This window comes from Syzygium oleosum, unplaced genomic scaffold (assembly GCF_021117445.2).
Source record: "Syzygium oleosum isolate NSW1041296 unplaced genomic scaffold, Sole_v2.1 Sole_v2.51, whole genome shotgun sequence".
Lineage (NCBI taxonomy): Eukaryota > Viridiplantae > Streptophyta > Magnoliopsida > Myrtales > Myrtaceae > Syzygium > Syzygium oleosum.
In genome coordinates, this window is record NW_026607535.1 from 148,069 (window position 1) to 256,903 (window position 108,835).

Here is a 108,835-nt window from a genome sequence, read left to right on the forward strand (position 1 = left end):
ATTCATGTATTCATGTATTGAAGCGAAGCCCCACACTTGCTATGTTCAAAACCTCGACGCTGAAGAAGCTTGGAGCGGACCTTGAGACCAAGTGTCGAGCATTTCGAGAATCTTCGGTTGCATAGCATTTGCCCACATTCCAGATCGGAAGAGGAGCAAGCTTGATGACAAAAGTGAAACCACGGCAAAGTGAATGTTGGCAATTTGAATTTGATCTCGGATCGGAAAGATGCATTATTTTCTTGGGATAGAGATTGTTCAATTCGCTGGTGGAATTTTCATTTCATAAGAAAATATGTGCAAGACATTTTAAATAGGTTCCAAATGAAGAATTGTAATCCTTCTAGCACACCAACTGAGGCGGGTTTGAAGTTAGTGAAAGATTCTGAAGGAAAGAGAGTTGACAGCACTATGTATAAGCAAATTGTGGGAAGTTTAATGTATTTGACCGCAACAAGGCCAGATATAATGTATTCTGTAAGTCTTATAAGCAGATACATGAAGAATCCTACTAAGATGCATCTCTTTGCTGCCAAGAGAATTTTTCGATACTTGCAAGGTACGACTGGTTTTGGACTACTCTACAAGAAGGGAGAAAACTCAAGCTTGATGGGCTTCACTGATAGTGATTATGCTGGAGATCAAGATGATAAAAAGAGCACTTCCGGATATGTATTTATGTTGGGTTCCGGATATGTATTTATGTTGGGTTCGGGAGTTATTTCATGGTCATCAAAGAAGCAGCCGATTGTCACTTTATCAACCATTGAAGCTGAATTTATTGCCGCAACTTCATGTGCTTGTCAAGCTATTTGGTTGAGGAAAATTCTTGAAGAACTTCATTTCAAGAGTCAAGGACCTACTGCAATTTATTGTGACAATAGTTTAGCAATAAAGCTCTCCAAAAATCCTGTTTTACATGGAAGAAGCAAACATATAGATGTGAAGTTTCACTTTTTAAGGGATCTCACAAAGGAATGAGTCATTGATCTCATCTACTGTAGAAGTGAAGATCAAGTTGTTGATATTTTTACTAAATCCCTCAAATTGGCTTCATTTCAAAAGCTGAGAAACCTGCTTGGTGTTGACAAGTTGTATTAAACTGAATGTTGGCAAACTTTCAATTTAAGGGAGGAATTGTTGAGTCACGTGATCTTATTTGATCATATTTATCTATCCTATTATAGTCAGTTATTTGTTGTCCGAGTTTTTAGGAGTGTTTTATAGTGGTGCTGAACATGGGTTTGTGTTTGACCAAGTTAGTAGGTGGTTTCTACACGTTGCTATTTTAGGAGTTAGTGGATCCACTTTCTTTCTTACCCATCATGTATTAGCTCTTTAAAAGAGCATCCGTTGTAAGCATTCTATTTTTTTAAGAAGTAAGAAATCTGTTACAGTATTAAAGAGAAAGAAAGCTGACAATATGCAATGAAGTAAGTCTATTTCTTACTTCTTAAAAATACAGAATGCTTACAACGGATGCTCTTTTAAAGAGCTAATACATGATGGTTAAGAAAAAAAGTGCATCCACTAACTCCTAAAAACAGCAGCGTGCAGAAACCACCTACTGACTTGGTAAAACATAAACCCATGTTTAGCACCACTATAAAACAGATTCCTAAAAACTAGGACAACAAACAACTGACTATAATAAGATAGATAAACATGGTCAAATAAGATCACGTGACTAAACACTCTTGCGTAATCCAACAGAAACCCGTGTTACTGTTCAATCCTTATATGCAACACAGATTCTCTTACGGATAGCAACGTCTCATTAGCGTTGCAATATCACGAAACGCCTGTACATTCAGGCCAATGCACTTCTTCGCTTATCAAAAACAAATAAGGGAGTTCTTATTTCACTGAATTTATATCTAGGCACAGGACCACATTGACCATATCGGCTGATCTCCATGTTTCAATAGAAAAAATAGCAAAGACCACTATCATGTAAAAGAATAAATGCCAGCCCAAGCATTTAAAACACAAAAACCAGCAAAGTAGATATTGCCAGCAAAAGGGGAAAAAATCTGATTCGTTATTATGTTGAAGGCACCATGAACTGCCCGGTTCCAGACAGAGGTACGAAACTATAGAACAGATCCTGTTCAAGTAAAATTGTCCATAAGATAATACAGGCTTGTATTGAATAATCGGAAATCGCAATGGAGCATCATAACTCTTGTAAATGAAGTAAGCATGCCGCAAATTCAGATCACTAGGTAGCACCACTCATCATTCACTTGTGGGCTGCAACCAACGCCATGTGCTCGATCAAGTCTAGGACTCGGTTGCTGTAAGAAGGTCAAATTGCCATAAAAGTTTACATATGCTAGTTGGACATTATAAAACATTAATCGTTCACTTGTATTGCCTCACCACTTCTTAATACTAAGAACAAAAACAGAGATGGAGAGATATATACCTGTACCCCCATTCATTGTCGTACCACGAAACCAGCTTCATGAAAGAGTTGTTTAGACCTATACCTGCCTTCGCATCGAATATACTTGATCTGCAGGAAAAGCATCAAGCAGCTATAAAACTCACGAAAACGTGGACAAAATCAATCACTTTTGCCGCTATCTTTTGAAAAATAGACACTGTAAACTTGTCTCAACACACAAGATTCGCCTTTTAGTCTTTATAAACCACCATCTTTTTTTTATAACAAAACTAACATTCAAGATGACCTTCGCTCAAGTTTAAAAGTTCCGTGCCACTGTGAGACTAGATCTTTCTTAAGTTGGCAAGTTCCAACAAGGCGAGCAACAAAAATAGAGCTAGCCACTCAATTGATTACAAGGAGCACACATTCCTTGATGTAAAACTGTAAAAAAGAAATCAGAATATCCAATCCCCCTCAAGAACATGCGCATGCAATGCAAGGCCCTAACACCCACTGACAGAGAGGGATGGAGGGAAGTGGGCGGGAGAGGAAGGAAAGCAAAATGGAAATACCTGGAATCACCGACAAAATCATTTGAGACAACATCCTCATCTGTATATCCAAGGATGCCCTTGAGTGGACCCTCCGATGCATACCTTCATTTGAATAATCCAAGACGATGTTTATAGTACTACTCAAAGCGACTTTCCTCAACTAAAACCATCAACTAGTAGAAAAGGGGGAAAAATCATCAACATACTTAATAGCTGCCTTCACATCTTCATAAGAAGCACTCTTCTCAAGTCGACAAGTTAAGTCAACAACAGAAACATTAGGAGTTGGGACACGGAAAGCCATCCCAGTGAGTTTTCCGTTGAGTTCAGGAAGAACCTTTCCAACAGCCTATCCGAAAAGGAAAGAACAATATCATCACTATTGACCCCACAATGATCCAAATCTCACGAAATCTAGAATCTGTTTATATCTTCATCAAGAAATTCCAGTTATCATATACCTTTGCAGCACCAGTGGAACTGGGAATGATGTTTTGAGCAGCTCCACGGCCCCCACGCCAATCTTTCATCGAAGGACCATCCACTGTCTTTTGGGTTGCTGAAAAATAGAAATCATCATTATTAGCAAGAACTCTACCTTCAAACCTTGTTGGATGGTGTCCAACATCAGAGAGGCAGGAGGGAAGAATGGGAGTACCTGTAGTTGCATGTACAGTCGTCATCAAACCTTCAATTATACCAAATTCCTCATGAACAACCTGCCGAAAAGGTTAATACAGCAATCAATATTAGTATGAACCAATTCTCAGAGACTGACTCAGAGTAAGAGCCAAGATGTGAGCCGCATCCACTGCAGAGAAGATAACAGGTTAGAAAGAGACGGAGAGAGAATATTCCAGAGACAGCTGCCCATTATTCAAGTTTCACCAGGTTGACATGAAAGGCAGGAATAACTTATGGAAGCATGAAAACCAACCTTGGCCAGAGGAGCAAGACAATTGGTTGTGCAGCTTGCATTAGAAACTATATCCATGCTTGACTTGTACGTCTTTTCATTTACTCCAACCACAAACATAGGTGCATTGGCTGAAGGAGCTGATATAACCACTTTCTTGGCGCCAGCCTGCAGTAATAATCAGCAGGCTCAAGTCAAGGTGTTTATACCCATCACCCTATAACATAGACGCACACATACACGAGTGCGCGCGCACAGAGCAAATTAAATGATTATAGTGACCTTCAAATGTGTGGAAGCCTTGTCCAATGTAGTGAAAACTCCAGAGGATTCAACAACATACTCAGCCCCATGAAAACCCCAAGGAATCTCTTCGGGATTTCTGAGAGGAAAGAAATGTCAAAATTTACCCCTTCCAGCTGTAAGTTTAGATGTTGATATTTGCAAAAGAGAACTTTCTACAAACAAATTCTTCGGATGAGTAAGAAAACACCTTTTGCTTTCAACTTTAATTTGCTTTCCATTAATCTCCAAGGTGGACTCATCTATAACATTGATTGTTCCATTGTAAACTCCATGAGTAGAGTCATACTTGAACATGTAAGCCTGGATAGATTGATAAAAGAAATATCAGTATCTTCTCAAGGAAAAGACTACCATAAAGTATTATGGATATCCCTCCAACGATTACAAATTCCACAGCTTGCAAATTCTTTCAGCTTGCTAATCATGCACAAATACCACAAGCGTCAGCTATACATTCTATTTTTGGATGATTTTCAAAAGGCAAAGCAAACTGAGGTAATGCTGACTAGTAGACATTAACATGACAGCAAAGCCGACACAGGAAAAGATAAAGTTTTATTTGCCTCCATTTGAAGGCTGATTTAAACATTCACCTAAGCATGGTGGATGAGTCAGCAGTAGCTTAAGTTAAGTTATGAAACATTCATTGAATAAAAACAATAATCTGGCTTGCTTAAACAAATGGTTAAGTCAATCATTTTCCCAATTCTAAGCTCAGCAGAAACAAGACTAGCAGCAAATCAAAAACTTCTAGAATACTGCAGTTGATGATCCAAGTCCATTGCCAAATAACAAGCACAAAAAAGATTAAAACATCCATATACCACATAAGTAACGCAACACTAATGCTATCACGAACAGAACCGCTCAATCACGCGGAGGAGGGGAACCACATGACATTTCCTTGAAGGAATCAGTAATTTGCATTATAAATAAGGTAAATGCACATACCATGTATTTAGCATCGATAAAAGGATCATTGACAGCTACTACGTCAATATCATCCCTGGAGGTTGCTATCCGAAGCACCAATCTTCCGATCCGACCAAACCCTGCACGAATGTGATGCCACGCTCAAAAAACACTTCCACCAGAGCACTTTCATTTAAATTGTACTCCTCGGGCAACGACTACAAATTCTTCTATTTGAGCTGATGTATGCAGAACAGCTGCAAACAGCCCCTATCTTGCAATCCCTATGGTATCAGTTTCAATACAATTCCAGAACGCCCTCTATATAATTACTAGCAGACAATTTCGCATGGAATGAGATTACAGGCAAAGCACAGTAACCACTTAGCATGACTCCTATCAGCCCCGGAACATACCATTGATTCCAATCTTTGTCTTGTTGCTGCGATCCGATCCTGCACGACAATGATCACCCCTCAGAGTCCGATCCAATCAAAACCATTTTGGAGAAACTAGTCGAGATATATGCTATAAGGATTCTTACTTGGAACAATAGGCCGCACATCAACAGCTGTAGCTTTAACAGGCTGAATGCTCCTGGCAGAGCATTTCCTATAAATTTTTGTTTTTTTTTTCCGGGGCAAAAAATGAGCCAGCGACATTTATTAGAGGAAAAAAGACCGGGAGCGGGAAATTAAACAGGAGGAGAAGAAAAATTAGACTCAACTGGAAGGAAATGGATCCGGTGGGGACAGGAGTGCCGGTGAAGCTGGAGTGAAGGCGTGAAAGGTTGACATTGCTGGGCGAGACCTGCAAACAAGGGGTTGAAGTTGGTGAGCTGAATGGGACAAGCCATCTCCCAACATTTAGGAGAAGAAGAAGAAGAAGAAGGCGAAGCCGGGAGGGGGAACGCGAAGACAGCGTCTGCCATAAATCCAACAGTAAATGCAGAGGAAAGATAGCATCATCAAAAAGCAAAAAAATTGAAAAGAAGAAGAAGAAGTGGAAACGAGAGGGATAGGAATCGCAAAATTCACAATGGGGGTGAATGTGTTCCGAGCAGCTGGGTTGCTGCTGCCAACAGGCAAAAGGAGTAGGGAGGAAGCTAAAGATTCAGCTCAAATAAACAAAACTGAGCTCGAACAACATCAAAGGTGACAAAACCTCGGAAGACCGGTTTCTCGAAAATCAAACGAAGACAGGCTAGAAAGCATCAATAAAACTGAGCTCGAATCAAAGCATACGATGATGATGATGATCCGTCTCGCGTGCTTGTGCGTGCGTGTCAGAGAGAGAGGGATAGAGAGAGAGAGAGGGAGGGAGAGACCTTGAAGGGATCGGAAGGGAGGGGAGAGAGGTGGGAGACGGCAGGAGGAGCAGCGGCGGCAGGGGATGAGCGGAGGAGAGAAGACAGAGCCATTTTCGCGACTCTTCCCTCCGAGGTTGGCTGCGAAAAACCCTAAAGATTGACCAACAACAGAAATGGAAACGGAAGCCTGAACTACTCAAACCGGAAGAGATGCGAAAATGGAAATGGGAGGAAATGACTTTCGAGGGTAGGCACCGGCCACGCGGGGACTCGCCCCCCCACCCCCCCTCTCTATTTAAATTACGAACAGGGGGCAACAGCGAGCGGAGTTCCCTATGCAACTACAGACTCCTCTGTCTCCCTATGCACTCCAGGCTCCCCTGTCTCCGTCGCACACCGTATGGGACTCTCCCAAATAATTCATAAAAAGAATTAGGAATGGGGAAAATACTACTACAGGGGACACGTGATGTATTTGATCGAGAGAGAGAGAGAGAGAGAGAGAGAGAGGTGGGCGTGCGTGCGTGGGTCACGACGACGTCGGTGAGAGTGTCGCGATGCGAAAGAGGCAGGGAGGGTTGGTGGGTGGATTCACAGCTCCTCGAAAGCCACGTCGGACCAGCTCAGGGGGGCCCTTTTCGGTCAAATCAAATATTTCGGGGCTCTTTTCCTCTTCCTTGGTCTTTTTTTGGTTTTTCAATTGATGAACACCGGCCCTACTACCCCCACCTCTTTTTATCATTCTCTTGTCTTTCATTCACGCTACGCGTGCTCCACCACCCCTCCCCGTCTTCTTCTATTTTCTCTTATTCGAATCCTCTATGGCGTCCGACCTTTGAACTTCCCAAAAAACAGGGGGTGGAAATAGTTGAATAATCGTAAAGAATAAACAAAACAATTCTCGAGATGCCAACTGGGTCCTTCTTCCTCTCTAAAAACGAATGAGGGGCAAAAAGTTGGAAATTCAGAGGGGGAGGGCGGGGAGGACAAAGTGGAACGGACGGGGAATTCCAAGAAGGCCAACGCACATGGACGTCCCCATCGAATCGAAACGACTCTGACCGGCCGATGATACCCTCCCGCTTGCACCGCACGTGCCCCCCACCCACCTCTGCTGCTCCTTCGTATCATCATCGGTCATCATCGCCCCCGCCCCCGCCCCCGCCCCCGCCATGTCCCCTTTCACCCTTCTCTTCTCGGACTCCCGACCACGATCGCTGTCGCGGCTTCACTTGTCCTTGTCCCTGCCCCCATTAATGATACGGTCTTGCCCGCACGTATTTACACTTCCCCTTTTTCACTGTCGCGAATATCTAAATTTTGACTCGTAATTTCTTCATAACTTTTTCTAATTTGAAGGGAAATTATTAAATAAGGACCCAAAGTGGGTGCCCTTTTTTAAAAGAGGACCTCAAGTGAATAAAGTATCAATTAAGAATCCAAAATGCCAAACTAGTATCAAATAAGGACCTGAGCTCGCCGGCCGGCCAAATGTTCTCTGGTCGGCGACCGGCCGACATTTCCGACATCGAATAGGGGCAATTTTGTCCAATTTTTTTTTTTCTTTCTTCTTCCCCGATCGCGGTCGCCGAGCCAGCCGAGCTCGAGCTCGCCGGCCATCTGGGCGAGCTCCAGCTCGCCGGCCATGGCGAGCTCCGCCCAGATCTAGGCGAGCTCGAGGAGGCCGGCCTTGCTCCGATCGCATAGTCGAGGGCCTTGGCGGGGCCGTCGCCGGAGGCGATGGTGTCGCGCGCGAGCTTGAGGAGGAAGGGCTCGAGATTCGGGTTGTCGAGGGCCGTATCGGGCGGGGCGGGGCTGGCGGCGGAGCCCGAGGACTCCGACGGGGGCTTCCGTGGGGAGAACTTGGAGCGGGAAGGGGAGGGGGAGGGTGCCATGGCCGGCGAGCTCGAGCTCGGCGAGGCCGCGGGAGCTCGAGCTCGCCAGGCCATACGGGGCGAGCTCGGCGGCGAGCTCGCCGAGATGCGGGCGAGCTCCGCCCTCGCCAGGCCCGCCATGGCAAGGGCAGGCAGAGCTCGAGCTCGCCCGGCTCGCCCGAGCTCGATGGCGGCGAGCCCGCTCGCCGGTCGCGCCCGGATGGCCGGTGAGCTCGAGCTCGCCCAGATCTGGGCAGAGCTCGCCGGCCGAGCTCGCCCAGATCTGGGCAGAGCTCGCCGGCCGAGCTCGCCCAGATGGCCGGCGAGCTCGAGCCCTCTCCCTCCGCCTGCGAGGGTCGCCCTCGCCCGCCCAGCCTAGTCGAGGGAGACCCTCGCCGGCGTCGGGCGAGGGCAGCCTCCACCTGAGGCCGGCGACCTCCACCGGCCCCGGCTATGGCCGGCGGAGGGAAGAGACAAAAAATAGAAAAAGAAAAAAAAAACAGAGATGAAATGTACTGTTCCGATTGCCGGAACAGTAACTGTGCTCGCCGGCCGGCGAGATTTGACCGGCCGGCGAACCCAGGCCCTTACTTGAGACAAATTGAGTACTTCGGACCCCTATTTGAGACTGATTGGGCACTTCAGGTCCTTATTTGACACCATATTCACTTTGGGTCCTTTTTTGAGAAAAGGACCCCACTTGGGGTCCTTAATTGGAATTTTCCCTAATTTGAATAATATGTCGATTTTTGACGGAAAAAATAAAAATCATTCTGTACTTCATCAAAGTCTTAAACGAATCGGCGCAATTGCGATTTCGACATATACTTCCATTGCAGGGTGACAATTTCAAACTTGAATAGGCATGGCATAGTGTAAATTAGATTGGTGTCGTAATGGTTTTGACTCACTGGCACATTAATACATTGGTCATAGTTAGATTCAACTTGCGTATCCCAAAGTAACCTATCTTGTTAAATTAAATCGTTTGGATCGATGTGATTGATGGCCTTACTTATGTTGACACCGACATTCATATTAGTATTTCATTTCGTGATTAACATTATATTATTAAATTAATTAGAATGAACCCAACTCTTTTTTAAAGATCAAACAAAGAAAAAAGGAATCGAAAATGTTGCTGTTCCTTTTCTCGAAATGTTAAGTTTTGTGTGAATATCATATTACGCACCTTAATTCGTGGACAAAGATACCGATAACTAAATTTATCCTCGAAAGAGTTATAGGGGTTCTCCTTCTTATTGTTCAATTTCGATCGACCTAATTTCACCGATTTACTCAAACGGTCATGGGGATCGTGACGTGCTGGCTTGTTGAATGGTCCTTTACGAGTTAAGTGGACACCACATAATTGAGGTATGAAGACACGCAATGTTTCTCGATGGGTTGCAAAAAAAATCAGTGCTGTCTATGTTTACATCGCAAATGTCTTAATCAAGTGATGATTGCGATCACGGGCAGGGGGCATGAGAATTGACGTGATGGACGCGAGACATGACGAGGATGGTGAGGCATGGTGAGGCTTTGATTAGGTACCACGATGACAACCAAAGACACGTCCCTCAATAACGAGATGATGAATCCCAAAGTCCTACTTCCGTTTTTCTATTTGCCAACGCATTGAAAATAGTTGTTTTTTGGCTTAAATATTTCGAAGTTGCCTGGATTATAGTCCTATAACATTATCTAACCGCTGGAGCAAATAATTTACTTGGATCATCATGCCCTATCCAATCACAGTATATACAGTAACTTTGTCAACCGCACGGCTCTTGCATCCCAACTCGGTTCACAAGCAACTCCTTTTTTGGTTCGGCCACTTCCATGTTGCTTGGCAAGTTCTCCACTTCCGGAAAAAGCACATGAATCGACATCTCGCTTTGAGCTGGCATAGATCGCCCCAACTCCACCTTCGGCTCCTTCAAAGATTGTGGCTTCACTCTCGACTCAGCTATGAATTTCTTAACTCTCGACTTTTCATCCGCGAGTCATATCATGGAGATGCTCTGAGTCTCCGTCAACCCAAAGATCATTGGTACCATCGATGGGCATTTCGGGTTGGTGATCATAATTGACTTGTCTCTCGTGTCGATCATGGCATTCGTGGTATCAAATAATTCTAAACCCAGAATAAGATCATATTCATCAAGTACCTCGATAGAGAATTTGTCCTTCCAATCACCGACGTGTAATTCCACTTTTTGAGCAATGCCAACTGCCAGTTCATAATTCGGGTTGACCACCTTGAACTGATGTCCAATTGGCTCTACTCGAAGTCCTAAACTCTTCGTTGCTTCGCTCGACAAAAACATGTGTTGACGCACCCATGTCAACCACTTGACTTCCACGGATGGCAAACTTATTGGAGGCTTCTTAGGCGGAACTTGAATCTTTGTGGAGTTTTAAATCTTTACGGTTCCGAGCCGCACTTCTTTCTTCTCTTGCTGTGCTTCTTCCTCTTCGTATATGGCAAGCAATGCCTTGAGTTTATTCCTCTTTGGAAAATCTTGGGACCAATGGGACGATTGCAAAAGAAGCAAGGGGTTGGTGGTGACTTCTTCTCCCTTTCTTTGTGGGAGTCACTTGGGGTCGGTTCCACTTTTGGTTGGGTTGTTTGGAAGGTCCTTTTCCCATAATCTTTTTCAGGTAACTTTGCCTTCCTCGTCTTCATTGTAGTGGACCGTTCTCCCCCCATTTCCTCTGGACTTGGTAGATTTGGGTTTGGTGAAGTCGGCAAGAGACCCTACTATAGTGAGTGCCTTCGAAATACTTCGGATTTCCCATCGTTTGAGCTCGAGTGGGGGTCGAGGCTTCAAACCATCCATGAACGACCTAAGAGCTTCCTTCTCCCCTAAGTTGGGAATTTGGAGTTTGAGTTTGGTGAACTCCTTCGCGTACTCCCAAACTGTGCTCTTTTGTTAAAGGTGATGAAGTTTGCTGCGATTCTCTTGTTGGTGGAACTCGGGGAAGAAGTTATCCCAAAACTTTTTGACAAAATCATCCCATGTGTTGATGGGATCGGCAACACGCTTGGTCTCATTACACTTATCTCGCCACCAAAGCGTGGCATTATCGGTTAGGACCATAGAGACATTTCTTACCTTGGCCACCTTGTCTTGAATGCCAACGGCACCAAAGTATTGTTTTATGCTCCAAATGAAGTTGTCTGCTCTTTTAGCGGACCAGTTGCCCTTTAATTCCTTAGGCTTCGGCACACCCGTATTGTGTGCCACTTGAATGGGTACGTTACCTTTCTTGCACAAGATTAGTTTGGTCTTGAGCTCATGGATCTCTGGCTTCAAAGGGGAAAATGGTCTAAGAAGTCTTAAACCTATTGTACGGCGGTGAATTCAGTCCTAAACTTTTAATTTTGCCAATTCAGTCATAAACATTTTAATAACTTGCTAATTTAATCCTAAACCTTTTGACGATTTGCTAATTTAGTTATAAACTTTTTAACAATTTAGTTTTAACAACTTGCCAATTTAGTTTTAACGAATTGCCAATGTAGTCTTTTCAGCTGATTTTGACTCGACATCGCTGACTGTGTTTATGTCGACCGTCCTACGTGACGTGACCGGTGCTGACATGTATAATTTTGTTTATCTTATTATGTTCTCTAGGATCATTTTTTAGTACGTCAAGCCTTGAAAATCTCTATTGGGATATGGCTCTATTGTGGAATGCTCTGTTGGACATAGTCCTAGTTTAAGGGCAAACGAGGATAAAAATTTTGTATCTCAATTTTCTTGTCTCTCTTTTGCTCTCCATTTTATTGTAATTGTATTCCGAATCCTAACAACCTCGGGACCCTGAGACTAGCACGATATTTTAAACCTTATTTTCTCCGGGCCGTGGTTGATGGTTTCGTTTATCAGATCACCCTTTCGCCATCTAATACCAGGTATCGAACGAGCCATGGACGAGACATACTTTTGCCAAAATGCATGCGGGGGGATTCGAAGATCTCAACAGAAGAAAGCGTTTTGATCCGTCCCTTAAATCCACGATGGCACTGAATGATCTGATGATCTCAACCGACAGCTCACTCGATCCAGCGACGGAAATCAGTCGGATTAGAAAAGCAAAAATTTTCAACGTGACCGTCCCAACCGAAAAGGAGGGTAAGGGAGAGAAATAAGGAAGGAACCCCGCCAAGAATGGACGACCCCTCCTTCTTCCTTCTTCCTTCTTCCCCCCACCGCCTCTCCCTCCGCCATCCTCCATTCCCTTCGCGATCAGGCTCTGGCTCTCCGCTTCATCTCTCTCCCTCGGTCTCTCTCTCTCTCTCTCTCTCTGGTACGATCCTTCGTCCTCCGCAATCTATCTCTCGCATTTCGCGTTTTCTGTTCGTGTCTGCGTAATCGCATGCGAGATTCTTAGTTGCCCACGGTTGCTGCATTTTCGTTTCGTCTTTTCATCGAACACCTAGTGATCAGTACCTGCATTGCCCTTCCGTTCTTTGGTTTTTTTTCAAATTTCTGAATAGGCTTCTTGCTCCGCGTCGCATCTCTCCGTTATCTGGTTATCGGCGTTACGCCGCACCCGTTTTGCCTGTCAGTTGACGCGCTCACGGGAGTTGATTCTACGACACCTAACTTCATCCGTTCTGTTTGTTCCTAGATGTCCTGAGGAACAGCTGACTACATCCTCGCGATGGGCATCAGCTTCAGGTACTGGGATGATTGTGTCGATCATCTCGACATGGAAGCGCTGTGGATGATTCCCGACGTCAGCACCGAATGGACCAATGCCGGAGAGACCAGAGGTCAGAAAGTTCACCTCTCCAGGGATCCTGATGGCCAGAAATATTTGACTCAGAATGAGATGAGGGTAAAACCCAATTTGATTACCTTTGTCTTTAGGTTGCTCATTAATGGCGACGTCGTGTGATTAGGAAACGAGAAGCTGCACGTCGTGAGCCTCAGTTCGAGCTTCACAAACTTGTTTTGTCTTAATGAATGATCACGTTCAAGATTTCTGAAAGGAAATGCCAAAATTATTCGAAGAAGCGGAATTCTGATAACCTCTCTAGCTTTGAATCAGTGTGGTAGGTGGATAGTTATTCACCCCAAACCAAGCAAACAGAACGTGGGAGTACCTGTTATGTTTAATAATATAGATCTTACTGGATGTAAATGCCTCGTCACTCACCCTGTTTCCCAGTTTTCCTCACACCCTTGTTGATGTTCTTTCAGGCTGTGGCGGAGATTACTGTCCGTAGATATTTCTCTTCAAAGATTGATCCGGTATGCCTTATTTGATGTGGTTCCGCAACTTCTGCAAGATAGAGTTTTTCTCATTGCTTTCTTCTATCAAAAGTATGTTTCAGTAGTTTTTCTTTTAAAAGTTTATTGAGATGTTGTGGAATTTTGCAGGATATGATCTGTGCCATTGCGGAGCTTGAAAGTGACAGACAGATCCTTGTTTCAAGATTTAACAAGAAAACGAAGGATACTACGCTGGGGATAATGCAGATTTTACCGAAAACTGCAGAGTGGTTGAATAGGTACAGATAATTTCCATGTACAATTTTCTTTATCTCATTTCCCTTCAATGCTAAGATATTTGCAAACCTTTTATCGCACTTTGCTGAGAATCTACATCTCCCACGCCAATTTCCAATCTGGCATGTCTGTTATTTTCTCCTTTCCTTTTTCATATGGCGAAAATTGCATGTTTGTAGTTCGCTTGTCTTCGTAAACGTAAAGCACAATTTCTTTTCAGTGAGCAGGGCTATCTTGCATATCAAGTGATAGGAAATGAAGAAGTTCTCTATCGACCTTTTGTAAATGTTTACTTTGCTGCTGCCTACCTAAAATGGTTGTCAAACTTCGAGGAAAAGTATGTTTCTTCTTCCTTCTCTATGTATTTATCATGGTTTCTCCTCTCACCGTAGACTTGATAGCCATTTCATTTGGCATGAACATAATTTTGGTTTCTGACCTCTTGCCAACACATTGACAATAAAATTTCAACTTCCAGCGAAAGAAGCGAGGAGTTTGTAGTCAGGGCCTACAGAGGGGGTACAAAGAAAGCGACGCATAAATCTACTTTACCATATTGGAAACGGTATCTTTCCGTCAAAGAAACATTTACATCCAGGTAATATGTCCTTCCTTTCATCTTTTTTCACTTTAAAACTGTGTGCGTTGTATCATCTTCAATGTGTTGTCGGTTCAATTTGCAGAGTCGCTTGAGATGTCTCAACCATTTTGCTATTAGGGACTTTGAAAATGCATGGTGATGTGGAGCTTCCGTAGTTGTCTTCTTGTGTGATTTCAGATCAAAGATGACATCCATATGCCCCCGTCTTTAGGATTATTTTGGTCTTAGAGTGAATAATGCTTGTTCTTTTGTCGTTTTGAAGTGTCTCGCATTGTAATGTTGCGTCTCACCGAGCTTACTAGATAATTGTGAAAGTTTTGTTTTGACCATAGGAAAAACTTGCAGTGAGGGTTCTGATTGTTGAATGAAAGATCTCATTGGACTATGAGTTGCTTGGAGTAAGATGCTAATTATGGAATTCACAAATTACCTATTCCACCCATCCTAAAAACAGAAATTACCTGTACTAAGAAAAACAAGACAAGAATTTAGTATCGGATTGGCTGCACTGCTGTCATATGAGGAAGCTCCATCTCTGTTAATGCATTTATTAGATTTATTTAGCCCCTTCAGTTAACTGCTTATAATCTTGTCAGCATAATTCTTGAGGCATGAATTTGAACTATGTTCAGCCAGCCATAAATGTTGTGCTAAAGTTCCTGTAATTCTTGATCCACAGAAAAGCTTTTGATTGCGGAGCTCTGATGAGTGATCCTTCTTTCCTTGTAGTCCCTGCAGCACCCGATACAGGTTGTTGTGGTGTTTTATCACTCATAATTGACAGAATAGTATTGCATCCTTACACTTCTCATGTTAGCTTAAATATCCGAAGAAACTTTACTGCAAGTTGGTGGTTATAAATATCGGAAGTTCATTTACATCGAATTATATCTTTCCTGTCTCTTCAAGTTAAGCCACCGATTTTCAGCTGAAACTATTCATTGCATGGGTTTTGTTTTTAAACACTCCAAGTTCCATCTTAATATTTCTCTTTGTAACATTTATCAGGGCATTCGCTGGCCAGAAATTTAAAAAAAAAAAAATCGAGGGCTTGAAATGATATATATGACAACAGAACACGAATAATGAAGTTTTTACATTTCCAATGTTCCCCTTTTTTGGAGCTGTGTTCTGCCACTTCAGAATCATGAAAGTCTGAATCTTTTCTTCTCATTTTAGTTTCTTTTTGTTTTTTGAATAGAAGTGTCATTTCTTTTCCGATATTGTGAAGCTCCAGAAATTAATTCTGTGTCCTTGTTATAAATTGGACCCAGACATCTAAGTGAAATTGATGTTATCATAGAGAATGGATGATTTGTCGGTGATAAGTAACTGGCATACTTTTTGCTAATCAGCTATCCTAACTTTACAGAAATTAATGAACTGTTGAAGGCGCTACTAAAGTCTTCACATTCTTAAATGTGTACTGAAGGAAATGTTTGTGAAGTGCTTAGGGGAGACAAGTATTGTATCATTTCTCCATTCCTTATACTTTTTCATTTAAAAATGGAAAAGCAGGCGCCACATATACATATTGGGACTCTAGGGCTTCTCCTGAAGATATGGAAGATATGTGGAATCACCCTGATGTTGTTAAAGAATGGACTAAGTCTGGAGAAAAACGCGGAAAAGTGCGCTTTTCACATGATGCAGCTAAGAAACCGTATCTTTCCCGTGGGGAAGTGAGGGTATGGATAGAACTTAGCAATATGGTTGTTCATTTTTGCAGTACGTTCATCTTGGCGGACATGCTAACTGCTAGGATGGACTTCTATGATTGAGAAACATGTCACTACCTCAATAAGTTGTGCCAATTTCTTTCAGGCAGTTGCCGAAGTCATCCTCCTGAGACACTTTGCTTCAAGAAAAGTTAAACCTGTAAGTATCTATATAAATTTAATCATAATAAGTTCTTCTTATCAGTCTGTGCCCGCATGCCTTTTGTTGATTCCACTTGCCTTGTCAGTGTTCTTTACTATCATTGGCGAGATTCATATGTCGAGGAAAGTGTGGATACATCAAATGCATGGATGGGAGGAAATTTGCAAAAGATTTAACTTGAGAATCTGCCTTATTCGCGAGATGCTGTGTTTGTGATTTTGCATTGTGAAGCATGGCATCAAATATCTGATTTTTTACCGGTCCTTAATACAGATTATGAGGCAGAAAGCTTTCTTGTTTGATAGACTATAGCAGTGTATTGAACGTCGCGAAATCAAAGGAAGTTTCTTAATTTCATTTTTTGGGGCAATGAAAGGTTTTACTAAGCTATTAATTTACAGCAAAGTTCTTTTCTTAGCTTCTGTTCGTATAACATGTTAAGCATCTGTCTGCGAGACTATGAAATTCCAATGAAAGGTTTTCCTCTGGTAAAACACGAGCCCCATAAATTCGAAAACTTGCTTTTCAACTTTATGCTTTTCGGAGGAACCAAAAATCAACTCTTTGAATCGTGTGGCTAGCATTCCTGAATCTACTCGATGGTTAGCATGCTATAAATGAAGACATAGCATGTTTTATGGCTTAATTGAATTGTTGGGCACCGCAAAAATGTGTTTTGCTCCTTGACGCCTATATAACGGACATAAACTAGTATGGAGGGATGGGGAAAGCAGATGCACAACTTTGACCCCAAAAAAAAAAAAAACATGCACAGCTTAATTATAAGAGTGAGAGAGGAAAATAGAAAAGAGTGATAGAAAGGGTTTCCCATGTTTTAGGCACTATGTATCATGTAAAAATAAGAAAAAATTCCCTGCTTTGTTTTAGTAAATTTTGCCAGCTTGAATCTTGCTCTCAACTCTCGTATGATGTGGTGAATATGTTATCTTCTGGGGTTGAGTTGGATGTTGTTTCTTACTTGGGTTTTCTAGCTACATGTTGAATATCAAGAGTGTTCAACTAGTTTAGTACCTTTTTCCAGGATATATTACTTCTGAATTTCAATTTTCCCTGCAGACAGTCCTATGTGCTCTTGCGGAGGTTGCCAGCATGCGTTTTGTGGATGGTGTTGGAGAACGTACTGGACTAATGGGAGTGGACTTCCCGACAGCTTTATGGCTTCACAAGTATGTCATATTGCTCTGTAAAATGAGCGTACGATTAACTGGTGTCTATGCTTAGCTGGACCTTCGCTTCATCCCATTTATTTAAAGTTGACTTGAATAACCTCAGTCGAAATCAACGTTATAGGGTTCGCCCAATAATCATACCATAGAGACTAACTGAAAGCAGTCTCCAAAGTTATTTCACCTCATATAGCCATCGCCTAATTCTTATGGAAAATACACTAATTTCAGCTTCACATTAACTCAGACGGGCAAAACCATAGTTAGAAATAGTAATCACTGATTTCTTGATATATATGAAGACATAAGAAAGCGGTCTTTTGGATTACAATTTGTATTGTCATTACTTGGGTATGCCAGGGTAGCGCCTAAACTGTCACTGCTATTATATGCACAGTGAGTTGGGGAACAAGGCTTACAAAGTTGAGTCTGCCGATGATCTACACAGGCCTTTTGTATCGATGTACTTTGGCGCAGCCTATTTGGCTTGGTTATCAGAATACGAAGGCAGGTGGGTAGTATTATGGAAAATATAATTGGAAGAATTGGATACTTCATTTCTCTGTAGAAGTACGTGTTTCACCAACTCGTGCTTCTTTTGATGACAATGAACCAGGGAAAGAACCCCTCAGTTCGTTGTTCAAGCATATCTTGGTGGCCCGGAGAATGTGAATCTTCAGGAGACGGGCCCACTGTGGCATAAATTTGAGGAAGCTCTGAGTAACTACGGAGACGTGAAGAGGTGAGTATCGTGTACTCCATGTGTTCAGACTGTAATGTGTTCTGTTGTCTGATTGACCATTTGAGGTGTCATTTCCAGGGACAATGGGAGCTGCTCCATCTTGTAATTCCAGAGCAAAGAGTAGAATACCACAAAATTGGGTTGTAAATCCCCCCGGCCCTGTGGGACCTTCTTTGTTCTGAAGCGGTTGAACTGTTTCGCGGGCTTCTCTCCAGTAATGAAATTTGATGTTTTGTCGTAAAAAAAAAAAAATCAGACGTGTTTACCTTTATTTGGCCGTCCTAAAATTCATCAATCGGTTGAGGTGGCTCGATGACGAGCTCTATTCTGTTCTCTCCAGAAATTTATAGATGCCCTCATCTTACTTGCTGACCTCCATCGGTCTCTTCTTGACTAGTCTGTAACAAGAAACTGAGATTGTTTCCAACCTAAGGACGAAGTGACTTTGTATCCGAGTTCGGCCAAGATACCTAGTTTTTAACAGAAATAGTGCCCCGAGAAGTAGCCAAACATCTTTCTATTTCCAATGCGTGATTTCCATTGTAACATGTGTACTCAATACTCTTTAGAAATCCAATATTTTCTCATTGAACATGCGCAACGAAGTATGATTCTCCTGATATGGCTCCTTTAACAACTACCTGCCGATCACAAATGCTACAAAAAGTCCACGATAACTCGAAATCTTTCTACTGCTATTGAAAGAGAAACATCTGAAAAGGCATATGCATGCAAAGAAGGGATGAAAGAGGAAGATCCGGATAACACCCATGATAGAAGTGGCAAAGGCTAAACACACCGGGTAAAGAGGATTGCTCTTCCAGCTTTGCTATCAACATCCTTCTGGGTGCAAGATATAGGCAATGGGAAATGAAATAAGGTAGAAAAACAAGCGGATGCTTCTTAAATGCCTTCAATCCCCGAAGATACAAGCAACTGTACAAAACTCGCGTAGCTAGTTCATTGTTATTCAGAGAATTTGCATCCGACAAACGCAGCATAAAATTTGCCCAACAAAATTTGCTTATTATATTCTGAGTCCATTGACAGCAGGAGCTCTGATGTGGTTTTAACATCCTGGTTATAAACCAGCATACGAAGAAGCACTACCAAAATTACGAGATGGCATGGGGATGGGGGAAAAACTTTGAGCTCAAGCGTCATCTAGTGCAAGAACTCCGGGAAGTGTTTTTCCCTCAAGAAGCTCCAGGCTGGCACCACCTCCAGTTGAGATGTGGCTCATCTTGTCGGCCAGCCCAGCCTTCTCCACAGCCGCAACGGAATCACCACCTCCGATGATTGTAGTAACCCCCTTCCCGCTGAGATCCGCTAGCTTCTTTGCTATTGCCTGCAAAGCAGCCAAAATGTACAAAAGAAGCTTATCGGCTAAATAAATGGTAAAAGATCCTCGGAGGTATCTTTGGCTCTTACGGAATATTAATGTGGTGCTTATTGCAAGTTCCATTAGTAATTCAACAGAAAGTATTAATGTGGAGTCAGAACAAGATGACATTGGCATACCTCTGTTCCCGCAGCAAACTTTTCGAACTCAAACACACCCATCGGTCCATTCCAGATGATGGTTTTGGTCGTCTCCAAAGCTTCACTGAATGTCTTGATGGAATCAGGACCAATATCCAAACCCATCCAACCATCCGGAATACAAGATGCTGGGACAATCTGAAATTAAACTTCAGGTCAACATGTCACTGAGAGAGAGAGAGAGAGAGAGAGAGAGATACTAACTTTTTTTCTAGCAAAAAAATGTTAGACTACGTGTAGTTGTTCTGGAGCAACTTTGATGTTTTGACAAACCTTCGAGAAAAATTAATGCTAGGAATGACACAAACCTTGCTATTAGCATCAGCAGCAAACTTGTCAGCAATAACCACGTCAGTAGGAAGGAGCAAAGACACGCCCTTGGACTTGGCCTTCTCAAGAAGTGAAGTTGCAAGGTCAAGCTTGTCTTCCTCCACGAGGGATGAACCAACAGAATAACCTTGGGCCTTGTAGAAAGTGAAAATCATTCCTCCACCAAGCAAGAGCACGTCAACCTTTCCCAGAAGCGACTCCATCACTCCAATTTTAGTTGAAACCTTTGATCCGCCAACAATAGCGGCAAAAGGCTTCTTTGGATTTGCCACGGCCCCGACAAGATAATCCAGTTCCTAGAATCACAAATTATCAACACTCAAGATCTCAGGAATGTTAATTTACATGGTTGAAATAGCACAATAAAGTTTTGCAAATTAAATAAGAAAACACGATGCGCTAGAAAGTTTCGTACCAACAAAGCAGCAGAAAAGATGAAATGCATACCTTCTGCATAAGGAACCCAGCAACGGCGGGCTTCAGATACTTGGCGACACCTTCTGTGGAAGCATGGGCTCTGTGAGCAGTGCCGAATGCATCGTTAACATAAACATCTGCGAGAGAAGCGAGCTTCTTTGCAAACTCTGGATCATTTTTCTCCTCCTCCTTATGAAACCTAACATTCTCAAGGAGGATAACTCCTCCTTCCGGCGTCGCAGCAACCAGTTGTACAACTTCCTCCCCGACACAGCCGTTCGCCATCTTAACCTATATATATATAGGACAATGGCAACAAGAAGGATGATCAAGGAATGAAAGCAAAAAAGTCGAGCGACATAGACGACCGCAGTTTTGAAGAACCAAACCTCCACTCCAAGGAGCTCAGATAGCCTCGGCACAAGGGGCTTCAAGCTATACTTGGGCATAACACCCTTGGGACGTCCCTGAAAAGCACCAAGAATACGGAACCATCAATATATCTTGCCGTGGACACAAAAAAATCCTAAACGATTTTGAGAAGCAGCAGAGCATTCAATTGCTATCGGCACACTACTTGCAAAAAAGATTACATAAACGACCACCCAACAAATAAGATCACCAGTCACCACTTCCGGCGACTAAGCATAGGAGAGAGAAAGGTACAGGTTCACCCACACTAAGGAAATTCTACCAATACCCAGTGGATGAAGAGAAGAAAGAATCAAGTGAACTAACAGCTAGGGTCAATTTAAATTGGAAGTGAGGAGTCGATTTTGATTCTGCAAAGGGGAATTTCGATTTCATCCCTAATTAAGAAGAACAGCGGCCAAACTGAAGGATAAAAAATGCAATACTAGAACGGCGAAACAACATAGCCTTATGAAATGACCACCCCCCCCAAAAAAAAAAACAGATTGATCTAGCATTGAAAAATTAAAGGATGCAATATATAAAGCAAGAAACCAACAAGTTCGAGAGTCACGCAACAGAGCAATCAAATCAAGCAAGCACTGCAGCTGGTGACCCGAGCTCGACCATTCGGCCGGAGAGCAAGCAATAAATCACGGAGGACGTGATAGAGAAGATAAGATCCAGAACGAATCCAGCCTGAATCACAGATCTATCCATATCGAAGCAGCTCAGACAGGAAGACGGCATCAACAACTCAAAAAACGCAGCTTGATCCGGGCGACTAATGCGACAACCTCAAAAGAAACGACTTTCGACGGGCGAAAAAGAAAAAAAAGGAACAATCTTTGGAGGAGAGTAGCTAGAGAAGGGGGGATACCAAGTGAGAGGCGAGGATGACGATAGCGCCGTGACCCATCAAGAACTTGATGGTGGGAACAGCGGCGCGAACCCGGGTGTCGTCGGTGATGTGGAAGGAGTCGTCGAGGGGGACGTTGAGATCGACCCTGACGAACACCCTCTTGCCTTTCAAATCGGACTCCTGGAGAGATCCGACGCTCTTCTTCGTCGCCATATCTGCAGATCGAGATTCCTGCGCACGCAAGGCCCCAACCAGTCAAGAACCGAAAGAAAAAAGAAGATACTCGAGAGATGGAGCGAGCTAGGGACTAAGGAGCGCGGGGGAAGCTATCGAGGGGAGAACCTCACCGGTGAAGGAAGGAAGGATGGGTGGATGGATTGGGAATAAGGTAGAGAACCGGAGGAGAAAGGAGATCGAGCAGAGACACAACGACGATGAAAGATTGAACCAACGAAGTGGCTATAAATAAAAAAAGAGGAGGAGAGCAGGAGGAGGAGGATGTCACGTGAGTTGTGGCTTTTGATCCAAGCCACAATGTAAAAGAGTTCTAGAACGGTGGTCGCTGCCCACAGCAAATGCGAGCGATGGATGGATGGGCCTAAAGTTTTCTATAAAAGCCCTTTGGATGAGCAAAAACAACATAAGGTGGATGGATGCATGTGGAAATCTGGAAGAAGGTTTGTTGCACCAAAACTATGGGAATAAAAGCATATTCCCAAAGGTTTATGTCTCGCATCATTTCATTTGTTAAAGTCATTATCTTCATTTGTTACATTGCATAGGAATCGACATATACCCCCCACCAAAGTCTACTCAATCGGTGGAAAAAAGAGATCTCATTTACATTGATGAAATTGAATAAAAAAGGCGAAGTTTATCAAGTTCGGACGGATTATAACAGGGTCGTCCTTCGTTCAATTTTACCTCGACGATTAGATACACGCACGAAACCCGATCTCATTGTGTTTAATTAGCTTTTTTGGTATAAGCAACATGAAGTTAGCATTTTTTAAGGGTTAGTTTCATGAAAAAAATTCCAATATGATATACATATGATAAATTTACTCAAAACTAATTTTTTGACCACAAAAAATCCAAAATTGATTCACTTATGACAAATTTACCTTCTGTTAATTTCTGTTAAATTTTACCGTTAAATTGTTGAGTTGGATGACATGTAACGGTTGAAAGTTGTACTGGTTTAACATTTTACCCCTCTCTGATTTGTGATTTTCATGGTATTAATCTAATTTAAGGGAAATTAATTAACGGATGGTAAATTTATCACAATGTACCGGTTTGGGATTTAGAATAAATTTATCGTGAATGCACCCGTTTGGGGTTTTTTATGGTCAAAAAATTAGTTTGGAGCAAATTTGTGTTAATTATATCAGATTGGAATTTTTTCATGGTATTAACTTTTTTTTTATTAGTGATTAGGGGTGAGCGGTTCCTGGTCTGGTCCGATCCAATCCAAGAACCGGCAACCGGCCGGAAGGACCGGTTCCCAGTTTCTAGGACTGGAGACTGGACCGGCTAGTCTTGGGACCGTGGACCGGCTTCAATGGGACTAATATTAAATATTATTTGTAAACCGGGAATCGATTGTTTCGTTCTTTCCTTTGTAGTTCTGATTTGATCCCATAAGGTTATGGAAAAAATTATAAAAATATATATAATATATAAAAAATTAAACAATCAGTTTCAATGGGACAAATATTAAATATTTTTCATATATATATATTAAATATTACATATATGAAAAAATTAGAAAAATATATATTTATCGGTCCGGTCCGATCCGATTCCCATCCTAGAATCGAGAACCAGACCGCCCAGAAATCAGTTCCACTTTTAGGAATCGGGAACCAGATCAATATTCCCGAGAATCGAACCAAACCGGTCGGTCCGGTTTGGTCCGATCCTGGTTTGGGCGATCCATCTTGCTCACCCGTTATTAGTGATGATGAATTAAGAAACGAAAATCTATCAAATTGCAAAGGGATAAGTGCATTGGAAGTCCTAAAATTTGTCACGAAAGTGCAATTGAGTCCTAAAATTTTTAAAAAGTGCAATAAAATCCTAAAACTTGTCATGAAAGTGTAATCAAGTCCTAAAACTTTCAAAAAGTGCAATTGAGTTCTAAAACTTGTTGCGAAAGTGCAATTGAGTCCTAAAACTTTTAAAAAGTGCAATCAAGTCCTAAAACTTATCAAGTTAGTCCAATTAAATTCTTCTTTTGATTGTACTTTTTAAAAATTTTAGGACTCAATTGCACTTTGTGACAAGTTTTAGGACTTTATTGCACTTTTTGAAAATTTTAGAACTCAATTACACTTTGTGATAAATTTTACGACTTTATTGCACTTTTTTTAAATTTTAGAATTCAATTATATTTTGATAATAAATTTTAAGCCTTTTAACGCACTTATCCAATTGCAAATGAAGGGAGCCCCATTCGGGTATCGGGTCGAAAAACCCATCGCCGGCGCAACGCAGGAGGGAAGAGAGAGAGAGTGATAGACTGATAAACCTCTGATAAAACCACCACCGCCTCTCCGTCTTCTTCTTCTTCGTCTCCCCCGCTCTCTCTCCCCAACCCAAGAACACGCAATGGAGCTCGCTTTCCTTCCCTCTCCGAATCCCCTCCTCTCTCCTTCTCCTTCCCCTCCGCTTCCTTTCTTGCTCCCTCCCCACCGCTCCCGCCGTCGACGCCCCTTCCTCGCCCGCGCGTCTTCCGGCCCCGGCCCTCCGCCTGGTGGACTCCCCTGGCAGCGCCTCTCCCGCTCGATCCGACGCGGCTCCCATCGGTTCTGGCTCGACTTCGGCGCCGCTGTCAAGAAGGAGACCGGTTTCGACGTGGACGACGCCAATGCCAAGCTGCGCGAGCTGGCCGCGTCGGTTAAGGAGCGAGCTAAGCTGAACGAGGCCGCCGCGGCTCGGCTTCGGTCCGAATTGCTGCCCGCGTTCCTCGATTGGAATCGGTGGGAGCGTTGGAAGGTAATGCTGGAATTGTGTCTGGGTATGGCCTTTGCAGGCTCTCCGATCCCGTATAGAAATGTCGCTCTAGCGTCCAAGGCGTTTTGGTGCAGTAGAACTTCCAGTGGCTATGGTTACTTTGCATCTCAATCTTTCATCTCTTTCTGCTCGCATGTCATGATGTTCTGTCATTTACAAGCTAAGCCTCGAGTCGTGTATCTGTACATGATGACATGGAGATGTTTTCCCTGTATGCAAGTGAATTCTTTCTCTCCGTTGTATGCTTGGGGATTCTTGATGATCGATTGCGTGAACCATCTATCTGTCTCAGGACTTGGAGAGCTGGGATCCCAAGCGTGTTGCGGCCCTTGTCCTATATACTCTCGTCGTGGTAGTTTCCTGTCAAAGAGTATATGTAGCAATACGAGCCCCTGCCCTAGACCGTCAGCGAAGGCAATTAACCGAGGCTTATATGGAGGCGTTGATTCCCGAGCCATCTCCTAGCAACGTCAGAAAGTAGGTTCCGTTCATTTCTAGATACGACTGAAGGGGCACGAAAAGGCCTTTCTGTGCTTGAATTCTATTTCTTGAATCGTGCCTCAACATAGTTGAGTAAGTGAAAGAATCACGTATTGGTGCATGCTTGGTGCTTGCACTTTGGACTTATGTCCAGGATGCTAGCTGCAATGTCTTTGCCTCACTCCTCTTCAAGGTTGTCTACTACTTTTGGCGCTTTTTCCCTTATCCTTTTGTATGTCGCAGGAAATTAAGGTCTTCGATGAGACTAGACGGATGTGTTTGTTGAATGATTGAATAGGAACTCATCACTTTCAGTAAAGTAATAAGTAACTTTTGTTAACTGATCGCTCTGTCCCCTACTTTTCTGAGGATCTCGTGAAAGTGGATTTCAGATTTAGTCCACTATTCTCGTCGTCACTGCCTTGGCAAAGTCACGTTGAGATGTGAGGATGCTATCATTGTTGAAATTACGAGTTTAAGATTAGTAAAAGAAGCATCTGTTTCCTCAGTTTTACTTGATTTAGATAATGATTAATTTCCAAAACCAGGTCTTGGAAGAACTTTAGCATCAATGTCCAAATCCTTTATGAGAGGGCTGACATGTCTATACAAATTAGAGCAGCTAATCTTTCCCCTTATATCAGGTTTACGAAGAGCGTATGGAGGAAAACAACACCCAAAGGTCTCAGAATGAAAAAGTTCATTGAGGCACCTGATGGAACACTCATCCCTGATCATTCTTTTGTTGGAGAAGATGCATGGAATGATGAAACTGAGCTTTTGGAGGAGAATATGAAAGAAATTATCAACAATAATGTTCAGTTAAAAGCAAGTGAAAAGAAGGAAATAAGGCAAGAATTGGGAATTCAAGGTTATTCACTCTTTACATGTCTTCTGCATTACCCATATAATTTGGCTTCAAAAGGCATGTTGTTTTATTCGGTAACCGTCAGTGAGGGTACTAGTTTTTGTCCCCATCAAAATACAGAGCATTCTGTTATTATATAAACTGTTTTCTGGTATTGTTGAAGTTATTATGGTGAAAAGGATGTGCTTCACTTAAATAGATTTATTCAGTGGGGGATTTGGAAGAATTCTTTTATACTTTATGTAGCTTTCTTTCCTCATCACTGCAATGGCTGGACGGATTTTGTACCCCTTGGAGACAATCTTCATATGATCAGTTGTGGTTTAGGTGAATGATCAAGTTGATTATCATTGATAGATTGTTTGCTTCAATATAATTTTTTGTATTCGTGTTGGTCATATCACTCTGAAATCTCTTCTTTCGTCTGCTCAACCCAATCATGAAGCTCAATTTTCCCTCACCAGCATGGAACAATATTTAAACTGCTTCTTGTGGAACTGTCACTGTACCCCCTTTTTAAGCTCACGTCAGCCTCACATTAATGCAAATTGTGCAAATTATCTGACACAATGACACGCTTGGCTTACCAATGCATCTTGTCAGTGCTTTACTACTATGTTGTTTTCTATCATCTAATCATCAACTCCATCTTTCCTTGGCAGAGGATGTTAGCGAAATCAGCGCCTCGTGGCGTGATAGACTAAGTAGATGGAAGGATATCCTTGAGAAGGAGAAATTATCAGAGCAATCAGATTCTGTCAATGCGAAATATGTTGTCGAATTTGATATGAAAGAAGTTGAAGAAAGTCTGCGCAGGGATGTGACAGAGAAGGTTTCAGATACACGAGGGACTAGAGCAAAGTGGATATCCAAGAGATGGTGGAGATATCGCCCTAAACTTCCTTATACATACTTTCTCGAGAAGCTCGATAGCTCAGAGGTAATGTCCCTTTTCTTTCCGTCCCATAGCATTCATTGATATCTTTTTTGCCGGCATTGTATGATTTTTTTAAAATAAGCTATCACATTTATGTGAAAATCTGGCTTTGCAAGGTGTTAATAGCTAGTTGCACAGAGTTAACCTTTTTTTATTAGGTTTTCGTTTGCATATACTCTAAGATACTGATAGTATTCTCCAATTGGAAGATAAGCTAGTTTGTTTGCCGTAATTTTCTTTAGTTTCGTAGGTTGAGTATGACCTGGTTACTTGTCATGTAGACAACATATCATCAGTAACTATTTATAATTCAAGCATGAAGCTTATGATTGGCTGTTTCTGCCTGTGGATCTTATTGCACAGGTTGCTGCTGTTGTTTTCACGGAGGACCTAAAGAGATTGTTTGTAACAATGAAAGAAGGTTTTCCACTGGAATATATTGTGAGTGCTGATCGAAAATTTAATTGAAAGTCCTTTCTTCTCCTTGGCTTTGGCACAGTCTGACCTGTGTGTCGTTTTTTAGGTCGATATTCCCCTTGATCCTTACTTATTTGAAACTATCTCAAGTTCCGGAGTTGAAGTTGATCTCCTTCAGAAGCGCCAGATTCATTATTTTCTGAAAGTTTTAGTTGCACTGATGCCAGGAATATTAATCTTGTGGCTTATCCGTGAGTCTGTGATGCTTATGCATGTCACTTCAAAGCGTTTCCTCTACAAGAAGTACAATCAACTCTTCGACATGGCATATGCAGAAAATTTTATTCTTGTTAAGTGTTATCTTGGTCTCCAGTATCTTTTTCGTTAGTTTCATACTCCAAACTTCTATCTACTTTACCTTCCCCGGCCCTCTCACTAAACAAAAGTTAAAAAGAGAGAAAGAAACACCACATTCTTTTAAGAAACTTTCCAAGTTTTTGCTTCTCATTTTGTTTTATTCTGATGCAGCCCGTTGGAGATGTTGGTGAAACCAAATCAATGTATAAAGAAGTGGTATTAGGGGGTGATGTTTGGGATCTCCTCGATGAGCTAATGATCTATATGGGAAATCCAATGCAGTACTATGAAAAAGACGTGCAGTTCGTTCGAGTAAATTCTTCCGTTCCTTGAAAATTCAATTACAGTTATGCTTTGGACTGCAAAGGTGAGATAACATTTGGTTGACTCAACAGGGTGTTCTTCTTTCGGGGCCACCTGGAACAGGAAAAACACTTTTTGCCCGGACATTGGCAAAGGAAAGTGGATTACCTTTCGTGTTTGCTTCAGGTGCAGAGTTCACAGATAGTGAGAAGAGTGGTGCTGCAAGAATTAACGAAATGTTCTCTATTGCTAGGAGAAATGTGAGTATTGCGGTTAGGTCATGGCTTAGAACGATTTGGAATCCGTATAAGTAGACAAAGGGGAGTAGGATATAAACAGCTGGAGTTGCTTTTCAGTTGCATTGGTTAAAGCACCATAATACATAACTAACAAAGAGTAACTAAGTTAACATTTTCCGAAGACCACATGCATAAATTTACTAAATACATATGGATCTTTGTTATTCTTGTCTTCTGCTGCGTTAACTTTTTAATTAGTTAGATTCTATACAAAATTAAGTGAGCTTGGAATGAGCAGGTGAGTTATAATCATAAATTTCTTTGTGCAGGCACCTTCATTTGTCTTCGTAGATGAAGTTGATGCCATTGCGGGTAGGCACGCAAGAAAGGATCCACGAAGAAGAGCAACGTTTGAGGCATTGATTGCGCAGCTTGATGGGGAGTAAGTGGATATGTCTGTCATCTTAGCTTATTGCTTACAGTCAGAGTCAGCGCTTGCCATTTCCTCATTATCAATCTCTTTAACCAGTTGGGATTATGCTTTCCCTGAGTGTTCAACTATGATGGCAGACCCGTTGTTACCCACTGTTCGCATTAATTTTGACCGAACAGATTATGATTAGATGTTATTTTTGGTCAGCTTTTTTCCCACAAACTTTTTTTGAAGCTGTATTATCTCCTTCATGCTCATCTTTCCATTTTTCATGTTGTTTGGATAATAGGATCTCCTGTTTCCTTGGCAATTTTTCTAGTGACGACTTCTGCACAATATCGAATGATTCTTTATGGAGATTGAGAAGGAATACTGGAACTTAAATTGATGCTTTGGTCCTTTGAATTAATTACCACACGGTTAATCTATTTTTTGATATACTTTTGATTCAGTTGGGGTTAGCTATTTGAACATTCGAACTCATGCCTTGTTTATAATTGTCCAATGTTTATCCAGTGAGAAGGTCCTTAATATCCAGTTCTAACTACATTTCAATGTACCTTCTCACTATTGGGTTTTTGTTCTTCCCCTTCTTTTTATGTTTTCTTTTTATCCTTACCATGTGCTTAAATGTATAGCAAGACACTTGTTTATCAATAAATAAATCTTTTCTTCTTTTTCACCTGTGCCCTTTTTTCATAATTTCTGAATACATAGAATGATAATTATGACATGAACATGTTCTTTTCCTTTCTTTGCCTTTTGGTAGCATCTAAACTATTTCATAACTCAGTCCTTCAACTCCTCTCTCTTGTTTCTCTAATACTATCTTTCAAATCACCCCTACCGAACATAATTAAGTCTTTCCACTCTGAGTGCCTCTGTATGAAGATGGATTCTTGCTCATTATTTTCTCGTTTCTTTAGGAAGGAAAAAACTGGTGTTGATCGATTTTCCCTCAGACAAGCTGTGATATTCATCTGTGCTACCAATCGGCCAGATGAACTAGATTTGGAGTTTGTCCGCCCTGGACGTATTGACCGACGTTTGTACATTGGTCTGCCAGACGCCCAGCAACGTGTGCAAATTTTTGGTGTGCACAGTGCTGGAAAGCAGCTGGCTGAGGATGTTGACTTTGGGAAGGTAACACAAGACTATGCTTCTTCTTTTTAGTTTTATTTAGTGGTCAAGGCTTAATATCTATACTTTGTGACCCAACAGTTGAAGAATTCAGTATTGGTTTGACATGGCTTATTACCAGTTTATTTGTCACTGTACTAAAATTTTCAGCTATTGCTCTAACAAAGCAACGATTGATAAGGGAACCATAGATCCAGAGGGATTCTGGCCAAAAAAGGAAAAAGATAGTTCCAGAGGGATGAGTGTTACAGAAAAGCAAAAGGCCTGTTGTGCTAATGTTGTCAGCTGAACTAGTTGGAGAGAAGTAATGGTGATACAGAAAATTGACAGGATACACCAGGCAGCCAAAAATTATTATCATCATATATCTATTGTTCGGTCTGTTCCTGCCATATTAGCTGACCAATCTCCTATAATTCATTATATATCTAATATGGGATAACACTGACAATTACAGTTTCCCATTATTGAGCTTTTTAGGATATGTTCAATTTATAGCCTGATTATGCAAGCAATTGGATTGATATCTCTGTTATCATGTAAGTCAGTATGATGCTGTAATAGATGTGGTTTATTTGATGAGCCCCGTTGAGCTTATTGAATATGGTACTCTCTTGTCTTTGTAGTTGCCTCTAACCCATATCTATGTGGTTCTATGCCAGTTTCAACTCACTCTTTTTTATTTTTGTGAACTTTCCAGCTTGTATTTCGCACAGTTGGTTTTTCCGGAGCTGATATTCGAAATCTCGTAAATGAATCAGCAATCATGGCTGTAAGTTAGTCCACTGTATGATTTCGTTAATTTAGTATTCTGATATTGATCATATTTGGGCGTAATACTAGGGATTTATCACTGTCTTGGCAATTATTGAGTGGTAGAATATATTAGCTTTTTTGGTGTTGAGATGATTGGACAGTCTCGTTGGAACTTGTGTTACACTAAGTGTATGAAGTTGTGTTCTTAAAATCTTTCTCCTTAGTTGGATTAGATGTTGAATTGCATTGTAGTTTTACTTTGGTTCTCTTTGTTTCTGTTCAAGGGATATATTTTTATGGTCTCAGGTGAGGAAAGGACATTCAAATATCTACCAGCAAGACATTGTTGATGTTTTAGATAAGCAACTGCTTGAGGGAATGGGGGTGCTTCTTACAGAGGAAGAACAGCAGAAATGTAAAGAAAGTGTACGTCTGTATTTTTCTTCCGGTGTTTATCAAAGTGTTTGATGCAATACTAACCGTTTCTCATCAACTGTTAATTGTACAAAATTTATATTCAATTGATATAGGTCTCATCAGAAAAGAAGAAACTCTTGGCTGTTCATGAAGCAGGTCACATAGTATTGGCTCACTTATTCCCTCGATTTGATTGGCATGCCTTCTCGCAGCTGCTGCCTGGTGGCAAGGTATTGGCTATACGCATAGATTAGGAATCATTAACTCATGTTTGTGTTCAGAGGAATAGCATTCTAAGTCTCTTCTACCATAAGTAGGAGACTGCAATATCTGTCTTCTACCCCCGTGAAGATATGGTAGACCAAGGTTATACGACCTTTGGCTACATGAAGATGCAGATGGTGGTCGCTCATGGCGGGCGATGTGCTGAACATGTTGTCTTCGGCAATGACATAACTGATGGAGGGAAGGATGATCTGGAGAAAATAACAAAGGTAATTTTTGTCAACAATATAACTGTAACTTGAAGTAGAATGTGATTTTCTTTTTTAATTTAAAGATGTTAATTTCTCGATGTCAGATCTAGTTGATGATTTAAGTATTTTCAAATCCTCTGTGCACTTGCGCATGTGGGCGCACATGTGCAATTTCTGAAGAGAATTTTAGGAATTATAATCATCAATTGGTGCTGCTGATCATTTCTTATAATACGGGTGATCTTTTTTCTGAATGAAGCCATTCATGGCAATATGTGCTTATGTCATTGTGGAGTCCCTGTTTATTTGATAGTTGTTTGATATACTATCTCTTATGTCACTTAAAATCTCCGTCAGATTGCGAGGGAGATGGTAATCAGCCCTCAGAATGCAAGGTTGGGGCTAGCCTTTCTAACAAAGAGAGTTGGCTTACTTGATCGACCAGATAGTCCAGATGGCGAGCTAATAAAGTATAGGGTCAGTTATTTTTTGCGGTAATTTTTGCAGTATGTTTTCTGTGGTACTTGCAGAGTCTATATAACCAACTTGTTGGTTCTTCTTTTCTTTTATGTCAGTGGGATGATCCTCACGTGGTACCTGCTGATATGTCACTCGAATTATCTGAGCTCTTCACTCGGGAGTTGGCCAGGGTAAATATGAGACTACTTTTCACCTTTGCAATGTGCCAGTAAATAATGGATGTGCATGGTCCTTGGGGTCTGTATTATCTTGATTACTAAACATTCATTGAAGTACTCACTTATGGAAAATCTTGTGATTCTTTTCTTTGTTTTGAGTACTTAAATGTTTGCAGGGTTAACAATAAGCTGCTCAAATTCTTTGTTGTAAGCTGGTGTAGGTGTAGCTATTAAAAGCAAATCTATAGCAAGTACATGTAATTGAGACTCCAAAAGAATAGCAATTGACATATATAATGATTGGAAAACCGACTTGTTGTGTTGGTTATTAAAGATGCAGAATTATTATTTTTAAGAAAACTACCGTTTAATGCCTTCTTTCTGCTTTTTTCACCCCTTGTTGTTTACATGGAACTTGATGCTTGTACAGTACGTTGAAGAGACAGAAGAACTTGCAATGAAAGGTCTGATGGAGAACAGGCACATATTGGATATCATTGCTGATAAATTGTTGGAAGATTCGAGGATCACTGGCCTGGTATGCAGTGTGCTAATTCCTGTTTTTGTCACTTTACCACATTGCTCTGTCTCAACAGGGGATAAAAACTTATAAACAAACCTTGTAACGTTCTTCCCATGATTGTGCAGTACTCTTAGGTTGTCTCTTATACGAGTATTTTACTTCATTGCCTTGCTTGACTCTAGTTTTATTCAAATCGCACAATTTTCTGTCCTCTTTCAAATAGCATGCCTATCAGTCAGGAGATTCATGCTCTTTAACCTTTGTACCTTTCTATGTACTTTGTGGAACTGTTTCCAATTTGTTTGTATGTCTTTGGAATATGGCCTTGGCAAAAGTCGATTTAGAACTTTAATCAGCTCATTCATATGCAAGTTCATAATAATTTTTTTTTGTGTCTTTAGGAAGTTGAGGAGCTGATGAGGCATATTCCCGTTTCAATGTTTGAAGATTTGGTGAAGCCTTTTCAAATAAACTTGGACGAGGTAACTTTCTGCCATCATATTTCATACCAAATGCGTAGTTGTGTCGGTACTGTTTGCAAAAAAGGAAGAAATCTTGATTTCCACTGGTTACTCTCTAAACGCGGTCTACTTGTAGGGGAAATCCTCAGTGCATGCATTCATCTCAAAATCAACTAGGTTAAAGGTTGAACTATTTTTGACTATGACCGACAGCTTAGGATGCATCTTCTGTTCTATACAAGTATCTTGTTACTCTTTGAGTTCAATATGTATTTTTTTCTCTAGATTGAACAGATCCACTGCACTCTTTCTGTGGTCATCATATCAAGGCCAATTTCACCTCCTGCACAATTACAACTATTTAACTTTTGGTCTTACACTATAATTTTGTTTAACCGAATACTTTATTCTTCAGGATGGACCTTTGCCTCGTAATGATAAGCTGCGGTATAAACCTCTTGACATATATCCAGCACCTCTTCATCGATGTTAACGAGTTTCCAAGATCCTATGCTTTATTTGGTGGCTCTTCAAATCTGGATGGTAATTTCAATCAAATTCAGCGAGCTCAAAAGCCACATGCCGCCTGGAAAGCTTCAAAAAGTTGGAAAGAATGACAACTCTGCAACTAGGTTGCTACCTGCTGAAGCCAGAAACCACCCAGAGTGACAGCTATGGATCAGTGGACGGCTTTGTGTGCCAATGACTGAATTCTTTGATCCTGTTGATCCATCAGTGCTAATGGTGTACCCAGCAAGAAGGACGATCAGCGTCTCTAAGCGAAATGCGTCCCTTGAAGCTCACAATTTGTCATCTTATTCTTTCACAGCACCGAGCCCTCCACAACCATCTCACGCCCTTCTTTCACAAATATTTCTTGTTTGTATCTTTTGTACTATAAAGATGACGGCTCAATTGGTTTTTTACTGGATAAAGAAGGTATCAAAACCACCTAGAAGATAGACATGGTTTGCAAATAGGAAGAGAGATAACTTTTTGTACAGCGGGGTCACCCACAACCGTGGAAATTGTGACTAATTAACTCATTTTACCAGCGTGACAACCGTATCGTCCGTCACACAATGTTGCAATGTGTTGTCATTGAGATAGTACGGTCATATTTATTCCTTCATAAGAAATAAATGTTGTCCGATCATTGTACTAAAGACATAGTACAAATTGTCCGTTCTTATATTAGGGGTGCAATGATCAGTGGGGTTGCACTTTGCATAACTCTTCCAGCGAGCTCAGAGCTTGCTTTTTGGAACACCGATTGGTGCATCCCGTGACCTCTTTTCCACTGCTCGAGAAAGTTGCTTCACTGCCTCTTTTGGCAGATGACGAGGCCGGCTCAACCAAAGTCCACCATCGACTATAAGTGTGGTGCCGTTGACGAATTTACCTTTCAATAATATACATCAGCAATGTCATCAGAAAGCTAAAGCTTATGCATAGTCGAATTAAAGTAATGCATTCACCAGTAAAACATTATTAAGGTCTTTAGGCTGCAAAACCTGCTAATTAACAAGGGTTGGCCTTAATGGAAACTGTGACACGTTTTCACGCACGAGACCAAAATTCAAGACTCATCGTCCCCTCCTCCCCCAAGTGTAATTAACGTAGCCACAAGAAAGTTGTAAAACCAAGTCCTTAGCGTGCATCCTTGATCTTCTCTTGAACGAACAGTTATTGTTTAGCTTTGATCTTCCTACTATATCTAAAACAAGTGTCACGCCAAATCGCATATATCATCAACAAAGGGGCACCGACCAACAAAGATACACTTCAAGATTACAACTTACGATGTAGCCTGGGGAAAAGCAAGACACTGAATGCGAACAGCTTAAGAAGACAAGCGGCACAACGATTTAAAAGTGGACTTATATGCAAATTCAAAGTGAATGAGTTACTAACCCGCATCTGAAGCAAGGTAAAGAGCTGCCATAGCAATATCCCATGTTTCACCCAATTTATATAGAGGCATATAATCTCTGGCTTTGCTATCAATTTCCGGAGGACCGAGCTTGCTCATGCCAGGAGTGTCACCAATGGGGCCAGGGGCTATCCCATTAACTCTAATATCATAATCAGCTCCCCACTCTAGTGCAAGGTTTCTTGTGACTGCATCAACAGCTGCCTGTAATAAATGAATCCGTGTGAGACCACCGCAATCTCCCCTACCACGGGCAAACAATGTCATGGAATGGCTTTGGTCGAATCCTCATTCAAAAAGCAGTTACCAAGAAAGAGAACCTGCGGACATACTGATTGATATGACAAACCTTAGCTGCAGAAACATGGATCTGATACCATGCTGCTGTATAATGCAAAGTGGCACTTATGTTCAGTATAGTTCCACCACCTGAGGAGCCTCTTCCAGGTCCTCCCTTCTTAAGATACTTGAGTGCTTCGTGACACATTGTGAATGTGCCAACTGAATCAATGTCCATAACTGCATGAGGATTATTGGCAACATTAGTGTCCTTAGATGGTTTGAATTAAACCCTTTACAGCAACTAGAGACCCTCCTCTCTCTTAAGCCTGGTTCAGACTTCTTATTGACTCAAAGTGGCATGTGTAAAAGGACAGTACCTGTCCGAAACCCATTGGGGGACAGATCCTCGGGTGAAACAAGAAAATTGCCAGCAGCAGCATTGATCAGAATATCCAGCCTGCCAAAATGCCTGAAAGTGGACTCCACAACTCTTTTAGCATCCTCTTGTTTGCGCACGTCACCCTCAAACCCAACAGCCTACGAAGTCATCAGTAAAGGAACACATAGACGAGTGGAAAAAAAGAACGAGTTCAAAGCATTTCAGTTGGAATAGCAATTCAGCGTTGGCCTAACCAAATGATAAGTAGATTAAAGCATAACCAAGTTGGCACCTTTGAAGCCCCTTCACTCATCAGAAACGAAAAATTAACCATCCCAACCGCCCCCCCAATGTCCAACTAATTCAGCGCATGCAGTCAACAAGTGAAGGCACTCGAAGCTCAATCCTCCAATACCAAACAGGCTAAAGATAAACAAGAATTGAGCACAAGATTCAGATAATATCCAATCAAGCACAGCATCGCTCAGGTCAGCTAGAAAGCAACAGTCGCAGACCCGCAAGAGAGCTGAGAATTCAAAATTCAATCGAGCGAACAGAAAAAGGACAAGCTCACAGGGATTCCAAGAGAAGCGAGAGCGGAGACGGCGGAATCAAGCACAGGCTTGCGACGACCCATGATGGCGACGCGAGCTCCATGCTTGCCCAGTTGGGTGGAGATCTCAAACCCGATGCCGGAACCGCCTCCCGTGATCAATGCCACCTTCCCTTTCACGATATCCCCCCTGAAGGGCGACTCCTTCCCCATATCTCTCCCTCTCTCTCTCCCTCTCTCTCGCTCGCTCGCTCGCTACCCGGAAACGCAAAGGACTGAGAATGGACGACGGTGGCGGTCTGGTCACTCATGAGTGAGCGGAAAATTGGCTTCAAATAGCAAAAGAAACATGTGCTCGTTGGATCAGTTGGAGCCTTCTGGTCCGTGTTTTTTGTGAATCGTATGTTTTTTTTTTTTTTTGGTAAATTGTGAATCGTTTGTTGGTTGGTACTTACACTAAAAATTGTGGTACCCGAAGTAATTTCGTAAAAATTGATGTATCTTCGAACACCCTTTTGCTACGTAACAGCTATACCAAGCGCACATGACTCCCCTCTCTATCCCATGTTCGAACGCTTGGGCTTTGATGACGGGGAGGGGCACCAATGCAAAAATTGATGAGCATGGGATAGGCCTTTCAAATGAATGGGTCGGGTCGGATAGAATTTGAATGGAATTGAAAGTGTTCCGACCCGAGTTGACATATTTAATTCATATTGACCCATTTTTGTGGAATACAGTTTTTCTCATTTGCTTTCTTAATTTAAGTTTAAAGTGGGTTTATTATGGACCCATTAAATAAAAACCATTTCGTTTGGCCTTTTCTATAACTCATACATAAGTTTGAGGCAACTCTAATATAACCCACTTCAGTAAATTTGAGTTAAAACATAGTCTTATCATCCATTTCGATAGCAGGAGATCAAATGATCCCTCCCATTTCCTGTCTCCAGGTCTGGTTCAAGGCGGCATAGGAGTCGATGGGCTTTCCCTAGGCCCACAGTTGATTAAAGCTGCAAGCTTTTCCACATCCCTGGCCAATCAATTCCCATTACAGGGGCTTTCAGTAATCGTTTCTGCTAAACTTGACACACAATAATGACATGTTTGGATTTGGGGGGGAAAATGAAAAAAACAGAGAGACAATGGAGGTGCACAACTTGACTCTGGAATGGGACAAGCAAGTGAGAAAGACTACCTTGGATGTCTCGTTGCTCGTTTGGCCGGCCAAGAGTGGGAACAAGGCACATTAGTCCATTGCTCTTGACAAAAGTGGGGAAGGGTCCCACCTTCCGGTGGTGGGTTCGATAAACCTAAAAAACCGGCCCCTCATCTTTCTGTCTTTAAGGCCGGCTATTGCAGTAAAACTTCCCTTTCTCTTCACCCTTGTCCCTCTCCCACTTCCTCAAACCTAATTCCCTTCCTTACTTCATATTCTTATGTCCCTCAATGAGCCATATGATGCTGATACATCCTTATATCTGTCTATTCGACATTGATGATGACGATTTTATGTTGAGCAGATAAATGCAAATGCAATGTGACGGTGTGGTCAATTTTGAAAGGTTTGGGGAAAAAAGGATCGTGAAATAGTTTTCAGAAAAGGGCAATGCTTAGTCTTCGTCTGGACATGAAAGTCGCTCGAGTTAATGATGTACTCAATATGCTCGTCAATAAAAACAACAAAAGCATGAGCCACTCTCTCTCTCTCTCAAACAATGCCCAAAAGAAATGGACTTTAAATGAAGTTTGAGGAGAGGAGTATGGTTCTAGCTGTTGACCCTTTCCAGGTGAACCCTCTCTAAATGCATCCTCAAGAAATAAATACGGATTGCCACCTTGTAAAGTCTTTAGTACTATTGGCTAATTGTACATAGTTCACATCTACTATGATTTCATTCTGATACATGCCAGCCTTGTACCACAGTATTGACCAATGAGATATTGAAGCTACTTTAGCTCCAAGCAGATGGAATATTCTTTGGTTTTTTAACATGGGTACAAGGCATACCTGTCCCCACCATCTTCATTTATAACAATGTGTCCCCCAAACTCATGGGCCATTCCTCACTTATCCAAGTTCCTCACCTCCTCCACTCCTCCTGCAAAGAGTGAAGCAATGGAAGCTCTGAATGGATGGCTCTACTTCCCCATGCATCATGACAGCCTCAACCATGACTTTGCCTTGAGAAGATTTTGCCCTGCCAGGTTAGAGCAGGAACAAGGCCAGCCGGGGCAGTGGGAGGATGAGGACGACACATTGTGGATCCAGATCGATCCGCACTGTTCTCCCAATAGCGACCATGGCAACACCCCTCATCTAGCTTCCTCATCCGAGGTCGACGAATTTGTCGATAGCTTCATCAACATGGAAGATCATCATATTCATGACAATGTGGGTGAAATTTACGGCACTGTCATAACCTTGGATCAATTGGAAGAGGACATCGGAGGATTCTCCTTCTCCATGGCAAACGATGAGTGCGGAGATCACCTGCCTCTCATGATCAACAACATTGAAGGGGATGAGATGGACATCATCACAGAGGAGTCGAATCAAAACTCCAAGATTGCTCAAGGCACGATCAATCAGGAGGCGAGCCAAGGGGTCGACCAAGGGCTCCACTTGGTCCACTCATTGCTAGCGTGCGCTGAGGCGGTGGGGTGCCGAGACATGCAACTTGTCAACTCTCTGCTCTCCCAAATCTGGTGGTCGGTCACCCTGCTCGGCGACTCTCTCCAGCGCGTCGCCTACTGCTTTGCAGTCGGATTGAAGTCTAGACTCTCCCTTCTTCACAATGTCAACATGAATGGCACTTTCTCCGCAATTACCCCAACTAACTCATCAAATGACATGTCCCCTCCTCCCATTACCAGGGAGGAAAAGATGGAAGCTTTCCAACTCCTCCACCAATCCACTCCTTACATTGCCTTCGGCTACATGGCAGCCAATGAAGCAATTCATCAAGCCGCTCACGGGAGTGATTCGCTGCACATCATCGATCTAGGTCTCCAACACACATTGCTCCAGTGGCCCTCTCTGTTGAGAACTCTGGCCTCCAGGACAGAGGGCCCACCAAGATCGCTCCGGATCACGGGACTCATCGGTGATCCTGATCACTCCCCAATGATAGAATCTGCCATGACATCCCTCGCTCACGAGGCCGCTTCGTTAGGTATAACCTTGCAATTCAACATCGTGACGGACCCGCCGACCCCGTCGCTCTTCACCAGAGAGAAGCTCGGGATAGTGGAAGGAGAGGCATTGTACGTGAACAGCATAATGCAGATGCACCAGTACGTCAAGGAGAGCCGAGGCTCGCTCAAGTCCATCCTGCAGGCCATCAGGAAGCTTGGACCGACCCTAATGACCGTGATCGAGCAGGACGCAAACCACAACGGGCCCTTCTTCCTAGGGAGGTTCCTGGAGTCGCTCCACTATTACTCGGCCATATTCGACTCGCTGGAGGCGAGCCTGCCTAGGAGCAGCGTGCAGAGGATGAAGATAGAGGGTAATCACTACGCGGAGGAGATAAGGAACGTGGTGGCGTGTGAGGGGTCAGAGAGGAGGGAGAGGCACGAGAGGGCAGATCAATGGCGGAGGCAGCTGGGGAGGGCCGGGTTTCAGGGGGTGGGTCTGGGGAAGTGCATGAGCCGTGCTAGGATGATGTTGTCGGTCTATGGCTGCGACGGGTACACACTTGGCACGGACAAGGGCTGTCTTCTTCTTGGGTGGAAAGGCAGGCCCATCATGCTCGCTTCTGCGTGGCAAGTCTCGTCTTCATCGTCATCGTCCTCCACCTCATTGCCGCCTTCGTGATTGAATTATCTTCTCGAAGTAGCTTGAACTAGCCAAAGAAACTGGTGACGAAAGAATAATGAGGTGGTCCTCTAGGGTTTTCAAGCTGTGTGTCCAGCAGCAACCAATTTCAATTCGTCGAAGCATCAAAATTTTCATAGGAATTATCGCAAATCATAGTATCGGTTTTGCTGATTGAGCAGCACGAGCGTGGTGAGTACCGATCTTCTGCTTTCCTAACAGGATGATTCGTTCAAATCCAATCTTTAAGGCGATAACTTGCATTCCACAAGTCAAAATTACACATGACATGATCCAATGGTTCAAGAACTATATGACAGGATGATTCAAACTCCGACTCGTGTAATCACTTTCCAATTCTAGTTGTGTGTGCACTTGTTCGTTCATCAGCACCACAGAAACCGATTCATTTTACTTAGCTTGGTTTTGGAACTGTAAGTTCCATTCTCAAGAAAGGGTTCTTCCATTTCAGTAGCAATTGGCAGGAACATACCTCGTGCGTGCAGCGCAGTGCCTGCGCTTTACAAGACGACAACAACCCCTAATCATCAATTCCTTCGAATCGACGAAATGGACGATGCATTTTTGCCGGGACACGATCAAAAAAGAATCGCTGACCTTGGTTTTGGAACGGTTTAGAAGTTCCTATTCTCAAGATGAAATCCGGGAGTCCGCTTAATGCTCTGTGCGTTTTCATCGCATCTCTCTCTAAACCTGCAATTCTCGATCCAAAGAAAGAGCGAAGATTGTAGACATCTTCTTTGCTTTTTCATCCCGATTTTTAAATTAAATTCACTAAAGAAAATATCAGCTGAGAGAGAGAGAGAGTCTCTGCAGTGCAGGGTCTTCGTTCGTAACCGTCCGTCCGTCCGTGAGTGGCTGGCTGGCTGGCTGGTGAGCTCGAGGGAGAATGTCGCTGCGATTGCCGCCGGCCAGTTGCCGATTGCTCGCGTACGCATCATCTTCTGTTAGAAGATCGAAGAAGCCGAAGCGCCACTTCGCCTCCCGTTTCTCCTCTCCCTTGTCTTCCCTGCGAAACGCCAACGCTTCCGTCTCCACCGATTTCCCTATTCCCGGTAGCTTCTTCCTTTACGCGCATCTGCTTATTGGACGCATAGCTCGATTCTTCTGATTAAGCCGCTCTTCTGCGATCGTTTGCTGCCCATTCGTTTGAACTTCGAAGGAGGAGAGGACGAAGTGATGGGTGGTGGGCTTGAACCCTAGAATTGCGGTCGTGGAAATTACGCTGCATTTGATTGATGGAGGATGTCCGATGTTTGTGAATTTTCAGGACTCGAAGATGAAATGGTTGGATACATATTTGGGAGGAGGAAGGCCACTGATGTAGCTCACTCGTGGGTATTCCCTCATCCCATCCAATCTCCACATGTGCTTCCTTTCCTGTTGTTTTGCTTAGACCTTGCTGCCTGTTCAATCTCTTTCCCAAAAGCCCTCGTGGGTCGAACGTGTCCCTTGCTCGTTGAAAGCGGATGCATTCTTTTTTTCCCTCTCTCTCTCTCTCTCTCTCTCTCTCAGAGTCTGGAAACACGTGGTTCGAGAAGGCGACACCGTCGTCGATGCCACGTGCGGCAATGGTCATGATACCTTGGCACTAGTCAAACTGGTTGCGGGTGAGTCGGCTAGGGGCCGTGTTTATGGAATGGACATCCAGGAAGATGCTTTACAGAGTACCTCTTGCTTCCTGGGACAATCTCTCGGCACCCAAGAGGTCCTCCCTTCTGCACTTCCACTCATTAATTTTTCTCATTCGCATTTTGAAGAAACTTAATGATAACAACTAAGTCACTGTAAATTCCATTCCTCTTGCATTGCTGATGCCTTTGGTGGTGGGTTGCGTGCAGATGGAGCTTGTGAAGCTTTTCCCTATGTGTCATAGCAAGATGGCGGAAATTGTCCCTGAGGATGCCTTGGTGAGGTAATCTACTCCCCAGCATCTTACTTCAGCGTTTGGATGAAATAAACTTGACTCCACTCAGTTTGTCATTGTCAGTTTTGCTCAATGACCTTTTCGTCTTTGGTGCTTTTATCAACACGAGCAATCATGTTCTCTGAATCCCTTGTTTTGTTAAAGCAAATCAAACTATTCCTATATTTAATGTAGTCAAGCAAAGGTACAGTCATCCGGAATATTGACCAAGTTGAACGATTCTTGTATGTCGTGTGCACTCAGTTTGCATCTCCTACTCAGACATTTTAATGTCGAAAAAGCATCTTACTGGAGCAGTGAGATGCTTTTTCAGATATACTTGCAATATTAGAGGGCAGCCTCTACCTTTACTTGCTCATGGTGTTTTGCAATTTGGCCAACAAGCTATACCATCTTGAGATTATAATCAATTAATCACTGATGATATTAGCTAATAGCATTTGTTGATATCCTATTGTTTACGAAGTATATGACAGCATTTCACTCAAAGATCTGCAGTTTTGTCCCTTGTCTGTCCTTTCCTTTTCTGTTTTCTCTTATTAGTAGTTGTGGTGCCCTGTAGGCTTGTGGCATTCAATTTGGGCTATCTTCCTGGAGGTGATAAAGCAATAACCACTAGATCAGAAACAACACTACTAGCATTGGAAGCCGCAGGGAGTATTATAGAACCTGGAGGGCTAATCAGCACCGTGGTCTATGTGGGACATCCTAATGGAAGGTAATGCTTTTTGTGCACATTCTGGTCAAGACTGTGCCATCTATTAGCTACTGCTTATAATTTGTATAGGGCTGATAATTCGTGTTCATGTCGTGTCTAATCAAAATAGGAGTATAATACGAATATGGCTAAACCGACTATGACGTGTTTAATAAATGTGTTGAACTGTATCGACACTAATGTGACACTCCTAATAAAGCGAGTCACATGACATGGTTAATATGATTGTCAAATGTGTGTCACCACGTCAGGTATTGACATAATGCAACACGTTAACTTGTTTACAAATAGACGTTCACCTTGCACATGATGAACACGTTTATAGACGATTACCTGTGTTAACACATTAACACGTATCAACATTTTTAGGCAATATAGTAATTTCACTGCACATTATATCTAGAGTGTATTGTTGAGTTAGGATTTTCCTTTTTTATATTCGTGATCTATGTATCCCTAAATATGTTTTTATTTATTATTCGCTTTTGTAAGATAGTGTTATTTTTATGGACTTTTAAGGAGTGAAATTTTTTTTTAGATATGATTAACATGCTAAACATGTCTAATCTTATCGTGTTAAAAAAATGACATGTTAACTTAAATATGTCAATCCATATTTAAATGGTTTAAATGGGTCAAACCGCATAAGATGTGATATTTGTCGTGTGACCCATTTATGATGTAAACCTACATATGCTAAACCAAAGCTGTTCAATCACGTGTCGTGTTGTGCGAACGTATCGTGTCGATAATTGTTGGTCCTATATACCTCAATGGGGACCAGAGACAGTCAGCAGCCTGTTGGCTCTTGCAATATGCATGTCGTTTAAGGAAATATGTGCTGACTGGGTTCTACATTTTAGTTTCTGTACCTACTTTTTCCATCTAGGAAGTGTATAAAAATCATTTAGCAATGTAGGCAGTGACTGAATTAGTATTATTCATCCCAGCCAAAAAGGTGGAAACCTTCTCCTTTTTCTGGCCGAAACTTTTATTTTTTTTTTGGCGAAAGGCTTGAAGCATGAAAATAGTGGGAATTGGGAAATATTTGTAAGGACTGAATAATTTCGGGGAGGGTTTTGCTGCGATGGTGCATCAGCATTGCACTATGGTATCTTGCATGCGCTTAGATTGGAACCATCTTTCTCTATCACTGTGTTCTAGTTGAAAACAATATATCAAAGAAAGTAGAGAGATCTTACCTTAGTTAGAAGTTAGAATAGTATCCGGATGGTAAAGTTCCAAAGCAGCCTTGTATCTACAAAGAAAAAAACGTATTGTGGGTTGATTGTTCTAGATCTGGTCTTTCAGGAGAGTGTCTTAAAAAAAAATTATGCCCAGGGGAATTTTGGATCAACACCGACGTAAAGTCTGTGAAATGTGAAAATCTGTCAATTGTCCTGATTGGCTGATAAAATCACAATCCTATCCATTTACTTGGGTTTTGGCGTTGGATGGTCATCCTTGATTGAGGGTTCCATCCTCAACAATGTATTACCATACGCAGCAATGCACGGTCATGTTCATCTTTGATTTTGGTATGTGCAGGGAAGAGTTTAAAACTGTACAAGCATTTGCTTCTGGGCTGTCAACGGAGAATTGGGTCTGCTGTAAGCTACAGATGTTGAATCGACCGTTGGCTCCGGTTCTCATTTTCATGTATAAAAGATAATCATGGATCATCGGTTTGCTTTTAAGTTCCTGGGATTTCATCCTGCTTCGAGAGAGGAATGTCCTTTTTGCACTTTTCCGCAAGTCATATTTGGTTCACTCAGTTTTTTTTTTTTCCCTTTTTTCCTTCTTTTGAGGTCCCTGTCTTTGTCCCTTTCTTGGTAATTTTGCAATGGAAGTGTTCCCGGCATATCCTGCCTGAAATAAATGTAAAAATAGTCCAATTGATCTCTACAACTTGGGCAAGACATTTGCAACGCGACATGGCAGGGTCCAAAAGAATGAAAAGATGTCACAATCTCAAATGTGTAGTAAGTCTGTTGTGGGTTGTAAATGGGTATACAAGATTATAATAAAGGCAAATGACACTGTGGACCGCTACAAAGCATGACTAGTAGCAAAAGGCTTTACTCAAGAGTACAACATTGACTATGAAGAGACTTTTGCTCTTGTTGTACAACATATAAGTGCTGGTCTCTTTTCCAGATGAATGTTAAAAATATATTCTTAAATAGCGACCTCACTGAAGAAGACTATATGGTGCCTCCTCCTGGATACACTCATTCTTCTAACAAAGTATGTCGATTATGTCGAGCATTATATAATTTGAAACAAGCTCCTGGTGCATAGTGTACCAAGTTCGGCGCCACAATGGAATCCCTTGGTTTTACATTCAATCCTTGTGACATGCTCTCTTTGTTCGACGCCCATCTCGTGGGTCTATTATGCTATTTTTATTTGTGGAGGACATGGTTATTACTAGAGATAATCGTACTAGCATTTCAAAACTCCAACAATACCTTAGTAAATAGTTTAAAATGAAAGGTCTTTGACGACTAGTTATTTTCTAGGCTTTGAGTTTACTTCAAATTTCTCCAATTTTGTATTTCTTAAGCCAAATATGCCACTAATCTTTTTTATCGAACAAGACTCGTGGACAACAAGGTCGCTACAAACCCTATTCTATTTTGACCAATGCTAAAGATGGGACACCTCTGTTGCATCCTATATTCTATCCCTAGCTAGTCGATAGTCTTATATATCTCACTGTTACTCAATCTGACATCGCTTATGCTGTTCTATTTGTTAGTCAATACATGACCGCGATCCCCATACAACTCATTTTAATGCAGTTTTTTGAATTCTTTGCTATGTCAAGGGTACATTGTTTCATGGCCAATAGCTCGTAGAGGAGTGACGATCTTGTAGGTCACCAGCCTAGTCAACATTTAAATAAACTGTCAACTCCAAGGTAACCACATACCTCATGGGGTACTAAGAAATAGATCACTATTGCTCGTTCTGGTACAAAAGCAAAATATCAAGCTCTTACTGATACGACATGAGCAATAACTAACATGGGAGTTTGTCATAATAGGGTAACAGTCATTCATTGTGACAACCGAAGTGCTTCCAATGATTACATAATTATATTTTCCATGAGCGCACCAAACATATTGATCTCGATTGTCATTTCATTTGATATCATGTGCATAATTGCACTACACGACTCGTATCCACTTCATCTGCTGATCAGATTTTTAATATTTTCTTCAAGACACATCCACTTGGGCATTTTTTGAATATTTTTCTTTGAACTCCATTTGACTTCTTTCAAGTCATCTTGAGTTTGAGAGTAGATATTAGATTATATTAGGATTACTATATAGGGTTAGGTTAATTGTAATGTGCAAAGCCACTGGTTTTGATTGAGGTTGTTTTGATGGAGGCGGTTTTTAGCGTAGGTGGTGGTTTTGATGGAGGCGGACACCACGGAATAAGATTTTCGATTATCTTGATCTGTTTAGTTTTCTACGTAGATATTTTTAGGATCTTCGTGATAACCATTTCCATTTATTTTACTTATGTGGAGATTTTTTATTTCTCGTCATGATTCTTGTTTTATTTTTTTTAATGAGGCTAAATAAAATCCTTGTGGACTTCCTTTTCTCTTCCCCTCTTTCTTTCTTAAGTCTCTTTTTGTTGGTATTTAAAATAATTGCTTGTGAAAAAATCGTTATTTCATTTGTAAGTCGCAAACTAATTGATGGGCTCAATTATAAAATTTTATGGCACTTGGTATTATACTACTGGATACTATATTTACGGATGGTAAAATTGTTATTTTATTGATAAGTTACTAATTAATTGCCGGGGCTCACTTGCGATATTGTAAAACACTGTACTAATCTACTTGTGAAAGAGATGGTAAGACCGTTACTAACTAATTAGAGAGCCCAGTTCTCAAATCTAAAAGCACTTGTTTATCTACTATTGGATACTATTGGCCGAGAAAAATCTATTATTGGATACTAGATTTGATAATAATAAAATCACTATGTTGCTGGTAAGTTACAAGTAGTTGACCGAACAAGAAAGTTGCCAATCAATTTTACTTACTAATGATATTACAAGTTGTAACATCATTAGTAATTTGCCAGAGTAAGACGAACTTTCAAATCATAATATATTTCTTTGAGATGGAAAGATGAGACAATTTACTTGTAATGTTCAAAGTTAGGTAGAAGGCGTGAAAATATGCTGGGATCCTCTATCCTGCGTGATGTTTTCCTCGGTGTCTCGACAAATCTCAATCTTTCATGATGAACTCATTTTTGTAAAGTCAATGGTTGGGATTTATTAAGACGGCCAGAGGAGCATTGCAAGGGTAGATGGTCCGTTTTACCGGGGATCAAGCTGGCCGTTTTTGCTCAGGTAGTGGTGGATTTACCGGGGATTGTGGCAGCGGCGACAATTGCAGCGACGGAGGATGCGGCGGCTAACTTTTAAGATATTAATCAGTATTTATATCAATTCGGGTTCTTCCGTTCGTCTAATCAACAGGTTTTCTAATATTGGTGTTCGTAATGGGTCTAAGGTTTGCTAGCTAAATAAGTAGTTGATGGGTACACGAGTTCCTTTTTTTCTTGTTGTCAAAGCAAAGCTGTCTTAATTTAAGTCTTAGACGAAAGGGCTCATAAAAGGGGCGGGGCATCTGAACATAGCAGATCCTTAAGGGGCTTGGGGGTCTTGAACTAACCGATTTCGTGGAAGAGATTAATCGACTTATCGGGCTTTCACGACCTAATCCACTACTCTGTTTCGCTCTCTACTACTACAACGGGCTATTCTTGGATCACAAAAAGAGGGTAACAGGTCCCGAGCTTCCGGAGATAAGTGCACGCTCTTCCCATACGGATTGATCTGCGGACTCCAATGACAAAACTAAAACTCAAACAGTTCGGAGTTGAGTTCCAGACACCTCGGCACCTTCGAGGAAAGAGATAACTTCAGCTGAGTGCACGAGCGCTAGGGTTAGACATTAATTACTACATAGAATTTGTGTCTAATTAAGGCATGGTTTGGTTGTGATCTATCTGTACGTAGCCGTCCATCTATTCCCTTCTTGGCAAAATTCATCTGTTTTGTTTTAATAAAGAATTTCAAGTTTTATCCGAAGCAACTTCCCAGAACCTTCACCAGTAATTAATGTCCACCCTATTGACCACAAATTTCCCATGGCAACCGGTTGGACCTGTGGAGGAATCTAAATTTGTATGTTCCTGTAAAAAATTTGCTGACCTTAATGAATTCAACAATGGAAGGAAGCTAAGTAAGAGACAACGCATGATGCACATGATCTGTCGACAAAAATAAGGTGCATGCCATGTCTTGTGGGGTGTCTTTGATTTGGTGATGCAATTTGTATTAAATTTATATCATATTACTGAAATTTTTATATGATGATTTGAATTAGGGTTGCTCCTCTAGATCTATCAAAAGTCAAATGGTAACTTTTTTTCACTTTTCCGGTCGAATCTAAATATAATGTAAGTTTCAAAAGATTTATGGAAAAGAAATCATAAGTCAATATTCTTTTTGAAAATTTTCTATTATGACTATATGAAATACAAGCAAATCTTTGGTTTCGCATCTTTCGTTTTTGCCTTTTGTTTTGTTTACACCTTACATAATCGACACGAATTGTAAATTAATCCGAACCTAATAAGATATAACTACTATATCAAAAAAAGAGGCATAATACCCAAAAAAATCCCAAACTTTAACCTTTGTCCCAATTATATCCTAAACTTTTTTTTATCTCATGAAAAATCCCAAACTTTTACTTTTGTCCCAAATCTACCACTGTTAGTTTTTCCGTCAAATATTATTGTTAATAATTATTGTTAATATTATTTTTTATTTTTTCGATTTTTTTATTTTTTCTTTTATTTTTTTTTTCCCTTCACCTTCAACCTCTGGCCGGTCGCCGGTCCGGCGACCGGCCAGAGGCAGGGGCCGGCGAGGCTCGACCTCGCCGGTGTTGGGCGAGGTCGGCCTCGCCCGCCCTCGGCGAGGTTCGTCCTCGCCGTGGGCGACGGGGCTCGGCCCGCCCAACGCCCGGCGAGGTCGAGCCTCACAAGCGGCCGGCGGCCGAGCCTCGCCGGATCCGGGCGAGGCTCGCCGGCAATCGGGAGGGCTCGGCCCCGCTCGGCCTCGTCCTCGCTAGCCGTGGCGAGGACAAGGCCGGCGGGGCCGAGCCTCGCCAGGGGCGGGCGAGGCCGACCTCGCCCAACACCGGCGAGGTCGAGCCTCGCCGCCCTGGCAAGGTTCGTCCTCGCCGTGGCCGGCGAGGCTTGGTCCCGCCAGGCTAGTGGCGAGGTCGAGCCTCGCCTGCGGCCGGCGAGGCTCGGTCCCGCGGCCTCGTCCTCGCCACGGCTAGCGAGGACGAGGGCGCGGGGCTCGCCTCGCTAGTTGCTTCGGCGAGTTCGAGCCTCGCCGAGATCGGCGAGGGCTCGGCCCCCGCCGGCCGCTAGCGAGGCTCGACCTCGCCGGCGTTGGGCGAGGCCGAGCTCGCCGGACCACGGCGAGGACGAACCTTGCCGGGCGGGCGAGGCCGACCTCGCCTAACACCGGCGAGGTCGAGCCTCGGCTCGCCCGCTTTGCCGATCGCCGGACCGGCGGCCGAGGTTGAAGGTGAAGGGAAAAAAAAAGAAAACGAAAGGAAAAAGAAAAGAAAAGAAAAAATAAAAAAATCGAAAAAATAAAAAATAATATTAAAATAATTATTAACGGTAATATTGGACGGAAAAGTTAACGGTGGTAGATTTGGGACAAAAGTAAAAGTTGGAGATTTTTTATGAAACAAAAAAAGTTTAGGATATAATTGGGACAAAAGCTAAAGTTTGGGGTTTTTTTTGGGTATTAGGCCCAAAGAAATAGCACATTTTTCAAAGAGGATACTTGTTTTAAGGTTGAGAACGGGGCCTAGCATGAATACTTTATATGGGGATCATCATAAGTCTCTTGTGTCGGTAATGTATAATTCGAGTCATAAAATATCATCCATTAGAATTACAAAGTTTCGAGATCAATAATGGCAAAAAAATGAACACACAATCTTCTTCACAACCGGATAAACAAGTCGTCAGGTTCGTGTGGAATAATTGTGTGGTTGAAAGCTTTGAAATCTGCAGACCAAAAGAAGAAAGCTTGAAATCCATCCGTCAATTTTTGAGATTGACGGTGCGGTCCTCTTCTCATTTTCCTTGTTTAAATGAAGCTCCCTCACCTCCAGAACATCATCATCTCCTTCCTACTACTGCTACTGATGCTGTTAATATTTGAGTCCTTGCCTCTGTTATCTCCACGAGATAACGAGGAAATCGATGGCAAGAGATTGGGTCGGTTTAGGATGCGCTGCTAGGATCGTCGTGCTGTTTTTGCCGATCATCGTGTCGGTGATTATTTATGCCTACTGCTATCACTCGTGTGGGTATCGGCGCGGCGGCTACTATGGAGGCAGAGGCGCCTACTATGGAGGCGGTGGCAATGGCGGAGGCAGCGGCAGCAACAGCCACTGCGGAGAGCACAATGGAGGAGGAGGTGGCTGCGGCGGAGGGGGTGGTTGCGGCGGAGGCAGCAGTTGCAGCGGAGGTGGTGGAGGTGGCAGAGGGTGTTGAATATACCTTTTAAGCATGAATTTAGAAAGAAAAAAAAAGGGTTCATTTCAATAAATCGTGATGCAATGGTGTGGTCCCTATTAGATTATATTATGCTTAATATTTTTGGTTAAGTTAATTGTAAATTTTTTTTTGATCGAAAAGTTAATTGTAATTTACATTTAGGGTCTTTGTGTTCTTCATTTGGTAATGTCCAGAATATTATATCCTTCTCTCTCTCGTCACAAATCTCTATTGTTCGGATGAAATTGGATGGGCCCTTGCCTTAGCCACTCTTGTTCGATGTGTCTTTACGCCATTGAAGGATTTGCTAAATTCTTTTAACCTCACGAGGAACATGCAAATGGAGTCCCAAACCCGACCAACATACTAATGATTACTGCAATCCAATAAACTTGTCCAATTATACCAATTGGATGGATAGTTTTGTTAACAGATTAAATAAATATTTTTAACCTTAGTTTAGATGTAAATGTACCTACACATAATGAGTACATCATATTGAATCTTCGCACTACATGTGACTGTGCTCCCTATCCCACTTCAGTGTCCGCATAGTACAAGTTTTCCATTGTTGGATTATTCTTCTTATTGACGACCGTGATGGATTAGACACAGCTCTATATATGGAGATGTAGTTAACGGTGGAGACGGAGGTGGCGGTGGAGGTAACCACCATCATGGCCGCCATGGACACTAGAGACGTGCTAAAGATTTGGACAAAGCTAACGAGAGGATGGAGATGATTGATAGTTGCATCAGACATGCTAAAAACTAGGACAATGATAAGAGAAAAATCAATGAGGAGCTGTTTCAAATGTCTTTATATACTATGGATAGAATAAAGTACGCAGGAAAATTGTGAAGGTTTTCAAGTATACTTGTGCATGAGAATGATATTTTTACGATGATGAGATCGATATTATTTTACGTACATTGCGTCGGGGCATGTATGTCCTTTATATTGAAATGTAGTTTCTATCCAATCATGGATAGGATATGATATAAAAATATCCGACTTTAAATTTGCCGTTCATCAAACGATCGATAGGATATGATAAAATCCTAAAAGTTCTTACCCTGTCATGTTCAGTCCTATCTTGAGTAGATATCCGATCAAGTCTAGCCTAAATATATATAAATATACATATTATCGGCTTCTGGTGCACGATCCTTTCTAGTTTTGGGCATCAAGATGAATTCAATCTTGCGCTTCATAACCTGTTTTTCTTGTGGTCGCCATGGTGGCGACAAATCTGGCTCTCCCCACAAAAACAAACCAGGAGATGGCACCAACGGCGAGGGCGGCAAAGGCATAACTGGCTCTCCCCACAAAAACAAACCGGGAGGTGGCACCACCGGCGGGGGTGGCAAAGGCATAACTGGCTCTCTCCACAAACACAAACCGGGAGGTGGCATCACCGGCGGCAACGGGGGGTAACCATCATGGTTAAGCTATTGCTAAGACTCTCTTATATAGCTCTATGTACGGATTTGTAGTTGGCAGAGACTGAGGTGGCGGTGGAGGTGACCATCATCATCAAGGCCATGACGGAGGCGGTGGTGGCCACCTCCACCATCACCACCACCACCACGACGGAGGCCAGAATGGAGGCGGGTACAGCAGCGATGGCGGACAACAAGGCATTGGTGGTCACGGCGGACACCACGGAGGCGGCGATTTTATCGCGGGCAGGGGTTACGATGGAGGCGGACACCACCACGGTGGCGGCGATTTCAGCATAGGTGGTGGTTTTGATGGAGGTTGTTTTGATGGAGGCGGTTTTTAAGAATAAGATTATCGATTATCATGATCTATTTAGATTTCTACGTAGATATTTTTAGGATCTTCGCGATAAACATTTACTTTAATTTTACTTATCTAGAGATTTTTTTATTTCTCGCCATGATTCTTGTTTTAATTTTTTTTAATGAGGCTAAATAAAATCCTTGTGGACTTCCGTTTCTCTTCCCCTCTCTTTCTTTCTTAAGTCTCTTTTTGTTTGTATTTAAAATAATGAGAAAAAACCACCAAAAACCCCAAACTTTGTCATCTGTGACACATTTACCCCGAACTTTTTTTTGTGACACCAAAAACCCCGAACTTTGCTTTTTGTGACACATTTACCCCAATGTATTTAGTCCATGGGCATTTTCGTCTTTTTGCTTTTTCTTTTTTTTTTTTTTTTTTTTTCCTTCCGTGAGGGGGCCCTCGCCGGCGTCGGCGAGGGGCGCCCATCGCCGCATCCGGTGAGGGGGCCCTCGCGGCGGCGTCGAGCGAGGGCGGCCCTCGCCGCATCCGGTGAGGCGGCCCTCGCCGGCGTTGGGCGAGGTTCGCCCTCGCCGGCGGCGGCGACCTCGCCGGCGTCGGGCGAGGTACGCCCTCGCACGGGCGAGCGAGGCGGCCCTCGCCCGATCCGGCGAGGTCGACCCTCGCCGGCGTCGGGCGGCCCTCGCCAGATCGGGAGAGGGCGGCCCTCGCCGCGTCGGGCGAGGCCGCCTCGCTCGCCCGGGCGAGTGGCGACCCTCGCCCGACAGCGGCGAGGGCCGCCTCGCTCGCCCGAGCGAGGCGACTCGCCGAGCCGGCGAGGCCGCCTCGCCGGATCCGCGAGGGCCGCCCTCGCTCGGCGGCGAGGGTCGACCTCGCGGATCGGGCGAGGGCCGCCTCGCTCGCCCAGTGAGGCGGACCTCGCTCGGCTAGCCGGCGAGGGTCGCCTCGCTCGGGCGAGCGAGGGCGGCCCTCGCCCGGAGCTCGAGCGAGGTCGACCCTCGCCCGACGCCGGCGAAGGTCGACCTCGCTGGAGTCGGGCGAGGGCCGCCTCGCTCATCCAGCGGGAGGCGAACCTCGCCGAGCGCGGCGAGGGCCGCCCTCGCTCGACGCCGGCGAGGGCCACCCTCGCTCGGACGCCGGCGAGGGCCCCCCTCGCCGGATCCAGCGAGGCCCCCCTCGCCGGAAAGGAAAAAAAAAGAAAAAGCAAAAAAGACGAAAATGCCCATGGACTAAATACATTGGGGTAAATGTGTCACAAAAAGCAAAGTTCGGGGTTTTTGGTGTTACAAAAAAAAATTCGGGGTAAATGTGTCACAAATGGTAAAGTTTGGGATTTTTGGTGGTTTTTTCCCTAAAATAATTACTGCTGAAATTTGAAGCGGTAAATTTCAGGATAGATTATCAAAAAGCATATGCATGTCTTTTGTGCCCACTCCACCATGGTAGATTTGTCCTTTTATGGTATCCAGCAACCATTCTCTAGATTTCCCACAACTCTTTATTTTGTGGAGCCAATGCTTATCTCGTAAAATAAAACTTGACAGTTGAAATTACGATCCAAGATTATTATAAAATTGTTAATTTATCGATAAGTTACTAATTAATTTTATATTTGGGCCCATCAAGTAGTTTTTGGTAATAATACCAAGTGCCATAAAACTGTTAAGGACGGTAAAATAGTTAATTGTTAATTTATCGATAAGTTACTAATTAATTGCTGGGGTCCACTTGCGATATTGTAAAACACGTACTAATCTACTTGTGAAAGAGATGGTAAGACCATTACTAACTAATTGAAGAGCCCGGTTCTCAAATATAAAAGCACTTGTTAATTTACTATTGGATACTATTGGCTGAGAAAAATCTATTATTGGATACCAGATTTGAGAATAATAAAATCCCTATTTTGCTGGTAAGTTACAAATAGTTGACCGGACAAGAAAGTTGCCAATCAATTTTACTTACTAATGATATTAGGGATTGTAACATCATTAGTAATTTGCGAGAGTCAAGACGAACTTTCAAACGATAACATATTTCTTTGAGATGGAAAGTCAAGGCAACTTGCTTGTAATGTTCAAAGTTAGGTAGAAGGCGTGAAAATATGCCGGGGACCCTCTATCCTGCATGATGTTTATCTCGGTGTCTCGATAAATCTCAATCTTTCATGACGAGCGCGTTTTTATCAAGTCAATGGCTAGGATTTATTGAGATGCCCATAGAAGCATCGCAGGGGTAGAAGATCCGCTTCCCTAAAAGAGTATTAATCTTAGCTCTCCATCTATGTCGTCGGCAATCTTGCTGAAGATGGCTGTTTTTGCTCAGGTAATGGTGGTTTTACTGGGGATAGTGGCAGCGGCGACAACTGCAGCGCCGGAGGATGTGGCGGCTAACTTTGAAGATATTTATCAGTATTGATATCAATTTGGGTTCTTACGTTTGTCTAATCAACAGGTTTTCTAATATTGGTGTTCGTAGTGGGTCTAAGGTTTGCTAGCTTAGTTAGTTGATGGGAAACGAGTTCCTTTTTTTTTTTTTTTGTCTAAGCAAAGCTATCTTAATTTAATTAAGTCTTAGACAAAAGGGCTCATAAAAGTGGCGGGGCATCTAAACATAAGAGGTCCTTAAGGGGCTTAAGGTCTTGAACTAGCCGATTTCGTGGAAGAGAATCGACTTGTCGGGCTTGACCCAATCCACTTCTCTGTTTCGCTCTCACTACTACAACGGTCTATTCTTGGATCACAAAAAGAGGGTAAAAGGTATCGAGCTTCCAGAGATAAGCGCACGCTCTTCGCAGCCGGATTGATCTGCGGACTCCAATGACAAAACTAAAACTCAAACAGTTCGGAGTTGAGTTCCAGACACCTCGGCACCTTCGAGGAAAGAGATAACTTCAGCTGAGTGCACGAGCGCTAGGGTTAGACATTAATTACTACATAGAATTTGTGTCTAATTAAGGCATGGTTTGGTTGTGATCTATCTGTACGTAGCCGTCCATCTATTCCCATCTTGGCAAAATTCATCTGTTTTGCTTTAATAAAGAATTTCAAGTTTCATCCGAAGCAACTTCCCAGAACCTTCACCAGTAGTTAATGTCAACCCTATTGACCACAAATTTCCCATGGCAACCGGTTGGACCTGTGGAGGAATCTAAATTTGTATGTTCCTGTAAAAAATTTGCTGACCTTAATGAATTCAACAATGGAAGGAAGCTAAGTAAGAGACAACGCATGATGCACATGATCTGTCAACAAAAATAAGGTGCATGCCATGTCTTGTGGGGTGTCTTTGATTTGGTGATGCAAATTGCACTAATTTATATCATGTTAGTGAATTTTTTACATGATAATTTGAATTAGGGTTGCTCCTCTAGATCTATCAAAAGTCAAATGGTAACTTTTTTTCACTTTTCCAGTCGAATCTAAACATCATGTAAGTTTCTAAAGATTTATGGAAAGGAAATCATAGGTCAATATTTTTGTCGAAAATTTTCTATTATAACTATATGAAATACAAGCAAATCTTTGGTTTCACATCTTTCTTTTTTGCCTTTTCTTTTGTTTACACCTTACATAGTCGACACGAATTGTAAGTTAATTTGAACCTAATAAGATATAACTATTATATCAAAGAAAGAGCACATTTTTCGAAGGGGATACTTGTTTTAAGATTGAGAACGGGGGCTAGCACGAATACTTTATATGGGGATCATCATAAATCTCTCGTGTCGGTAATGTATAATTCGAGTCATAAAATATCATCCATTAGAATTACAAAGTTTCGAGATCAATAATCGCAAATAAAAATAACACAATCTTCTTCACAACCGGATAAACAAGTTGTCGGGTTCGTGTGGAATAATTGTGTGGTTGAAAGCTTTGAAATCTGCAGACCAAAAGAAGAAAGCTTGAAATCCATCCGTCAATTTTTGAGATTGACGGTGCGATCCTCTTCTCATTTTCCTTATTTAAATGAAGGTCCCTCACCTCCAGAACATCATCTTCTCCTTCCTACTAATGCTCCTGATACCCTCAATACTTGAGTTCTTGCCTCTGTTCTCTCCACGAGATAGCGAGGAAATCAATGGCAAGAGAGTGGGTCGCCTCACCATGTGCCGCCGTGATCTTCGTGCTGTCGTGCTTGATTGTTGTGTCGGCAATCATTTTTTCCTGCAGCGATGACTCGTCCAGGCCTCAGCACAAGAAGAAGAAGAGGGAGGGCCAAGTTGGCGGCAACTATGGAGGCGACGCTGGCTACTATGGAGTCGAGGCCGGCTACTCCGGAGGTGGCAGCAATGACGGCGGCAGCAGTGACAGCCACCAGCATTGCGGAGAGCACCATGGAGGAGGCGGCGGCTGCGGCGGAGGCGGCGGTTGTGGCGGAGGGGGTGGCTACGGTGGAGGCGGCGGCGGAGGGTGTTGAATATACCTTTTAGGCATGAATTGAGAAAAAAAAAAAGGTTTCATTTAAGTAAACTGTGATGCAACAGTATGGTCTCTATTAGATTATGTTAGGAATACTATTTAGGGTTAAGTTAATTATCATTTATATTTATTGTGCTTAAGTCGAATTTTATTTTCATTATATATATAAAGGGGTCGTGTGTTCTTTATTTGATAATATACAGAATATTACATGCTTCTCTCTCGTCACAAATCTCATCTGTCTAGATGAAATTGGATGGGCCCTTGCCTTAGCCACTCTCGTTCGATGTGTCGTTACGCCATTGAAGCATTTGTTAAATTCTTTGAACCTCATGAGGAACATGCAAATGGAGTCCCCAACTGACTAATGATACAGCAATCTAATATACTTGTCCAATTATACCGGTTGGATGGATATTTTTTTCAACAGATTATATAAATATTTTTAACCGTCATGATGCCTAAGCCGAGGACGAAAAGCGAAGGCAGTTGCAAAGCTATACTCCAGAATCCGAAGTAAGCATAGATGCATGAATAACGTTCAAAGTCATATTGGCATCGGTCATCTTCCCGTGGGTAACACCTTTTCAGATATGCCTTTCCAGAGAACCGCATCCATATACAAAAGGCTAACGAGGTAAGTCTTTACCAATGTGTGCTCACATGCCAGATATCGTCAACGATTTTGATTTTTTTTCCTTTGTAAGAAATCCAACTCATACTTTGCACTAATTTCCTTTATTCACGTACACAATTGCCCCTGTTAAAGACAAATTGCAATTGACAAAGGGAAACATAAAACCACATTTTACTTGGTACAATCTCTCTTGTCACAATCAAGCAGCCAAAATGTAGACCTCATACTGAGAGATTCTGTAGCATGTATCGCTTGGAAGTGGTCTTTTTTCTTATGATTTGTTGACAGGAGTGTCAGATTCGGCGCCCCATTCGGTCCATGATCCATCATAAACAGCAACGTCATGCTTCCCAAGACGATGGAGTCCCTAAAGAAAAGAAACAAATATGACCAGCACTTTCCTCGTGTATTCACTCATTATGGTCCTTATGTTCTGTCGAAAAGACTAATTGGAGGATTTGTGTCACCTCAACAAAAGGCCTAAAAGTACCATTTAGGAAGGGAGAACGTACCAATGCAAGAATGCAAGCTGTAACGCCAGTACCGCAGGAAGTTACGACGGGACTTTCCAAAGAGATACCTGCAGAGACTTATGTGAGACGGATCACTGCAAATCTTAATTTCCTACGAAACACGTTCAAATCTTCTAGCATTGTCACTTTGGAATATTGACTATTGAGATTACATCGAATTGTGTGACATAGTTTCCAAACTGAGAATAAGAATAGGTAGGTAAAGGTTATCTGTTTACTAAACTTTTTGCCTTTCAGGAGCCAGAACTCTAGAGAATTAAGAAGATCAAGTTGGAGGAAAGCGACTATTAACAAAAATGGTTTGTAGGTGCTAATCATTGAATGCGCCTCTGATTTAAGTTAATTGAAACAAGGCTCGGAAACAAAAAAGTTGAAGTACATATGCAAGGAGAAAGGTATACCTTCTTCATCAAATCTCTTCTTAAGCTCGTCAGGCGGCAACAATGTCTGCGAAGAATCCAACATCTGTGACGGGGCACAAAGAAGTCAAGCATCATGACTTGGCGTAGGAAAGTAATCCATCATATTAATGTTATCTTCTGCTTACATTCAACATTAATTCCAACTTTGATCCCCAGAACCACCCAGAAAATATAGAAAAGAACAAACATGCACTGCATCATACAGGGATATGACACGAGGACATTGCTTGCATTATAACTACAAACTCAAAAGTCATACTCAAAACCTCATGCAAAAACCAAATATAGACTGCAAAGTCCAAGCAAAATCATGATGTAAACCTACATTTCAAAGAACTCTTATGCATCTTCAGGGTCATTAGCGAGAAAAGTAACACTTCAGATTAGATCATTACCTGTGCAAAAGGAACACATTTGCTTCCAGGTACATGGCCGCTCCGAATTCCCTTTCGAGGCTCTGGCACAGAACCTTCAAATCTACAAGAATATATTAGCTTCATGAAATTCGTAAGGGCTAAATTAATTACTACAAGAAGGTGCACTTGGATAATAATATATCTCTTGAAAACTACAGCAGGCTGCAATAATGCTTTTGGCAGTGGTGGCTTTGATTGTGACTGTTTTGCTTTCATTATGTGGTGGCTACCTCTCTACAATCTACAAACTTGGAAACTGTACTCCGTTATTGTCGTACTTGTAATTAAGCAAAGATGATCTAAGCTGTAGTCTTCCTCTTCGTATTAAAGATATAGCCATGGCAAAGAGCAAGCTACAAGTTAGCGGAATGTAGCTAGAAATTCATGTTGTGCTTTAACCTTTTCACTGACATGATTCCATGGGCATTAAATTCCTAGTTCAATTTGGAAGTCAGAACCCAAAGGCAAAAGTTTGGACCAAAAGTTCCAAGTTAGGCACTGACTTTGTGACAAGACTTTAGAGGGACCATTACTTGACATGGCAGGCTAAACCTGCTCAAATTGGCTCCTAGAAGTTTCATAAAATTATTCAAGAATAACAGTAGGAAAACAATAAGATTCCTAAAGTATATTACCTCAATCAACCCAAAGGAACACCTTTTTCAAGCGCAGGAGTGGCTAGATACTCAAGTTTTTTATGATAACAAAATGATCTTTTGCTGTTAGAGAAATCGGAAAAAAAAAAAAAATCTAATGCCAATGATCCATTTAAGTTCAGCATTTCCCTTACAGTATTATGGCATGATCACTATGTGAGAACAAGTTTACATTGTCTAGCCAACTGCTTATGTCAGCACCAAGACAGAGGTAAAAATCTGATACTCAAATGAAAGAACACAAGTAAAAGTGCAAAAAGCTTTAGTTAGGTGTGAATGAATTGTACCTGGCCTTTGATCTGGCATCAATGTGTTGGTGACTCTTCTCCTCAATGTTTCCTTTCACCTGCAATTCAGAATAGGAAAAAGATAAGAGGGTAACAAAACATCTAACTTCTTAATAACTGTAAGACATGAATAAAAAAACTTAACGAAATCTAACCTGATCAAGTGTCCAGACAAGATGTGGCTGAAATTTGGTCTCAAATGTGATTGGCCCAACCTACAAATCAGAGATCAATGAAGAAAAAGAAAACGTGAATAACTTCAGTGCATGAAAATAAGAAGACAACAAAAAGACGAGTTCCATATTCTCCAAAAAATATAGACTGGAAAAGATGTCAAAAATTCATATTCAAGGGACATGACATCAGTAAACTAGCTCTCTGTCGAACAATTCCTCTCAAGCAATTCTAATTTCAGGTATCAACATAGTAGTTTGGTAGAATAGGAATTAGACTAATTTTTTAACTGCACAAGCTAGAATGCTAGTACTTAGGCCTCGTTTGGTTTAGCTTCGGGAATGGGCTTTCGGCCTCGAAAGCCCCTTCCCAAAATGCTGAACCGTTTGGTTCAGCATTCGGCCTAGCATTAGCCAAATGCTAGCATTTGGAATGCTGAAAGCCCAAAGCTGGTCCGGACCAGCTTTGGGCTTTCGACATTCCACAAATGCTGAACCCAAATTTTTTGTTCCCAAACTACCCTCACTTATTTTGGCTTATTCCGGTTTTGCCCCTCTTGGTACTGTTCATCTTCTTTGTGAGGTGGCCGGTGAGGGCGGCCGACACCGGATCGGGCCGGCGAGGTCGCACGACCCAGGCGACGGCCGCTTGAGGTCCCGCGACCGCCTAGGCGTCGCTGGCCTAGGTCGCTCAACCTCAGGCGGCCGTTGCCTAGGTCGCGCGACCTCAGGCGACCGTCGCCTGGGTCGTGCGACCTCAGGCGACGGCCGCCTGGGTCGAGCGACCCTCGCCGAGGGTCGCCTGGCCTCGAGCGACGACTCCCGGCGGCAGATCTAGCTCGCCAGGGGTCACCCGACCTCGGGCGACGGCCGCCGGCGCCAGAACTAGCTCGCCGGCTGCCGTAGGCCTTCGCTGGCTCCGGCGAAGGGTAGGATAGGTTTTTTTTTTTAATAAAAAAGATAATTCCCAAAGCCCTTTTGCAAAAAAAAATTTACCAAACACTACTTGGGTCAAAGTAGCTTTACAAATGATTTTTTTACGAAACGCCACTTGCATTTCCCCAAGGGACTTTAACCTAAAGGTATTTGCATTTCCCCAAGTAGCATTTGAAAAGTTAAACCAAACGGGCCCTTAGTACAGCTCAAAGGAAGCAAGAATTAAAGTTGAACACTCAAAAGACAACTTGAAGATTGGGTAGATCAGAGAGGATAAACAACCACCAGCTATAACAAATTTCACCATCTGTCCATGCAAGATAAGTCAATGAAGATAATCCAACTTTCAGAGTAAAAGCAAACAGGTTGAACTATTGAATTCTACATAACCAATTAATAATTCAGAAAATGAGCCGACTTCTATATGCAAACATCACAAACACATGCTCCAATCAAGCATGTCAAGTATTCTTTGCCCCCTAAAACTAGTAGTATAGATCACCCTCCTAAGCTTGTCTTTTTCTCCCTAAGGTGATGTTGTCAAAATAAAAGAAGATAAATTGTGCTTTGCATAGAAAAAACCGAGCCTCAATGTCATAGTCGAAAAAAGTTGCAAAGCAGATCCAGTCCACTTACTGCCTGTCCCTGATACACTTTCTCTATTGCCTCGCTGGCAGCACTTGCTTTTAAAATAGCATCACTCGAAGCACTTGATTCAACATCGTAACCTGAAGCTCGCCATCTTGGTAGACCTCCATCCAACACCCAGACTCTATCATGCCCAAACACTCGGAACATCCTTTTCAAAGTACATTGATGAAACAGATCATTATCTGAAGAAAAACACAAAATCACTTATAAACCAATCATCAACCTGTACTCACCACCAGACACGAGCTGCACTAAAAATCCCTTTTCCATCGTAGACAACCACCCCATCCTTGTTTTGAATTCCAAGAGAAGAGACAGCAGCAGCAAAAGCTTGCTCTGAGGGCAGCATGTGTGGCAGCTACAACGACGAGTCACCATAAATCGCCAGTTAGCAGATAATAGTCATGAATAACCGATAAATAAGATGTGGTAATAAACAGAGATTCAAACAAAATACACAGAGAACAATAAATATTAAAAAGTAATGGACTGTAATCGTCATTGCTCAATGGGGTCAACATGCTTGACAAGAATTAAGGAAAAGATAACACACGAAAGGATATCCTAGCTACTTCTTAATGTGCTAAGAGGTGCAGAAGAGTACACGACAAAGGTTATTAAATGGCCTTATATTACAAACTTCTCACTTTTACAATTGATAAAAGCTTTAGAAAGTAATGGAAAGAAGTAAATGAACTTCGCCAGTCTGTCTATGCAGTCTGGACTGAAAGAGAGCTTAACAATAAAGACGAATTGACAGAAAAAACTCCCATGCACTGTCATTCTCACTCAGCTAAGAGCTTTTGAGGAATAGCAAACTGGAAGCCCTAGCTCAGATTGCAAATTAAACCATGCAAATTTGAGCAACTGCAGTCCTGTTATGCAGATGTACTCATCTTCAGATAAACCTGGCCAGATAGTTGCATCATTGACAAACTAGGCACGCGCCCGTGCTTTGTACAATATGTGAGTAAAATATAAATATCAATTACTTTATAATCTTTAGAGAAATTAACATGTAAACGAGTATAATATATATTTCATACAGTAAAAATATATCTTTTACAGAGATAGTTCAGAAATTCTTCCTTATATCTCAAGATATCTACTTGTCTTGAACATCTTAAATATTCTTTTTGGATTGAAAAATAATGGTTCTTAAATGAGAAGAAGTCACAAATGAAATGATGATATAAAGAAGAGACTGAGTGGATGCAAAGATAGTGACGAGATCACAAATGCATGAGAGAGAAAAACTCTAAAATAGCCAACCAAGCGAAATGACTAAAAAGTGTTGTAAAGCTGAGATTGCTCCCTCTGCAATAGCTTTCATTATATATACAGAAGTGCTACTGAGGCTGAAGGACAGGATGAACGAAAGAGTAGGATATTCATCTCACATAAGACCACATATGTCTATCAATTCATAGTGCTTAAGAAGGTGATGCAAAAATGCATATAGAAGTGATCAGAATACTTCAAAAGCTTAAGAAAACAATCTCACATTTGTAGTTCGATCTGATATTCCATCCACGTCAAAGAAAAGAGCTCCAGGAATGTGAGCAACCTGAACATAGTAGATCATTCAAATCAAGTTCAATAAAAGACACCAATTGAACATATGGCAATCATGCAGGACTCAGCAGAGCCCAAATTAAAGTACGACACACTCAATTTGGCACCTGGTACTCCTGAATTGGATTCCGTTGCTCATCTGGCATATACCATGATGCATCCAACACCTGTCAAAGGTATAATAACTAAGCAAAGTTCTCAACGTTCTTAAGCATATACCTCAATGAGCTTTTAAATGAATGTAGGTTTCTTACGGCACTAAACAGGAGGAAGGATAGCCACCGCACAAGATCAACATGTAACTTGAAACTAAGATATAGGACGGACCACACTGGAGCTATTGTTCTAAAGTCACAGATTAAAATGAACATTTCCCCTCATCTACATCTCTTCCAGCCCCTAGCAGAGGTGAAATTACTCACGGTGCCGCTTGTATCAGCAAAAATGCCAAATCTTCTTGAGCAACTCAATAGTTGTATAGTGAACATGGTAAGACGTGGATGGATAACTAGTAACAGTGTGCCACACCGAAGGTGAAGCAGAAACAGGCGTGCAGCATAGCTAAATTTTCTAGGGTAAAGACAATGAGTTATTTCAGACAGACATGGGGAAAAAAGCCACCGGTAGCAGGCTAAAGCCGATACCTTCATGTTCGGCTCTCTGAGATTTGCATGGAGCCAATCAACTGAAACAACAGGTTCACTTGTAGACACGGATTGTGCAGTATAGTTCGCTCTCGTTTGGAAAACTGCAGAAGCCATAGGATGAAAAGTTCGACAAGATCGTTGAGCTGCAAACCTCGAGCCACGTGACGCGGAATAAGTTCTCTTCTGCATGCAATAGAGAAAGGAGCACACAAAAATAAGCAACTATCGCATATAATGACAACCAAAAACAACTGAACCTTGCATGAGAAACCAATCATCCAAATTAATTCATAAATCTCGTCAACCAAGAAGGCCTAGTCCAGTGATTCGAAAATGCAGGGGTCTCCACCCTCTAACTCGGTTATCAGAAGGGACAAATTCAACAAAATCTTGATTCCGAAACGATTCACTTGACAGAATTATAGAGAAATTTTGGCACATGAGAATGTTCCGATCATAAGGGCCAAAGACACGCATGTTTGAGCATCTCCAGGACCCAAATACACAAATTACCGCCGACTACAACTACGTGATGTTTTTGAGGACGAGATCCAAATAGCAATCGAACAGAAAAACTTGAGACCCTCCTCCCCGCGAATACGACCACCAACCCAGTGGGGAAGAGGAACTAAAAAACCACCGATGGAATTAAAAACCGGAACTTGACGACGAAGGTGCTGTGAGAATCCAAAACCCAGTACGAGACATGAGCTTACGGTGAAAAGGGAGGCGCAAACCGGAGCCTTGAAAGCGGGAGGGAGTGAGGAGGGAGTGAGGCGATGAGTAAGAAAGGTCCTTGCGACGAGGGCTGATGCCATTTAAGCAGCTGCTGCTACCGTAGAAATTTCAGCCGCGATCGATATTTGATTCGCAGATGCGCCTCTCTCTCTCTCTCTCTCTCTCTCTCTATCTGAGAAAGATGATTTGCCACGACACCAAAGCTCTCGAAACTGTGTTCTGCACCGCTCGCTGTGTTCCTTGTGCCTCTGTGGGTTGAGGTATAACTCGTCTCTCTTGTTTTTTCGCTGGCCCTGAAAAGGGTTAAAAATATAAGATTAGAGCGTTGAGAGATATTGCGATCCTTTTGGCTATAATAAAGTTTCCTACTTTATTACATTTGATTGATTCCCTTTCAAAGTTATGAAAATGCGTTTTTCATTCTAGAAGTAAATTCGGTTTTTCTTGCTTCTGAATTTCACCTTTCTTTTTAATTCATAGTCGATAAAAAATGAAAAGAGTTTGTTTTATCGTGATTTGGATTCAACTTATTCTCATGTAGCTTAACTTAAAATGGAAGCGATACGAAAAAGTTAGAATTGAGGAGACTTAAAATAAAAAATCATCGGTAGATGGAACCACGGCTTGTTTTGCTATATAGTTTATTTTACAGAATAAATTTCATTGCAATAAAAAAGGAAATCGCGCTAACCGAGAAAAACCAAATTGATTGAAGAACGAAAAAGTTAGAAAAAAGAAGAGAGAGATAAATTCGTAATGATTAAAGTTAATCAGATGATGGAGACAAATTGGATGGAAGGGGTATGGGGGGTACGAAACGGATACCATGAAGTTGGACTCCAAATCAAGAGAATTGCCAAATACAGAACAGAATGAACACAAAGCCCGGCCCGCATCTCTACACATAAACCCTAACCCCCCCCCCCCTCTCCCCTTCCTTTCTTCCTTTCTCCCTTCTTGAACTTCTGCCTCTCTGTTTTTTTTTGTTTTTTGGTTTGTTTTATGGGATGTGTGTGTCTTTTGGCATGTTTTTAAACGTCGTTACAGAGGCTCAGACAAGCACGCCTGCATAAAAGCGCACACACACTTCCCACTTACAAGCCGAACCTACAGAGAGACACAGAGACCCGGCTCCTCCCGCCTCTTCCATATCTCCATTTTCGAGGGGTCGTTTGCTCATCTTCCTTCCTCATCTAGTCATCCAGCGCAAAAAAAAATGGGTTTTTGCATGAACCGCTGCGACCACCTCTCCTCCAAATCTCTCTTCCCTCCTCTTCCATCTTCATCATCTTCCTCCTCCTCCTCCTCCTCCTCTTTATCTCCTTCTTCTTCTTCTTCCAGAACTCCCCAGTTCCGCTTCTTCTTCTTCTACTCCCCCAAGGATTTGTCCCCCATCTCCAAGATCAACCCTCTCTCCTCTCCCAAGCTCCTCTCCAAGCTATGGCCCGCCCCCCCGCCCCTCCTCCCGCCTCTCCGGAAACTCACCAAGCGCGCCGGCGCCGCCTCCGCCTCCGCCTCCTCGGCCGACGCCCAGCTGCCCCGCGACGCCGCGCCGCCGGCCAAATTAGCCAAGAGGACCGACTTGAAGAAGATCATGATACTCGGCGCCGGCCCCATTGTCATCGGCCAGGCCTGCGAGTTCGATTACTCCGGCACCCAAGCCTGCAAGGCTCTCAAGGAGGAAGGCTACGAGGTCGTTCTTATCAATTCCAATCCCGCCACTATCATGACCGACCCTGACCTGGCCGACAAGACTTACATCACCCCGATGACCCCTGAGCTCGTCGAGCAAGTTCTCGAGAAAGAGCGCCCCGATGCTCTTTTGCCCACCATGGGCGGCCAGACCGCGCTGAACCTCGCCGTCGCGCTGGCCGAGAGCGGGGCCTTGGACAAGTATGGGGTCGAGTTGATCGGGGCGAAGCTCGACGCCATAAAGAAAGCGGAGGACAGAGATTTGTTCAAGCAGGCGATGCAAAACATAGGTATTAAAACTCCTCCCTCCGGTATAGGGAACACTTTAGATGAATGCATAGAAATAGCGAATGAGATTGGGGAGTTTCCCTTGATTATTAGACCTGCATTTACTCTGGGTGGAACGGGAGGTGGGATTGCTTATAACAAGGAGGAATTTGAGGCCATTTGCAAGGCGGGTTTGGCGGCGAGCTTGACGAGCCAAGTTTTGGTGGAGAAGTCGCTGTTGGGTTGGAAGGAATATGAGCTTGAGGTGATGAGAGATTTAGCTGACAATGTGGTTATTATATGCTCCATCGAGAACATTGACGCTATGGGCGTTCACACGGGGGATTCGATCACCGTGGCGCCTGCCCAAACTTTGACGGATAAGGAGTATCAGCGTTTGAGGGACTATTCTATAGCAATAATTCGGGAAATTGGGGTCGAGTGTGGTGGCTCGAATGTGCAGTTTGCAGTGAATCCTGTTGACGGAGAGGTGATGGTAATTGAGATGAATCCGAGGGTGTCGCGTTCCTCTGCTCTAGCATCCAAAGCTACTGGCTTTCCCATCGCCAAGATGGCTGCAAAATTATCCGTTGGATATTCTTTGGATCAGATTCCAAATGACATTACCAAGAAGACACCTGCAAGTTTCGAGCCATCTATCGATTATGTGGTGACTAAAGTAAGGATTTCCTTATTCTATTTGTTGCTCTTGTTTTGCGTTTCCTTCTCCCTGTATGGAGTATATTTACAGCGGAAAGTAGCCAGATTTTGTCTCTGCTTATATATGTGCCTCAAGCTTTCTCTAGTAAGATTGTGTAACTCGTTGAAAGCACATAACTTGAAAAGAAGTTGTCTTAGTCTTGTCAGTCTTTATGTAATTTCATCTCCATCTTTGTTCGATGCAGATCCCTCGGTTTGCATTTGAGAAATTCCCTGGGTCTCAGCCAATTCTTACGACCCAGATGAAGTCTGTTGGTGAATCAATGGCGCTAGGCCGTACCTTTCAGGAATCTTTTCAGAAAGCAGTTCGATCCTTGGAATTGGGCTACTTCGGGTGGGGGTGTGCTCGGGTAAAGGAACTTGATTGGGATTGGGACCAGCTGAAATACTGCCTGAGAGTCCCTAACCCGGATCGAATTCATGCCATATATGCCGCAATGAAGAGGGGTATGAAAGTCGATGATATTCATGAGTTGACTCACATTGACAAGTGGTTCCTCACACAGCTTAAGGAGCTCGTAGATATAGAACAGTATCTTCTTTCTCGAACCTTGTCAAATCTGACAAAGGATGATTTTTATGAGGTGAAGCGGAGAGGTTTTAGTGACAGGCAGATTGCCTTTGCAACTAAATCCACTGAGAAGGAAATCAGAAAGAAGCGGCTGTCTTTGGGTGTTAACCCAGCATATAAGCGTGTGGATACTTGTGCGGCTGAATTTGAGGCGAACACTCCTTATATGTACTCATCCTATGATTTTGAATGTGAGTCAGCTCCAACCCAAAAGAAGAAGGTTTTGATCTTAGGTGGAGGACCAAATAGGATAGGGCAAGGGATTGAATTCGACTATTGCTGCTGTCACACATCCTTTGCTCTTCAGGTTTGCCTTATATTCATGATATGTCCTTTCGTCATGTGGAGTTACGTTTTCATTCTGTATTCATCCTACATGTCAAGTTTTCAACTAAATTCTAGTCCTGTGAAGTTAGCATATCGGTGAGGGATTTTCCCTCAATGGGAAAAGTGTGGTTCGGTTTTTTTATTATACTGCATGTCCCCGGTTTTTGTGGTAATCTCGGTCTCATTGAATCTTTTCTTGCTACCAGATCTTAGTGTGCTGTAGTTAGGTTATCATTGAGGGATTTTCCATCAATGGGAAAAGTATGGTTGTGATAATCTCATTGAATCTTTTCTTCCAGATCTTAGAGTGCTGGAGATTAGATCTTTGTATAATTTTATGGTCCCCTTTTCTATGCCACTCTGCCTCTAATTATATCCAACCATTTTTGTATCGTAAGAATTGTCAAGATCATGTTACCGGATTATACTCCTCTCCTCATGCAAGTATATACCTTTTTGCTGTAAATGCTGTAAGTAGTATATACTCTTCTAAATGTTTTCACCTCTCTTCTGGCCGTATTTTTCAAAGCATTTTCTCTTATGTTGCAGGATGCAGGGTATGAGACAATTATGATGAACTCAAATCCTGAGACAGTATCCACTGACTATGACACAAGTGACCGTCTCTACTTCGAGCCATTGACAGTTGAAGATGTCTTGAACATTATTGATCTGGAGAGACCAGATGGCATCATTGTTCAGTTTGGTGGTCAAACACCGTTGAAGCTGGCCCTCCCTATCCAGCAGTATCTAGATGAGCATAGGCCAACAAGTGCCAGTGGGGCTGGGCTTGTCCGCATATGGGGCACATCCCCTGATTCTATAGATGCCGCTGAGGACCGGGAGAGATTCAATGCAATTCTGAAGGAGTTACAAATTGAGCAGCCTAAAGGAGGGATTGCCAAATGCGAGGATGATGCTCTTTCCATTGCAAAAGATATTGGATATCCAGTTGTTGTTCGGCCTTCCTATGTTTTGGGCGGCCGAGCGATGGAAATAGTGTATAGTGATGACAAGCTTGTGACATACCTGGAAAATGCTGTGGAGGTGGACCCAGAGCGTCCTGTATTGATAGACAAGTATTTATCAGATGCCATTGAGATTGATATTGATGCACTTGCAGACTCAAATGGAAATGTGGTGATTGGTGGGATTATGGAGCACATTGAGCAGGCAGGGGTCCATTCTGGTGACTCAGCATGTTCTATTCCTACGAAAACAATACCAGCTTCGTGCTTGGCGACAATTAGGTCTTGGACAACAAAGTTGGCTAAGAGGCTCAACGTTTGTGGGCTTATGAATTGTCAATACGCAATAACAGCTTCTGGAGAGGTTTTCTTGCTTGAAGCAAATCCACGTGCTTCCCGAACAGTCCCATTTGTGTCTAAGGCAATTGGACACCCATTAGCAAAGTATGCTTCCCTTGTCATGTCTGGGAAATCTCTTCATGACCTAAATTTCACTGATGAGGTCGTCCCCCGGCATGTGTCTGTAAAGGAAGCAGTTCTGCCCTTTGAAAAGTTCCAAGGATGTGACGTTTTGTTGGGGCCTGAAATGCGTAGCACTGGTGAGGTCATGGGTATTGATTATGAGTTTCCTATTGCATTTGCAAAAGCTCAAATTGCTGCCGGACAGAAGCTACCACTTTCTGGGACTGTCTTCCTCAGCTTAAACGACTTGACAAAGCCCCACCTTGAAAGGATTGCAAAAGCTTTTCTGGATCTTGGTTTTAAAATTATTTCAACTTCAGGGACAGCTCACGTTCTTGAATTAGCGGGTATTCCGGCAGAACGAGTGCTGAAGATGCACGAGGGGCGACCCCATGCAGGTGATATGATCGCTAATGGAGAAATTCAGTTGATGGTGATAACTAGTTCGGGTGATACAATTGACCAGATCGATGGACGACGGCTGAGAAGGATGGCCCTTGCCTATAAGCTTCCCATAATAACAACTGTTGCTGGAGCTTTGGCAAGTGCAGAGGCAATAAGGAGCATGAAGAGCAGTTCAATACAGATGATTGCTCTTCAGGACTTCTTTGGCGAGGAAGCAATAAAAAGACAGAGCAATGAAAGATTGCAGTCTGTCTCGTCATCCCCGTGATTGCTTGTGCTTGCTTTTTCTCTACTCTAGATTTTTGCCTCATAAGATGTCGGATGGTGTAAGTTCCGCCATTTTAGAATGTTATTGTATTACAATCTAAGTCATCCTTTTTCTTTTTAAGCAGATGAAGTCTGAATTTGGTAGTCCTATACCGAGTAGCAGCTTGTATATGCATGTGATATGACCTTGGTAATGGCTCGGCACATTCCAGTAAAATGGGGTGCACGTTGGTTGCATTTGGTTGTGCTTTGTTTTCCCCTGCAGTTTCTTGTTTCATTCCCTTTGTTCGGGGGGAGAAGAAGAGAGAGGGGGCTTTTTGTTGAAGAGTTTTTTGGTCTCTTAGGTTATGTGTGGCTGAACAAACTGTGTGAGCATGACATTGAATTTGGTGTGAGGAGATCATATGCTTATGCTTCTTATATCGCTCACTAAAATGGGTTTATTCACGTGCTATGATAAGATACGGAACATCTAGAGCTCACAAGGAATCTAACAGAAAATCTAGCACGATGGCGAAATTGTATTGATATTCATATAGCCTAACGCATTTGATAGGATAAGGCTTGGTTGTTGTCGATATTGCTGGTTTCAAATTTTAATTAACTATTGTGATGATAGATTATTTCATCTTTCAAGACTGTTCACTCTCATGAAAAACATTGTCGGCTATCTTTGCCTTCCTTGCTCTTAATTTGCTCACTCGGGTCATCCATTTCTCGTCGTCGTTGTATATTTCCGGCTTTTTGCCAACTCTTACATGATTAGTTAATTTAATTTATAAACTCATTTGGTGAATTAAATCCATCAACCTTGTAAGAATGTTCACTTCTTCATCTGTTTGGATTTTCCCTCATCCGTAGTATTTTTTTTTTTGGTGAAAAGTAATAAACTCGTTTGATGAATTACATGAATTAATCAGGTAAGGGTTGTCAAAGTTCTATGGAAAGCACTACCTGCTGTCATTGATTCTTTTGCTTAAATCTTTGCTCGCTCGTATGATTTGACTCCTGTCCTAATCTTTTAAATCTTTCGACCAAAAAAAAAAATCTTTTAAAATCCTCTTAATCCGGTGTTTCTAGCACCTTGTTAAAACTTCAAAATTTAATAGACTCTTTTGATAAATTTAAGTTAATCGATCCGGTCAGACTGTCCAGTATTTGTAGCATTGCTCAGTGTCATTGCTTCTTGTGCTCACTCATATGATTTTTAAGTCTGTCCTAACGCTTCAGTTGACATGTTGCTTTTAGTACTTTCGGTATGAATTTCAAAGGTAAGGAACTTGTTTGATGAACTAAACTGATTGATCTAAGAACGTTCGCTGTTGCATGAAAACCACTGCCTACCGCGATTCCTCTACATGACTTAGAAAGATCTTCTTAAGGCCATTTCAAGGGAAAATTACCAAAAAAGTCATAAACATTTTGTAATTATGCCAATTCAGTCTATTCGGCTACTTTTGGCCGGCCGGCGCTGACTTGAACGCCGTTGGGCTGACGCGAGGCTAGCCCTCGCTGGCACTAGCGAGGGCGAGCCTCACCGTCGCTGGGCGAGCTCGACCTCGCCCGACCATGGCGAGGTCGAGCTCGCCTGGTGACGGCAAGGCCACCCAGATCTGGCGAGACCTCGCCGTCGTTGGGCGAGCTCGACCTCGGCCGACCATGGCGAGACCTCGCCGTCGTTGGGCGAGCTCGACCTCGCCCGACCATGGCGAGGCTCGACCTTGCCCAGCGACGCAGAGGCCGCCTAAATCTGGCGAGACCTCACCGTCGCCGAGTGAGGTTGAGCCTTGCCATGACCGGGCGAGGCCTTGCCCAGATTTGGCAAGGTCGACCTCGCCGTCGTCGGGTGAGGTCGACCCCACCATGGCCACTTTTGGTCGGCCGACGCTGACTTGAACGCTGGCGGGCCGACGCGAGGCTAGTTCTCGCTGGCACTAGCGAGGGTGAGCCTCACCGTCGCTGGGCGAGCTCGACCTTGCCCGACCATGGCGAGGTCGACTGTCGCCGGCCTGGCGAGGTCAAGCTCGCCTGGTGACGGCAAGGCCGCCTGGCGAGGCTCGACCTCGCCCATGGCCGGCAAGGTCGAGCCTCGCTCAGATCTGGCGAGACCTCGTCGTCGTTGGGCGAGCTCGACCTAGCCCGACCATGGCGAGGCTCGACCTTACCCAGCGACGGCGAGGCCGCCTAGATCTGGCGAGACCTCGCCGTCTAGGCGAGGCCTTGCCCAGATTTGGCGAGGTCGACCTCGCCGTCGTCGGGCGAGGTTGACCCCACCATGGTCGGGCGAGGTCGACCCCACCATGGCCGGGCGAGGTCGAGGCCTCGCTCGGCGACGGCGAGGCTCACCCTCGCCAGTGCCGGCGAGGGCCAGCCTTGCCCATGGCCGGCGAGGTGGAACTCGCCGGCCTCAGCCTCTCGCCGGTCGCCGGACCGGCAAAGAAGATAAGGGAAAAAAAAAGAAAAGAGAAAAAAATAAAATAAAATTCGAAAAATTATTAAAATATTATCACGTCAGTCGGCCGGCGTCCATGTCAGCGCCGACCGGCCAAAAGTGACCAGATGGACTGAATTGGCACAATTGCAAAAGGTTTATGACTGAATTGGCAAAAAAAGGTTTAGGACTGAATTGGCACAATTACAAAAGGTTTAGGACTTTTTTGGTAATTTTCCCGCCATTTCAAAGCAGTCGCTGAGATATAATTTAAGGCCAGTTGTAGCTGGAAAGAAGGTAAGAGGAAGCATGCAACGAGAAAGGTACTTTCTTAATCACTCACCCCCTCTCATCTTAAGAATGCCTTCCGTGTACTCCATCCAATGAGTCTTAACCGATTTCCTAACGGAACTTCTAAACTGTCTTCGACATTCGATACCCATCTTCATTGAAAATTCAAGAATGAGAAGTCAGAGCACTATATCCATTTGAGTTTCCAACATCGAATACCTACCGGATGTTGGTGAAATCTACCATGAGGGATCCCACTACTGGGTTGTTTGATGCTGGAACCTGTCCACATGCTCTCTCCCACCAAATCTTACTGACACACTGAACTACCTATTGTCAAAACTCTCACCAACACAATGGTAGATTTCACCAAATATTGGACTCAGTGGCTTCCTTTGTGCCGACTTTCGGCAATGAGGTATCTCTAGTTCCGCCATTCAGCAACGAGGTATCCAGTATCCACCTAGCTACTCTAGTCAATCATATGATAATGTGCATTATTTAAACTCCAAAGTGCAGGGCAGTCACCGTACTTCGCATTTTCTCTTCTTTCTGGTGGACTTGCTTCCTCCCATTGCCACCTTCCAATCACATTTCCCTTCCGATACGCCAGTTTCTAGAGGCTTACCTAGCCGCTTGAACACACTCTTTCTCGACTTAATCACTGCCCCAGCCTTCAGAGCAGGATTTTCATCTCTTGCCGTTTTCATCCAAGCCTCGTGCTTCAGCTTCAAGTTTTCCATAATGTCGTCAACTGATATTACCACATCAACGGGATTATGCTTCTCCTGTATAGTTCCTTTCGTCAAACGAGAGAAGACGCTACCCCTCTTCCTCGGAAGTGAAGAGTCAGAATACAGACGCTTGACATGGAGAAAGTTATCAGAGTCTTCTGAAATACTGTTCTCTTGGCAGCTGGAGAGAGAATTCAAGTGATTGTTATCTTCCTTCATTTGGTGGTCTGTCATGATTCGTATAGGGATGATTGCAGAGGATGATTCACCAATTATAGGGAATAGACTTTTTCGTGGATCTAAGGTAGAGAGTTCACTCGGACACACAGGAGTATCAGCACCCAAAATAATTCGATTGTATGGCTCAAAGCAGAGTTTGTCTGTCCATAAACTAGGTATCATGGATTCGTATTCGTCTTCGTCTTCTGTCAGGTTCTCATCGTCATGGAAGGACAAAGGTATGAAATCACCAAGGTCAGCATTCAAACAAGAACAAGCATTATTTTCTGCGACACTGTGAAGTTGGATCGACTGACTTCCTAAAGCATCGGCACACTGAGTTTCAACTTCATGCAAGTTCTGTCTTGTTTGAGAAGGTGAAGAGCAAGCAAGACTAAGAGTATCAGACGAGACTCTGGCCGTGCTCGACTTGTCCATAGTTTCAGAAACCAGAGAAAAACAATCTTCTGGAAGAGTTCTCTCGGAATATACAGACAACTTTGCGGTCAGATGAGATGACTCGACTTCAGCATCTGTGTTGGCTAAATCAGTGCCTTCTATTTTTCCATCGAAATGCAAAGGTCGGGGATGTCTTTCTACAAATTCATTCGTTGCGCATGAATTAAAATCTGTATCTTTCGATTCGCCGATCTTTCTGGAGTCAAACAAACAGAGAAGCTGGCGAACCTGGAAGCGAGGAAGTTGGAAGGATGAGTTCTGCTTCGAAGGCTATTACCATCCATTATCGGTCATATAGTATAGTCAACAAGGCATATTCCTGACCTGATCATAGGAGAGACCGAAATTGAACTTGTAGGCACTAAAATAGTTGTCTTCAATGGCCCCACGGAATTCTCCTTCGGAAAGTGGATAACAGCGCCATATCCTGCTAACTCGGACCTGAACAAAAAACTAGGATGCTGAGCAAGCAAGCGGCATACCCGGGCGAGCGAAATCGCGGGTACTAATGAAGAAGCAAGAGCTGCAAACAATTAAGGGAGCCGAGTACCTGAGCAGGGAACTGCTTCCCTGATGAAGTATAAGCGGAGGAGACGATGTTAACCTCGCCATCCGAAGCTGCCTCGAAGACACCGTGGAGTTCCCTCCGCTCGTATTCGAAGAGGAACAGAATCATTCCAGCCTTGACCCTCCTCACGAAATCAGCGTGGGAATATGGGAGGCCAAACAGCATCTTCTCCAGACATTCTTCTTTCGTACCGGCGTTCGACATGAATATCGCACCGACTTCAGGGAGCTGCCCGCCACCCATTCTCCTCCCCGTGTCCCTGAACTTCAGACGCGTCCTTGCGCTGCCAAAACCCACGTATGCACTGACAAAAACAAAAAAGGAATTACCAACTGCGAAGCAGGTTCGAAGCTTTGAAGCGCAATCGGATTTACGCACACGATTAGGCGCGGACTCTAAAAATTTCCTCCATCACTCGCCAAAATCTCTTCACAGTAGCTCAGACCGACGTCACATCGCAACCATCGATCAAAGAACGCTCGAGTTGAGGACAGATGCAGCCATGGAAGGTGGCATCGCTGCATCTTTTGCAGCTCCAGAAGAGCAAGCGAAAAATGATTACGACGAGTCTTACAAGGACGAGCCTATCAAACGAAAAATAAAAAAACAAAAAAAAACAAGGTGCGCGCAGCGTGTGAATCACAAGCCCAGAGCAACGCCGAATCCGCCCTCATCTGACGGAATGTGGTGGAAAAAACCGAGAGTGGCGAACCAGTATGATGCATGCACCAGATTGAAATGCAGGTACCTGCGTCCCATGGATGGCGAGCCAGCGATTTGGGGGAACGCGCAGAGGCAGAAGAAACCCTAGAATCGAAGAAGCGGACGAGCGAAATGGTGATGAAATTGAACCGAACGGGGAAAGAAGAAGACGGATCGATCTCCAGCGAAATATTGCCAAACATGGTGGGAAACCTGCGATAGCTGTAGTAGGCTGTAGCTGCGGGCCCTGGTGCCACGTGTCGATTGGAGGCGACACGATGTTTTACACAGATTTACAGAGATTTCATTAATGAACCCCCAAAGTACATCTTAAGCTTTCGGATTCCAAGTTTAGTGTATTATTAACGTTTCAATGAAATAGAATATTGCTGAAGTATGACTATATCTAATTTACAACATCAATAACTTAAGCGACATATTAAATTAACGTGAAGTTATGTCTGATTGACAACACGTTACATTAATTAATGAATTTATTTGTAAATAAAACTTAAGGATAATTGTATTAAAAGTCCTAAACTTGTCATGAAAGTGCTATTAAGTCTTATAACTTGTCACTAAAGTACAATCGTATCATAAAATTTTCAAAAAAGTGCAATTAAATCCTAAAAATTATAAATTGGCCCAATCAATTCATTCCGTTGATTGCACCTTTTGAAAGTTTTATGACTCGATTGCATTTTCATCACAAGTTTTTAGGAATTCCAATGCATTTATCCCTAAATTTTAGAATGTGGATCATTCGAGAAACAAAAGTAATACTGAATGTTATTTCGACCAAAACAATCCATGGTCCTGTGGCATACCACTTCATGGCCAATGCTGTATTAGTTTGGTCTCTGCATGTTGAGTTTCACTTTCACATTCCAATATTCTATGTAGACCTGTCAAAATGGATCATAAACCCATTTCTTAACCCATATATTAGTAAATGGGTTAGTTATATTTAGTAAATGGATCATAAATGAGTAGAAGTCTAATATTATATTAAATGGGTCATAAATGAGTTTACAACTAATTTAAACTCAACTTATCTCTCTCGCCCTTATTCAACCTTGCGCTCACTCACTTTGTACTCTCATTTCAGTTTGGGTATGAATTTTCCTAGATTTAATTAAATATGAAAGTGTTTTAGCAATATGGGTTTGATCGGGTATGGGTTAGGTATGGGTAGGGTCGGGTATGGGTTAAGAAAATTGTATTACGCATAAATGGGCCAATTTGGGTCGGACCATTTATGACCTGACCCAAACCCGACCCGACCCACCCATTTGACAGGTCTAATTCTATGTGAATAACAACATTTTGCTTAAGTGTGGAAATTGGCTCGGTAAAGAAATGGAGAGAAAAACGTAATATCATCGAGCCTGTAAACGAGCATTGCGTTTTATTTTCCCTAAGCTACAAAAAAAATATTGATTAACGTTTCTGTGGTTTCTAAATGGAAGTATCATCGATACAACAAAGGATCACAGATAGCATCTAGGAAATACTCGATCCAACAAATGCATGTAGGAAATGAATTGTTTCTTGCAACCTTGAAGAGACCATTTTGTCTACCAATAGTCAGAGCATGAGCACCGCCCCTCGCTGAAGTGATGAAACCGGTATGGATCTCTCAAGACAATTCTTCTGCTCACAATTTGGCTGACCAACTTGTAGACAGAATGGCAGTCGCCGCACACGCGCAAGTTCTTGAACACTCTGATGGCCGAACCATCTGGAGTATTGATCAGACCAAACGCAAGAGCTAGTCGCTCGCTGTGCTCCCAAAGGTTGTGTTCCTTTTGTTCTTCATCCGTATCCTGTAGAGCATAGCTCGTGTCGGGAACATAGCCTGCTTCCGTTATCATCTTCTTGAGCTCCACCAACTTCTCATTTATCTGCTTCGACTGTGGATGAGACTTATCGCCCATGCCAAATGAACTCACCTCGTCTTTCAACTTCACCCAACTGCAACCGGGCTTCTTTCTTATGGACCCCATTTGCCTCCTTACACTCTCCACATCCTCCCATCTCCTCGAGGTGGCACACACGTTGGAATACAAAACATAAGCTGAATCATCTGATGGATCCAACTCAAACAGGCGTTCCACAGCCTTCTTTCCAAGCTCCAAATCGCCATGTACTTTGGATGCAGCCAACAAGCTCCTCCATACATGGTCATTCGGAGGAACTGGCATTCTCTCGATGAAATCTTGAGCCGCGGCGAGCCTTCCTGCTCTGCCGAGAAGATCAACCATGCACACACAGTGCTCTATCGCTGGCGAGACAGCAAAGTTTGTTGTCATGGATGCATAATATGCAAGACCCTCGTCTACTAGACCCCCATGACTGCATGCGCAAAGCAGAGAAACAAATGTCACATGATCGGGTTTCACCCCTAGCTCCACCATTTCATGAAATGCTTCCCTTGCCTCTTCAAAGCACCCATGTCTTGCAAAAGCTGATATTAGAACATTCCATGACATCCGTGTCCGGTTCATTTGTTCGGGAAGTATTCTTAATACATCATCCATTTCTCCACATTTTCCATACATATCCATTGCCGCATTAGTGATATAAAGATCAGTGTTATACCCAAGTTTCATAACCAAAGCATGAAGCTGCCGGCCTTCTTCCAACAAGGCCAAATTAGCAGCAGCAGCAAATCCTCCGGAAAAGCTGAAGTGATCAAGATGTAATTCGGCAGTCGGCATCCTTGCAATGAGTTTAATGGCCTCCTCTGCATGGCCATGGTGGGCATTTGCAGCGATCATTGCATTCCATGTTACTACATCTTTGTCATCCAATTGACGAAAGATGTGATCACTTGAAGAGAGGTCCCCACACTTGGCGTACATTGAGATGAGGGAGTTGCGGACATATTTATCTGACTCAAGTCCCATCAGGACTGTATGAGTGTGAATGGGCCTTCCGTGTGTCAGCAGGTCGCTGGAAGTCGAGCAAGCACTGAGAATGTTGACAATGGTGATATAGTTTGCACCGGGTCCTTCCTGTCTCATCAATCTAAATGCTTTTAGAGCCTCTTCACGTTCTTCATTCTCAGCATAGCCACCGATAAGTGCATTCCAAGATACCTCGTCATGTTTTCTCACTGTCTCGAATACCTTCTCAGCGTCAACCATCAAATGACAAAATCCATACATCGAAATCAATGCATTGTCGATCACCAAATTATCTTGCAGTCCTACAACAATTACAAGAGCATGAACCATCTTACCTAGGATGATGAATTCTTGACTTGAACAGGCAGCCAATGCACTCACAAAAGTGACATAGTTTATTACATCTCTCATCCAAAGCATTTCTGCCAAAAGACGCAGGGCATTTGTGCTTTTCTCATCCAGAACATAACAAGCAATCATTGCATTCCATGAGATTACATCCCTCTCTGACATTTCAACAAATACAAGCTCAGCGTCTGCGGGTCTTCCAGCTTCCGAATACATGCTCAAAAGAGAATTAGATGTGCATGTGTTGGAATTCAATCCAACTTTCACCACCAGACTCTGTATCCCTTTGCCCCATTTCAGTCTCTCTGAAGAACCACATATGCTTAACAATGTCGAAAGTGTAGTTGAGTTTAGCTGGCTGTTAGCATGCCGCATTAAATAAAAACAATCGAAAGATTCCTTATAAAGCCCATTATTTGCATGAACAGAGATAATGGAATTCCACGATATTGTATCACGTTCATCCATGACATCAGAGACATATTGGGCCTTGTCGACATCCCCGAAGCTACCCAACATAGATATAAGAGAGTTTGCCACAGAAACACTATTCCCAAGCCCTAGCTTCACGACATGTGCAAGAACTTGATGGCCTACACATGTATCATCTAGCAAACTGCAAGAACTAATGACTGTGGCCAACGTGTTTTGGTTACATATCACTCCCTCATGTCTCATGCACCTATACAAATTAATGACTTCAGTTGGATCATTTTTGTTCAGATAACCAACCATCAAAGAAGTCCAGGAGACGAAATTCCGGTAAGGCATATCCTCAAAGAACTTCCTGGCCTCGCAAATAAACCCATATGCTCCATAAAAATGCAAAAGTGAAGAACCCACGAACACATCATCCTTCAAGCCAATCTTAGTCGCAAGGCAATGGAGTTGAACACCCTCCTCTACCATACAACACGACCTATCACAGGCGGTAATCAAACTAGCGAGAACAAACCCATTGGGGTAAAGACCTCGACCCCAATTCTGCACGAAGAATTCAAGCGCCTCTGGATACAATCCCACACGAACATAACCAGATAACATGGTGTTCCAAGAGGCCTCATTTTTCACGGGAGTTTTATCAAACAGGTACCGGGCACACTCAATACGGCCGAACTTCGAGTAGAAACTCACCAGCGTGTTGGCTTGGAAAGTACTTAGGTCGAGCACACCCGTAATGCACATAGCATGCAACGCCTTACCGACGTTTTCTTCGGCGATTCGCGAGAAACCATCTCGAAGAAAGGCGGCCACTTGGGGGTGGTCGGCGACCCGGGTGCATTGGAGCGTGGAGAAGTTGCACTGTGACAAGATTGTAGGAAAGGAACCGAAGGGTAGTAAGTGACAATGGAAGTGGAGAGCCGATGGCAGTCTAAAGCACCTAGCCAGTTCTGAAGTGGTGTGAGGATTGATTCACCAGTTACGCAGACGACTGCAGAAGAGTTACGGGAATCGACGATTGATGTTGCGCGAGCGCCGGTTGGTCAAAGGACGGTGCAAGTTTTTGGGTGCGAGAACGGAGGTCATAGGTCTCATTTCAAGCGACATGTGAAAGGCTGTCGCGAGCTTGCAATTCCCGCCAACGAACGACGGTGCAAGTTCAACAACTTTTTTGTCCATCCCAGGTTTGAACTCGAAAGGTTTTATTTTTGTGCGGTTAAAATTTGGTACTTGTTTCTATCTTCCGTTGAGTCCGTTACTTTTTATTGGACGAAAAAATTATATGACTATATTTTTATAAAGGGTTAATACCATGAAAAACCCTAAACTTGTACACTTGTGACACATTTACCATAAACTATTTTTTTTACCATAAAAAACCCAAACTGGTACACCTGTGACAATTTTACCCCGAACTATTTTTTTGACCATCAAAAACCCCAAACTGGTACATCTGTGACAATTTTACCCTGAATTAAAATTTTAATATTATTTTTTTTATTTTTTTCGAATTTTTATTTATTTTTTTCCTTTTATTTATTTTTTCTTTATCTTCAACCTCTGGCCGGTCGCCAGTTCGGTGACCGGCCAGAGGCGGAAGCCGGCGAGGGCCGCTCTCGCCGGCGTCGAGCAAGGGCCATCCTCGCCAGGATCCGGCGAGGGCTACCCTCGCCGGTATCGGGCGAGGGCTACCCTCGCCGGTATCGGGCGAGGGCTGCCCTCGCTTGCGTCGGGCGAGGGCCACCCTCGCCGGGGTCGGAGTCGGGCGAGGGCGGCCCTCGCCGGCGTCGGGCGAGGACGACCCTCGCCCAACGCCGGAGAGGGCCGCCCTAGCTAGATCCGGCGAGGATCGCCCTTGCCGAGTCAAGCGAGGGCGGCCCTCGCCAGCGACTGCCGAGGGCGGCCCTCGCCGGTTTCCGCCTCTGACCAATCGCCGGACCGGCGACCGACTAGAGGTTGAAGTGAAGAAAAAAAAAAGAAAAGAAAAAAGAAAAAATTCAAAAAAATAAAAAAATAATAATATTACAAATTAGTTGGGGTAAAATTGTCACATGTGTACCTGTTTGGGGTTTTTGTGTATGTTCGGGGTAAAATTGTCACTGTATACTCAGTTTGGGGTTTTTTATGGTCAAAAAATAGTTTGGGTAAATGTAATGGCATGCATGTTTAGGTTTTTCGTGGTATTAACCCTTTTATAAATTGGTGTTTCATTTCTCACGATTCCCTCCCTCTTTTCTAATTTATAGTTTTTTTCGAAAATTGTATAGCTCATTTGGAGCACAATGTCATTTAACGTTAATGGACATCAATTTGCATCTTAATAAATTAATCGGCTTATTAATGACCATGTGGATCAAACGAGCCAATTCGAAAATTTACATAAGCTAAAAGCTTAACGGAAAGATAAAAACAAACTTGAGCACTTCAATACGCTTAACGGAAAGATAAAAACAAATTTGAGCACTTAAATGCACGAAACGAAAATTTTAAAACTTAAGTGCCGAATACAAATATTTTAGCAGTCAATTGCCTAATGGACCAAGTACTATTATCCCATTTTTCTCTTTTAAATTAGTTTTATGGATAGTGGTCTGCTGGTTTTTCATAGTATCGAACATAGATTAGCTCATATTTGTAAAATTTATGAGTAACATGCATCCTAAATTGGTTATCCTGTGAAATGATTCCCGGAGAACGGACAATACAAGATGGGCAGCAAATTGGGGAATGGGAATCACATTGGCATTCAGATCCTGAGTTTGAAGGTCGAAGAATAGAGATCTAAATATTATAAGTTCTATAGTCCTGAGCGGGACCTTAAAAGGCTCAATGAGAAAACATGAGAAAGGGACTCCCCAATATGGTGGAGGCTCGTCCCCTTGTTCTCTCCGTATTCCCTCCCACCGTGGAAGAAAAAGATTTGGTGGGTACATGGAGCCTCTTGGGTGGTGAATGGGAATCACGTCCACATTCAAATCCCGTGTTTGAAGGCCGAAGAATAGAGATATGAAGATTATAAGTTCTCCAGAAATACTTGCTTCATACACTTCTCAGGCCAAACACCAAATCTACTCTTCACCTACCATAAGAGGACGACAGAAAGAAGAAAAACAACCAAACCCAGTGACCAAAAGGGTCAGGAAAACAACTAGTACAGGACATCCTATCAAGAAAAGAAGTCGCAAGAATGATTCGATCAGACTCCGTGAAATCCAATATGATTCACAGATTATAGCTAATATGCAAATAACAATGTCTCCACTGTAAATTCATCCCGTGCCCTTCTTCAGTCACTCTCTAGGAAATGTTCTATACCTAGCAAGCAAATTAATACACAGTGAGAATCGTCCTCTCTGTTTATCATACACGAACCTTCCAAGTTACCTGTACCATATTCCACAAAGAGTGCGAGAAAATAACGGGGTAAGTGCATCTAAAAAGGTCAATCCCCAGTCCTGTAATTTTTCCAACTACACTTTGATCTTCCAATTATGGGCTGTTCGTTGTCCGCTTGCAATTCCCTCGTAGTATCGAGATTCAAGCTTCCCCCTGTTCCACTCCTTAATAAACTCTGAAAAAAGTTCACGAGCTGACTCCGCAGAGAGATCACTGAAGAAAATATCTCTCTCTTCCTTTAGCCAGGTGGCGAACTCATTATTCTTCAAGAAATAGTCATCACTCGACAGCTCCGGGAAATCATGTTTCTACAAGAAGAAGAATCAATCATATCATTCGTATGCAATGAATTGTGAAAACCCCGACAGGATAAGCACCCCCAAGCATGACATAACACCATATCAAAACAAACCTAAGATGAGAATACAAAACATGCAAGTAATAAAATCGAATATGGTAGTAACATGTGCAGTCCGGTAAAATCATGTCTTTGAGTGGAGAAGTACAACTAAAAAAAGGGAACATGGAGAAACTCTCCCACAATGAAAGTCAAATCCAGGAAGATATGGAAACTTTGTTACCTCAAACACAAACATCCTATATAAGAATTGTTTAACTTCACAGGCAATTGCAGACAAAACAGCGTGTTCTGGAGAGGAACTATCTAGTTATCCAATTGGCAAATCATAAATCTTTACTACATAAGCAATGGGCCTATTTACATATCCTGCAACTTAATAGTAATTAAGAAAATTGATGATGGTCATGCTTAAGAAAGAATTCAAAAGGGTTTCACTATTTTTTGAGAATATATATTAGGAAATAGTCTTCACAAGAAGTGAACTAGAGCCCATCTAAAAGTAAAGCACCTTATCTTTTAGTACCTGAATTTTAACCTTTTTTTTTTCAATCAAGTACCTCAATTTTTCAATAGTCACTCAAGGGGAGGCCTTTGTGGCCCTACACCAGGTTCCATCTCCACCGCTCACCGCACTTAGCTTGCGAGCCCCTTTCCCTCTCTTCGGTTCTCTCTCACTCTCTCTAATCAACCTTCAATGGAGATGACCGCCACCAACATATTGAGGTTGCACAAGCTCAGACATGAGCTAGCGACTTCAAATCTGAGGCTGCGTGCTTAGATCTAAGGTCTCCACCTTGAATTACCTTTCTCTGTTTTAATTTTGGGTGGGTTGGGGAGGAATAGAGCTCATACATGAGAAGCAAACAATCAAACAGAAAGGAAAATTAAAGCACTGAAGAGACATTTTAATCACTCGACCAAATCTTTGGCCACACGGCATTTTATTGGACATTTTTGAAGAATATTTCCTAACTTTGTATTCAATATGGTGATTTGTAAGCACGCTATGGGCTGTGGTGCCGAGAGTGCGCGAGAGAGAGAGAGAGAGAGAGAGAGAGAGAGAGAGAGAGAGAGAGAGAGAGAGAGAGAGAGAGAGAGAGGACCCCACAATGAGAAATTTTTTGCCAACTTGGGCAAAATAATTTCATGTAAGTGTCCATACAAGCCTATCAAATGGCAAACTAACGACATTAGTGCCACACCAGCATTTCCAGCCATGAATTTGATGGAGGTACCACATTGAGCTCAATTCGAAAAGTTGAGGTACTTGATGAATAACAAAAAAAGTTTAGATACTTGATTACAAAACCCCCAAAAGTTCATGCCCTAGCAGTGTCATTACCCATTTCTAAGCTTTGAACATATACAGAAGGAGCTTACTTGACGAGTGTTAAGATGCAAAAACCACCCTGCCTCCTAATAAAATAATCTTTTGACTCAGAATTCCAACATCTCTACCAACGAGCGCATTTAAATTGTAGCAAGATGTTCCGCCCAACAATCTTATGATGATGATGAGATTTTTGCACCTTGCATGTTGTAGGGTGGAGAGTCCCCTAGCAGATATCATCATCCAATTTTGCAAAATGATCATCTTGAGGAAGTAAAACGAAGAGAGGAATAAAGCCTTGAATTACTATACACAATGTATCAGTCGAGCTTATAACTAAACTTTATACACAGAAACGGCATCGAGTTCCAATCAATTGTTTGATTTTTCGTTTTGGCACAACAAAGAGAGCAGAGAAAGTCGAAAAAGACCATCTCCGAACACGAAGGACGGAACATAGAGACAATATAACTCAAAGGTAAAGATATTACTAGCCTTCGATTTATAAACCAAGAAATTTACCGTGTGTCGATCTTTTCTCTTATGTTTACCCTCGTTGTCCCTGGACTTCTTTTCTGCAGCAGTATTGACAGGTATAATGTTAAAAGGACAATTAAAGTAGGATTCTACGCTAGTGACGAGACAAAGTATCAGCAGTATGCCGATAGCAAACAACAAATCAATACCAGAAGAAGAACATTCAATCAGTAACTTGCATCTGCCATGAACAATGTAACTATAGGTTACGCTGGTACAAATTGCCAAATGCCAAAGCTTAGGATCTATGACAACACACCAACAAGATTTGCTAGGAGAAATGAAATTCCAGCCATTTTTCCCCACCTTTATCGGAACGGCGTTTGTGGGACTTCCTATCCTTTCCCTTCTCTTTCTTGTCGCTCTTTACGCTTTCATTTTCCTCGCCCTCCTCCGTCCTATGCCTCTTCCTCTTCCTCTCATCTGCAGACAAAGAGAAACAAACTTCACACTTCTTCCGAAAACCAGTATAAACTTTCGGAGTATAAATCCACAGAGAAAGACTCTTCACAGAAACGGATCATAAGACAAAATTCAGCGACGATTAAAATGGGGTTTTTCCTCCTTTTGTCTCAGATCCATAACAGCAAAAGGACAGTTAGCCTGGGGCTTTTGTTTTGGCAGCATTTCCAGCGACGACGACAGCGACAGAGGAATACAACAGAAAAACGGCCTAAGCTGCGACGAACCAGAAAGCAGAAATTGCGATTCCGAGGCTTTCTCCCCCACTCCTTCATTCCCTCTGACCAAAAGAGAAGAAAGAAGAAGACGAAGAAGTGGAGGACGGACTTACCCCGGCTTTTCTTCTCGTCCCTGGACCTCCTTTCGCTGTCCATGATGTTACGATTGCCGAAGGACGATAATTCGATTGAGGAAAGGGATGATCAGAAGAACATCAGAACGTTTTCGCTTCACAGCTTTCGCTATAAGTTTCCCGTGTCTTTCACTTTCAGGGTCGCGCGCCTGGAGAAGAGGTCCCCGCGCTTCGTCTCTCCTAAATGGTTCTTATCCTAGCGACACGTATAGTTTTTAACTCCCACAGTATGCGAGAAGTGCTCCCGTGGTTCGGTCCTCTCGTTAATGGGCTTGAGAGTTGAGCTCAAGCACTATGGGCTTGTAGTTCTCTAAAGGGAAGGCTTTCATGCTTTCACTCTCTCTTGGCCCAACTCCTTTTGCGGGCCGAGCGTCGACTGTTGAACGAGTAACGCCTGAAAGGGTTTTTGTTTGTTAAACCCAGCCGAGTCACCCAACCGAGGCAACTATTCGAAAGGTCGGAGCCGAAGCAATCCGCAGCTTCGCTTCCAGTTTCTTGCTCTCTGGAATCGAAAGTCGCGAGTAATGAGCTTTTTCTCCCCCGTTATTTGTCTCTTCCTTCTTCTCTTTCGAGTCCTGAGATTGTCGGGCGACTATGCTTGTGATGCGTTTCCTTTTTGTTACTCGTTGGCGGAACTAGATAGAGGCTGTATTCCGATTGGTTTTTTTGAATTCGGTGAATGGGTTGATTGCTCGTATCTCAGGGCTTTTTACGATGGGATCATCTTCTAAGCGGGCGAGAAAAGCTCGAAGCGATTCGGAGGATGGCAGTGAGCTAGAGGATGGGAAGCTGTTGGTAAGTCGGAATTCGGCGGTTTTATCTAGTTGGGTGCCCATAATCTGTTGATTCTGATCGAGTGTGTCAATCGTTTTAGGTTGACGAGATATATTCTGACCATGATGTCGAAGAAGGTGATAGTGGAATGGATGATGGCGGCGAGGAGGAGGAGGAAGAAGAAGTAAGTGATGAGGACGGAGACGCCAGTTCAGGTGACGAGGAGGAAGGATCTGAAGAGGACGGCGAGGAGCAAAATCGTGGTAGAGAAGATGACGAGATGAAAGAACTCGAGAAGGAGTATATGGATCTTCGGAACCAGGAGCAGTGAGATTTCCTCTTTTTTTAGCTTTGTTTATTATTCACAGCAGTTGCATTGACGGTGAAGATGTTCTCCTGAGCGTGTCCGTTTTCACCATTGGAGCTTACATCTCATAATTTACTCTTCGAGCACAGATTACACGTACAGTCTAGTGTTTGTTTTGATCTTATTGCTAAGATTATGTTTCGTTAATTAGTAGAATTCATGAAGCAAGCTCCCCATAGTAGGAAAAGGCTGAATTGTTGTGAATACTGGGTAGTGGTGGCGTTTAACGAGGATAGATTGTGGTAACAATGCGTGTGTATATCCATTTATGGCAACTTATATCTTTTGCTTCACTTCACATTCTGCAGAGACATATTGAAGAATCTGAAGCAACACAAGGATGAAGATCTTCTAAAAGGTCAAGCAGTACAGAGTCAGAAGGTATGTTGTTTCAAGAAGTTTACAATGACAATTCACTACGGGGAAAACCATCCACCAAAAAGTTTATAACTAACTTGGTTTGTTCAATGTCTTCGACCTTGCAAGTTTGCAACAGGCATTGCAGATCCAGCAATACTTTTTAATCTTATTCTTGTTTAATATCTTTTCTGTGTTTTTACTTTCTTTCTGTATGATATGGAGTTGATTCATTGATATTTCTCTTAAACCTGAAGGCTTTGTGGGACAAAACTCTTGAATTGAGATTTTTACTTCAGAAACCATTCTCAAGTTCAAACCGGTTACCCAAGGTGTAGATTGCTTGTTCCCCTTTTTTTGTTTCTCACTGTTTCATGCCATATCTTTATACGAGGTTCACATGCCTTTTACTTATACAGGAACCTGTACGGTCTTCATTTTGCGAGTTAGATGAAAATGTCAATAAAGCCTATGTAGATGTGATAGCGTCCACCAAGGAGACATTGGGTTCCATTTTGGAGCTGCAGGAGGTATGTCTGTTTTGAAATAACCATTAGCTGATGTTGTTTATCTGTGTTTGGTTTGGTTCAGTGTGAAGGTAATTTGAAACTAAAATAAATATAAGTATATCAGCATGGACAGAAACCAAAAGAAACAAAAGAAATAAATTATAGCCTCTCCCTGTCTGTTTCTGTTATTAAGCTTTCTTATTTTCCAATTTGAAAATGCTTAACGTATGAACTGTGAGTTCTAGTTCTTACGCACAATAAGAAAAAGGTTTTTATACAAGTGTCTAGCTTAATGATCCATGGCTGATTCATTTTCAGTTCTAGTTTTTTTTGAGATTTTGTGATTGTTTTTTGTTTTTGTGAAATAATACATCGGAATTTCGTGTCCCTGCGACCAGTCATTATGACATGATGCTTGGTGTTCTCAATATATCTCACATCACACATATGATGGCAGGCTTTGCTCGAGAATAATCCAGCCATTGCTCATACAGCAGAAGGTACAGCCAAACGATTTACTCTGTAATTCAGAAGTTAAACTTTTTAATGAGAAATTTACGGAATCCTTGATAGTTTAAATTATACACGCACAAGTTTTGACAATGTACAAAATGTATGTTGTCTGATGAAGGGAAATTTGGATCGGGCAGTTATGATCTTTCTTCATACTTGTTGATTAGCTTAATTAGATGAAGATGACTCTGCATGTTCTGATTGTCATGTCCTTTAGGACAGAAATTTGACATGTACAAATCTCAGTTGTCTTATGAAGGGAAAATGAATGGCATAGTTGCGATCTTTTTTCATCTTATGATTGTCGTGCCCTTTAGGTAATTCTACTCAATCAAAAAGGCAATTGGAGGATTATAAGAGCAACAATGGGCATACTGATGACGAATGGTCGCAAATTTCGCAGATGCATAGAAGGTACTCATGCAAATATGGCCACAGCAGCTCGTTACCTTCTTATATAAATCTAGATGATGGTTCAGCCGTGGATGTAAATATCATCTTTCTTTCACCTGCATGTGTGATAGAACAGAGCATCTCATATCACATACTATATCAACTTGAGTGAGTATATGAACCTTTTTGCCTAGTTAACTCTATTTTGTGTAGGCCTTAGGAGAATTTTCTTGTCTGGCAATTGATGAACTTATAGGTTCATCTCCATGTGAAATTTTCTTCTTGTTTTACTGTTGCACATGCTTGCTCATGTCTTCAGTGATTTGGGCTGACTCAGTTTTAATTGCTCTTGCATTTTAGAATGGCTCATTTTAGAGACAAGTCAGTGGACAAATGGCATAGAAAAACGCAGGTGACAACTGGTGCTGCTGCTATGAAAAACAAATTACATGCTTTTAATCAGGTTTGGCCCTGGAACTCAATTTAATTAAACTTTTCTGAGAAATGGATGAAGAATAACTTGATTTTGGCTGTTGAGCAGAATATTAGTGAACAAGTGTCTTCTTACATGAGGGACCCCAGCAGAATGGTTAAGCAGATGCAACAGAGGTGGTCAACTGTTGGCATATTTGGGTCGGTAAGTTAAAAATCCTCATTAGATTTTTAAAAAAAATAGAAATATACTTGTTTTTTCACCAATACTTGGATTGGATTGCATGGCAAGCGAAGTTCAACCTATCTGCACCTGCTGTTTCTTACCTAATATTTTGATGGCCAGGTGCCTGAGCATGTGGATAACACCAACAAAGAGGTATTTAAATTCAAACCACCTATCCTGTACATTGCTTTTGGAACATGGTTGGACGTGCTATGCTCTGAGTCATGCTGTAATTATGGGAATTGGGCATGCCATGATTTCTTTGGGATGTGTATAGCAAGTCATACTACATACCTTGTTGATATGCCATGCTGGATTCATTATGAGCTTTTCTAGGACTAAGTTGTTTACAATGTAATGGTTGTGCTAGATTAAAATAGTTTTTATTTCATACTCTCGATCAAATAAGCAATTGGTGAGCCACTCTTGATTAGACACCACTGATCTCGTGCAGTGTCACGATACGAGGAGCAAACTTAAATTCTAAAACCCTTAATATTAATGGAGCTGTCTGTAGCATTGATTGGTCTTGAAAAGGAAATGAAGAAAATTTGTCTTTTAACCAATCTTTCTTATTTTGCACGCGAGACCATAAATGGTCGTTCCTTTTAATAGCTGATGACGAATTATTTCATTCCTGCTGTAATTAGGAGGCAAATGCAGAGGGTGACTCAGAACTTGTGGATGACGCAGAGTTTTATCAGCATTTGCTGAAGGAATTTTTTGAGACAATTGACCCAACATCATCAGGTATAGTATGATTCGTAACTCCACATCTTTATGCATCTTTTCCATTAGTGTCCTTTACTGACGAGGGTTATAAGAAGGGCGTAGCTCCGCCAGTGACTCGTGATGCTTTGTTGGTTTTGTTCTTCAAATGCTTGGCTTGCAACTTAAGTGGTTGGAGTTTCTGAACTACAGTTCATCTGTCGGTTTGAGGAATTGATATTACGTCACGAGTCATTCTCTGGTTTAATTGGCCCAGTAAACTGTTTTACTAATTATACTGGAAGATAAAAACTTTGCCATTTGTTCATCAGATGGTAGTCTCACAGCGTTGAGTATTTGCCATTTTGTTATCCAGAGGCTGCTTTTTATGCTTTAAGGAGACTACAAACTAAGAAGAGGAAGGTAGTCGATCGGCGTGCTTCCAAGAGTCGGAAGATAAGGTAATTTGGTTCATCTTGAATTGATCTTGCCTCTTGGCTTATGGAAAATATCTCTGTACAGGTAAGCATTTTTAATTTACTGACAGGTATCATGTACACGAAAAGATAGTCAACTTCATGGCTCCTCAGGCCATGAACATTCCTCCCATGGCACCCAAATTGTTCGAGAATCTGTTTGGATTGAAGACGCAAAAACCTGGTTCTGTGGCCGAGTGATACCCATCAACCGAGGTTAGTTCGGCCTTGTTGGGGATTTCAAGATTTTGAAGCATGAAGCTGAGGCATTAGGAGCTAGCAGCTGAAGAGCAATTCAGCTCCTGATGATAGCACAGAACCACAACGGGTGGGTGTGAGTCAACCGGTCAATATCAATGAGAGACTACAATTTTGGAAAGTTCAAAGTTTGCTATCCTGCCCACTGCATAGTCATGACTCACAATCATGGTGTCATGCAAATGGGATGTTCCGTTCCTGTTGTTTGTCTGCGCACGGGCATAGTTGCTCCGATTCATTTTTAAGTTGCTTACAGAATAGCCTTGAGCAAGTACCTTTCTGCTGTTTTCTCCTCATCTAATTTGGGATAAAAATAGGATAGAAGAAACTATTGTGAGATTCGTTAGAACAGACAAATTATTTAGTGTATCGGATCTACAATTTGAGGAAGAAAGGAATCTGTAACGCAGAGATTGTTTGCCCCATTTGTGTTGCCATTCACTCTTGACTTTGATTCATGTGGTGTGACCTCAATGTTGCCGGTGGTTGTGTAAGGTACGCGGCTCGGGGTTTTAAGGCTTGAAGTGCAACCTTTCTGTTCTCATTTTTTTCTTTTCCGCCTCACGGGCTTTTAGATTTTTTTACTTTTACGACGTGAAGGGGACGTGCATCTCTATCTCTTGTATCGAGTAAGTCCAAACCAAATATGTGAGGAGGTTTTCACAATCGACACCGAAGGTGGCATTGAAGCATATCTTTGCACAATTAATATGTTGTAGAGGAAAATGAGTGACTAAAAAGTTTTATCATTATTGTGCGAAATTACGTATTAATTTACAGCCGAAGAGGTGCGAGCGAAGTGTTAGAAACCTAAAACTAGTCGAGCAGAGAAAAGCAACCTCCTCTTCCTCGGCATGATGGCGTGCTCTAGACATGCCGGATGTTCCCTCCACGAAGCTCCCCCAAATGTTCCAAAAGAAATGAGACTTTGATTGTCTCACTCAATTTCACGAGGATACAATCGAGTAATTATCCTCCTTAATCCAACTTGGAGGCTTAATTTGGAGATTAATTGCGTTTGTGCTGCTAAACTATTTTAATGCTTCAGCTTAATCAAAATAATAGGTTCGTAGTCGCATGTAGGGCTAAAACGAGCTAGAAAAGTTTTATTTCATCCGATGTTGTCAATACATCATATGGTTATCCTAATTGGGGTACTTCGTGGATCCTTGGTGGCTAAGGATTATCCTCACCACGGAGCAGGAGCCGAAGCTCCGATCAGGGCCGTCCTGCTTGTCTATATGTATATATTTAGCGGATTAATAGAACTGTGTTCTTTATTTTAACGTATCAGTACCCACACGCCCATCTCCTAATTCTCCCTATATCTTTATCATTTTCGGGAGTAAGAAATACGCTTTTGATATTTTATATTCGAGGGATGTTGAGATCTACATGAAATCTCATATAGAAGCAGTTTAGCCTCTTACTCAGGAACTCCTTTCGGATGAATTTGTATGGGGGCTGAATAACACAATAAAAAGGAAATAAAGCAACTTTACTGAACGTGCCGCTAAATCCGATCTTGGTAAATTAAATATACATATTTGGTCGTGGGGAAAAGCGGCTTTTTATGAGTGTTGTTAACCGGTTTTTGGGCGCGAGTGAAGTGTTAAAACCCTAAACCCTCTCTCTCTCTCTCTCTCTCTCTCTCGTCTCCTCCTCCTCCTCCTCTTCCGACTGAGAGGCGATGGCGGAAACAACAGAGGGATCCGACGTTCCCTCCACGAAGCTGCCCCCACACCTCGAGCTTCGCAAGACTCGCGTTCTCTGTAACCTCGATGCTCCTCACAACGTACTCCTCCTCCTCTTCATCTTCTTCTCTCTCTCTCTCTTGCTGCGTCCGTATCTTCGTTCATTGATTCTCTTTTCCTCGTCAGTAATCGAATCGAATTGTTAAGTTGAGGGAGGTTGGTTTTGCTCCGCATCTTTCTGCTTATTAATTTTCTAGAGATGCTGCTGCTGCTGTGTAGACAGATACTATCCAATACTCTGGAGCTTACGCGTCTCTCGGCGTCGATAATAGCTTGAGGTTGGATGACTTCTGCAACAACTTCAGGGTCGATGTCCGCAGAATTAGCCATGACGATATGGAGTTTGATATGGTCGGCATCAATCCTTCCATTGCCAATGCATTCCGGAGGATCCTCTTGGCCGAGGTGCCCCCCCATCTTTTTTCCTTTCTTTATTTCTTTCTTCCTTCATAATTTCCCATTCCTAAAAGTCCTTGCTCTTTCTCCTTGGGTGTACTCGTTTCCCTCCCTCAGACAACTGTTTGGTAGATTCCGGGTGCTTTTGGCTCCTCTAGTTTCGATAATCGGTAACGACTTCAGAGGTCCAGTTCATATACGTGCTGTACCTGTTCATATATGTGCCGCCTAAAAAAAAAACTTTGTTTTGCAATTTTCGACCAAAAAAAAGAACAAACTTTGTTTCACTAAGGAAGGAGTAAGCCAAGGGCGATGCACTTCCGTTTATCTGTGTTTCGCTTCGAATTCGGAACGCATTCCTGTTGATTTGTGACTTTGTCTCTTTCAAGTTACTAAACCAGTACATTCACGTGTCGCTATAACTTCTATTATTTCAGTTATTAAATCTACTGTCTCTCCCGTCACTTGCCATAGGATAGACGCTTCAGCACGTTCTAAGGGATTTTCTTTTGGTGATAGTTGTGTCGCTTTATGCTCTTCACTGCTACATAGGCAAAAGTTCTTTTGCAGTTTGTTATTTTTGTTGTCGTATTAACAAATGTCTGTACTTCTTTTAGCTGTGAAGAGCCATCGACAGTCCAACTGAAAGAGAATTCTTCTGTTTTTTTTATCTTTCAAGATTTTATTGGTTCGAAGTTTGCTTTTGTTGTTTTGAACCTTAGTTTAGGTTTGTTTTGCAAGTGGCTTATCTGATTGATTGGAATTAATCGAATCTCCCGATGTGTCCATGTTTGCTCATGCAGCTTCCCACCATGGCCATTGAAAAGGTTCTTATTGCAAATAATACATCAGTGGTGCAAGATGAAGTTCTTGCTCATCGCTTGGGTCTCATTCCCATCAAGGTTGACCCAAGGCTTTTCGATTATTTATCAGGTTGGGCTTTGCATGCATGCCTGTTCAACTTCTTTGTCGTTTTGAAGAATCAATGTATGGTGGCACCTTGTGAGTTTTCTTATTGTTGATGTACCACTTTCACTTATAACCTATAGAGAATGATACACCAAATGAGAAGAACACTATAGTTTTCAAGCTCCATGTCCGCTGTGAAGAACGTGGGCAGCGTCTCACAGGTAAGTTATTTCTATCAATATTATCAATTCGTTATTTCTTGAAAGTATTTCAAATTGCTCAGTTTTCTCTCATCTCTCATTGTAATGATTTTTGGTGTATGTACAGTGACATCAAATGATTTAAAGTGGCTTCCAAAGGGGAGTGAGTTTTTGAAGACATCTGAAAGTTTGACTTCGACTTCAAAACCAGAAACCTACACTTTGTTTACTTGCAGTCAGGACTCCAAGCCAGAATTTGCAGGCAATCCAATTAGCGTGTATCCTGATATCATCATTGCTAAACTTGGTTTTGGCCAGGTGATGGTCTTATATATCATGTACTTGTCATAATTAGTTATCTCTTCTTACCATTGTTTAGTCTAGTAAGATACTCTTCAACAGCATTAATAAAAGCATTACATCTTGCTCTATGCATTCTGCTTCTGAGCCATAGGAGTCTGTACTAATGATGTTTTTAACTTGGAACAATTATGTGCTTGGTTTTTTTTTTTTTTTTTGGGTGGCCGGAAACGTGCTTTATGGGTTAGAAATTTATAGTTGAGAGGGGAAAGCAAGGGGATCAGTTTGAATTTGCTCTCCTAAAGAATAAGGGGGTTTTCACTGCATGTAGGAGTCTTAACTCCAGAGGGTAATGCTAAATTCCTAGCACTAGTGTGGCTAAGCATTGCTGCGGCTATGGAATGCCGTGGTGAAAATTGTTGCCCCAACTATTATGTATCAGTGTATTGCATGGCTAGAGAAATGAATTAGCAGCAAATTATCAGCAAACTCCTATGATTCTTTCACTTTCCGGTGGTTCAGCAAGAGCATCCTTGTTTCTGGCAGTCATCCCATCCAAAGAAAGAGCTCTTATCAGTTCTATTTTCCTTTTCTGGTGAGAATTGAAAGGTTTATTCAACAAAGTCAATCCGGGAGCTATCTGTTTCTTCGAAAAATAGTCTGCTTTAGTTCTGATGGCAAGATGGCTCCTCGATTCATGAAACTGGAAGACCTTTTCTGTCCATGGTGCAGTGCTTGGCTTACTAGTAATTTAAAAAATATAGCTGAAGTATTGTTGAATTGTCCAATTTAGTTGATGCAATTCCTAGTTGGACAGGTGACATGACACTTTGTGATCTGAGAATGTTATGGGGAGCCCTTTATTTTTTTCGTGGTTATTTCCAGCTAATTTGATTCACTTTCTCAAATAGATGCTTTCTGCTTTTTAGAAGCTTCTTGTGCATCTTGTTCAAGGAAATATTTAAAGCAATTAAAGAGAGTGGTGATCAAACTTGTCATTGATCAACTTTTTGTAAAATCATGTAAATATTTTGAATGGTGTCATCTGCAGGAAATTGAACTGGAAGCACATGCCGTTAAGGGTGTTGGGAAAACACATGCAAAGTGGTCTCCTGTTGCCACTTGTTGGTACAGAATGCTTCCAGAGGCATGTCTCTTGCCCAACTTAATTTCTTTCGGTGTAGCAGCCTTGTACATAAGCATATATTTGTCAAACATGTTATTCAATATCTTGTTCATGCTCGTATAGGTTGTATTGATGGAAGAAATTAAGGGCAAGAAGGCTGAAGTACTTAAGCAAAAATGCCCTGCTAATGTGTTTGAGATTGAAGATCTTGCTGATGGTAAGTTGCCCTTTCTTCAGCTGCTTTGATGGGAGAAACAGTCAATGGGTCGTCCATCCCGAGAAATGCCATCTAGATGTAGTTCGCAATGATTTGGCTATATTTTGGATTTCATACTGTTTTTTAGTCAGGGTTTGATCTCTCCTGTTTTCTTTTCGTTGGATTTTCTTGAGTGATAGTTATGTTGTTGTTCAGGTAGAAAAAGAGCAACTGTTGCCAGACCACGAGCTTGCACACTTTGTCGAGAATGCATCAGAGATGGTGAAGAGTGGGAGAAGAGTGTATCCTTACGCCGAGTTAAGGATCATTTTATATGTAAGTAATAACCAATGAGGTGCATGCACACATCATTAGAGCTAAGATAGAATCCTGCAACAAGTACAGTCTTAATTAATTCTCTTTTGCCTGTTTTTAGTTACCATCGAATCGACCGGAGCATTACCTCCAGAAGTTTTGTTTACCGAGGCAGTGAAGATCTTGGAGGACAAATGTGAACGTGTCATAAGTGATCTCTCTTGATGCTCCATCATTTGGACGATTGTCAGGGCTGATGCCTTTTATGTAGAATGTTCGACGCAATGGCAACCATGAAATTCCGCACCCCCTCCCCTCCCGTCCCCTCCCCGTGCGTTTGTGTTTGCTGGGTACAAAGGCATTAATTTAGATGTCACATTTTTGCTCAAAAGTGATATCATATTGAGTTGGTTGTTTTTTTACTAATGAAGTACATATTTAGAAAATGAGCGGTAATATAACACAATCAATCACCGAGATTGTTTCCCTCTCTCTCTCTCCCCCACATTGAATATTGCGTGCTCGGCGGCTACATCATAGAAATAAAGCTCAACCTTGAGCCTAAGATTGGTTACCCGGACGAGCTCCAAGGTGCGCTTGTGGTTGATCCCTGTCTTGGCCACAGCGGGGTCTGACTTTTCTTGGGATTGATGGTGGTGATAGCCTGCCAATGTGGGTCGATCACATCAATGCCACCCACTCGTGGAGGCAGTTGGTGAAGGTGACTTCGTTGTGCTGGGCAAGTGGGTTACGGTGGATTGGAGGCCACGGCATGGCAAGGTGTTGAGATGGAACTCTGTTGTGCAGATCTGTTTCGGCATGTAGTTCACGGCTGTGAGAGAGAAGTCGCTGGTGACAGTAGCGAGTATTGGCAGCTGAGCCAAGGCAACAATGGTGAGAGGCAGCGATGGGCAATGACGGTGGCTGTGGGAGAGGTGATCGTCCGAGTTGCTCGGATGATGACCAAGAGGAGAGAGAGAGGGAGAGATATGAGTGGGAGATAATTTTACCGGGTAATGGATTATGCAAAAACCAATGAATGAGCGACACTTAGCGGGTAGCGCCCTCTGCTGCCTAGACAAAGCTAATTCAAGCCCTTTGCGTATTGAATGAGGTTCAAGGGAAAAGACGTTGTCGAGTGAGACATGTAACACTTGGCTGGGGGCTCGTTCTTTTTCTCTGCGGATATTGCTAAAGACCTTCCTTTCATCGACGAAATATGTCGTTTGAGGTTGATGTGATAGTAAGAGGTTGACGATTAGGCAACGGGGCTAAGATGACAGGGCTGGTAGAGTTCGCTCAATTGACAATTTCTCTAGGAAGCATACTAGTTGTCTGCTTGAAAGTATATCTGGAGGAACTGCTGAATCCTGCAATAGCTTTGGCATTTACGGAGAATTTGCAATACCTCACCTAGAAATATCCACCCCGGCACAAGAGAGAAAAAACCACCTTGATGCATATCAGTAAGACAGCAAAGAGTGATTCTGATCTAGCTGTACATTTGGTTGGAGAAAACGAGAGTATTTAGTTTCCTGAACATTACTCCTACAGCAGAAACATTAATCTCAAAACCGTACGTCTGCCCTCCATACTGAACATATAGGTATTCTTTTGGAGAAGAAGGCATGGGCAACACTTGATTGATCTCCGGTAACTCAGAAGTAGGCGGCAAAGGTATGTCTTTCTTCTGCACAGAGTAGTAAACGTCAGCCAGAAGAAGCCATACAAGATCAGGGTCTATGGATGCCAGTCCTCGTAAGGCATTTAGAGCAGCATCTTGAAGGCCGGCAATTCCGCTACAGGCAATGCCCACAACCAGACCAGTGACCTTCTTCAGCACTACTACCAATGCCGATGCACTCTTCTTATTTTGGGATAATTCAGAAATCATGTTAAGAACTGCTGCTTGAACTTTGAGGGTGGAAACTTCAGCCATTGGCTCGTTGGGAGATGGAACCACGCTCCTGTAAGGAAGCTGTAATGGGATCCTTTCTTTTCTGACATCGTGCTTGGTGTGAAACGGAGAGGCGGTCAGTAGTCTCCAGAAGTGGCCACCATTGGTGTGGAACCGGCGGGAGAAGAAATCTCCTCCACAGATCTGCACCGAAGAACTCACTGCAGCTAAACATCTCCTGACAACCTGACAAAAAAAGAACTCGAATGTCACCCATAAAATAGCTCTGAAAGTTGGCATGCTTTTCTTTATTTAAATCATTGTACTTCAACCATCACATGCCGTAGGGAGAGAAAAAGTAAAACTGTAAAATTAACACACACCGCTGGGTTACTGTTTTGAACACAAACTACGAAAAAAGGCCATATTTTATTCATTGCTGGAAGTAGCCTATTCTCATCTGTTTGTTGGTCAGCAGCATCCAATGAATCTTGAAGCTGATATAGCAAACATAATTCGATAAATTCTTCGATTGCTTCTTTTGCTTGAGTCTCATGCCTGTAGGCTGCTTCGACATTCGCCAAAGCCAATATCCCATCCTTCAAAAGAAACATGAGCACGCATTAGGACTCTTTGCAAAATGGTATTCTTGTAGAAAAAAATCTATCACGAGTGTGGCCTCCAAGATGGGATTTTGACCGCTCCTATTCTCATTGTTTTCAGAGACTGCTCCAGCTCCTACTTTCATTCCTACCCATAACAACTCCTATTCATACATTATTCCAACTACTAAAAAGCATTAACAATTGACTTGTCTACTGACAGACAACAGCACAATGTACAAGATAAAATGACTCAGGCATCTAGCCCAAAGTACCTCGAGGATATCCAATGCCACCAAGCACATTGGTTGCTTTGATGAGGCAAGCAAAGGGGTTGCAGTCACTAAACACGAAGCGGTAATTGATCCAATTGTTCGTCTATACCTCTTGGAACTGTTCAATTTGAATGTGATTTCCTCCAACTCTTCGTGCACACTACTATCATCAAAATGACAACCAGCTACATCTGTTTTCGTCAAGTCAAACAAGAGGGAGAAAAATTCAGAATTAGTTAGGCACCAAACTAGAAGACGACCAGCTACATCTGTTTTCGTCAAGTCAAACGAAAGGGAAAAAAATTCAGAATTAGTTAGGCACCGAAATAGGATAAATTATATTTTGGCCAAAAATAAAATAAAAATTATATACGTGGAGATGACATAAATCATGCATATCTTACATACATATAGAGCGCACAGTCAAAGAATTCTATGCAAAGTAGTAATAAGCAATTAAATTGGGTAGTATCTTTCTTAGTCATTAAACTTGGAAGTACATTTAATTTTAACTACATAATCTCATTTGCATCACGAGCTCACGAAAATCGTTCAGCTCTTGACGTTATTTCAATATTACCACTTTGTCACTGTGTCCTAACAGAAATCTCTAGATGACATCCAAATCATTGAAAAAAACACAACCCAAATGTCAAAAAAAAAAAATCCAAAAACGTCTATATCAATTGAAAGTTGACATTTGGTGCTAAGTGCATCATTAAGCTCAATAACTCTATCTCAATGTTCTTCGCTGCAAAAAGAGTAGAAAAGATGCAAAGAAAGATCAACGGCAGAGTATTGGAAATATCTGAGAGGAACAACCCTAAGAACCACATGACACTATTGGAATGACTACTTGATAAAAGGATTGATTTCAAAAACTGCCAATTGTGCAGCTCTTGCCCCTCCTGACAGCCATCTGGACAAATAGTTACATAGAAGAAACAGCTTTTGAGAGGGAAAATACGTGTCCAATCTAATCTACATGCATACTTCTCGCTTCACATCTAAAATATGATGATACAAGAACTGCAAATCGATACTTGTAATATTGTCAGCAACAAACTAACATTGCATCTAATAAAGAATGGAAAAGTTTACTCTATTCTGAAAGAAATAAATGATACCAACATGGTGGTTGAAAACAATTGACTAGGAAAAGGAACCTTTGATTCTAAACAAATTAACGATTGTGAGGAAGTACAGTGGACTGTGAGGTTCATTTAAAGCTAAGTGCAATGGGAAGCAGTAGCCTTGTGCTCCTCCAAAATTGTACCAAGATCTATAGTAGTTTTGACATAAACTACGACTCTACAAACAAGGCAATAACATACTATTACGTAAGAATTGCCTGATCAAGTGCAGTAGGACGCTCTTTCCTCGTGATGCAACATTGAAGACTGACCTGACTCTGTCCTCAATCCCTGCTCCTTTTCTGAAATTTTCACCTTCACATGCTGAAGGAAAGACTCAGCTTCATTGGGCAACAAAAATGCTTCCCGCTTCAATGATTTTGCAATCTCTGCCACAGCCTGAAGAACACAGAATATTAGATATAAATAATAAGATCATCATTCAGCTTCCTATTGAATGATTTTCAGATATGCATAATGAACAAAAGTTTGTTAAGCAATTACCATGCAATCACAATAACTATAATTCACATTTGAAGAGATAATTATCCAGAGTCTAGCATTCAAACTGACTCTAGGTCAGGGAAACTAAAATGTGTAAATTCATCTTTCCATGTCGACAGAGACAAATATTGGTTTTTTATTGCCATCAAGTCTACGACTAAAACATGCTGAAAGCATTGTACTTTAAAGAGAATTCATGGAAAATTCAGCTAAAAAGAACAGCATAGTAAAGCTCTGTAACAACTAAAACATCATTCTAAGTCCAGCATCGGTCCATCTGTTAGGGTTATTCCACATCGGTTGTGGAAGGGGCCGGTGATCAAATTATAAGTGTGATGGAAAGCCTCGCCCTTTGAGCTAGCTTTTGGGGTGAGAGAGGCCAAAGACTGCCCAACATTGGTATCGGAGCGCAGGTTACCAACAAATCTAGACTCAAGTCTAGATTGAGCAGGATGAAGTTAAGGGAAGAAGCCGATGATGCCAACTAATGAGGGAGCCAAGTAACTTTAAATTCCTAGTTCGCTCTGGTCTTTCACAACTCAATATATCTTCTTAGACATAGTTATTGCCCAGAAGTGCACATGTCTCCCTCTTTCTTTTGTGTTTCTTAAAGCCATGGAGAAGCACAGCAAGTTCCAAGTCATTGCATACTAAAAGGTGCTGATTAATGAGGCCTGAGTGGTAAAGATGCAGCTAGTATTGATATTGGATATACCTTTAGAAAGGGAATTGTCAAATCTGGATGTTGATACCTCCCAAGTATCTCAAGTTCGAGTGAAACAGACCGCATCTGTAAATTTGCAAAATTGGCAGCGAATTAGCATAGAGAGAACATTACAAGATCCTCAACTACCAGAGAAGAAATCGCTACAAGAACAGAATGTAGAAAGGCGACCAACTTATGATACAAGTACAATACTGATGAAGAGGCCTTAAAGTGAATAGTCACAAGATATGTTACAAAGGTGAACTACGCTAAACTTTGTAACAGCTATGCTTCAAAGAAAAGGTTTTTGAAAGTTAATTTGCTCTAAGTAAAACCGAATATAAAGCATAGTTATACCGGTTCTTCCAACAATGGCAACATCTTCTCAGCTACACCAATGTAAGAAAGCATAGCAGCAAGCACACTAGGCACTTGAGGGTTGAGATCCAAATGACGTAATTGCTGACATATGGAGTCTATCACATAATCTGCATTCTCCAAAACTAGTTGGCCAACCTGCAAATTACCACAACATCCTTATGAACCCTTTACTAGTATAACAAAATAAGAGTTCACATCAGCACTCACCGATAGATAGCCTGATGTTTTAGAAATGACATGCAAAACGGTATCAGCAGCTGCTCTGACATGGAAGTTTGGAGAAACAAGATTCTCAAGCAACAAATAGAGAGATGAATGCATAAAGCCGCTGAAAGCAAAATGTTTGCCAAGGCACATGTTAAAAATGCCAATCCCCTCAATAATCACCTGGTCGAGAGGAAGAGAACAAAATAATATTAATTATTTCTGCTGTATAAACATTATTTAGCTTTTACAAGCACATTTAATTTGGAAAAGCTGAACTTTCCTGACGTAACATGGCAGCATCATGGAGAAAGTGCACAGGAAAATCTTCATCTTTGCCGTCAGATTCCACATGTGAGGATTCTTGTCCAAGTGAAAAATTCCACACTTCAGGACTTACATATTCATGTAAGATTCTACCAATGCAATCGATCAGTTGACTCTCATTGCTATTCTCAAGTGTGAGATTCCATGTAGATGGACATGTGGGAGAATGACGATCATCAAGACCAGAGTTGAGCTTCTGAAGTTCATCTCGACTTAAAGTAGATTTATGGAACATCTGCTCAAACTTTTCAAAGGCCTTATCTGATAATCCAAATATCATCTCATTTAGAATACAAACTGCAGTGCTTGCCTGCCGCAGTAACTGTCCCGAACCAGTTCTATAATACCAAGACTGCCAGCTCTCTTTATTATAGTCTCTAATCCGAATCTCAGAAACCAATTTTCGCAAGTATCCAAGTGGAATATCAGCAATTGCCGACAAATGGCCTTCACATCTTGAATCTACAAACAATCATAAAGAGTGGTAACAATGGTAAGCATAGAATTGCCTGAATGATGGAGGGAAATTGCAGAAAACAATATCTGAGCATAGGAATGACCTGCCAATAAAGATAAACCTACGAGTCTAACAATTTGCGCAAGGGTCTGGTATAGTTTCTGACTACCAACATTCACAAACCAAGGGGGCATTCGTGGAAGCTCGCTACTCTTCTCAATGTTTTCTTGAAGATATCCTATTTCTTTCACCTGAGCACCTTCACGCTGAGCATCAGTAAAGGCACTCTGGTGGTCTCTGGTGAAATGAGATTGGGAATTCAACTCTGCAACAGAGCGGATGTATCCCATGGAAGATGATCTAGCCAGCACAAGCTTTTCTAGAGAACCAGCGAATACTGAATGCTGACCAAGACACATTGCAAGGACATCAAAAAACCGTGCAGCTGTTACCTATATGCATCACAGGAGAAGCAGGATTAATATCTATGATCAAGAAGCTCTACAGATGAAAATCTTGCAGTATAAATTACCCAAGGATTTTATATCCTGTCAAAATCAAAAGAATGTCAATGGAGAGGAAAGCACAACAGAGTTGTCAACTAGACTTTGATTCTTTTGATAACTTACTTAACATGTCTACGAAAGCAATGGCAATTCTAAGTCAGCTCCAACATCAGCCAGGTACAAACAGCTGTATAGGAAATAGAATCCCCTAAAAGCGTAGCATAAGTAATCACTGGCATCCAAAAGCTTAATATAGATGAAGAAAATGCAAGTAGTTGTCAAACGAATGTGAAATTACTGATAGATGATATGTGAAGGTACAAAAGGACTTTCAATGATTAAACAATGATACATGATGGTTGAGCTAAAAGCATAACTAAATCAATTAAATTTCAGAAAGGGGAGGAAAAGGAAGATGAATTCATCGCCAAAAAGGTACATACACACAAAGCTGTTAAGACTCTTATCACATAGTCACTGCTCCAGTGAGAAAAAATTGGACACAATACTGAAGGGAGAGGGCAAAGCAAACTTTTAATCATATTTCCATTATAATGGGGGTGATAAAATTAAGCATATTTAATTTCCACATCAATCTACCGGTGAGTACCAAGTAAGCTTATAATGACAATAAACTAATGAATGATATGCCGTACATACAGGAGAATGGAGTAGCCGATCCACAACAAGGCGAGGACCAGAAAAATACATGACAACAAGCAGCTGCTGAGCACTTGATAGTGCAAAAGACTCCTCATCTTCAAGCACCATTTTCGGAAGTTTCTCTATAAGCCTGCTCCAAACAAGTTTTAGTTCAACCTCTCAAGCAGAAGCAGTAAACAAAACCTATCTCGTAACCATGGTCAAGCTCAAACCTGCTTAGCATTTCAGCAATATCACGTTCTACAGTCTCTATCCTGCCGAAAGAAAATAAATATCTGAGAAATTCCTGGGCAGATGCAGAAATCTCTTCAGAATCATCAACAACCAAGACACATAGACATTCCTGCATTAGGGGAATAGCATTAACTTCAAGTCAGAGGCATAGCCATTTTAAGTTTCAATGCATAACAGAAGCCAAAAAGGTTATGATGCCAGGCAAAAGAAGCAACAGACTTAACATTTTACTCGCACAATCATTCGAAAGGAGAAATGATATTCACAGTTTGTAGATAGCATGTGGTTTGGCATGATTAAGAGAGAAAAAGAAAACTATTTTCAAAACAGACTGAACCAGCATACTCGATGAATATACGGATTAGAATTTAATTGTCAAGAACTATGAAGTCATATAAGTTATAAGAAAATAAGTGACTCCCAGAAGCATATTGACAGTGACTTTACAACCAGGCTTTTATTTTCTTAGCAAAGTAATTATGACTTGAGAAGAAGCCTTGTTATTTTTTGTCGATACCAACTTTTTCACGAATACTTTAAAAAATCAACAGAAATCTCCCCTGTAATACTGTCTTTGGAGCTTTTATTAACATCATGAATGACACTACAAATTAGGTATCTAGTATGGAATGATGGAGATGAAAGATATAGGTCTCCTTCAAGATGTTAAAAATTTAGATGTCAAAGAAGGTCACCCACTTGACACAGGCTTAATGTCAAGGAAAACTTGCAGTTAATTCCTTAGATGAAATAAAAAGTGATGTTAGGTTGAAATTCTTCAAATTACCAAAGAAAGAAAAGTGAGGATCACAACAGGAACTAATAATCCTTAATCCTGAAGAGAGCATCCTTGAACAACAAAATGAAGGTGCAGTCAACAGTTAAAGGGAAAACACGAGCACATTTAACTGTGAGACTGCAGAATCTAATTCTGAATAAGATTAACCAGAAAACTCACATGAAGATAACAAGTCAACCAATCACAGACATGGTACACTTGGCTTTAAAATGTGTTCACTTCTATAAAGCAAATGAAGCACAATGGAGGGGGCTGAGCCTCAGGGTTTTTTCACGCTCCCAGAATGGAGAAGGAGATCCATGAATTCTCACACAGCAAAAAAATAAATAAACTGCAAACCCATACAAGCATACCAATTTGCTTCAAATTATTATTTCTTCTAGGAAAAAAGAAGAGGCGACCTCTCACCAGAAGCAGCAATTTACTGTCTTTTAGTGTGTTGTTGCACTTGGTAAGAATTCCTTCTATAGCAGCAAGAAGTCCTCTTCTCAACCTTTTTGCTGGATGAACACAAATCTGAAAAAACATGTAAGAGGCTTAGCAACCAATCAAATATCAAAAAGTACAAAATAAGATCATTGAGATTATAAAGTAGCTTTAAGAAAGGCCAAGTACATTCTCATTTTCCTTGGATAATCTCATAACACATAAAATTGAAGGCACATACATGTGGAAAAGTAGTACTAAGCAGTTTATGAACATTGGCTGAAGTTTCCTCAACCCATTCTTTTGTCCGATTCACTGTCAAAGTTTGCAACCCCTTGCTAGATCCAGCATTCTTCTGCTCCTGGATTGCATCTACAGTTTTCTTACTTTCAACCTTAACATCTGATAATTCTTCATGACCTTGATCTCTGACAGGTAACCTGCGAAGTTCCTTGAGGAAGGAATCTGTCGAATTATAAATCTCTGAATTCATCTTACTATCCAAGGACATCTCCAAGCAAAGCGAGTTAGCATCATCCTCAAGAACAATCATCAGAAACTCAGCCAATCCTCTAATTGATTGATCGATCGCTTCAATATTGCCAGCAGCACCACTTGACATTGTTCTTGCGAAACCCAAAACTTTAATGAATTTACTAACAACACCAGGCAAAAAGAAAGCTAATGCATCAGAAGTGCCAACCTGTAACCAATTCCATCAAAAAAACTCTCATCAATATTTTCTTGCCACAAGAGAGATCTGAACCGGTCAGAGACAAAATTGACAAGAGCAATTTGGGGGATGAACTTGATTCATCATAAAAAGAAAAGGCACTTCTTTTGTCCACAAATTACAGGATCAATGGGAAGAAGGCATTTGCAACATCTACAATATACATAGACGTGTCATTGAACTGTTGACAAAAACCTTCAAGCAGCAAGAATTTATTCTTTGAACCACAGCGCCCTTTTATACTCTTCTCAGCTCATCAACTCTGATACTGTTGAAATTTTCTGAAAGTGAAACACCTTTACTGTCAACCGATTTTAAGGTCATAGATTATGTAGAATTCCTATATTCAGTTCTATAAGAATGTGCCATTTCATGTCAATTTTGAGTAAAGTCGTGTCAAGTTTTGGTTTCTCTAACTAAATTACTTACTTCTAGAATCATGTGCTGGTGTCATGTCAGGAATTGCCACCTCTATCTGAAACCCTATACCTTGTAGAATTACCTTAGCAACAAGAACCCGTAGTGTCAAAAAGGCTTCTATTCGAAGCTTTGCACTTCCTCGATGCCCGCGCGTTGCCTCAAAATCTGCAGCCTTTGCATAAACACCAATATTAATTCCATATGAATTTGCTTGAAGTGCAACAAGGAAGTGCCTGACAAAACTTTACATACTTCATGAAGAAGTGATAACCAGTGTCCAATAGCAGCAGATGCAGTCTGAGTCTGAAGAAATGCAAGTAAACATTCCCCTCCCAAGTTTTGTCTTGAACGTCTAACAGGGTGAGTAAGCATATCATCACCAACTAAAAGAGCAGGCAACCCCGTAATTTGTTTACATGAGCAAGAACTATCAGAGCATGGTGACAAATTCAAAAGAAGCGCCCTAAAACACTTGATAATTCCTTCGCGGAACTCTTCAGAAGCCAAAGAGGGAGAAATCAAAGCTCCATAAGTCAATTTCTTTAGTATCACAACCATCTGCAAGAAGAATGGATCATATTCCAACAAATAGAAATGGGTTAAGGAATCTGACACACAAGTATTAAGGCTTTTTGTAGTACATCTAACAATGATTTGACTTGCAGGTATCATTCAGGATGCCTATGAACTATGAAGTGGATATGCGACCTGACACCCAGCATCATCCCTAGCCCCAAATTTGGAGGTGACACACAACCAATCCATTGAAAAATCAACCTATGAGTCATAGATTTTAGGGAAGGGAAGTAATGAGCATCCCAAGGAACAAACTTATTCCCATGATGATATTCTCATAATGCCTTAGACCAAGAAATCTTAGTAATAATCATACTCATATAAACTTTTAGAGGGAAAGATCTCAAAGATGTTATCTCATCGCCTTCAAAGGCTACAGCAGTGCCTCCCTGCTACCAACAAATAGTCCTAACCTAACAACAACTACACAGCAGTGTAGCATGACCAGTTTCACTGAGTTGAGCTATAAACAAATCATTGCAATGACCATTTAGATTCTGCGAGGCTTGGAAGCACTCATTAGCACCAGCAGTGCACACTGTACGAAGAGTTTGAAGAGCATCACATGCAGGCTTATTCATCAGTTATACGGTATATAGAAGTTCGATTGTCACTAAAAATTGCCACAAAGTGCACGGGAACAAAAAGGAGATACAGAGAATAGACAATATGAAAAGGTAAAAAAGAAAAGCAGAATCACCTGATCGACAGATCCTAAGTAACATTTCTTCAGAAGTTCCTCCAAACACTGGAGCACAGCTTCTGCCACTATATCACTCACCCTATGGGGTTTATGAGATGGAACCTCATGTTCTTCGGGATCAATCTTGCGTTGGGTTCGGCCGTCAACTGCCACATCTAACAGAAGCAGCAGCGGAAACAAAGTATAACTGGATGCAAGAAAACGGTCAGGTCAAAAGAACTGCAGACCAGGCAAAGACCCATCTCCCGAGCCAGGGGAAAAGCGAGAAACGTGAGCAAGACACAACAGGCATCCGAGCTACTGTCGAAAACAGTTGGGAAACTACAGACGTTCCAGTTTCAGCCTCTTTAATCAGGTATGAAACACTTCAGCTAAATGGTACTCTTTCTATGTGTATTTTTTCCTCCTCCTTCATCATTTTGGATGAAGTATTTCCCGTGTGCATCGAAATGTCGAACAGAACGATTGCTCACATGTTCTCCACCTAATAATCATCTCATAAGCCAGCAGCTACACCCTAAATTCATCCTAATTCCTCCACAATTTTACTACTCGTCGTCGCCACGGAAATGAACAACGACAATGTGAGACGATCAGAGACAAAACTAGCAGAACGACATTATGATTCAACGAATAGCACCAGCACGAACTTCGAAGACCCGAACGACATTACTAGCTAGAGTCGACGATCGGAGACCGAACGTAAAGGCCGGGACTCGGAGACGGGATTCGCCTCGGACAAATTGCGGTACCAGAGCAAAGCGCAGCGGCATCCGCTGAAACCGAAGATAGGGTCGGGAGGAAGAGAGGGGAAGCTGGGGGGGCACGTACTCGAAGAAGGGATGGAGAGAGTCGGGGGGCGAGCGGCGGAGGAAGCGGAGGAGGGCGGAGAGAGCAGGGGAATGCTTCTTGGGGCGCTGGACCAGGTCGAGCAGGTCCAAGCAGTAAGGTTTCAGCTCCGCGAACACTCTGCTCCTCTCCTCCGCTTCTTCCTCGTCCATCAAGCAGCTGCTCGCCATGTCCATCCACTCCATTCCGATGATCGCAGGTAGACACGGAGAAACGCGGGGCTCTGTCTGGGAGGCAGAGGGACTCGCGAACGTATAGAGAAGAACCGAATGGGCAAAAGCAGAGGTGGGCAACAGGATTCGGACCGGGAACGGTCCGGACCGGACCGGACCGGATGGTTCTGGCCGTTTTTCAAGGGCACCAATCCGGAATTCCGAAAATTGAAATTAGCGATTTTTTATCCAGTTTCCAATTTTCATGTGTGGAATCGCCTATCCGCATTACTCGGACTGGACCCTCTTTTTTTTTTTAATTTCTTCCAAATTAATGCTTTTATATGGGACTATATCTTGTCTATTTCTATGCATTATGTTACTTTCTTTTATGGGAAAATGACACAAATAATCCCTAAACTTTAGCTCAATATGCAATTTGATTTCTGAACTTTTAATTTGTTCAATGTAGTCCTTGAACTTTAATCCATGGTTCAATA

General features: G+C 42.2%; 16 protein-coding genes across 22 annotated transcripts; 8 read left to right on the forward strand and 8 right to left on the reverse strand.

Moving 5' to 3' along the window:
* The first annotated feature begins 324 nt into the window (after nt 1–324).
* LOC130136821 (secreted RxLR effector protein 161-like) lies at nt 325–981 on the forward strand. The gene has a single exon (XM_056307191.1). It carries the CDS (start codon nt 325–327, stop codon nt 979–981), a length of 657 nt encoding a protein of 218 aa, XP_056163166.1.
* A 1,042-nt stretch (nt 982–2,023) lies between these two features.
* On the reverse strand, nt 2,024–6,725 carry LOC115689593 (glyceraldehyde-3-phosphate dehydrogenase GAPCP2, chloroplastic). Its single transcript, XM_030615690.2, has 14 exons — nt 6,408–6,725; nt 5,808–5,890; nt 5,625–5,692; nt 5,497–5,535; nt 5,120–5,220; nt 4,356–4,468; nt 4,145–4,244; nt 3,884–4,030; nt 3,605–3,665; nt 3,408–3,505; nt 3,153–3,295; nt 2,965–3,048; nt 2,429–2,518; nt 2,024–2,297 (listed from the first exon to the last, which is right to left on the reverse strand). Exons 1-14 carry the CDS (start codon nt 6,498–6,500, stop codon nt 2,243–2,245), a joined length of 1,275 nt encoding a protein of 424 aa, XP_030471550.1. The 5' UTR covers nt 6,501–6,725; the 3' UTR covers nt 2,024–2,242.
* A 6,158-nt stretch (nt 6,726–12,883) lies between these two features.
* LOC115689608 (uncharacterized) lies at nt 12,884–18,535 on the forward strand. The gene is made up of 12 exons (XM_030615710.2): nt 12,884–13,117; nt 13,483–13,533; nt 13,663–13,793; nt 14,012–14,128; nt 14,270–14,389; nt 15,072–15,142; nt 15,911–16,080; nt 16,217–16,270; nt 17,351–17,460; nt 17,858–17,971; nt 18,077–18,202; nt 18,281–18,535. Exons 1-12 carry the CDS (start codon nt 12,941–12,943, stop codon nt 18,306–18,308), a joined length of 1,269 nt encoding a protein of 422 aa, XP_030471570.2. The 5' UTR covers nt 12,884–12,940; the 3' UTR covers nt 18,309–18,535.
* A 672-nt stretch (nt 18,536–19,207) lies between these two features.
* On the reverse strand, nt 19,208–22,121 carry LOC115689609 (phosphoglycerate kinase, cytosolic). The gene is made up of 6 exons (XM_056307211.1): nt 21,783–22,121; nt 20,881–20,958; nt 20,522–20,782; nt 20,053–20,370; nt 19,724–19,882; nt 19,208–19,550 (listed from the first exon to the last, which is right to left on the reverse strand). Exons 1-6 carry the CDS (start codon nt 21,975–21,977, stop codon nt 19,356–19,358), a joined length of 1,206 nt encoding a protein of 401 aa, XP_056163186.1. The 5' UTR covers nt 21,978–22,121; the 3' UTR covers nt 19,208–19,355.
* A 2,186-nt stretch (nt 22,122–24,307) lies between these two features.
* Nucleotides 24,308–34,339, forward strand: LOC115689610 (ATP-dependent zinc metalloprotease FTSH 12, chloroplastic). Its single transcript, XM_030615713.2, has 19 exons — nt 24,308–24,764; nt 25,075–25,259; nt 25,907–26,133; nt 26,793–27,070; nt 27,431–27,508; nt 27,591–27,833; nt 28,013–28,153; nt 28,237–28,404; nt 28,713–28,825; nt 29,743–29,959; nt 30,657–30,728; nt 31,019–31,138; nt 31,243–31,359; nt 31,447–31,623; nt 31,963–32,082; nt 32,181–32,255; nt 32,674–32,781; nt 33,168–33,248; nt 33,643–34,339. Exons 1-19 carry the CDS (start codon nt 24,378–24,380, stop codon nt 33,718–33,720), a joined length of 2,985 nt encoding a protein of 994 aa, XP_030471573.1. The 5' UTR covers nt 24,308–24,377; the 3' UTR covers nt 33,721–34,339.
* On the reverse strand, nt 34,323–36,767 carry LOC115689611 (peroxisomal 2,4-dienoyl-CoA reductase [(3E)-enoyl-CoA-producing]-like). Its single transcript, XM_030615715.2, has 5 exons — nt 36,396–36,767; nt 35,820–35,979; nt 35,510–35,679; nt 35,142–35,364; nt 34,323–34,629 (listed from the first exon to the last, which is right to left on the reverse strand). Exons 1-5 carry the CDS (start codon nt 36,585–36,587, stop codon nt 34,475–34,477), a joined length of 900 nt encoding a protein of 299 aa, XP_030471575.1. The 5' UTR covers nt 36,588–36,767; the 3' UTR covers nt 34,323–34,474.
* A 1,688-nt stretch (nt 36,768–38,455) lies between these two features.
* On the forward strand, nt 38,456–40,528 carry LOC115689630 (GRAS family protein RAD1-like). Its single transcript, XM_030615748.2, has one exon. The coding sequence runs from the start codon at nt 38,494–38,496 to the stop codon at nt 40,192–40,194; it is 1,701 nt and encodes a 566-aa protein (XP_030471608.2). The 5' UTR covers nt 38,456–38,493; the 3' UTR covers nt 40,195–40,528.
* Nucleotides 40,529–41,020: 492 nt separating this feature from the next.
* LOC115689587 (uncharacterized) lies at nt 41,021–44,788 on the forward strand. Its single transcript, XM_030615681.2, has 6 exons — nt 41,021–41,270; nt 41,486–41,549; nt 41,731–41,923; nt 42,057–42,130; nt 42,705–42,860; nt 44,409–44,788. The coding sequence occupies exons 1-6, from the start codon at nt 41,105–41,107 to the stop codon at nt 44,530–44,532; spliced, it is 777 nt and encodes a 258-aa protein (XP_030471541.1). The 5' UTR covers nt 41,021–41,104; the 3' UTR covers nt 44,533–44,788.
* A 12,623-nt stretch (nt 44,789–57,411) lies between these two features.
* On the reverse strand, nt 57,412–64,603 carry LOC115689625 (thiosulfate/3-mercaptopyruvate sulfurtransferase 1, mitochondrial-like). Of its 2 annotated transcripts, XM_030615734.2 has the most exons (12): nt 64,339–64,603; nt 63,620–63,805; nt 63,083–63,142; nt 62,905–62,967; nt 61,634–61,758; nt 61,386–61,548; nt 59,796–59,855; nt 59,641–59,699; nt 58,677–58,758; nt 58,261–58,324; nt 57,839–57,906; nt 57,412–57,693 (listed from the first exon to the last, which is right to left on the reverse strand). In XM_030615734.2, exons 1-12 carry the CDS (start codon nt 64,438–64,440, stop codon nt 57,598–57,600), a joined length of 1,128 nt encoding a protein of 375 aa, XP_030471594.1. In that variant the 5' UTR covers nt 64,441–64,603; the 3' UTR covers nt 57,412–57,597. The 2 variants fall into 2 exon arrangements, with proteins under 2 accessions (XP_030471594.1, XP_030471596.1); XM_030615736.2 differs by lacking the exons at nt 63,620–63,805; nt 64,339–64,603 and having other exon boundaries at nt 61,630–61,758; nt 63,083–63,135.
* An 817-nt stretch (nt 64,604–65,420) lies between these two features.
* LOC115689623 (carbamoyl-phosphate synthase large chain, chloroplastic) lies at nt 65,421–70,276 on the forward strand. Its single transcript, XM_030615732.2, has 3 exons — nt 65,421–66,998; nt 67,225–67,917; nt 68,487–70,276. The coding sequence occupies exons 1-3, from the start codon at nt 65,577–65,579 to the stop codon at nt 70,038–70,040; spliced, it is 3,669 nt and encodes a 1,222-aa protein (XP_030471592.2). The 5' UTR covers nt 65,421–65,576; the 3' UTR covers nt 70,041–70,276.
* Nucleotides 70,277–72,882: 2,606 nt separating this feature from the next.
* On the reverse strand, nt 72,883–75,639 carry LOC115689624 (uncharacterized). 3 transcript variants are annotated; one of them, XM_056307174.1, is made up of 4 exons: nt 75,490–75,639; nt 74,724–75,045; nt 74,498–74,614; nt 72,883–74,401 (listed from the first exon to the last, which is right to left on the reverse strand). In XM_056307174.1, exons 1-4 carry the CDS (start codon nt 75,498–75,500, stop codon nt 73,286–73,288), a joined length of 1,566 nt encoding a protein of 521 aa, XP_056163149.1. In that variant the 5' UTR covers nt 75,501–75,639; the 3' UTR covers nt 72,883–73,285. The 3 variants fall into 3 exon arrangements, with proteins under 3 accessions (XP_056163149.1, XP_030471593.2, XP_056163150.1); XM_030615733.2 differs by having other exon boundaries at nt 74,724–75,024; nt 75,490–75,599; XM_056307175.1 differs by lacking the exon at nt 75,490–75,639 and adding an exon at nt 75,122–75,274.
* A 1,190-nt stretch (nt 75,640–76,829) lies between these two features.
* LOC115689613 (pentatricopeptide repeat-containing protein At3g24000, mitochondrial) lies at nt 76,830–80,345 on the reverse strand. Its single transcript, XM_030615718.2, has one exon. The coding sequence runs from the start codon at nt 79,883–79,885 to the stop codon at nt 77,021–77,023; it is 2,865 nt and encodes a 954-aa protein (XP_030471578.2). The 5' UTR covers nt 79,886–80,345; the 3' UTR covers nt 76,830–77,020.
* A 1,984-nt stretch (nt 80,346–82,329) lies between these two features.
* LOC115689626 (style cell-cycle inhibitor 1) lies at nt 82,330–85,760 on the reverse strand. The gene is made up of 4 exons (XM_030615737.2): nt 85,559–85,760; nt 85,072–85,188; nt 84,751–84,803; nt 82,330–82,845 (listed from the first exon to the last, which is right to left on the reverse strand). Exons 1-4 carry the CDS (start codon nt 85,599–85,601, stop codon nt 82,612–82,614), a joined length of 447 nt encoding a protein of 148 aa, XP_030471597.2. The 5' UTR covers nt 85,602–85,760; the 3' UTR covers nt 82,330–82,611.
* Nucleotides 85,761–85,965: 205 nt separating this feature from the next.
* On the forward strand, nt 85,966–91,017 carry LOC115689636 (uncharacterized). 3 transcript variants are annotated; one of them, XM_030615756.2, is made up of 14 exons: nt 85,966–86,100; nt 86,283–86,374; nt 86,454–86,680; nt 87,029–87,101; nt 87,335–87,409; nt 87,497–87,607; nt 88,044–88,086; nt 88,417–88,513; nt 88,853–88,955; nt 89,034–89,129; nt 89,271–89,303; nt 89,801–89,900; nt 90,235–90,319; nt 90,406–91,017. In XM_030615756.2, exons 2-14 carry the CDS (start codon nt 86,294–86,296, stop codon nt 90,533–90,535), a joined length of 1,254 nt encoding a protein of 417 aa, XP_030471616.2. In that variant the 5' UTR covers nt 85,966–86,100; nt 86,283–86,293; the 3' UTR covers nt 90,536–91,017. The 3 variants fall into 3 exon arrangements, with proteins under 3 accessions (XP_030471616.2, XP_056163208.1, XP_056163209.1); XM_056307233.1 differs by lacking the exon at nt 85,966–86,100 and adding an exon at nt 86,153–86,216 and having other exon boundaries at nt 86,281–86,374; XM_056307234.1 differs by lacking the exon at nt 85,966–86,100 and having other exon boundaries at nt 86,227–86,374.
* A 1,202-nt stretch (nt 91,018–92,219) lies between these two features.
* Nucleotides 92,220–96,214, forward strand: LOC115689603 (uncharacterized). 2 transcript variants are annotated; one of them, XM_056307206.1, is made up of 9 exons: nt 92,220–92,387; nt 92,566–92,751; nt 93,546–93,675; nt 93,792–93,872; nt 93,979–94,169; nt 95,203–95,298; nt 95,401–95,494; nt 95,694–95,809; nt 95,910–96,214. In XM_056307206.1, the coding sequence occupies exons 1-9, from the start codon at nt 92,283–92,285 to the stop codon at nt 95,964–95,966; spliced, it is 1,056 nt and encodes a 351-aa protein (XP_056163181.1). In that variant the 5' UTR covers nt 92,220–92,282; the 3' UTR covers nt 95,967–96,214. The 2 variants fall into 2 exon arrangements, with proteins under 2 accessions (XP_056163181.1, XP_030471564.1); XM_030615704.2 differs by having other exon boundaries at nt 92,222–92,387; nt 95,690–95,809.
* Nucleotides 96,215–97,220: 1,006 nt separating this feature from the next.
* Nucleotides 97,221–108,441, reverse strand: LOC115689602 (uncharacterized). Its single transcript, XM_056307205.1, has 17 exons — nt 108,166–108,441; nt 107,332–107,521; nt 106,308–106,613; nt 106,138–106,227; nt 105,144–105,605; nt 104,885–104,992; nt 103,656–103,786; nt 103,441–103,573; nt 102,378–102,726; nt 101,773–102,279; nt 101,494–101,672; nt 101,263–101,421; nt 100,915–100,989; nt 99,968–100,094; nt 98,563–98,753; nt 98,069–98,284; nt 97,221–97,931 (listed from the first exon to the last, which is right to left on the reverse strand). The coding sequence occupies exons 1-17, from the start codon at nt 108,366–108,368 to the stop codon at nt 97,281–97,283; spliced, it is 4,077 nt and encodes a 1,358-aa protein (XP_056163180.1). The 5' UTR covers nt 108,369–108,441; the 3' UTR covers nt 97,221–97,280.
* Between the last annotated feature and the right edge of the window lie 394 nt (nt 108,442–108,835).

Coding starts and splice junctions, on each gene's coding strand:
- LOC115689624 (XM_056307174.1), bottom strand. Junction 74,615..74,723: donor GGAAGCAGTTCCCTGCTCAG/GTACTCGGCTCC, acceptor TTTTTTGTTCAG/GTCCGAGTTAGCAGGATATG. Junction 74,402..74,497: donor TCGGTCTCTCCTATGATCAG/GTCAGGAATATG, acceptor CCTCGCTTCCAG/GTTCGCCAGCTTCTCTGTTT.
- LOC115689609 (XM_056307211.1), bottom strand. CDS start 21,977: ATGGCGACGAAGAAGAGCGTCGGATCTCTCCAGGAGTCCGATTTGAAA. Junction 20,783..20,880: donor CTGAGCTCCTTGGAGTGGAG/GTTTGGTTCTTC, acceptor ATATATATATAG/GTTAAGATGGCGAACGGCTG. Junction 19,883..20,052: donor CTGCTGATGCTAATAGCAAG/GTTTGTGTCATT, acceptor GTTTAATTTCAG/ATTGTCCCAGCATCTTGTAT.
- LOC115689636 (XM_030615756.2), top strand. CDS start 86,294: ATGGGATCATCTTCTAAGCGGGCGAGAAAAGCTCGAAGCGATTCGGAG. Junction 88,087..88,416: donor CATTGCTCATACAGCAGAAG/GTACAGCCAAAC, acceptor CGTGCCCTTTAG/GTAATTCTACTCAATCAAAA. Junction 89,304..89,800: donor TGGATAACACCAACAAAGAG/GTATTTAAATTC, acceptor TGCTGTAATTAG/GAGGCAAATGCAGAGGGTGA.
- LOC115689608 (XM_030615710.2), top strand. CDS start 12,941: ATGGGCATCAGCTTCAGGTACTGGGATGATTGTGTCGATCATCTCGAC. Junction 13,118..13,482: donor TGACTCAGAATGAGATGAGG/GTAAAACCCAAT, acceptor ATGTTCTTTCAG/GCTGTGGCGGAGATTACTGT. Junction 14,129..14,269: donor TTGTCAAACTTCGAGGAAAA/GTATGTTTCTTC, acceptor TTCAACTTCCAG/CGAAAGAAGCGAGGAGTTTG.
- LOC115689623 (XM_030615732.2), top strand. CDS start 65,577: ATGGGTTTTTGCATGAACCGCTGCGACCACCTCTCCTCCAAATCTCTC. Junction 66,999..67,224: donor TCGATTATGTGGTGACTAAA/GTAAGGATTTCC, acceptor TGTTCGATGCAG/ATCCCTCGGTTTGCATTTGA. Junction 67,918..68,486: donor ACACATCCTTTGCTCTTCAG/GTTTGCCTTATA, acceptor CTTATGTTGCAG/GATGCAGGGTATGAGACAAT.
- LOC115689593 (XM_030615690.2), bottom strand. CDS start 6,500: ATGGCTCTGTCTTCTCTCCTCCGCTCATCCCCTGCCGCCGCTGCTCCT. Junction 4,469..5,119: donor TTATCGATGCTAAATACATG/GTATGTGCATTT, acceptor CAATCTATCCAG/GCTTACATGTTCAAGTATGA. Junction 3,296..3,407: donor GTTCCACTGGTGCTGCAAAG/GTATATGATAAC, acceptor CTTTTCGGATAG/GCTGTTGGAAAGGTTCTTCC.
- LOC115689626 (XM_030615737.2), bottom strand. CDS start 85,601: ATGGACAGCGAAAGGAGGTCCAGGGACGAGAAGAAAAGCCGGG. Junction 85,189..85,558: donor GGACGAGAAGAAAAGCCGGG/GTAAGTCCGTCC, acceptor CTTTGTCTGCAG/ATGAGAGGAAGAGGAAGAGG. Junction 82,846..84,750: donor AGAGAAAAGATCGACACACG/GTAAATTTCTTG, acceptor TTCTTCTTGTAG/AAACATGATTTCCCGGAGCT.
- LOC115689625 (XM_030615734.2), bottom strand. CDS start 64,440: ATGGCATCAGCCCTCGTCGCAAGGACCTTTCTTACTCATCGCCTCACT. Junction 61,549..61,633: donor AGTGCAGCTCGTGTCTGGTG/GTGAGTACAGGT, acceptor TACTTTGAAAAG/GATGTTCCGAGTGTTTGGGC. Junction 58,325..58,676: donor AATGTGTTCCTTTTGCACAG/GTAATGATCTAA, acceptor GCCCCGTCACAG/ATGTTGGATTCTTCGCAGAC.
- LOC115689630 (XM_030615748.2), top strand. CDS start 38,494: ATGGAAGCTCTGAATGGATGGCTCTACTTCCCCATGCATCATGACAGC.
- LOC115689610 (XM_030615713.2), top strand. CDS start 24,378: ATGGAGCTCGCTTTCCTTCCCTCTCCGAATCCCCTCCTCTCTCCTTCT. Junction 28,154..28,236: donor AAGACGTGCAGTTCGTTCGA/GTAAATTCTTCC, acceptor TTGACTCAACAG/GGTGTTCTTCTTTCGGGGCC. Junction 33,249..33,642: donor TTCAAATAAACTTGGACGAG/GTAACTTTCTGC, acceptor TTTATTCTTCAG/GATGGACCTTTGCCTCGTAA.
- LOC115689613 (XM_030615718.2), bottom strand. CDS start 79,885: ATGTGCATTACGGGTGTGCTCGACCTAAGTACTTTCCAAGCCAACACG.
- LOC115689603 (XM_030615704.2), top strand. CDS start 92,283: ATGGCGGAAACAACAGAGGGATCCGACGTTCCCTCCACGAAGCTGCCC. Junction 93,873..93,978: donor ACGTGGGCAGCGTCTCACAG/GTAAGTTATTTC, acceptor GTGTATGTACAG/TGACATCAAATGATTTAAAG. Junction 95,810..95,909: donor AGTTAAGGATCATTTTATAT/GTAAGTAATAAC, acceptor GCCTGTTTTTAG/TTACCATCGAATCGACCGGA.
- LOC130136821 (XM_056307191.1), top strand. CDS start 325: ATGAAGAATTGTAATCCTTCTAGCACACCAACTGAGGCGGGTTTGAAG.
- LOC115689602 (XM_056307205.1), bottom strand. CDS start 108,368: ATGGAGTGGATGGACATGGCGAGCAGCTGCTTGATGGACGAGGAAGAA. Junction 101,422..101,493: donor AAACATCAGGCTATCTATCG/GTGAGTGCTGAT, acceptor GGTAATTTGCAG/GTTGGCCAACTAGTTTTGGA. Junction 98,754..99,967: donor GGGATTGAGGACAGAGTCAG/GTCAGTCTTCAA, acceptor TGACGAAAACAG/ATGTAGCTGGTTGTCATTTT.
- LOC115689611 (XM_030615715.2), bottom strand. CDS start 36,587: ATGGGGAAGGAGTCGCCCTTCAGGGGGGATATCGTGAAAGGGAAGGTG. Junction 35,980..36,395: donor TCGCTTCTCTTGGAATCCCT/GTGAGCTTGTCC, acceptor ATGACTTCGTAG/GCTGTTGGGTTTGAGGGTGA. Junction 34,630..35,141: donor TTACCTTGCTTCAGATGCGG/GTTAGTAACTCA, acceptor TATTATTGAAAG/GTAAATTCGTCAACGGCACC.
- LOC115689587 (XM_030615681.2), top strand. CDS start 41,105: ATGTCGCTGCGATTGCCGCCGGCCAGTTGCCGATTGCTCGCGTACGCA. Junction 41,271..41,485: donor CACCGATTTCCCTATTCCCG/GTAGCTTCTTCC, acceptor GTGAATTTTCAG/GACTCGAAGATGAAATGGTT. Junction 42,131..42,704: donor CCTGAGGATGCCTTGGTGAG/GTAATCTACTCC, acceptor GGTGCCCTGTAG/GCTTGTGGCATTCAATTTGG.